Here is a 144,179-nt window from a genome sequence, read left to right as displayed (position 1 = left end):
ATACTTTGTTCTTGAAACGATACGGTTAATTTATTGCTAATTCATTCTACAAATTAATGATTCAAATATTGTTAGCAAAATTGGTAAAAATATGGGTTACTGTAATTGTAAGGTAAGATCAATTACCTATAATATATATTTATGTCATTGGGTAAGATAAACATATACTTACTATAAAAATAAAATGACGTTTAATAAACGTCAACACTTTACCAAAATAAAATAAATTTAAAACTAAATAAGATTAAATAAAATTAAATCAAGTTCAACAGAATTACGTAAAATTAAGTAATAATTAAATAAAATTAAGTAAAGGCTATACCTGTAAAACGCTAAGAAAATGCTAAGGTTGGTTCAAACACACCTTGCGGTATTGCTAAGAGAGCATAGCATGATATCTCCTTTGTTATTGGTCCAATTGGAGCGCGTGATACGTTAAATGAAAAGATAGAACATCACGAATATATGAAGATAGAAAAAACAAACCAGGCGACTACCAAAAAAGCACTACACAGTGTCATCATTATTAATGAATGTATAGTAACAATTTTGATTTATTGAGTTAAAGAATGCCTCTGGCTGAGTACAAAATAAATAACAACGAATCCTAGCATGCGACATAGCAAACAAAAGGGGAGGAAATACCGAATATATTAAGTTAGAAAAAAAAAACAAACAAGGCGTCTACCAAAAGGGTCCTACACGGTATCTTCATTATTAATGAACGTATAGGGACATACGAGATATCATAGGATACTATGAATACAAATAGATATGCTATAAGACAAATTTTGGTTTATTAACTTAAAGAAGACCTCTGGCTAAATACAAAATAAACAACTGATCGAATTCTAATATGCGACATAGCAAATGAAAGGGGAGGATAGGAGGATAGATAAAAATAGATTAACTATAAAGCAAATTTTGATTTATTGACTTAAAGAAGGCCTGAACTGATTGAGTCCTAATATGCGACATATCTAATGAATGGGGATACAACATAGGAGATATCATAGGACACTATAGATAAAAATAGATTACCTATAAAGCAAATTTTGATTTATTGACTCAAAGAAGGCCTGAACTGATCGAGCCCTAACATGCGACATATCAAATGAATAGGGCGGATATAACGAATATATTTGATAGAAAAAACAAACAACGTGACTACCAAAAGGGCACTACACAGTATCTTCATTATTAATGAATGTATAGCGACATACGAGATATCATAGGGAACTATAGATAAAAATAGATTTACTAAAAGACAAATTTTGATTTATTAACTTAAAGAAGACCTCTGGCTGTATACAAAATAAAGTACTGATCGAGTCCTAACATGCGACATATCAAATAAAAGGGGCAGATATAAAGAATATATTTAGATAGAAAAATCAAACAAGGCAACTACTAAAAGGACACTACACAGTATCTTCATTATTAATAAACGAATAGCGACATACGAGATATCATAGGGCACTATGGATAAAAATAGATTTACCATAAGACAAATTTTGATTTATTGACTTACTCAAGGTCTCAGTGTGAGTATAAAATACACAACTGATCGAATCCTAACATGCGACATAGCAAATAAAAGGAAATAACATAACAAAAATATTCAGATAGAAAAAACAAACAAAGAGACTACCAAAAGGGCACTACACATCGACCTCGTTATTAATGAATATATAGCGATATAAGACATATCACATGACACTGGATGATAATAGACATATTTGTTTTATATATAAAGCATAAGGTAAATATAAGGTAAATTTACTTTATTGGCCTGAAAAAGGCTTCTGACTGATTACTAGCCTAATACTAGCATTATGACACATCAAATCAAACGACGTGAGACATGTAGTACATATAATGTATATAGCGTGCATTCAATATATATATATATATATATATATTATATATATATATATATATATATATATATATATATATTTATGTTAATTTATATTTTATATCTGTGTTATTAATGTTGAGTGTCAATGCTTTTACAAATAATCTCAACAACTAGTAAGTTGCACTGAAGAATTGTGATATTTTATAAATATTTACATATTTTTCTTATTACAGTGTCTTGAAAAAGGAATAAAACCATTCCGAAAGCTAGACAAAAAGTCAAAAGAGGGTTTCATTAACATCCCGGCCAATTTTCTGACTGCAACCCTAATAAACTGTGTTGTTTGTATATATATATATATATATATATATATATATATATATATATATATATATATATATATATATAAATTAAGGATTACTCAGAAGATTGGTGGGTTTTTTCGGTCAAAAGGTGGAGCAAAAAGACAAAGTTGATGGCTACTTCATCTATTTATTTAAGACGTTTCGCTTTCTTCATCAGAAAGCATCATCAGTTCAGCTAAAAAGAACACTATGAAAAAACCACACAAGCATGGAAAAGTTGTTACATGTGTTACCTTAAAAAGATATGTAGCAGTCAGTGATATTAAAGTTGTAAAGACACTTAAGTAAATTGACATTATACGATTACGATGTATAAATAATAAATTGAACTAAATAAGTTAACAATTTGTTCAAACTAAGCACAGCAAAAAGAACATTTTAACATGTTTTTTTTGCCACCTAATAGATTTTTCCATAATAATATTTTTTCTATTTATAGAGTTATAATAGAGTTTTCTATTATTAATCATAAAATCATCAGTGTTTGTTTGGAAAAGGCCACAACTCCAAAAACTAAATTATTTTTTACAGTGTACCTATATCTTTTTTATGTTGGATTTGTTAATGAAACTTCGTCATGCATCACATTTTGAGACTTTACTCCGAAAAGAGAAAGATATCTTCATTAATACCAAAATGAAACGTTATTTTCGTTTCCTGTAAAATTAACATTTCTGGAGTTGTGGCCTTTTCGAAATAACCGATTCAATTTGTATTGAAATAAATTTCCTACAATAATTTGATAATAATAATCTACAACTACAGCTCACCTCTTCAAGATCTACAGGTTCAGTAAAAATTTCATTAGTATCCTTTGCATGTATGGAATCCAAAACGTTCTTTAAACTAGCTTCTAAAGGTTTGAGTTTAATTCGCATGAGTTTTTCAGACACTTTAACATATTCTAATTTTATCTTTTCTCTTTTTCTAACTAGCTCACAAAGCAATCTAGCCCTTTCGAGATCTTGTCGTAGACACTGCCAATATTTCAATTGTCTACATAACTCCAACGTATCCACATTACTTGTATTTGAATCTCGAGGTGTGCCACCTTGAGCGCTTTGCAAGCGCCTTAAAAGCGGTACACCGTTACGGAATTGTCGTTTTAACGTCCAATACGCTATTAAGCGTTGGATGAACTGAGATTTTTTGGCGATAGTTACTAACGAACCGATTTCTTGAATTCTTTCTGGTGGAATGGTTGGAATAAGAATTACTGGAGCAGAAGTTCGTTTCTTTGCGAGCATTTTACGAGCCTGAATCATCTTTTTGCGGGAGTCATCTTTCTTTGAATCACCTTAAATAAAAATAATAAAATTAAATTTATTCAAACACAAAACAATATTTTCACAATCTATAAAATTCTTAGGCCCAACGATCAGAACTGCTGGTAGTTTTGGAGATATCCGTTATATATTTATAATAAAAATGTATTTAAAACTAGATTTTATTATATAGATTTACTAGATTTATATATTCAGAGCAATATCACATTAAAAATATCAGTCATTTAATTTTACGTCTCGTTTACATAGCAATGTGTTGCACGTTTTATGTAGTATTCGATCTTACCGAATAAATACTAGTAGTACATTTTACATAGTACGTTTCACATAAGGCTTGTCCTTTCGCTCAGGTTGATAATATTTTGACAGATTCATTGTCGGAAACAAAACACAAAACTTTCTACCTCTCACTATCAATAGCGCAAATAAGCTAGCTGTTGCAGACTATCATTAAATTTCGATTAAAACTTTCCATTTGTATATACTACTATATAATACACTATAAAATTTCCAAATATACTTTTGTTTAAATTAATGTAGTTTTATTTTGGTAATAAACTGCATGTGAACATTTTTTATTTACATATTTTTCGCTATAAGCACGTATACTTTTTACAGTAATTTCTAGCCACTGCCAGTCGTTGAAATTTTAACCAACCTAGCAAAAAAAATTACTAAATTTACTAGAACCGACTAGATTTACAAAGTTTACGGTTCGAATTTGTCCATGAAAAAGTTTGCAATATTCGCACCCAGACTTCCTATTGTCATAAAATCAATATTTCGTAAAATCCGCCATTCTACTGGAAACATGTTGTCGTAAGGTAGTGACAGATAAGGCCTGTAATGTGCTCCAGGAATTTCTCCGGGAAGTAAACAGTGAAGCAATCGAAAACGGTCGGAACTAATTAATACATTATTTGTTCTTAGGGTGATATGCTCTATTCTCTCGATAAAGTGTGTAGAATCGTTATGAAGCCTGTTTCGTATTCGTTATGTATCGGGCCAGTATTTTGTAACACTTTTACAGCAGTGTTATCTCTATACAATTTTCAACTGCGGTTCATCCCATTTCTTATGCATAGGACATACTCAAAACTTAGTCTAATCTTTCAGAATTTGTTCTTTTTCGGTAAAAAATCCTTTAAAATATTTCCGGATCTTCACATTTACTTTTTACTTCCTTGTATAATGATTTGATTTTCTCTTTTTGCAACGCTTCTTATGTTTTAATTATGTTGTCGTCACAGTGCGTTTTTCTTTTAGATGTTTATCATAATTTGTTTTGTTCCAGATCTGATTTCTTCTTTTCTACAACTTAACATAATCTATTTGATATTTTTGATTTTGTTTGCTATGTTTTCATCTTGATCGTCAAATCAATATTCAACTTTTGTAAACAAAAACTTATGTTCTTATTTTATTTTTGCTTGTATTAACACACTTTTCTTCTCGTTTTTATTTACCTGCTTTTTCTTTGCATTCCATTATTTTTAGCCCATGTGTTGGACAGGCCACTAAGCAGAATATCCACACAGACTTCTCCAGTTTTTCGTAAAAGCCGAATAAAAGAAGCAGCAAACCTCTGACCTACACCTTCCGTCCCATCAACGCCAATAAAAAAAAACTTCCTAATTACCTATTTCTCTAGCCCGCGTGTTTAAAGAATCCTTCAACCGCGCTGCGAGCGAGGGTGGAGACAGTCGTGTGCGAAATATATATATATATATATATATATATATATATATATATATATATATATATATATATATATATATATATATATATATATATATATATATATACATATATATATATATATATATATATATATATATATATATATATATATATATATATATATATATATTTCGCACACGACTGTCTTCCCCCTCGCTGGGGGAATATATATATATACACTGATCAGTAGTGAAGTGAATAGTGATCAGTGTAGTAGTGTCTGGGGGCTCGGGAGACTGAGACCTCGAAAGCCCTGAAGAAGACATCAGAGAGGATGTCGAAAGCTCGGCGCAATGGAAATCAACGCGGTTCAACCCGGAAGACTGGTGAGTTTAATATTAATTTTTATAATAGTATTAATCTTAGCTATAATTTTAATATATATATATATATATATATATATATATATATATACCGGGTGGTGAGTCGTCAAACGGGTCATAGGAAACTCAATGGGAAATTCTAAATTGTTGAATTCCTGCTTCCCTAATTATTTTACATCAAAAGTCATAAGAAACTATTTGTAGAGGACTGAAATCTGTATGAAAAACAAATGTTAAAACTGTTCTACTAGCATTTAATTCGTAGAACAATTTTAACATTTGTTTTCGATACATATTTCAGTCCTCTACAAATAGTTCCCCATGACATTTGGTGTAAATCACTGGAATCAATCAAAACCAATGGAAATAAATCCACCCAAATACAATATTGATGCACTGCAAAACGATTTAACATAATTTTTATATAAGTTACGGCTTAGCCAAAAATTAACAAACCTGATCTACTCTTCAGCCCAGAATACCTACCAAGAGATAATAAATAAAGTCAATGAAGCAGCTTATGAAGCACTCGGCACGATCCAAAGGAACAAAAAGGATACTCCATTGTGGTCGACAAATGGCATCGCTAATGCAGTACACAACAAGAAACAAGCGTATCAGAAGTGGCTGCAAACCAACGACCCAGATGATAGACGAATATACGCAAGATCAAACAGAGAAGTAAAAAATCTAGTAATTAAAGCAAAAAATGTTTCCTGGGAAAGTAATCGCAAAGGGCTCAACAAATATATACGGTCAACAAGATCCTAGAAATATAAAATATCCTAGAAAATAGAAGCATTGAAAACGGTAAAAAATCTGAGACAAACAGAAAAGAAGTGAGAAGAATAGATTTAATAGAAGAAAGATCTTGAATGGAACATTACTCACAACTTATGACTGAAACAACTCACGAATACCATCACAAAAAAATATGAAGTGGAATACGATGAAATAAGAGTACAGGAAGTCGAAGATGCAATACGAAGTCTAAAAAATCGAAAAGCATGCGGATCACAAGGTATACCAAACGAATTATTAAAACTTAGCCCACAAGTATTGCGAGAATTACTGGCGTATGTCTTCACCTTATTCTATAAAGGACATGACTTACCAGCGGAGTGGACAAAAGAACATATTAACAACATCTACAAAAAAGGAGATGGAAAGAATTTTTCAAACTCCAGGGGGCTACGTGTCATAAATTCACTCTCAAGACTCTATGGAAAATTAATAAAAAATAAAATTGAAAAAGAGATAACAGATGTAGAAGAAAAAAATGGCTTTGATTCAGGAAGATCCTGCATAGACAGCATATTTTCTCTAAAGCAGGTTATTGAGAAAATATTAACCCACAACCTTTCAACTCATGTAGTCTATATAGATCTGACAAAGGCATACGATAGTGTACCACTTTCAATGCTCTTGGTAGCAGTGGAAAAACAAGGAATAAATAAAAAAATATAAAAGCAGTACAACAGCTTTACAAAAATATGACGGTAAATATTAAAATTAACTAGAAAAATTCCTATTACTAAGGGTCTAAAGCCAGGCTGCTGCATAGCTGCTACACTCTTCAAAATATATCTGAATGAGACGCTTTCAGTGTGGAGAAGAAAATGCTGCAATATGGGCATTCCAATCGAAGACTAGAGATTGTACACGATACACTTTGCTGACGACCAAGCCATTCTAGCTAAAGACGAGAGCGATATATACTACATGCTTAGAAAACTCGAGGAAACTGGAGGAAACTAGGAGGAGTACACCAAGTGGGGCCTTACAATTAATATACAAAAAACAAAACTAAAAACAAATGACATAAAGGCCTATCGTAGTGCAGAACGTGGGTCTGACCATTACATTATGTTGGTAGCTAGAGTTACTATTAACCAAAAAAAGAATACCACACAAACCGAGAACGGAAATAGAGCCGAATCCAAACCTAAAGCAATAAAATATAATATCGATAGCTAAAGAGATAAATCTACACAATTCCTCTACAATATAAGACGGGGCTGCAAAGCTAGGAACTGTAGATAACGTAGAAACGCTTTTGACTCCGTTGTGTGCTTGATGGATTGGACCTCGCTGCAGCTACGTTACGGTTATGGTAGCTTACCCCACCTGTGCAACTTATATGCACATAGACCATGTTTAGTTCTGATTCGGTTAAGTGGAGAGACAAAGAGTTGTGGCGAATAATAAATAACATGTAAACAATAAACGTTTTTTACACGTAGATCATCCTTTTTTATTGGTTCTTATCTTTTGAAATATATATTCCAATGTATTTCCTATGAACTGATTCAAAGAGTGCAATGAGTTAACAATTTTATTCCGACAAAATTGAATTACTTACCATTATCAGCAGGAGCATGTGTATCACAATAGGCGATTTTTTGTACTAAAACTGGCTGTGACTCATTTCCATCTTTAACAGTGTCCATATTCATGTACAAACCTGCTTGTTGAGCGCATGTTACATGAAAAGCAGAATAGCAGCTAGTTTTATGGCACTGAATACAAGCCCCTACACCTTTTTGCTTGCAAATGTAGCAGGACAGCTTCCATCTCGCAATAGGAATAGTTTCAATAGAATCTTAAGAAACAAAAAAAATTAATAAGGGAGACTTTTTAAAAAATTTAATTTATACCTATTGGTTCTAAAAATACCGTGTTAGCAAATCTGACTTCCGGTATCCACAAAGCACACACTACATGAGCCCAACTACCGTGATCTGTTTGTTTAAATGCCCCACCTTTATTAGGACATAGAACACAATCAACGGCCCTGCTCGGACTCTGAAGACATCTAGAAATAGAACCAAAATGTATTTGATGAAAATTTAAAAATGATGAAAGATTTTTCGTATCTCATACTTCTAATTCGACCATATTTACATTTTTATGTCTGAGTTTTTCATAGTTAAAAATTGATGTTCTACTTATTAAAGTGAGAAATAATTTAAACGATTTCACATTTAAGCAGTTCTTTACTCAAATGTATATTGTTTACGAAAACAGAATAATATGAGACTTAGTTAAGTCACTCAACTTCGTAAACATGATTTTCGCAAATTTTTATTGGAATTTTGTACTAGGCAACACTGGTTCACAATGTTAGTGGTGATTCCGGTTGTCAACTATCACTTGTAATGTAACTGTTATTTAATAATGAAGCACATGTTTAGTTTTAATTCTTACTGTAGAATAAAGCAATTAAATAATTAACTACGGACTCTTAATTACCATAACTGGGGAATTCAAAATTCTAACAGGTTAGGGGACCAGGCAAAAATAAGGCATCAAAAAGAAAAGTGTGAAATACAAAAATAAAATAGCCAATGTAATTGTGAATGTTCCACTTCAGAGTAACTATACTACTGGAAGAAAGGCAATTATCAGATGTATTGAAGAAAACAGAGCAAGACTGCAGTGAAGCAAAAGAGAAAGCAGAATAAGATTCCAAAGGTAAAAGGGTCATAATGCAATTTTAACAAACACTTGAATTTAGTATGCAAAAACTATAAAATAAATGATTAAAGTCCTGCAAAACATATTCTAAAGAATATATATATATATATATATATATATATATATATATATATATATATATATATATATATAAATTATTAACATTGAAACTAAAAAAATATGAAAAATTAGAAGATCACTTTGTGTTGTTCGATACCCTTATAAGAGATTTATTAAATGCTGGTTAAAAACTAGAAGAAGACAAAGTATGCCAAAACAAGGCAAACCAGCTAATGTTAATAAAATGAGTCATTTCAAACCAATCAGCTAACAATTTGTTATAAATGTCACAAACCAGGACATAATATATCAGAGTGTCGTTAATTCAGTCAGGGTATAGAAAGTCAAGGGAATAGAGGTCACAATCCAAGAGGCAACTTTCTAGGGCATTCAAGAAGTAAATTTATACAAAGTGATACAAATCATTCTAGTAGACAAAATCAAAGTGATAAGCACAGGAAAATCAAGCAAATGAATTAGATTTCATCGCACTAAGTGGTGTAACGGCAGCGTGTGAAATACCAACTATCAATTCTAGATTCTGGATATACGAAACATATGGTAATGGAAGAAATGATTGAATACATGGTAGATGTAAAACAAATCAACAAAGTGAACATTGGAACTACAAAGAGTGCTTAGTTATTGGAACCATATAAGGCCTTCTTCTTGTAGTGAATATCCGTTTCGGATGTTGGCGACCATCATGGCAATCTGTATTTTGCAAACTGCTGCTCTGAAAAGATTTGTGGTTGTTCTGTTGAAATCCTTCGCCTTCCTGGTCCTCGTTTCCATTAACAATGTAAATTATTAGAAAAAGGTTTTAGAGTAACATTTGTTAACGATATTAATGGTAAAAGACAAGCTGTTGTAAATAAAAATGGATCAAAATTTCAATGTGAAAAGTTAAATAATTTGTTTTGTTTACAAGTAGATTTTGTTATTAATAAATATAATTATTGTAATGAAACAAATCATATAGTTAATAAGACTATAGATGATAATTTATGCCATAAGAGATACACATAAATAGACACAGTTTAAATATATTAGGACTATCTTATAGTTCAGAAACTTTGTAGGACAGATTGTATGGGAGGTAAAAGTACTTGTAAACCATTTTATAAATGTTATAAATACACAACAAAGAATGGTCAGTTGATACACTCAGATATGGCAGGTCCAGTAACTACAGAGACATCTGAGGTTATAAATATTTTCAACTATTACTAGATGATTATTAACATTTTTTAGTAATAAGAATATTAAAAAATAAATATGAAGCTGATCAAAATGTTATCCAGGTTATTAAATTAATTCCAACTCAACACAACCCAAAAATGCAAAGAATTATAGAGTTGATAATGGTGGGGAATTAACATCTAACATATTTAGAGATTTTCGTAAAAATAAAGGTATTAAGGTGGAATATACAATGCCGCATACTCCAGAAGAAAATTTGATTTCAGAGATATACACAAAATGAGATATTCTAAATTAATCGGATTATAAATAAAAAAGTTATTGCAAAATGAACAAAAAATGCTGTTTTTAAATATTGTTAATAATTTTTTTATTATTTAATAAAATTGAGTTGATAATGGTGGGAATTTACATCTAACATATTTAGAGATTTTTGTAAAAATAAAGGTATTAAGGTGGAATATACAATGCCGTACACTCCAGAAGAAAATTTGATTTCAGAGATATACACATAATGAGATATTCTAAATTAATCGGATTATAAACAAAAAAGTTATTGCAAAATGAACAAAAAATCGCTGTTTTTAAATATTGTTAATAACTGTTTTATTATTTAATAAAATTTGTTTAAATGTACCTGAACATAAGGGTCTCATCGTGTTTGAATTTTGTGCAAAAGATGAACCAGATCGTTATATACACAAAATGATTTAATAATAAATAGCATTTTGTAAGCTTATAAACATTATAATAACTCCGTAGAATTTAGCTCAAATTAAATGACTTTTAGAAAATAAAAATACCTATGAGCTATGAACTTTAGGAGCCAAGGTAGTCCCCTTTTTTTAAACCACTGTTACGTTAATTAACAATATTAAGGGCTGATTTAACCAATCTTTTATGAGAAAAGTCAAAGTTTTTAACATAACTTTTAGCAAATAAAATTATTGAAAATTGTTTAAACATAAGTGTTATAAACAAATAGTACTTTTCGTTCCGACTAGAGTAAAAGGAGTGGGACTAGCTGAATGAAGGGACAGCCGCGCTCTTAAAAAAATCCAACACAATTTCAAGATAGAGCGCTTGGAAAAAAAAATGAAATATGAAATATCTTGGATTCTACTGGACTAAATTTTCTCTTTATTTTTTTAAAGTGTGGTACAACGTTAGAATAATAACATCTATCGTATTTTCATTGCAAAATTATCGAAAACAAAGCAGCTAATAACTACGGGATATACAAACCTTTTTTAAGTCGCTTTTTATTGTTATTTTTTTTTATTTATTTAAAATATAATTATTAAATAAACATTATTTATCAACAGTATTAAATTGTTATTTATAAATAATTTTTCCTAATACTCTTATTAAATTTGAACAAATCAGTTTTTTATTATTAAAAAATATTTTTAGAACAAAAAATCGTTTATATAATATTATATTATATTATAAGAAATTATAAGTTCTTAGTATAAATTCATAATCTTACTTGAAATAGTCCTCTTATAACAAAAGTTGGTGTTACCAAGAGAAAATAATGGTTAAATATGGTTTAAGCAATTTTTTAAACATATTTATAATGAAAATTTTTTTACCCTACAACTTTTTTCAGGTTAATTGGCTCAATAAAACAACAAAAACATGAATAAAAAATGTTGTTAGTAAATTTTCTCTTAAATGCATCGTTTTTGAGTTATAAAATCCATTTTATATGATTTCAAGTTTTTAATAACTTTATAGCAGCTCATTGTTTTTAATTGTTAATTTCGTGCAGGGCAGAGTTCCGCGACCGCTATATATACAATAACGGTGTCGAAACCACATATAAGATATTTAAGAAGTTATAATTTATCATAATATAATATTATATATATAAAATTTTTTGTTCTACAAAATTAAGGACATAAGATATCAGGAGTTTTCAAATTAAGGAGGATAGTGAATTTGAACCAAATTACTGACCAGTAGGAAGAACATCAACAATTAAGCTATTTTTATCAATAGGCAGAGAGAGGAAAATGGAAAATACAATAAAAGAAAGGAAATTGCAATATCTCGGACATGTGATGAGAGGCGAAAGAAACAACATCTTGAGACTCATAATTCAAGGAAAAGTAGAGGGTAGTTCAAGAAGCGTAGGAAGAAGACGCGTTTCCTGGTTGAAGAACCCGAGAGAATGGTTTGGTTGCAACTCAAGGCAATTGTTCAGAACAGCTGCCTCGAAGAATAGCCATGATTGTCAACCTTCGTCGCGGAGATCGCACTTAAAGAAGAAGAATACGAATAAAATGAATACATTCAATGAATTTGCTACTCAAAATAAGTTTAAAAGATCTATGTATGGTTGTTGTTTATATAATAACAAAAAGGTTTGGATATTAATATATGTAGATGTAATATATTAAAAGATTTAAAGGAAGTTAAACATTTTTTAGGTATGAAAATTACTAGGACAGGAGACTATTAAAATTAATCAAGAAAGATTTATAGAAAAACTTTTGGATCATTTTAATATGAAGGAAAGTAAATAAAAGATGACTCCAATGGAAAAGGTGTTTCAATACAATGAGGGCAGTGAAATTCTAATTAATATTCCTTATAGGCAATTAATTGGAGGACTGATATATTTATCAACAACGAGTAGGCTAGGCATTAGTTACGCAGTATCATACTTAAGCAGATTTTTAGATTGTCCCACTACAGAGATATTGAATGGTGGTAAAAGAATTTTAAGATATCTACAAGGAAGTAAGAAACTGGGATTAACTTATAAAAATACAGATTATCCAAGAATTCTCAAAGAATACTCAGATGTCAATTGGGCAATGGATAAGAAATATAGAAAAGTGTGAGTAGATATATGGTAATAACCCAATATTATGGTTTTCATAGAAGCAGAACTTTGTGGCATTATCAACAGCAGAAGCTGAGTACATTGCAGCAGCACAAACAGCTCAAAACTTAAACAATGTTAAGGGTTTATTGGGAAATTTTAATGTAACTCTCAAAAAAAAAATTTAATTGGGATAATAAAAGTACGACTTTAATGTCTACAGTAATGAAAATTCTAAAAGAGCAAAACATATAGACATAAAAAATAATTTTTTAATGTACTTAATTTTTAAGAAAAAAGTATTAATGGATTATGTATCAACTGAGCAAAATTTGGCTGAGATTTTAAGTAAATCGACGGGTACTGAGACTTTCATGAAACTTAGAAATTAAATTTATGTTATAAGAATTATTTTAATATTATTTGTTAATTATAATAGTTGCGATTTCCAGTTTGCAACATTTCAAATCGAGGAGTATTGGAATTTTGTACTTGTCAACGTTGATTGCATTAGCAGTCATTGGATTCCTCATAAGTTGACTGCTGACCATAAAAAAGCACGTATCGATTAGTACAGCGCCACACTCAAACGACTTATCGGAGGCGGCTGAAATTAGGTATAGAACATCGTGACTGATGATAAAACATTAACGGTATGAGTATTTAACACGAGCCAAAGCCAACAAAAGTAGTCGTGCTCGCAGCACATTTGAAGGTGAAAAACATCAATTTGGTGGGCAACCCGGCATACCGTCCTGACTTAGCACCGTGTGTCTTCATTGCGTTCTCAAGTACCAAAAACAAACTATGCGGTAAACGTTTTAAAATGCCAGATAAGGTTGAAGCATATAACAATCTCATTTCTGAGATACCTATTTCGGACGCATAAATGGTTCAAGATTGAAGATAATAAAGCTGATTTTTCCCAAAAATACATTTTCCTTCTATTATTTGAATAAAGCTTTTAGTGAACGCCTCATATCATTTGTCGGAATATATTCAAAAAGTATTATTAGAAAATTATAGTTAAGAGTACATTTCAAATAATGAATAGTCCACTAGGTGGGTAAACGCATAATGGCGTGCTGTTCTAGATCTCAGAATATATATATATATATATATATATATATATATATATATATATATATATATATATATATATATATATATATATAAGTTAAGAAACCAGAACTGCTAATTCAACTATAATAAAAGGACAGCGTCAGCATGCCACACCTCGGCGTCACCGAGATTATAAATTTACTTTTGAATTGTATAGCGTCACTCTTATTTTGCATTTTACTGTAGTAAGTAGTCCCGTGTAAATAAAGTTATTTTTTAAAAATATCGTTCTTGGACTTAGAAACATCATTGGCGCAGTCAGTAGGATTTTCGGGAATTACGTCGCTAACCGTTACAAAATCGAACAGTTTCGCGTAGTTTTTCGTTTTAACGATTTACCGGAAAACCGAACCTTTTGTGAAAGTGTCCAAGATCAGCTTTAGACAAGGTATCACCAAGACCTGGGGAAAGAACAAAATCGTCGAACCCTAGAGGCAGCAGATTTAAGCAGTAGTTTCAACAAGACCTGGGAGAAGAACAAAATCGTCGAATCCTATAGGCAGAAATGCTGAAAATCTACATTTTAATGTAAGTATTTCCTACTTTTTCCATTTTATTTTCCATTTTATTATTTCCATATTTGAAAATACTTATAGTCAGAGAGCTAACGAGAGTAAACAATTTTTAAAGATTTTATGATGTTATGAGATATTTTTAATAAGAGAAAGATTATTATTACTATATTATATTATAATATTTTTGAAAATATTTTATTATATTAAAGTTGAAAGTTTTATATTGAAACATATTTTATATTTTATTACAATTTGATATATTATCTGAATAAAAAGAATAAATATTTAATGACTGAAACTGATAGTAAATTAGATTTAAGTAGCCTTGTAGCAGAATTAAATTCAATTTTAGAACCAAATAGCGATAAAAATAACGAAATGGCTCAAACAAACTACCAATTGTTAAAACTTTACTTAGATTCTATCCCAGCATATGATGGTAATCCACATACCTTAACCATATTTATAGACAATTGTGAAAATTTAATAACTAATTTTGCTAGCCAAACAGACGGCACCTTAAACACATTTTTACTTCGAGCTATATTAGGTAAATTAAATGGAAGAGCTCAAATGTTAATAGGTTCTAGGACAGAATTAAATACATGGCAACTCGTAAAAGATGCCCTTAATCTTAGTTTTGGAGACCAGAGAGATCTCGATTGCCTTATCCAAGACCTAATAACGTTGAGGCCTTTCAAGAATGAAACCCCTTATAATTTTGGCATGCGATGCCAAGAAACACGTAGTTTAGTAACACAAAAATTAAATACGCTTAATATTAATGCACAAGAGAAATTAATTAGAATAAATAGTTACGATGACTTATGTTTAAAAACTTACATTAGAGGCTTACCCTTATCGTTACAAACAAATATACGATTGAGAAATCCAGACAGTTTAGAGAAAGCTATGAGCTTCGTTATCGAAGAAGAGAATTTTCTATATTCATTACAACGTGGAAATAATTTAAACTCACAAAATTCTTTTAGACCATCATCGAGACATAATCCTACGAGAAACAGTAATCTTAATCGAACTTTTATTCCTAGAAATAATTTTCAACAAAATGGCCCTAATATGAGATTTCCACCTTACCAATATCAACCCATCAGACCGCAATACCAAAATAATAATTTTTATCCCAACAATACTTTTCAACCACACCAAAATCACTTCCGAAATTTCAATAATTATAATTCTAATTTCAACCCAAGAAATTTCGACAATAATAATTCTAATTTCCGACCATGGAACTTCCATACTAATAACCCTAATTTTCAACAAAGAAATGTTAATAATAAACCCCAAAATCAAAATCAATACCAGCCAGAACCGATGGATACAAATTCACGAAATACTTCTTTAAGATCTAGACCACATTTTACCTCCACCCAATTATTTAATCAACAAATTAATAACGATCAAATACAATTCAAAAACCCCTTTGAAAATAATATTCCCACTGATTACGTACACCCAACTCAAAGTTCATTACCGCCTTACGATAACAATTATGAAACTCAATCCAGTCCTTATCGCAATCCAAATGAGACAAACGAAAGATCATATCACAATTCCACTCAAAATGTTGAAAACACAAATTTTTACATGCGCCAAGAAAATTACAATCCGACATAATATATTTAAATACAACGATAGCAGATTTACCACATATTATTATTCCTGAACTCAATGCCAGATTTTTATTAGATACAGGGTCTTCCAAAAGTTTGATATCTCCACAGTTAGCGCATAAATTTTATAAAAATTTTATTTCTTACGAAAGTTTTAATATACAAACGGCTCACGGAATTTTTATGCACAATGAAATAATTAATATTCCAGCTTTTAACATTTTTAAAGTAAGTCAATATAATAAGTTTTATGTTTTTAAATTTAGCGAAAATTTCGATGGATTAATTGGTATAGATTTATTACAAAAATTAAAAGCTTCAATTAATGTCAACGCGCGACAAATGAAAACGCCTTATGTAACGATACCCATAATTTTTGAACCCAGTAAAAAGAATATGTTATATCCCAAATCAACTTTTAATCATACAATAATTATTCCCCCTAGAACTAAGCAAATAGTCAAAATACCGGTAAAATTAAATGTAGGATTAGGTATATTAGAATATAAGAATTTCGGTAAAGGAATCGAAATGCCTAAAGCAGTAGTTAACGTAAAAAATAATTTTGCTATAACCACTATTACGAATATAAGCGAATATAAGACAACGTTAAGTATTACTGAACCTTTTGATATAGAACCATTAGATATAGTAAATATAAATTTTATAAAAAAGATGGAAACTGATGAAGAAACGTCTATTAATGATGATAACATGTTAAAGAGGAATTTAAAAAATATAAGGATAAATCATTGTAACAAAGAAGAAAGAGAATTACTAAAAAAGCTTTGTTTCCAATATAGAGACATATTTTATTGCGAAGGAATACCCTTAAGTTTTACTAATAGTATTAAACATAAAATTAAACTCACTGATAATTCTGCAATATATACAAAATCATATCGTTTCCCGGAAGTTCACCGAGAAGAAGTTAAATACCAAATAAATAAGATGTTAGCAGAAGGTATAATAGAAGACAGCAATTCCCCATTTTCGAGTCCCATTTGGGTGGTCCCGAAAAAACAAGATGCTACAGGAAAAAGAAAATGGCGTCTAGTAATAGATTATAGAAAGTTAAACGAGAGAACCGTAGATGATAAATACCCGTTACCAAACATAACAGAAATTTTAGATAAATTAGGGAAAGCAAATTACTTTTCGACACTAGATCTTGCAAGTGGCTTCCACCAAATAGAAGTAGACCCACAAGATGTTGAAAAAACAGCCTTCAGTACACCACAAGGTCACTTTCAATTTAAAAGAATGCCTTTTGGTTTGAAAAATGCACCCTCGACTTTTCAGAGAGTTATTGATAATGTTTTAAGAGGATTAACAGACGAAACATGTATAGTATATTTAGATGATATTTTAATTTATAGTACATCTTTACAAGAGCACCTTGAAAAGTTAAAAATAGTTTTTGAAAGACTCAGAAAGAGTAACTTAAAAGTACAATTAGACAAGTCAGAATTTTTACAAAAAACAGTTATGTATTTAGGACATGTAATTACCCCTCAAGGCGTTAAACCAAACCCTGACAAAATCTCCGCCATAAAAAGATTTCCCATTCCAAAAACTCCAACTGAAATAAAAAGCTTTTTAGGATTACTAGGTTACTATAGACGATTTATAAAAGATTTTGCAAAAATTACTAAACCGATGACCAAATGTTTAAAAAAAGGTTCTAAAGTAAACCACGATAAAGATTTTATTGATTGTTTTGAAACTTGTAAACAAATCTTAACAAACGACCCCATTCTACAATATCCGAATTTTTCCCAACCATTTATTTTAACGACAGATGCTAGCAATTTTGCAATTGGAGCTGTATTATCACAAGGAAATGTTCCAAATGATCGACCCATTGCATACGCCTCGAGAACTCTAAATAAATCAGAGAAAAATTATTCAACTATAGAAAAGGAGCTATTAGCAATTGTATGGGCCTGTAAACATTTTAGACCATACCTTTACGGAAGAAAATTTTATATTTACACGGATCACAAACCATTATCTTGGCTTTTCAGTCTAAAGGAGCCAAACTCAAAATTAATACGATGGCGTCTAAAACTAGAAGAATACGATTACAAAATTATGTATAAAAAAGGAAAACACAATACAAACGCAGACTGTTTATCTCGCATTACAATTAACGCATTAGAAGATGAATCAATAGTAAATAATCCTGGAGACGTAGACGAAGATATTTTAAAATATCTCCAAAATTTTGCAGAGAATCCATTAGACTCACAACCTTCAACAAGTAACAATAACGACTCAAGAAAAATTAACATTATTTCTGATGTAAGAATACCTCCAGACAAAATAGATACACCAGATGAAACCTCAGATGAATCTACACAACATTCAACCGCAAATGAAACAACGAATCAAGGAATACCCATTTTAGACGAAATAATAAATAACAAAGTTCACCAAATTTTAGTGTACCCAAACGTTTACCCAAAAACCGATATAACTCATGAAACTTATCAAAACCATAAAATAATTAAAGTCAAAATTCCTGAAACTGATAATGAAAAATATATTTTTGAATTTCTTATGGCATACACAGATCTTAACAATACATTTTATTTATATTTCAGTAAAGACAACCTGTATAATGATTTTAATAAGTATTACCTAAAACATTTTTCTGAAAATGGTCCGAAACTAATTAAATGCACTAGATTAATTAATACAGTAGCAAACGAAGAAGAACAAATCATTTTATTAAAAAATTACCACGAAGGAAAAACTAACCATAGAGGAATTAATGAAACTTTCGAAAAATTACGTCAAAATTATTATTGGAAAAATATGAAGACATCTATTACTAATTACATTAACGAATGTTCTATTTGCCAGAAAAATAAATACGGTAGACACACCCCCTATGTCCCGCTAATGCTTACAGAAACCGCCAGCAAACCTTTTCAAGTTGTTCATATAGATATTTTTACATATGACGGTAACAAATATTTGACTATGACGGACGCATTTACTAAATTTGCCCAAGCTTATTCTATTCCAGGTAAAAACGCGATTCATATTGCGAAATCCTTAATAAAATACTTCACTTCTTTCGGCATTCCCCAATTAATAATAGCAGACAAAGGTAGAGAATTTAATAACGAAGTAATAAAAGATTTATTAGCAATACACAAAATCAAAGTTCATTTTACTACTCCTGGCCACCATGAATCAAATTCAATAGCTGAACGAATACACTCTACTTTAATCGAACATTTAAGAATTCTAAAACAGACATATCCTAACGAAGATGACTTAATGGACTATGCTCTTATAGCTTACAATAATTCTATTCATAGTTCCACAAAATTTACCCCATTTGAATTGACTTTCGGACATACAGACTCTAGAAACCCCAACGAACTATTTCTTTCTCAAAATTTCTATTCCGAATATATAAATAATCATAAAGACAAATTAAAACACGTTTACCAAAAAGTACATGAAACTCTAACAGAAAATAAAACTAAAGTAATTAATAAAAGAAACGATCAAGGAGAGATAAATTCAGAATTCAAAATTGGACAAGTAGTTTATAAAGTTAATACCCAAAAACGTAACAAAAAACATCAACCATACTTAGGTCACTACAAAATAACTAAAATTCTAGACAGAAACCGAGTAGAACTTGTACGACAAAGACTTAAATATAAAAAAGACATTAACCAGACAGAAATTATACATATCAAAGAATTAAAGAAACCTCCCGTTGCAGGTTCATCCTCTGGACAACAAACGATGCAAAACGTTACGACGACGCTATATCAACTCTAACAAATAATCAAAATAATATTAAAACTATAGTTAAAAATCAAATCACCTTATTAAGATCTTCAATAAAGAATTTTGAAAATAATACCAAAATCTTAGCCCATAACCAGTTAATTTTAAGCTCACGAATAACAGAAGTTCAAAACTTAATTAAAGATATAAAGATAGAAAAAGTTGAGACATTTCATTATTTTGCACTAGAAAGACTTGTATCGCAATTTTACACTAGTTTCCAAATTATTTACGACCTATTAGAAAAAATCGAAGTTGCTATCAGCTTTTCAAAACTAAATACATTTCATAATTCAATAGCCGACCCAAATGAACTATTTCTCGAAATTTTAAACGTTAGTAAACTTCTTAAAAATAACAAACTCCCTTTTGAATTATCTTTGCAAAATATTTTGTTATTCGAAAAAATAATTAAGATAAAAAGTTATAGTAAAGCAAATAAAATAATTTTTGTACTTGAATTGCCTATTGTTGAGATCAATGACTATGATTATTATCATCTTTATTCCTTTCCGACCAGATACCAAACTCATTTTAGAACAATTATTCCAAAATCCAAGTTCCTACTTTCCAATTGATACCAATATGCACTTGCCAACGTTCAATGTCAAAAATTGGTAGAAGAATATTTATGCCACGATGTCCAGTCAATTGAAGTAACACCAACAGCCCCTTGCGAAGTTCAACTCATACAGTACTTAAAGTTTGTAAATCAATGTCAATCAGTGCCAACAGAAATTAATAATATAAAAATTCAAAAACTAGAAAACAATAAATGGATCGTAATAACGCTAAACAAAGTGATCAGTATTCAAAAATGCGATAAGAATTCGGACAATATTCCATTAAATGGTAGTTACTTAATCGAACTCAATAGTGCGTGCGAAATATATATAGACAATTACGTTTTAAAAACATTTGAACTAAAAACTCCAAATTTTGTTAAAATGGAACTGCCAAATTTAGAAGTATTACTAAAAATGCCGGTCAGTGATCTAAACTTTAAACCAATAAAAATAGACTCGATAAAATTAGATGAATTAAATAATGTGCCAAGTGCTTTAGCAGATCAAGAAAACAAAATAGACAATCTAGACACAGTTCCTGTTCATTTTCAACATGCCAGTTTTTATACCATAATTTTATATGTCTTAGCAATTATTTTCCTTGTCTACACCATTTGGCGAATATACACAGAAAGGACAAATCCAGAATCACCAAAAGAATCCACAATACGAGAAAAAAAGGTACCAGATAATTTTCCATTTCTTCGAACTATGCCACCCCATAGTTCTCATCTAGCCCCGGAGGAGTTAAGAAACCAGAACTGCTAATTCAACTATAATAAAAGGACAGCGTCAGCATGCCACACCTCGGCGTCACCGAGATTATAAATTTACTTTTGCATTGTATAGCGTCACTCTTATTTTGCATTTTACTGTAGTAAGTAGTCCCTTGTAAATAAAGTTATTTTTTAAAAATATCGTTCTTGGACTTAGAAACATCATTTATATATATATATATATATATATATATATATATATATATATATATATATATATATATATATATATATATATATATATATATATATATATATTGTAACGATGCTATGATCGTTTAACAGTTCGAACCGTGGGAGTGTCAATATTTGCGCATCCACTTCTACAACGTGAAGTCATAGTGGGATTCAGGACGGCTATTTAAGGCATGTGAATAGCGGAATTAGACAGTCTTGTAGCTAGCGCTCTAGGCTCCCTGACTCGCCGGTGTAGTGAACCAGCGAGACATTCTGGACAGAGATAGTTCCGTATTGAGGATCATACTCTGTCCCTAACCAAGCGGAACCCATCGGTATTGCGTATTGAGCATTACCGTGGATCTGCACAGAACCAACCGGGACAGAGATTTCCGTATTGAGGATCATACTCTGTCCTTAGCCAAGCGGAACCCGTCGGCATTGTGTATTGAACATTGCCGTGGGTCTGCACAGCTAAAATATTTTGTTTACGAGCATATTCGGAGCTTTCGCTGAATTGAAGCGAAAGCGAGTATATTAGTAGTACTAATTAGTTTCTTTTCTTTGATAGACGTTTGCCGGGAAATTCATTCATCGCGGGACCCAGACGGAAACGTAGAATTCATTTTATTTTTGTTTTATAAGTATACAACGTAGAATTCCTTTTTTTTAAGTTTTTATTTATTGTATATATATACTTAATAGATTTATTTTTATTTCAAACCTGTGTTTTACTGAGTCTGTCGCCCCGAAAGAGCTACCCATCACAAACTGGCGCCCGAGCAAAAATTAATAACATGCCGACAGATAAAGACACAGACTCAGTAACAGGTACGTCGTGGATAAACCGACTTTGCAAAGAGGAATTGCAGAGCGAGGCCGAAAAATACGGCTTAGATCCCAAGGGAACCGTCGACGAATTGAGAGCACGACTCAGAACCTATTTTAAAAATCGCGAGGAAGCTACAGGAACAGTCCCAAAAGAAAAAACTTCCAAGGGAACAGAATCCGACACACTGGCCCAGGAAATTTCGGGCATCCGAAGACAATTACAGGAATTAACAATAACGAAACAAATGGGGCAACCAGAATTGCTAAATCAAGTACGAAAGTGGAACACACACTTCGACAAGAAACATTCGGATGCAATAGAATTCTTAGAGAGGATAGACGAATTAAGCTTGGCCTACGAGATCGATAAACAAGATCTACTAAGAGCATTACCAGAATTATTAGGAGACCACGCCTTGTTATGGTACAGAAACAATAACAAAAATTGGAAGTCATGGACAGATTTCAGCGAAGATTTTAAAAAAGCTTTCTATCCCAGGGGATATTTGCTACAACTAGAAGAGGAAATCCGAAACAGAAAACAGAGACAGAACGAACCAGTAGATAGATATATCACGGAGATTCAAACATTAATCAGACGAGAAGGATCTTTTTCTAAAAACCAAGAACTCGAAAGGATATACAAAAATTTGTTACCAGAATATAAGCTTTATGCTCGCCGCCGGGATTTCGGAAACTTAGCCGAATTACAGGATTTAGCCCAAGAATACGAAGCTCTAGAAGACGAAAAGACCCGAGCAAATCAGATTTGCCGTGGAAACTGGAGACGCACGGAGCAAGCAGAGTACGATGCGAAAACGGCATCCTTTAGATGCAAGATGCCAGGTCACAGCCGTAAAAACTGCAAAAACTCATGGAAAAAGTTTTGTTCGCGTTGCGGCAGAGAAGGGGTTTACAGCAGCGACTGCTGTTTCAGGCGTCAGGGAAACGAATTACAGACTGGAGAAACAAGGAGTCGTCCCAGTCTGTAAAACAAGATTCGACTCCATTCGTTTTCGCCGTTACACAGCCAGCAAGCAATGACATTCGACTGTTCGCATCACTAAAAATAGGGCAAAGAACATACAGAGCGCTCATAGACACAGGAACTACTAAAAATTACGTCGGGGATAGAATAGCTCAGATATACAAGGACTCTCTAGATAGCTACAGCGGGAGAACAAGACTAGCAAATGGAGCGTCAATTGAGCTTAACCAGAAGTTGACAATTGAATGCGAGATCGATAAGTTACAAACCCGACAAACATTCATAGTAATGCCAGGGTTGACGGAAGATGCATTAATAGGAGTGGAATTCCTCAGGAACCATTCTATCGAACTTAAATTCGATAAACATACGACCAAACAATACATACAACATCAAGAAGAGACTTGTAACACTTTAAAAGACTCCACTCAAAATACGGAGTTAGAAAGGTTCCTAAGAAAAGAACTAAGGGAGTTTGAGAACATAACAGGACCCACCAACTTAATAAGACACGAAATAAAATTGAAGAAAAAGTGCGATCCAGTCAAGCAGCCTTACAGGCGGCACAATCCCGCAATGCTACAGATCATCAACCAAGAAGTGGACAAGATGTTAAAAGAAGGAACCATCGAACCCTCCACAAGTGGTTGGAGTTCACCGATTGTACTAGTTAGGAAAAAGGATAACTCGTACAGATTTTGCATTGACTTTAGAAAAGTCAACGAACTATCAGATAAGGACGCATATCCGTTACCCAGAATATCGGAAATTCTGGATAGACTTAAGGAAGCAAATTTTATATCGACCCTCGATTTGAAACAGGGATATTTTCAAATACCCCTAGAAGAAACAAGCCGCCCAGTGACAGCATTCAGCGTACCCGGAAAAGGTCATTTTCAGTTCAAAACCACCCCATTTGGACTGCATTCCGCAGGAGCCACTTTCCAACGCCTACTGGATAAGGTAATACCTCCCGACATGGAATTCGCGTTTGCCTACTTGGATGATATCGTAGTAATATCTAAAACGCTCCAAGAGCATTTAAATCACCTACATGAAGTTTTCCGAAGACTGAAAGAAGCCAGATTACAGCTGTACTTCGAGAAATGCACGTTTTGCCAGTCAGAACTCAGATACTTAGGACATGTGGTTGGAGCAGAAGGAATAAAAACTGACCCGGAGAAAACCAACGCTATAACCGGACTTACAGCACCGAGAAACGTGCGTCAACTCCGCCGGTTCCTAGGAATAACATCATGGTACCGCCGATTCATAGAGAACTATTCGACAATAGCAGGACCGCTAAACATGCTTCTGAAGAAGAAGATAAGATGGAAATGGACCGATAAGCAGGAAAACGCGTTTGAAGAGCTAAAATCAAAACTTACATCGGCCCCAGTATTAGCATGCCCCGATTTTTCGAAAACATTTTACCTGCAAACAGATGCGTCGAACTGTGGACTTGGAGTTGCACTAACACAGAAATACGACGGCCAGGATAAAGTAATTGCATATGCTAGTCGAACCCTCACACCAGCCGAGACAAAATATTCCACAACGGAAAAAGAATGTCTATCCATCGTGTATGGGATAAAGCAAATGAGGCCGTATATAGAAGGATACAATTTTAAGGTCATATCAGACCATCAGTCCCTCAAATGGCTGAAGAACCTTAAAAACCCGTCAGGTCGGTTAGCCAGGTGGAGTTTAGAACTGCAACAGTACGATTTCGAGGTAATATATAGAAAGGGAGTCCTCAACAAGGTAGCAGATGCTTTGTCACGACAACCACAAGAAAACCAGAGCGAAGAACCAGAGTCGGAATTATTAGCATCAGAACTGGAATCATGCAGTTGGTACGATAATTTATATAGGAATGTACTCCAGAACCCAGACGATTTCCCGGATTTACAAATATCAAACGGGAAATTATATAAACACGTTTGGAGCAGCCGTAATTTAGCCGACCCAGAGTTTAATAACCCATGGAAATTATGCGTACCAAGATATAAAAGGAAAGATATTTTGGAGGAAAATCATGACTCGACCACAGCAGGCCACTTAGGAATTGCAAAAACAATTTGCCGAATAGCGCAAAAGTACTATTGGCCTAAGATGTTTAAATAAATTGCAGACTACGTTAGAGCCTGTACGAAGTGCCTCCAATATAAACCGTCTCAAATGCAACCAGCCGGGAAAATGCAACCGTCCACTGTAGAAAAGCCTTGGCATACTGTCTCAGTTGATTTAATGGGACCATTCCCAAGATCTGCAAAAGGAAACATTTTCTTAATAGTCGTGCAAGACCGGTTTACCAAATGGGTCGTCGCTCAGCCAATAAGAGCAGCATCTACGAACTCAATCATCGACACTCTACGATCAAAAGTAGTCATGCAATTCGGTATCCCGAAGAAAATTGTCTCGCACAACGGCGCGCAATTTACAAGCGGAAATTTTAAGGCGTTCCTAAAGTCCTATAACATAAATCACATTCTAACACCGCCGTACTCACCTCAATGCAATCCAGTAGAACGAATGAACAAAGTACTGAAAACGATGATAGCTACTTACGTGGAGGATAACCATAAAGACTGGGACAAATTCATACCAGAATTCTGCTACGCCATAAATTCGTCAAGACACGATTCAACAGGATTTTCACCAGCGCTTCTTAATTTCGGAAGGGAATTAGACACAACAGAGGCGACAAATGGACAAGATATACAGGGGTATGCAGAAAACTTAAACAAGTTAGAAGCGTTAAGAGAACTAGCGAAAGTGCACATGGAACACGCTTTCGAGGACCAAAAGAAACATTACGATCTAAGACGAAGAGACTGGCAGCCACATCCAGGAGATCGAGTCATGAAAAAGGAACACCATCTATCATCAGCTAGTGCAGCTTTCACCAGCAAACTAGCGCCGAAGTACTCAGGACCATACATAGTAACGTCAGTAATATCACCAGTAATAGTAAAACTGAAATTGGCCGATAGTAGTAGCCGCAAGCAGATGACGGCGCATGTAAAAGATTTAAAACCGTGGGTAGGAAGATTGTAATAAAGATACCGAGAGGGATAGATGGCATCACGAGGCTGTAGACACCATCTACACAAAAAAAAAGGTATGTTACTTTTTTTTTTTTTTTTCAAAGAGAAGGGGGTGTAACGATGCTATGATCGTTTAACAGTTCGAACCGTGGGAGTGTCAATATTTGCGCATCCACTTCTACAACGTGAAGTCATAGTGGGATTCAGGACGGCTATTTAAGGCATGTGAATAGCGGAATTAGACAGTCTTGTAGCTAGCGCTCTAGGCTCCCTGACTCGCCGGTGTAGTGAACCAGCGAGACATTCTGGACAGAGATAGTTCCGTATTGAGGATCATACTCTGTCCCTAACCAAGCGGAACCCATCGGTATTGCGTATTGAGCATTACCGTGGATCTGCACAGAACCAACCGGGACAGAGATTTCCGTATTGAGGATCATACTCTGTCCTTAGCCAAGCGGAACCCGTCGGCATTGTGTATTGAACATTGCCGTGGGTCTGCACAGCTAAAATATTTTGTTTACGAGCATATTCGGAGCTTTCGCTGAATTGAAGCGAAAGCGAGTATATTAGTAGTACTAATTAGTTTCTTTTCTTTGATAGACGTTTGCCGGGAAATTCATTCATCGCGGGACCCAGACGGAAACGTAGAATTCATTTTATTTTTGTTTTATAAGTATACAACGTAGAATTCCTTTTTTTTAAGTTTTTATTTATTGTATATATATACTTAATAGATTTATTTTTATTTCAAACCTGTGTTTTACTGAGTCTGTCGCCCCGAAAGAGCTACCCATCACAATATATATATATATATATATATATATATATATATATATATATATATATATATATCTTTTATCTGCAAATCTTAATAGTTCTAAAAATTAAACAATTATACTATGAATATCGTTAAATATAAGGGTTATAAAATATTAATCATCATTTTCATCAGGGTTATCATTTTTTTTTATTAAACTCAGCCACACAAGTAAAAAAAGTTCTTAGTTTTAGACAAACTTTTCCAATAATAAAACTGGTGTAATTTATTTTTAGTCTTGGAATTAAATTATTGAAGTTAAATGATAATTGTCAATGAAAAATATATTTACCGCCGACATAACCACTGTCCTTCTGGAATATAAGGAACTCCGTAACAATCTTGATGTACTGCCAAATTACACATATCACAAAACAGAATGACATTTGTATTTTGGCATTCTCCATCCATGCAAATACAACATACTGCATCATCATCAACAACAGCACCTGAGTGACCATTAACGGAAGCCTAAAAAATATAAACTGATTAAAAATACTATTGAAAGATTAGGTTGTGGTACTTTTAAATATACCTTAATGTAAAACAGTGTTAGTAACCATACTAGTCTCCACGATTTTCGAAGTGAAAAGTGAAAAAGTCCAACCCACTAGATGGTTATAATTCTCAATATTTACAAATTAAATGTGAATTATTAATATCTAATTCCCTTTACCAACTAATGCAACAAGCTTATACAGAAAAACAATAATTTCAAGTGATTTTATATAATAAATACATCACAAAATACATAAATACACACATAAATTTGTAGCTATTCTTTTATCATCAATTTACTGATAGTTGCATGTACATAAATATATAAAATGTTTAATAATTATGATATCAGTCTCTTCCATGATATGATATAACAAATAAGAATGCTGAGAACATATGTCTTTAGTACCTTGTTGTAGGGCATGGAAGCATATACTCTCAAACAGAACAATATAAAAAGTATTGAGAAATTCGAGATGTGGTTCTATCGACGAATATTAAGAATAAGTTGGATTGACCGATTCACAAATGAAGAAGTATTACGGCGAATGGACAAGTAATACCATATAAAAGACACAATTGGAATACTTGGGCCATCTAATACGGGTATAAAAATATTCATTCCTACAAAATATAATAGAGGGAAAAATTGAAGGACGAAGGAATCCGGGCCGCAGAAGAATTTCCTGGATGAGAAATCTGCAACTACTGCGCTCCCGAATCCCGAAGTGTAACGCAGGGGAGGAAGTGCTGCCTTAAGAGTTGCCAATCAGAGTCCTACAAGCGAACGTTCAGAATAGTAAGGCAGCTGCGGCAGAACTTACTGTTGCTATTAGAATGTTCGACGTTGCTTTAATATGAGCCATAGGTTTACAAGAGCAAAATAAAAGGTCCATCGGGTAGATGGTGGAGAGCTTATATATAACCGATATGTCGAAGTTCCGAGGACCTGCATTGTTCAAACGACATATCAAAAATCTGTCGTTGATGAATATTTGTACCAGGGACTTAACGACAGTAAAAATGAAGAGCACATAGATTCTAGGAAAAATGAACTGCAATTAATCATTGGCTGTGATGCGAATCCGCTCCATCTGACCTGGGGCAGTACAAACACCAATGCAAAAGGTCAATCATTACTACAGTTTATTATGTAACATGATTCAGACATACTAAACGTAGGAAAAAAACCAACTTTCGTAACTTCAGAACTAAAGGAGGTAATTGATATAACCGTAAGAGTAAAAGTAGACCGAGATTGTTTAGACATGGTTATCCACTTATGCACATATTAATTTCGAGTTTACTGTAAAAAAATGATCCATTTTTTTTTTCATAATTCGATTATGCGTGTAAAATATTGTAAAAAAAATATTTTAAGGGGCGTACTAGGTGTATTTTTCGTGACAGGAGCGTATTAAAAAAATATAATTTTTTTTAGTATCTATTTTTAATTTAGTAAATTAAATATATTTTTTTAAGTATTTTTACGTTATAAAATTTAATAGTTATATATAATTAAAAGCAAAAACATCAGGGGCGTAGAATTATGGTAAGGGTAGAAATAAAAAAAAGTTCAAAAACATTTATTTTAAAAATTCTATCTCGTGTGCTAAATCATAAAACACGGTACAGCGCGTAGTCCTAGATTACAATTTCTGCAGTAATATCTTGTTTCCTTCCTTATTTTCTTATTATTTTCATCCCTTTTACTGCAACAAATAGCGCAGTTCCTACATAGAGCAGCTTTTTTGCGTAGGTGGTACACATTCTGGAAAATGGCGCTGTCAGTCTAAACGGTCCGGCTTGATTACTAGGTCTTCCGTTTCTTGTAGTGTGGTAGAACTATTCAATATTGTTTTCTATTACTGCCTGGCGATAGTAATATGGCTAAAAAAATTTTTTCAAATATATATTTTTCAAAATGTCCTTATTGTGCATTATCGATCGTGAGTTACATTGTAAGAGTTTTACTTGTTAGATCCATTTAAAAATTTTCTAAACTGTCTTTAAATTCTTCCAAAATTTTTTTATTTTCTGTAGGCAAAAATTTTTTACCTAGAATATTTTTAAATATTGTTAATATATTTTCACTAAGATTTTTGTTTATCTGAAAATTTTGTGTTATTTGTTTGTGATGCATTGGAATGTTCTTAGGAATTGGTAGAGGCGGGTACTCAGAGGAGCTAGGATTTGTCAAGATATTTTCATGTTCTTCCGAATATGGATAAACAGACGTATTTTGTGTAGATTCGCTCCATTTTCTTTTTGTTGTTATTGTATATCTATTACCTACATTTGATGTTTTTAGAGCTGATGTGTAGCTATTATTGTATTTTAATTTTGCTTCTTCAAATGCCATATTTTCGTTTACCATAAGATATTTAAAACAAAATATACAGGTAGGGTCTGTTAAGTCGCATGCTTCAGATTCATGTTCTTGTCTACATTTTCCGCATCTTTTTTTTCCTCTACATTGTGTCGTAAGATGACCATATCTTATACAGTTGAGGCACTGTATTACTGTAGGTATATAAGGTTCTACCTGGTATATCATTCTCTCAATGGAAACTTGTGTTGGTATCACTTGTCCTCTGAAAAACACCACTATAGTACCCGTCTCTATCAACTCGTCGTTCGATTTTCTTTTCATTCTTTTTACACTTAATACCTTAAAATTACCGTATCTACAAACAATAATGTCTTTTAATTCGTTTTCTGAAATACCTTTATCGACTCCTTTAATTACACCACTTTTTTGAACTAAAAAGTTTGGAATGTATGTCATAATTTTTGTCTAATAGGTTTTTACTTTCTATTAAGATATTTGCACTTTTATAGGAGTTACATTCAATTCTAACTTTATTTCTACCAATGACGCTAATATTAACTATATTATCTTTTATTGTAGGTTCTGCATTTAGTATTAACTGCTTAAATATAAACTGCTTAAGTATAAACGTGCTGTTGCAATTTTGTGTAACTTACCAATATTTCCATCTTTATTTTGTAAATAAACATAATATGGCCCCTGATCTCCTTGTGTATATTTCTTTTTCTTATGTATAATTAACGACTGATTTACATTAGTACTATTAGTATCGCTTATCTGAAAAGCTGGAAAAAAGTTGTTTGGTTGTGGTTTTAATACCTGTGAAGCCATTAACCTTTGACTTGTATTTTCACTTAGCTGTGTTTTTTCCTTCATTATTCAAATCCATAGTATTAAAAATATTAATGTTCTTTCCTCGATCGGGTGGATGGCCTTTACCAATTGTATTGATTTCCATTGTAAAATTTTAATACTTTAAACACACTGACACCGATCTCACACTGAGAACGATCAATCCGCTTCTAATGCTAATTTGACAAATATATACTTTATCCAAACCAAGTTTTTCAAAGATAATAATTTTAATCTTCGATAATTACCAGAGGAAATTGATTACAACACAGTATCTACTAAAAATCCGCCAAAATTCAAGATTTTTCAGAAGAGATTTAAAAAATTACAATAACGTTTCACGTCCTGGGTGGGTTTAGGGATGTAAAGAGTGATTAGTACAAATTCCAAACTGCTTTGTTTAAGTTCCAGATTTTATTTTGGATTATGTGATAAAACCTACTTTTAGATTACGTGATAGTAAATATATCAAGAAAGAACCAAAATTGAAATGTACAAGATGATGTGTCCTTATCAATAAAATATACCCTCATAGTGCCCAAAATATAGTTTAGAAAGACTAATTCATAAATTTCTGACTTAAAAACACTTTTCACTGACAATATTTAAAAATAAGAGTGAACATGTTTCAAAAATTTTTAGGAGACTAGTAAACTATTTTATCAGATACATTAATTGTTATTGTAGCTTGTAATTATTATAAATTATAATTTATATACCTACTAAATACATTTATTTACTTCAATAGTTGTAAAAGGATTTTACAACTAATGAAATTTATCAGTTTCCGTTAAGTCCAGGAGCCATTTTCTCTCCTGATGCCAACCATTATGTAGCTTCGCCGTTTTTTAAATTTTTTTTTAAATCTTAAACTGTTTGTCCCTGTGTCGTGTAGTTTAATGTACCATTTTTGTTTATGACATTATCAACAGATTGTTGGATAGACCAAAATTTACGAAATGCCCCTGAAGATGCTCTAGGAAGCCAAAGTACTTGGGTAAGATTGAGGTAATTAATAAACTGTGCTCAATATCTGCCGGTCATTTGATTAAAATTTAACTAATGAAATATTTTTACCTGAAAGTAAGACTCCTTTTCTAATCTATCCATCAGCAATTCTAAGGAATCAATAGAGACTGGAGCGAGTCCTTGTGATTCTCTTCTTTCATTCATAATATGCAGCCAAGCTGTATCTTCTTCGTCTACATCATATTCCACCTAAAATAAAGTATTTCTTTTCCATTAGTAAGATATTTAATCCATTAGTGACAATATTTTTTCTGTATTGATTATATTGAAACTAAATCATTTTAATTTGTAAATTAAAGGTAAAGTATTATTTTAATTTTAATGTAACCAAAAGTACAAAAAAAAGTGGGCGGTACTATAGACTAGCATGGAGCTTCATACTATGTTACCTCCTAACATATTAACACGGCATACGTTGTTTACTCATGACAAACCTGTCAAATTCAGACCAAATGTTAATAATAAAATATGAATAAATATCATTTGATAGATTGACAAGATAATTGATAAATTAATCGATACATTTGTCCTCCCTGTATTCCTATAGTACCGATCGGGGAATGGACCTCGCGAATTAAAATTTGATGATAATTTACACTTATGAGTTAAAGTTCATTTAAGTCTATTCCAGGCTATCGAAGGAGATATAGTTGACGTTAATTTAATTATTATTAATTATCTCGTAATAGGTCATTATTTGTTTAATTCGCCACATTGGGCCTCTCTAGCCGGATTTGAACTCATTTATTAAAAAATATTTATTATATTTAAATTTGAATGGTTGGTTTCGTAGTCGTATTTTTATTGTTTTGGAGATTCATAAAGACCGGGTTAATTGATTTGCATCTCTTATCGAAAACTATTAAATTCGAGGCTTGAGGTTAACAATCAGACCATTCCAATAATTTATGGGCATTTGAAGTGGAGATTTATGGGAGTTTTGAGGTGGAGATTTATGGGAGTTTTTTATGGGAGCTTTGAAGTAGAGATTGTCGTAATTTTAATAAAGTATCAAATATCAACCTGTTGATAGATATATTCATCTATCCGATCTTTATTTAAAATTAAAGTAGAAGAATTAGATTCAATTCGTGAAGAATTCTTAAAACATCACACAAATATTATTGGTAATATTCTTTCTGTACCAGACGCGGATACGAGAACTAAAGAAAATGTTCGGGAATTATTTTTGGAACAATTTTATAAAATAAAACTGTTTAGTGCGGAATTATTTGAGTCGCAATCTGAAACTCCAGAACCGTTTAGATCAGTAGTAGTTCAACAATCTAACATTCGCTTGCCTAAAATACAGCTGCCTAAATTTAAGGGTAACTTTAAGGAGTTTAGTTCATTTTTAGACATATAATTCGGTTGTACATAATAATTCAGCCCTGGTAGACGTAGAGAAGAACTATTTGAAATGGAGTTTAGAGGGGACTCCACTCAGTTTGATTCTTAATTTGTCAATAACTAGCGATAATTATCAAATTGCTTATGATCTAATTGTTAAACGTTGCGCAAATGTTCGTCGTTTCGATACGATCATGGGCGTACAGAAAATCTCGGTAGTTAATTCGAAAAATCTGGCTAAATTAGTAGACACCTTTTTAGAAATTTTAGCTGCATTGAAAACATTAGGTCTTCCGACAGAACACTGGGACCATATTATGTTTAATTTACTTTTGTCGAAACTAGATGTGGATTCAGTAAAGTTATTAGTGTTAGAAAACAAATCGAATAAAATTCCGTCATTTTAAAAATTGGTTTTACTGGAGTTTACTGAAACTTAGTAAATTGCATACGATAATTTAAATAGTAGTTTAAGTGAATCTAAGAAATCAATCATCGCAGTTCCCAACTTGTACGGAGCCAAAGTGTAATTCTAAATATTCTAATGATTCAAGGCATATTTGTAGCTCATTCTTTGTTGCAAATTCGTCGTCAGTATGCTATGCCTTATGCGTTTTCAAAAAAAATCTGCAGGTGAGAGATACCAATTTTGTAAAGAATCTGGTACGTGTTTTAGTCCGACTATTTACTGGTCGGCCCTAAGCTATAATATAGTCTCGCTTTTGTTGAATTTTAGACTTAATCGTTTTGCGCTGTGTGCGAACATTCGTCAGACGTATCGTTATATTTTAGTCACTTCTGAGCATACGGATTATCAGCGTGTACCTATTATGGAGATTTTGTAGCCTTGAGGAAATTCAGGAATATCATGTGTTAACTGTTACTTTTGGAATAGTATCCTCGCCGTATCTTGCTTTGAGAATTTTCCAAAAATTAGTATTAGACGAAGGCCCTCGTTTTCCTAAAGCCGTCTCACTTGTTCGTCAGGCTTCGTACATTGATGGTTTTGTTGCGACTTTCGACGAAGTACAAACTTTAGTTGAAGAACTAGTCGCTTTGTTAAAGTTAGGGTGCTTTGAATTACGGAAATGGTGTTCAAATTGTTGTCGCAATTTCCTGAATCTCATATTAATCCTAACTCCATTAATTTTGATCCCGAATCAAATGGTCCTTCATTAAAAATCCTTGGTTTAAAGTGGATTGCACAGTCCGATGTCTTTCAATTTTCAGTCAACTTGCAAGACGTCCCTTGTATTATTTGGCAAATATAGGAAAAGGTTTCAGAATCTTAACGGTCGCGCAGAGATCAGAGAGAGCGCGCATTCGGAGAGTAAAAGAGGGAAGACGTAAACGCTCGGTTTGGAGATAAGGTATAGTCTTCCTCAAAAATTATTTTATTTTAATTTACTATAACATCTCGAGTCGGTAATGGGTTTTTAAATGCACTAAATACACTATAAATAACACACTTATAAATAAGTAAACAATAATAATGAAATAAAACTATAAATGAAGTAAATGATTTTATTGCAAAATAAAAACAAGTAAACATAAAAGAAGGTAATTATAACTAATAAATTTTAATAAATAATGTGAAAATATGACTACTCCTATTATTGTTTTAATGATAGATTTCAGTGACAGAAGTGACTTCCACTCGAACATCGACAAGAAGCAGACCATCCAGAGAGACTTGAAAATGGCAAGTGAGATCTTGCCGAAACGTCGTCAAAATGGTTTTTATCAAAACCAACAACATTTAACGCGGAGTCAAACCCGGAATACCATTGATATAATATATATATATATATATATATATATATATATATATATATATATATATATATATATATAAACAGTATAGAGCCTTAGGAATGGACAGAAAAGACAATTTTAAAATTTCGTGAAGATAGAGCAATAAGAAATAATAATTAAGAAGAGTAAAATGTTTACAGAGGCTCAACTCCTGAAAAATCACTATCAGACTCAGAATTATCATCACTGAAATCACTACTACTGTCTTCGTCAAGATTAATCATTATTTCATCAAAAACTAAATCTAAAACAGGTTCTTTTTCCCTAAAAAATTGTTCGAAACTTTTAGCGTGTTCACACCGTTTTTTCCACTCTTCATTTGAAAATGTTTGAAAAAATTCATCGCAAAAACGATCCACAGAACTAAATTTAAAGTCAACGTTTTTATCGGCCACGTATTTCTTAAGAGCTGCCCATACTAATTCTATGGGGTTGAGTGGGAGCCTTGATACTGGCTCCCTATATTCGAGAGTTGGAAATCTTTTGATTCCAAGCCTTACTTCAAAGGACTTGTGAATGGATGTATCTCCATAGGTTTGGTTCTTCAGTGACCGTTGAAGGATAAGGATTGTTAATTTGAGCAAATATAGCTCCAGAGAAATAAAATCACCTTTAGTTTATCGACTTGTAATTAACTATTTTTAGAGTAAACAGGTTCAAAACGACCGTAGCTGACAATACAATATCAAATGATTCTTTCTTTATCACACGTAAAAAAAACCGTATTTATAAGAAAAAATGCCCGATTTCGGCGTAGAGAAATATTTTATATATGAATTGAGAGTGTTGCCTCAAGGGCGTGTGAGTGAGAACTAACTAAAATAATACTTGGTGCGTAAAAGCATAGAATAATCGAACACACACATGTGTTCGGTTGTTCTCTGGTAGAAGTGTAGATTATCCCTCTTGTATTTAGGTGTGAAAACTATTTAAGAGGCTGTGGTGGTGCCAACAAGTCGGCTGTGACTATTTTACTTATTCTACACTAAGAAAAGTGTAAAGAACTATATTTTTAATTTATATTTTAAAATGATATGTTCATTTCTGGAACAGGGGTTGAGATCTGAATGATACGGAGGCAGCCGTAATACCGAATGACCACTATTACCCAGTATTCTGTCAATTTCATACACCTTAAATCTGGGTTTATGGATTTGTACAATGCTGTAAAGATCTACTTTTAACATATCTTCTGAAAAAGGCAGATTGCGTTGTCTTAGCCACTCTTTCATTACATTTTTCGTTGAACTCATATTAGGACACTTTTCAACTTGCACGTTGTGATAAGAAGCATTGTCAACAACCAGTACACTACGTGGAGGAAGATTGGGAATAAGCATTTCCTGAAGCCATTCTTTATAATTTTCATAATTCATTTCACTGTGGTAGTCACCTGTTTTTGTGTTTGATTTAAATTTCAAATAAGCATTTTTCACAAAACCGTTTTCACCACCTGCATGCACTATTATCAGTCTCTGACCTTTTGAAATCGGAGCACGTAATCCCTCATTAGAATTGTCGCTCCAACTTTTCGAGGGAGTATGGGAAGAATGAATGTAGGTTTCGTCCATGTATATGATAGGACGCTTCTCTTCTCGGTATTTTTTAATATCTCGAAGAAAGTTACGTCTCAACTGTTGGATTTCCGGTTTTTCCATTAAAAGTTTTTTATTAGTTTTTGTTTTTCTCGAACGAAACCCTATATCCCTCATTGCTTTTCTGAATGATTCACGCGAACCATTGTAGTTGTACTCAGTGGCAAATTTTCTATGTACTAGTCGTAAAGTTGGAACTTGTTTTTCGGTAGTACAAAAATTAATAATAAATCGACGCAGCACCCCTTTGTCGCACTCATCCAACTTAGATTTTAAAGCCGACTTATTTCTTTTTTTATTTGGCGTACTAAATGTTGATGCAGTACCATCTTCGATGCACTTCATTTCCTTCGAAATGGCTTGTATGGCGGATAAACTTACACCTGTTGCTCTTACAACACGTTTTTGCACTTGTTTTAAGTCTATTAGAGGTACGTTGTCCCTTGCTTCTTGTTGCATAAAATGCATAACATTTGCTATAATTTCTCGGCTTTGACCGGACAAAACTTTTCGATTTAATTTTGATTTAAATTCCATTTTACGTCACTGGGAATCACTGTTCTTTAAGAAAACTCTGCCGCAGACTGTACCGACGGAACTTTACACGTTGAATTGTTGACGTCGACTGGTATATTTCCGATAAATTTAGTGCGCATCAGGTGGGCGTGGCGATTGTAAGATTTTCAAACTTCTTCCTATGTTTGACAAATCCGTTCGCGTCATAAAAAACTGGTACAACTCTTATAACCAAAAATCGTGTTTTTTAAGTTGTGTACGTTGATCCTGTCACATGTGTCATTATAATTTCTAGGGCACCGTTGCCAGTTCAACGAAAATATTATATGAAACCAGCTAAAAGCAGGGCTGTGACAGTTTTGAGTATACTAAAAACTAAAACATTATCGAGCATTCTCGATTAGTCAGTCACATTAATTTTGTTTAAATATGCATCCTAAAGAATTCTCATAATAATTTTGTAATCTTTCATCATCTCAATTTGAGTACCCATACATTGATTTTTGTTTTATTATAATTTATGAAAATATTTCAATTCAGAAATAATGATAGATAATCAATCTAGACATAACTTTAAATTATTATAATAAAACATTACAGTCAGATATTGGATTGTAACGGTCACGTTTTGAAAAGCGTTTTTTCGCCCCTGTATTTTATAGTTTATAATACATAGGATAAAGTATAATGTTAGTTTTTCACATTTATTGTTCTTGTAATAAATAATAAATAAATCTTGCTACTTTGCCTGTTACTAAACTTATTGACAAAAAATACAGTTACAGTAGATGCATTCAAATGTTCCCTGTGCCAATAGCCTAGGTTTAAAGATCCTTCAAACATTTTGGATATTAACTGAAACCTATCTGGTTATTAAATTTATTAGATACCGTTTTTTGTTGTTAATGATATAAATAATACCTATCTAAAAACTTTATACATTTTTGAACGTTATTTTTTTTATTTAGATTAATTGCAATTCCGTTATCTGTGATGGCAACAACGAATTGATTCACGAACCATTGTGTCCAGTCTGAATACAGGTTTACATTGGGAAAAAAAGTGTACCAGTTTTATATGACGGAAAGTGTACAAAAAGATCGTTTTTGTCCGAATTAGCTCGAATTTATGATCCTTGTGGTTACTACACACCTATTCCCTTTTTCATTAAACATTTAAATGGGATGATCGCCCTCCATCGGAAATAATTTGTGTATGGGAGCAATATAAGATCGAATTATCTCTTATTTCACAGTTCACTATTTCATAGTTCACTATTTTCAAAATTCCTCTTTTTTTTTAATATTTCCTCATGTCCCATCTTAGAGCTTCATGGATTTGTCGATGCTAGTAAAAGTGAAAGCTTTGTGTCGTTTATATTTGTAGTACTGATACTTGTAACCTTTTTTTTGTCTTTATAGAGGGGGGGGGGTCTGGAATTTTCAAAAGACATCTCAGTCCAGGACGCCGCCTGACTGACCTTAGTGCAGGATTCTTCGTACTCCCGGCGATAGTTCCCGAGATACTTTAAAATGCTCTCTCGTCGCCGAGTCTACACCGAACGCCTACCTGCTAAACCAGACCCTCTTCTACCTGTCTCGTTCCAGGTAGCGGGTAGAAGACCCTCATTGCTCCTAGTATGGACATTTCCTCCTTCCCCACTCATTTTAACTCATACAGTCTGACCCACTTTTCTAGCTTCAACTTCCAGCATCTTTCACTCTTGCCTTTGCCGTTGGTCCAGCTGCTATTCTTCCTATTCCTTTTTCTTGATCACTGCACGGATATAGCTGTGTATGTTCACCCAATCTCTTATGTTCGGGATCAGCATTTTCGTCCACTGTGCCACATCCTCCATGTTGTTCCATTCTTCTTGCCATCTTTCAATTGACCTTTCCCTTTCCTGTCTTCTCTTGGCCACAGTAAGGTTTGGGCCTCTTCTTTCATAGAAGAAGAACTCAGAGATGAATTACTGGAAAAACATTAAGAGACAGAATACAAAATAGCCAAATAACAAACCACTGAAGAGCTGAGCGGCGAGACACAATTTGGTTTCAAGAAGGGACTCGGGACGCGCGAAGCATCATTCTGTTTGAATACCCTGGTACAAAACTGTATGGACCAACGAAAAGATATAGTCATCACATTCCTCGACTACGAAAAAGCTTTTGACACCGTAAAACACGATGAAATAATAAAAATGCTACACAATGCTGATATTGATGAGAAAGATGTAAGAGTTATCCAGAATCTCTATTGGAATCAAAAGGCACGTGTCAGGCTGAACAAATCAACAAACACAGAGGAATTCGAAATTTTACGAGGGGTGCGACAGGGGTGTATTTTGTCTCCTATGCTGTTCAACCTCTATGTGGAGAATGTTTTTGCAGAGGCACTTGAAGGCACTGATTGTGGTATAAAGGTCAACGGGTACCCGATAAATAACATTCGTTGCGCTGACGACACCGCAATAATCACAGATAACGAACATGATATGCAGTTGATACTAAATAAAATAAACACCACAGGAAAAACATATGGCCTGAAGATAAATGCTGGAAAAACAAAATGCATGACAATAAGAAAGGGCGCATTTTTTAGAGTACAACTGCACGTAGATAATGCTCCAATCGAGCAAGTGAAAACATTCAAATACTTGGGAATGATGGTGAATGACCAATGGGATCCTCAACAAGAAATAAAATGCCGTACCGAACAAGCAAGACAAGCTTTTCTTAAATTTAAACCGCTACTTTGTTGAATGGATTTTATCAGCACAAAGATATACATAAATTTACCTGGGAACAACCAAAGAAAAAGATAAAATCTATAATCGACTATCTCATCCAACCAGAAAACAAAAGGCTCCAAACAAATGACGTAAGGGTGTATCGTGGTGCTGAATGCGGATCTGACCACTATATGGTGGTCGCAAAAATAACCATACACTACAGGAAAGTAAACAAGAACAAAATTGAACAGGAGAAGGTAGCAGCTTCCACAAAGATAAGATATAATATTGATAGCCTCAAACAAGAATCAGTACAATTCCTCTACAAACTTAGACTAGCCTCAAAACTAACTCACTTAACTCGAAGAGAAACAGCCGAAAAAGAATATCAAGATATAAAAAATTGCATTCATCAGGCGGCCAAAGAGGCATTGGGGTACGAAGAAGCTGACAAAAGAAAAAATCCTGAGTGGTGGAACGAAGAAGTAGGAAAATTAATTAAAGACAAAAAAAAAGCTTATCAAACATGGCTATCCACGAAAGACTCAGAAGACCGCAGAATTTACAGCAGACTCAACAGGGAAGCAAAGAAGGAAGTCACTAAAAGAAAAAACGAAATGTGGGAAGAGAAATACGAAGAGATGGACCGATGCTTAGGAGGAACCAAAGTGACACAAGCTTGGAAATTCATAAAAAGTATTAGAAAAGAAAGAAAAGATGAGGGAAATATAAACCTGATTCAAAATAAAAAGTGGGAAAAATATTACGAAACGCTATTAACAGAAAGTAGGCACGAATTTATGGAAAGACCTGACCATATCTCAATGACAGAAAACTCAGAGGTGCATAAGATAAACAAAGAAGAACTGAAAAAAGAATTGAAACAAATGAAAAATGGAAAAGCACCCGGGCCTGGAGACATTCCCATCGAGTTGGTGAAACATGGACCGGATGCTCTTTTGGAAAGCATAGTGAATATTTTTAATAAATGCTTAATTGAAGGCCAAACGATTCCAGACGATTGGAATTTGGCCCACATTAGCCCCATTTATAAAAAGGGAGACAGAAAAGAATGCGGAAATTATAGAGGCATTAGCGTAACTAGCTCGCTGGGAAGGTTATATGGTCGTATATTGAAAAGAAGAATAGAAGAGGAGTATAAAGAAATTGAAGAAGAAAGCGGCTTCAGAGCAGGAAGATCGTGCGTGGACAACACATTTACCCTTCAACAAGTAATTGAAAAACGAACAGCTCGAAACCTCCCTACGCATCTGGTATTTATAGATCTGGAGAAGGCTTATGATACAGTTCCTTTAAAACTCTTATTTAGTGTCTTGACGAAAACGGACCTTAGTAAAACATATCTAAAAGCAATACTGAACATCTATAAATGTCCTCAAAGCACTGTAAAAACAGGAAATACTTTCTCAAGGGTATTTACAGTAACGAAAGGCTTGAGACAAGGATGTTGTCTTTCCCCCACCCTATTCAAAATATATATCCAAGAAGCACTGCACCAGTGGAGACAAAAATGTGCGGGAATGGGGTTGAAGCTTAACAACCATTATCTGACAACGCTGTTCTTTGCAGATGATCAAGTACTAATTGCAAGCTGTGAAGAAGATGCAGATTATATGCTTAGAAAGCTCAAAGATGAATACGAAAAATGGGGGATGAGTATGAATATGTCTAAAACAGAATATATGCGAATAGGCAATGAAGACGAAGACCCGGATTTGGAAATTAGACAAATGAAAAGGTGCTACGAATACAAATATTTGGGAAGTATTATCTGCAGTAAAGGAACAACGGAACGAGATATAGACTATAGAGTGCAACAAGGCAGGAAGAGTGTTCAAATTCTGAATTCGATACTTTGGTCCAACAAAGCTACTATGAGAACTAAAATGACTATCTACAAAGTAATTGTAGAGCCCATTCTTACATATGGAGCAGAATGTTGGCAAATGACAGTAAAAGGAAAGAAAAAAGTTGACACGGTTGAAATGGACTACCTAAGAAGAGCTTGCCGTATATCAAGAGTAGAACGTATACCTAATTCTGAAATTAGAAGAAAAACAGATAGAGTACATACAACTTCTGAAAGAATAGAAACTAGACAGTTAATATGGTATGGACACGTACAGAGGATGGACGACAACAGATGGCCAAAAAGAGCTATGGAATACAATCCAAGTAATAGAAGGAAACGAGGAAGACCAGCCAAGTCTTGGATACAAGGTGTTATGGAAACCATGAGAGATAGAGCCATTGATGAAGACACCTGGAGAGATAGAAAAAGATGGCGATCGAAATGCGGGAAGCGGCAGAAACTGTAGGATCCCCGCTTATATATATATACTTTGTAACCGCAATCTTTCCTTCAATCTCCTTTACAGAATGGTTAAGTGCTATGTATGGTCCATATTGTTATACGGCATGGAGACATGGACGTTGAAAATATCTTCCATTAACAAGTTGGAAGCCTTCGAAATGTGGACCTTGCGAAGAATGTTCCGCATACCATGGACAGATAGGGTGAGAAACGAGGAAGTCCTAAGAAGAGCAAATACTGAGAGAGAATTGCTCAGCTTGATCAAGGCACGAAAGATTGGATACCTGGGCCACATCCTGAGAGGGGAAAAATACGCAATCCCTCAACTAATTATCCAAGGAAAGATTGAGGGCAAGAGAGGAGTAGGTCGCAAACAAATGTCGTGGCTGCGAAATATAAAGAACTGGACAGGCGTAACTAACACTGGCGAACTTTTGCATGCCGCAAAAGACAGACGTCTGACCTTAAGATAATTCGCCAACGCACTATAGGTGCACGGCACCATAAGAAGAAGAACAAACCACTGACATGGTGCATGAATACAAAAACATTTGAAACAATTTTCTGTTTCAAGGATATCCACTGACTATTTGTCCATATCTCAAAAAATATCTTTAACTTTGTCTTACAAAACTGACGAAAGGGTTCAAAAACAATAAATAACAAGTCTTGGAAAAAATCGCTGTAAGAGCTACAGGGAATAATTTCACCTATGGGGAAAATGTTCAGGGCTCTGTGCAGGTCAACACTTAGATTTGTCATTCAAAGGCATATTCTACAACTCTTTGGCTGTGAATAATGCATTGCATCCTTTAAAAAAACTCCATAGATTGGAAGAAAAAATTAAACATTTGAATGAGGTAAATTCCTGAAAGAAAAATGAAGGTTCTAAAAAACTGGAGATAGAATCCCTTTGTGAATTAGAATCACATTATGAAAAATCAACTTCAATTCAACACATTCGTCCCAACCTCTACAACAAAAGAGAATTGATGATCAATCCTATATCACACCATCTGTAGCAGTATTGGCCTTAGTGAGAGCACCATTATAAAAGTACATATTAAGAGTTGGTAACAAGTATAAAGATAAGGGAAGATAATTAAAGATTAATACAATACCTTTAGCTTAGTAAAAGAATGCTAATAAGTCTAAACATAAACTCACAGGAAAAATAAAAATGATTTTTGATAAAATTCAGAATTCAACAGGAATAATTAAAAAAAAAACATGCATTACTTATTTTCTTAAATTAATTTTGAAGTTATATTAACTATTGTCGCTGCAGCATACATTCCTCCAGGCTCTCCCCTTGAGGTGAATGTCAACCATTGCCCTTTTATGGATATTATCGGAAACTCAAAATTAAATTTGCATTTTTTGTTTATTCACTTTAACCTTCTCTTGGCTACATGGAACTATTCACTGAGGATGGCCTTTCAAGTCCAGGATGGCCACTTATAGTCAGAGAAATCCAGTTAAAATTGTATATGAATCTGTCTCATACCTTTATTTTATACATGCTATCATTGTGGAATAAAATTCAAAATTCAGAATCAAAACTAAAAAGTTGGAATATCTAGGACATGTAATGAGAAATCAAGAATGTTATGGCCTTCTCCAGCTGATTCTCCAAGGGAAGGTAAATGGTAAGAGAGGACCGGGAAGAAGACGCATTTCCTGGCTTCAAAATTTGCGAAAGTGGTATAACACGACTACCACTGAACTGTTCCTTGCTGCAATAAACAAAGTAAAGATAGCCGTGATGATCGCCAACATCCGGAACGGATAGGCACTTTAAGAAGAATCATTGTGTCATGACACAAAATTGTGATATCTTATATAATTATATCTTTAAAGTAATATTTTATATATATTCTATTTTTTTTTCCTATAGTTTTAAACCTCTTTCTTTAAGTGCTTGTCTCCACCTTTCCAAACTGTCAAGAAATGTTACCTGATCCCAGTTATCTGATGCACACTACTACTGACTCCATTCTTATCGAATTCTCATTGCAGAACATTTTGAGGAATTTGTTTCATATACTTTCTGAAGATCAATAAATATCATGAGTATTGGTTTCTTTATTCTTATAAACAGGTTCTAAAACTGTTTTCTTGTGGCATGTCTAAGTTAAACATTATGTTTGTAAATTATAATTGATTGTAATGAAAATTACATTTTAAATGGTTTTGACATTTCAATTTCCACTCCAGAAATCGTTTTCAAAAAAATTAAGCCAAAATATTTAACCAAGATTATCATAGGTTTTTTAAAAACTATTAATTATTGTTAACCACATATAAACATTAACCCCATACAAACATAATATTATATTTTTATATCCTGTATTTTCATCTTGTGATTTTTATAGTGCTTTGTTTTTTTGGACAGATATTAATTACTTAGTTCCATTTCAACAATTAAACAAACCTGTTAGCCAACTTCTTATCTCCCATAACACTATCCACATTTCACCATGGCATGGATACCATTGGGCCCAACTGATTTACATTACTTTATTTAGTGAAGTGATTGAGACTTGTTGCTGATATTGTCATCTTTAGTTTAACTAATTTTCTATCAAATTAATTTGATTTACTGTTGAAGTATTTTTACATTCTATTTGTGAACTAGTATTTATTATTTTCATCTTGGATACATTCAATCTCATAAAAATCTTTTGTTTTTTTTAACTTTGCAGTTTTGAAGGTCTTTCCTATTTTCTTGCCACTCTTTATAGCATTTCCACTTCTTTATTTTTTACACTGTTAGTTGTACTTCTTTAAAGACATGTATTCTAATTATTTTAGTACTCCTGTTTACAGGATCTGAAACCCACGGGGCCTAGTATTGAGATCTGTTGTTGGTTTATCTTCAAGAAGTAATTTTTTCATGTGAATTGTGATCTACTGATTTTTTACCTGTGAACCAGCACTTTAAATAAAAGTTTAAAGGAGAAAAATAAATTCCACTGAGATGATTGAATGGAGGAGATATAAACATACTATATGTTTATATTCTAGAACATTGGGGATTTACAATAATCAACCAAAATATTCAATAAGTCACAATTGAACATGTGATAAACATGTTTTGTTTGTGACATTCAAATTAAGATAGTGTTTTGAAATAATAATAAATTTTCAACTGACTATAGTGACCTAATATATTAATAATTTGTTATTAAGCATTAGCAGTGAGTAGTTTGTTTTAATTTTGAAACATTTGGTTTACAAAAACCTACCTCTCCATCTAACTCTTCAGTACTTTTCTCAATAAACCTAATATATCCAATAGGTCTGGGTGGAGCATCACAGATATTATAATCTTCAAGCTCCTTAAATAATGCTTCTGGTAATTGAATTCTTGGTTCTTCAATATTAACTTCATTGACCAGTGTTTCATCTTCTAAAAAGTCTTCCTTGGACATCACCTCCAATTCATCATTTATGTTCCATCTGCAAGCTACTCCATTTACCTCAAACTGTACCATTTTCTGTGCTTCTTCAAAAGTTAGTGGTTCTGGAGCAGTCTGTGGAGTTTGTGTAATCTTCGATTTTGACTTTTGTCTGTTACCTACAATATAAAAAGACATTCGACTTAACTATGAGAATATATACCTATAAATTCTTAGATTTATGACTAGGTGTAAACAAATTATGTTCTTACCTACTTTGATTAGTTATTACTATACTATACTAGTACTTTTTGTTTAACTAATAATTACCTTTTTTATGTTTGGGAGTTCCTTGTATCGGAATTATAGAACTGGGGTTATCGTGATCGAAGCTTTTTAAATGATATGATAAACCACAAACAGATTTGTAAGTTCTGCCGCACTTATCAATTGGACAGGTATAAGGGGGGCCATGATCGCTTCTGACCTTCTTGCAATGCTCTAAAATATCAAAATCTATACCCATTTTAAAAATTAATTAGTTTCTTAAAAAATCTTTAATAATCACATTGTTGTTTTGGAATTATAGTTCTAAAATCTGACACTCTTTTATTGTTATAATAGTATGCGTCTATACTATTTGATAAAGGGTTTAAATCTTGTCTAAAGTTTTTCGATTTCCCTTGTCTAAGATTTAAATCAAAACTCAAAACCAGGTCTAAATTGTTACCAGAGAATCAGAGATGCCAGCGATATGTTATGTGTTATGTACAAAGACCATTTTATGTACAATGATATCTCTGATTGTTACCATTGTTACTGAAATGTCGATTGTCTAATGTCAACGTCGATGTCCCATGTCGCGATGTCGCAGACAGAGTGCATAATATTCAGAAGATGTCGCCACCACCGATAAATCAATGACGTATATTAAATATTGAGATGAATATCTGAAATATAAAGTATAAATAAATATATAAAGTTAAATTTATTATATATATTATTTATTATAATTTTTGTGTATTTAGATCAGTATTCGTCGGGAATAGCATTAATAAAAATATTATGAAAAGAAAATTAAAAAGTATTCTGAATATTGTTGTTGTTTGTTTGTGTTTATATGACTGCGGACACTAAATACATTCGCCAATCTTATCCTAAATCTATTACTATAATAGTAATTATATATAGTATTGATCTCTAATACAGTATTTTTCATATAAAAATGCGTGCACGTCATTCAAGATTTACGTCAGAACCCCACAGCGTTCACAAATACAATTTATTAATATATATATATATATATATATATATATATATATATATATATATATATATATATATATATATATATATATATATATATATATATATATATATATGTATATATATTATCATGGTACAATGAATACACATGTGTATTCATTGTACCATGATATATTATAATATTATGATCAGATTGTGCAAGAAATCAAAACATAAAAAAAATTCTTACTCTAAAAAAAGCGGCAACACTTTATACACTTTTGCCACAAGCTGAACTGTCAATAAACTTTGAAGTATTCCTATATCAGTTGCGTACAATTGTCTCATCTATTATTATTTATATAATATAATAATTAATATAAATTATTATTTTGTGGAATATTAGACTTAAAGACTTATTTTATAAAATTTATATTATTAATAATAACAAATGTTTTTGGTTATTTAATCAATATAATTCTAAAATTCTCAATATAATGATGATTACATTTTTCTGATTATTATACCATGTTGACGCCTATGAAAGATCGAGCAGTTCCGTATGGGTTTCGTATTATTAGCTGTGTTAGGAAAATTTTAACTTTAAGGTTGACGTTCTGGAAATTTTAAATATAATTGACGTCACTTTATATAAATTGTGAAGTGCACGCATTTTTATATGAAAAATGCTATAATATATAGTTTTTTTTGATAATTTGTTTCTAGTTTTTTTTTCTATTAAGTGCTTTTTAGTTATTTATATATATATATATATATATATATATATATATATATATATATATATATATATATATATATATATATATATATATATATATATATATATATATATATATTTGTTCACAAAAGTCCACAGTAAAGTAGCTATTGAATTAAGTAGATAGCTACAAAAGAGTTTACTGTGGAAATTTGAGGACCCCATCACATATTTTATATATAATAATAATAGTCTCCCGTTTTATACCGCTGTCGCGGCTTTGGGAGTATAGCAGGGTAGTCTGCTATATCTAGGGCCTACGGTATACAAGGAAGGTAACATGGCCAGTGCTACGCTTCAATCGTCTATTATTACCCCTGGTTTTACCCAAGGTACTCATTTTTATTCAGGCTGAGTCGACCTGGGGCCTATAGACATTTTTAAAATGTCTAGATGTTCTTGCCGGCGGTGGGATTCGAACCCCGGACCACCGGCTTGCGAGTCAAGCATCCTACCGCTTGCGCTACGCAGGCCCTTTATTATATATATAAATATATATATATATATATATATATATATATATATATATATATATATATATATATATATATATATATATATATATATATGTATATATATATATATATATATATATATATATATATATATATATATATATATATATATATATATATAAATAACTAAAAAGCACTTAATAGAAAAAAAAACTAGAAACAAATTATCAAAAAAAACTATATATTATAGCATTTTTCATATAAAAATGCGTGCACTTCACAATTTATATAAAGTGACGTCAATTATATTTAAAATTTCCAGAACGTCAACGTTAAAGTTAAAATTTTCCTAACACAGCTAATAATACGAAACCCATACGGAACTGCTCGATCTTTCATAGGCGTCAACATGGTATAACAATCAGAAAAATGTAATCATCATTATATTGAGAATTTTAGAATTATATTGATTAAATAACCAAAAACATTTGTTATTATTAATAATATAAATTTTATAAAATAAGTCTTTAAGTCTAATATTCCACAAAATAATAATTTATATTAATTATTATATTATATAAATAATAATAGATGAGACAATTGTACGCAACTGATATAGGAATACTTCAAAGTTTATTGACAGTTCAGCTTGTGGCAAAAGTGTATAAAGTGTTGCCGCTTTTTTTTAGAGTAAGAATTTTTTTTATGTTTTGATTTCTTGCACAATCTGATCATAATATTATAATATATCATGGTACAATGAATACACATGTGTATTCATTGTACCATGATAATATATATACAGTATACTCCCTCTATAACGAACACGGTTATTACGAGGTTTCGCTTATAACGAGATACATTAGATGTCCCGTGAAATTTCTATTGAACTATAACCGTCTATAGCGAGGCAAATTTGGTTATAACGAGAGAAAATAAGATCCAAAAACGTGTTTTTTACGTGTTTGGTCTGGTCGTGGCTATAAATAAATACCTACCTTTTCAAACAGCCCCTCAATAAACTTAACTGCAGCCCGCAATAAACTTCTTTACAATGAATAAATACAACTGTTTCACATGTTTAGAAAATATATGATAGAATGATACTGGACCATTTAAAGCAGTTAAAAATTACAGAGTTCTTAAAATTGCAGAAGCAATAGTTTATTATGTTATCCTTGAAAATACGCTTTATACATTATGTAGTTGGAAAAAAATATAAGTACAGATTTTTTGTTTTAACGTATATCATTGATAATAAAAGTAAACAACTCTTTTATGTTTTAATATATTTCATTGACAATAAAAGTAAATAACTTTTTTTCAAATATATATATATATATATATATATATATATATATATATATATATATATATATATATATATATATATATATATATATATATATATTAATAAATTGTATTTGTGAACGCTGTGGGGTTCTGACGTAAATCTTGAATGACGTGCACGCATTTTTATATGAAAAATACTGTATTAGAGATCAATACTATATATAATTATAGTAGAAACGATATGAATTGGGAAAGAACAATTTTTGGGGTCCGGTCAGTAATTCTACGGCGAACATAGAAATAAAGATAAATCTTTGTAATTCTGTAATTATTGATTACTCCTGGTATTAGTCCACATGGATATTGGCGTGGCTTATTACTTTTTAACGTATCTTATTGGGTAATACTGAAATGTAATTGGTCAAATTTTTCGGAAGTGCATACACTGAAACCAAATCTGGCTTTGCCGTTATCTGGCAAAAACTGCTTCTCATGTTTCAAAGGCGGCAAGCATATAATAAACACAATAACAGTGTCGTCGTGATAAACTTAAAATTATTTTATTTTTATAATAAAATTAATAAGCACATTACATTTCATTTGCATTATGTATGTATATACGTTTAATCATCAATTTTAAATTTCAATAAAAGTTAAGGAATTTTTCGGGTCCAGTCCCGAATAATTCAGAAATATAAACATTCACGTTCACGTATATTTTTAATATTTTTGTGCAAAACAGTAGTGTTGTGTTTTAGTTAAGTTTGAGTTAAGACAGTAGAAATAAGTTGTAAATACATTACAAGTTTAATAATTAGTTGTATAGGAATGCTCGGTCATAATATTCACCCTTAATCTACTTTTTTTTAACAATTAAAAGTAAAAATATTTCTTTTAGATCCAACACCAATAAATTGGGAATTTGTAAATAAGGACTTACATATTCAAGCGCAAAGGATTATTCTAAATATATATTCCTGTTTAAGAGGCGAAAATAGTACACTTTCGGAAAATAATATTGTGTCAAGGATATGTGAACTTACCAAACTTGCGCGTACGACAGTTTTACGTGTTATTGCAGCTGGGGATGTAAGTGGTCATTCTGTTAAACGTCAAAGAGTTGGACAAAACCTTAAAAAGATTGATAAGGCCACTAAAGACGTTATTTGTCGCTATGTCTACGAATTTTATCAGGACAACAAAGTTCTAACGTTGGAAATGCTTCAGGACAAGTTGAAAATATATCCCGATTATGCATATAAATCCCTTGATACATTGAGGCATGTTTTAATAGAATGCGGATTTAGTTTTAAAAAATTAGACAAGAGAATGGTAATTATGGAATCTACAAGGATTGTGATACAGAGGCAACATTATTTACGTAAAATAAAGGAATATCGAGATGACAATAGAGACATTGTGTATCTTGATGAAACGTGGTTTGACACCCATGATGTAGTTCAATATGGCAGGATGGATGATAGCAAAAAGTGCTGCTTGAGTACTCCTTGTTCGAGAGGAAAAAGAATTATAATTCTACATGCTGGAACTAAGAGCGGGTTTGTACCTAATGTCTTGTTATTATCGGCCAAAAACATTAAACAGTCATCAGCTGATTATCATGAGGATATGACGGCTAAACTTTTCGAAAAATGGGCAACGGAACAGCTTTTACCGAATGTTAAAACAAATTTCGTGATAGTAATGGACAATGCGTCATACTATTCTAGACTCTACACCAAAATTCCAAATACTAGCTCCAAGAAGGGAGATATCATAGAATTTATAGAGAACAAAGGCATGGCAACACCTAGTAAATGCACCAAAAAGGAATTGTTGCAATTAATTAAGCAACACAATTTTCAAAAAGAATATGTAATAGATAAACTCTTTGAACGCCACGGGCACACGGTTTTACGGCTCCCTCCATATCATTGTGTTTTCAACCCAATTGAAATGAAATGGGCCGATGTAAAAAAGGAATTGCGGAAAATGAATCAATCTCCCCAATTAAGTGACGTTGTTTTTCCAAAATATAAGAACAGTCATCGAAGAACTTAACAAAACTGACATTTGGAAAAATTGTGTAGCTCATGTTCAAGTAAAAGAAAAAGAATATCCTACTTTATCACCAATTGAACCAGTAGTTATAAACACAAACGACGACTCAATTTCTGGCCACACGGATAGTGATAGTGTTTAATTGTGTGAATATTTCCACAAAGACTTCCACAACTTGTCAAAAATATGTTCTGTGTACCGTAGTAAACGTGATCTCTCCATTAATCTATAACCTAAGAGACAATTCGACTGGAAGACGAATTGGCCGATTTCAAGTATCTTTCAAAAATAAGCTCTTTAAACCGATGAAACTTACAGATCATATTCATGATTATGTTTTACCAAAAAAAGGGATCAACTTTGTTTTGAGCGTAACTTGCTTACATTTGATGCTAGAAACTTTTTTAAAAATCAAAAATAAAGATTCCTTTAAACAATTAAAAAAAAAAGTAAAAAAACATTTTTTTGATTATTTCACGTTGAATTATTCGATATGGAATTTTGCGAATAGGTCAGAATCTATTTTTCATTAGCTATAACTCTGCTTCTGCTGGGTATACAGACTTCATACATATACCATTGTTTTCACTTTTTTATAAACTGTATTCTTGCTAACAACATTTTTTCTATGAAATACTTACCTTTTGGGTTATTTGCGAGAAACCGTCCAAAAACGTGGTGTTTTTGTTGAAAAATGAATATATTCACTCGCAAATAACTCGAAAAGTATTGATTAAGTAAAAACCTCTATAGAACAAAAATACACATCGGCACAATATCACTTTTTTCTTTGACACGTTAGCTATATGTGTATGCCAAATTTCATGTCAATCCCAGTGGTTCTTTAAAATTTAGAGGTTTTTACAATATTTTACCGTTAGTGAATGGACTATGTGTATTAACTTTTAATCATCTTTGGTGTTAAGTTCATAAAGAAATGTGAATAATCAACAATATTATTACTGTTTAACAAAATATTAGACCTTAATTTAAAAATAAAAGTTTATTTAATTTCTATTGCGCCGCCTATGTTTTACAGAAGGCGCCGACACTTGAGTGTCGAATTTCGTTTTTATACTTGTCCAACTGACATCGTAAGTACTTTACTATTATAGTAATAGATTTAGGATAAGATTGGCGAATGTATTTAGTGTCCGCAGTCATATAAACACAAACAAACAACAACAATATTCAGAATACTTTTTAATTTTCTTTTCATAATATTTTTATTAATGCTATTCCCGACGAATACTGATCTAAATACACAAAAATTATAATAAATAATATATATAATAAATTTAACTTTATATATTTATTTATACTTTATATTTCAGATATTCATCTCAATATTTAATATACGTCATTGATTTATCGGTGGTGGCGACATCTTCTGAATATTATGCACTCTGTCTGCGACATCGCGACATGGGACATCGACGTTGACATTAGACAATCGACATTTCAGTAACAATGGTAACAATCAGAGATATCTATACATAACACACGATACACAGACTAAACGGTATGCCGATTGTCGTCGCTAAATTTGGTTCGGCCGCGCACCTACGTCACGCGGGAACCTAAAATTTATTTGCTCCATTTGCTCCTTATTTGTTTGGAGTTTCGATACATTAAATTCGTACTTGGTGGCGTTGAAAGTGATTAAATTGAGGTTTTAAAATATTAAGCTGTAAACGATTAAAGTAATTCTGGATTATTTTAGTTACAAATTGTTGTTTATTGTTGTTATATTGATTAATAAATTTAAACAGTTTCTTTTTATAATATTCAGAATTTTATATTTTTTTGAGTACAAAACATATGAACAAAGATTCCAATATTTAAAAATTTTCATAGGAAGTGTAATTATTTTACGAATATCCAAATTTCTTGTTTATGTTGTTTTATCAATGTTATAAAAAAACAAATCGATAAATATTTGGTATATTAAAATTGTTTTATGTTTTTCATTGGGACAGTTAAGCCCATGGAATTTATTTGATAAGTAGTCCGATAGCTCTGTGTTTACTTGGAGAGATTATGCTAATTTTGTTTGTATTTCTTGTATTATTGGTAAATTATTCGATTAAAAAAAAGGTATGTATTTTTTACGTATATTGTAATAATTGTATGAAACATTTAGATATATATTATTCAGACAAATAATACGTACAAACGGTTAAATTCACAAATTCAGACACTGCTTTAGTAATTACAAACCCCAAGTCGATGTTAATTTATTGGTACAGGGAGTAGTAATATAATATTCTAACATATTTTTTTTATTACAGATGCCGAGACACTGCAGTGTACCAAATTGCAAATCAAATTATGCAACTACTTTAAAGTATGAAAAGGCCCAAAGTACATTCTCTTTTCCCAAAAACGATCACCTTCGTACTCAGTGGGTTAGATCTATTAACCGTGAAGATTTCACAGTAACTTCTAGTTCGGTAGTATGTAAAAAACATTTTGATGCAACGGATATTATTGAAAGTGAGTCATTCATTGATAAAAATGGTACGGTTCTTCAACGAAATTTGGTTTTTCCCAAGTTGAAAAAAACCAACCGTCATATTTATCTAACCCAAAACCACCAACAAGAAAAAATCCTGAACTAGACGAGCAGAAATAAGTCTCCGGGAAGAAAATAATATAAAAGAACTCGAAAACAAAGACCTTATCGTGGATTTCAAGAAATTTTTACAAAGTGTTAGTGAGAGGGTTGAGTTAAAAAACTGGCAAATAAAAGTTGTAGAAGAAAGGATTTGTTTTTATTTATTAAATATTGACAATCAGTGCAGTGATGAGTGTATAAAAGTTATTTCAAACATTAACATTACGAAGGAATTACTTGTATCTGTTTATGTGAAGGACATAAACAGATGTTTGTGGAACAGCTGTTAGAGAACTATATTTTAAAATTTCTGTGATTTTCTCCAATACTTTGTTAAATAACTTCACAAAAAACAAGAATAATGAAATTATGACAAAGAAACTAACTAAAAGTTTATCTAAAAAGCGCAAGCTTTCAACTTTAAAAAAATAAATACCTGGAATTTAAATAACATTTTTTTAAGCCACTCTTAATAAATATAATATTCGCTCAAGGGATACTAGAATTCAATAAACTGCAAGTTGTTTACAAAAATATTAAACGATTATTTTCTTTTTTTTTAACATAAATTATGTAAATAATGTAAGCTGAATGCACTTGTATTACTTTTAAATTCTATTAATATTACACCTCAGTATTCAATGTTTTGCAGTTTTAATAGATGTGATATATATGTACCTTATCAGACTATTTTGTACGATTTTTTTACTTAATTCTAACTTTATAGCGAATATTATGATGTTCCTCTTTTATTTATTATTTTGTTGGGCTCTTTACAGTCGGACTACTTCTAACAGCTGATGCGGCGTTGTCATTTTTATTTCACGGCTTGTAAGCTTTAGGTGGCTGTGCAATAAGCGACCAAGAACATGAAAAAATTATCCGAAATATAGAAGAAAGGATATCAGACTCCGATTTCGACTATGAGATTACCGACGAATCAGATAGCGAAGAGCAAGATGTTTTTGAGGAAAATGTTTCGGAAACTGAGGACAATTTAGAAGTCAACAGTGACGAGGAATCAGATGCAGAACCTACCGAAGTGGACGATAATATTAGTGAGGTTAGTGGTCCAACATATACATCCAAATCTGGAATGCAGTGGAATAGCCTACCTTTCGTGAGATCCAAGAGGCAACAAAAAAATATTATAAATGTACATCCAGGCTTAACAAACTATAGTAAAAATTCCAACACGTTTTTAGACTATTTCAATTTATTTTTGACCGAAGAGATGAAGAATGTCATATGCCTTCATACTAATGAAGAAGCTGTTAGGCGTTATCAAGAGTGGAACGAAAAACATCCGAATAACAAAAAAGAGTGGACGGTACTTACCAACAATGAACTGGATAGCTTTTTAGGAGCACTTATCAAAGCTGGTGCTTTAAGGTGTGGGAAAGAATCGACACGAGAGATATGGTCTACAGACACCTCAATACGCCGGTCATTTTTTACAGCCGCATTCGCTAGGAACCGATTTGAAGAATTATCGAGTTTCTTGAGGTTTGATGACAAAGTGACCAGGGTGGAGCGGAAGGAACAGGATAAGTTAGCGGCGATACGAGTAATTTGGGACATGTTCGTCTCTAACTGTGACAAAGCCTTTGAACCATACGAACATATAACCGTTGACGAACAGTTAGTGAGTTTTAGAGGAAAGTGTCCTTTTAGACAATATATAAAATCAAAACCTTGCCGCTATGGGATAAAAATTTGGGCTGCCGCGGATGTTAAAACATCTTATTTATCAAAACTTCAGGTGTACCTTGGAAAACTACCAGGTGGTAGAATAGAGAAAAATCAGGGATTTCGTGTTGTGAAAGATCTGGTGGAACCATATCATGGCAGTTGGAGAGGAATTACAACTGACAACTTTTTTACCAGTGTTCCTCTTGCTCAATATCTTTTATCTAAAAACCTTACTTTACTTGGGACCGTCCGCAAAAATAAACCTGATACACCACCACAACTAAGTTTGACAAAAAGACCTGCGGAGTCGTCAATATTTGCTTTTACTAAAGAATTAGCTATGGTTTCGTACATACCTAAAATACACAGGATGGTACATCTTCTTTCAAGTCAACACGATAGTGATATAATTTGTCAAGACTCTCAAAACAAACCCTTGATGATTTTAGACTATAATAATACCAAGGGTGGTGTTGATAATGCCGACAAACTGATTAGGGAATATTCCTGTAAAAGAAGAACTGCTCGTTGGCCATTCAGGCTCTTTATGAATATTATAGACATATGTGCACTAAATGCCTATATTTTATACATTGAAAAAAATCCTGATTGGAAGAAAAATAATTTTTCACGAAGACGTATTTTCCTGTTACAATTAGGGGCTGAGCTTGCTCGAAACAACATGGAAAAAAGAGCGAAATATATAAAACATAAAGCCTATGTAAAATCTGCTCTAAAAGATTGTGGCATACCAATGGTAAACCCAACTACCGAAGTTGCAACTCAATCCGTCCATTCAGCTAAGAAACGTGCTCGTTGTTACCAGTGTCCGCGAAACTGTGACAGAAAAGTGAATACCGTTTGCTCTTTTTGCAAAAAATTTATATGCCAGGTGCACAGAAAAGAAGAAAAAACTATTGTATGTAAAAATTGCAACTAAAAGTTATATGCTTATATTATTATTTAATTTTAATTTTGTTCGAATTGAAAATAATTTGTTTCTAGAAAAGCCGTTAATTTTGTATGAAAAATAAATAAAAATTATTCAAATATGCTTAAAATTATTTTTAACCGTGTTTTCCTTTTAGTCAGTGCTAAATGACGTTACTAAATTGAAAATTTTAGTGGGGTCCCTAGGAGACCCCACATGGGCATTTATGGTTATTTTCATATCACGGGCATTTAAGGGTTAAAAATGTTTATATATTGTTAAAAACAAAAATCATGTATGTTACAATTAATTACAAAAATGACACAACACTAGCAAAATAAAAAATATATTACAACCTGGCTCAAATGTTTTGAAATCCCTTTTAGAGAATATAAAGAAGTGTTATCACTGCAAATGTTATGTTATAAAATATTAAATAAAAATGTTTATCCTCAGTTTATTTTATAATTATATGAGATATAATAAATATATATATATATATATATATATATATATATATATATATATATATATATATATATATATATATATATATATATGTGGCTAAACACCCCTTTAGGGGTTACGCCGCTTACGCTCTCTAGATCTATGTTTTTGAGGTAGATCAGTCCTCATGTTCCTTATTTAATTTTCTCAGTTATTTTTCTCCATTGTGTCCTATCTCTGGTTTTTCCTTTCCACTGTCGTATGCCCGCCTTGTTGAGATCATTTACAACTTCTTGTAACCATGTAGATCTTGGTCTTCCACGTCTTCTTTTGCCAGCTGGTGTCCATTCCAATATTGAGAATATCGTCGTAGTTGATCCTGATCTCCATACGTGTCCTAGCCATTTTGCTCTTTGTTGTTTTATTTTACACACTATATCTTCCTTAATTTCTTCCAGTAGCTCAAGGTTCGTTCTTTGTCTAAATTCATTTTCATTTATTTTTATTGGTCCCAGTATTGCTCTTAGTATTTTTCTTTCTTGTATTCTAAGGTTTTCCTCTTGTTTTTTTGTCATGCTGAGGGTTTCGGCTGCATACATCATCGTCGGTCGAATTATTGTTTTGTATACCTTCATTTTCGATTTCTTACTCAATAGTTTATTTTTTAGTAATTTCTTATTTGCATGGAAGGTCTTATTTGCTGTAATAATCCTTTCTTTGATTTCTGTTTCTCTTTCTCCATTGTTTGTTATTAATATTCCCAAGTACTTAAATTTTTCGACTTCTTCAAAAATGTATTCGCCTAGTCTAACCTTTTTGTTTTCGAAGTTTTTATCAAATCTCATTATTTTTGTTTTTTCTTGGTTTATTTTTAATCCCATTACTTTTCCTTCTGTTACCATTTCATTTAACATTTTTTCCATTGTTTTTCTATTTTTTGTTATTAGCACAATATCGTCAGCGTATGCTATTATTTGTCCTTCTCTAGTTCTAAGGGTACCTTTGTTTATTTTCCTGACGATGTATTCCAGGGCAAGATTAAACAGGGTTGCTGATAACGAATCTCCTTGTCTAACCCCTTTATTTATGACAAATTCTTCTGTGTCTCCTACTTGAGTTTTTATACTCACTACAGTTCTACTCATTGTCATTTTTATTAATCGTCTTAATTTGTTTTGTATTCCCATTTCTTTCAGAGCTACCATTAATTTTGATCTTTTTATTGTATCAAATGCTTGCTGAAAATCTATAAAAAGCAGTTCAATTTCTATTTTATATCCATGAGCTTTTTCCATAATTTGTTTAACTGTATGTATGGCATCTGTTGTAGACTTTCCCTTAATAAATCCGCATTGATAGTGTCCTATGATATTCGTCATAGCGTTGGTCAGTCTTCGATGTATTAAGGTCGACATAATTTTATATGCTGTGTTTAATAGCGTCAGTCCTCTGTAGTTATTACACATTTGTTGGTCTCCTTTTTTATGAATCGTGATAATTTGTCCTTTGTTCCATTCTTCCGGCATTTTTTCTTCGTCCCATATGTCTTTTATTAAATTGTACAGTTTTTCTTTTAATTCTTCACCACCATATTTTATAAGTTCCATATTGATCCCGTCTGATCCTGAAGATTTACCATTACGGCTGCTATTTATAATTTCCTCAACTTCCTCTTTTGTTGGTCTTTCTAGCTGGTTTCCTAACATCATTGTCTCTTCTTCTACGTTTTCAATATATATATATATATATATATATATATATATATATATATATATATATAAACTTTGTGTTATAAAATTGTTAAATAAAATGTTTAAAAACATAAAACCTGTATGTTACGATTAATTGCAAAAAGTTAAAAACAAACAAATTTAAAATATATTACAAATTAGTTGAAAATTTGTTAAAACCCTTGGAAAATTAAAACATACAAGTAAAGAATACAATTTCAAAAACTAAAACAAACCTAAAATATACTACAAAGTAAACCTACAAATACACCTAAAATATACTACTACAAAGAACAAGGTTTGTGGCACAGGCATTACAACTTTGGGTTGTATAGAACCTTTGTGGAACCTGACATAAAATTAATTAAGGTAGCATACCTTACATGGATAGAGCATTTCATCAGGCAAGAGGTATGTGCAACAGTCGGAAAGGTTTTTAACAGAAGAGGGCTGATGGGACAATAAACCAGAAGAAGACCCAAGACTTAGGTATCAAGACAATTTAGAGGATGATTTAAAATCTATTGGAGTTAGAATCTAGAGAAGAGTTGGTAGACACAGGGGTGAATGGAGGATTGTCCCAAAGAATTATTTGCACATGCACAGGGTTTTACATTACAGCCCTGTTAAAGCTGGAAACATATATTCTTGTGATGCATTGATGTTGACTAATAATAATGGTAAAACAAACTAAAATATATTACAAAATGGTTCAAATGTGCTCATAACCGTTAGAGAATATGAAGAAGTATTATTGCTGCAAACTTCGTGTTGTAAAATAAAAACAAATTGTTAAATAAAAGTGTTTATAATTAGTATATTTCTTAATGATATGTAGGTATTTATGTTACAATTAGTTACAAAATCAAAAAGAATAACACAAAGATCAAGACAAAACAAAAAATCTGAAACATATTACAAAGCGGCTAAAACATTGTTATAAAAGTTATAAAATTGTTAAATAAAAATGTTTATATTCAGTTTATTCCATAATTGAGATATAATTTTATAAAGGATATGTTTATAGAATATTAAATAAAACTATTGCCTTTTTAATTTTCACAGGTTGATTTCCTTTTCCTTCTGAAAAATATACACCATAATAAACATAATACATCAATCATTAATCTTTACCTTTAAAATTAAATGTATTTATAATCTGGGGCTCCCCAAGATGAATCTTTGAAATGAGTTGCAAAATCTTCCACTCATTGAACACCTAAAAATTTAGCATTTATTATTAAATTTGATAGTAACAGAAATTAATTTTCTTACCTACATGTCTTCATTGTTCTGCTGTTTTTTTAGGGCCACCATCTACTGTATTTACCATGATAGCAAATTCCTCTCACAATTGGGCTACTTTCTTAGCCTTCCTTGACTATTTTGCCAGTAAGCACTATTTATTTTTATAAAGTCTAACATCACTTCCAATTGTTTCCTGGTTGTCTTCTTTTTAATTGAAGCCATTAGTTTATTTTATTATAATTATAAACAAATAGTAAATTGTTTCCACAAATTACATACAATAACATAACCTAACTAAGAGCAAAAACGGACGTAATTTTAGGCAGCTTAAAAATTACATTTACATATAGATAAATTACATATCAAGATAGGCAACCCGTTATACGTAGTTCTTATATCATACCGATTTGGAAATTTTTAAATAAATGTGTTAAAATCGGAGTTTACACCATGTAATTATTTCACATAAATGATACATCATAGCCCTCACTGTTGTCTATACTGTGGTAATATCCTGTAAACTCCAACCATTCGCTTAGCTCGGACAAATTTTGACAGATTCATTGTCGGAAACCTACAACACAACAATTCCTACTTCTCAGTATTAATAGCTCAAGTATCCTGCTATTACAGACTTCTTTCTTTAAAAAAAGAAGAATTATTCTAAATAGTCGAAGTGTATACTAAACCCATCAAATTTTGGGTAGTATATATTTAAAAAATATATATGTAGTTGTTATAATTTAACATAACTATTTATTATATGGTGCAGATAAATAAATATTGATTGTCGGTAATTCGCAAAGTTCTATTTTATTTACTATTTAGTTTGTTTACTATTAATATTGGCTATGAGTACGGGTGCTTGGTTGTATAGTAATTTCCAGACACTTTTAGTCTGTCAAAAAGTAACTAACTTCGCAAAAAATAATTACTAAATTCACTAGACAGTTCGGACTGGGATTAGCGAACCGAGTTTAGTACTGTTTAAATGGGTTTATTAGAATCATATTGTGCCATTCATCTACAATTAAAATGTAAGTATATAATTATATTAAAAAAGTGAATTTTAGTCCAGTGTTGTTGATAATTTTGGGATCTTTCTTTGGTTCTTTCTATAAAGGTTTATAACCTTACTTTATGTTTTATTATAGAACTTTAAAACATACATTTTATAATTGAGTTAAATATGGTTAAGTTTAAAAATTGAGTTATATTATAAAACTGTTGATTTTGATATACAATAATAATATAATAATAATCAAATTATTTTATTATTATAAGAGTTTTTATATAAATGCATTTTTGACATACAACCTTTTGCACCAAGATAGACAGGTTATTATTTTGACATTCGACTAATTGCAATTGTTTAATATTTTTTAGAGATTATAATAATCAAAGTGATTGGAAGTCGTGGGCGGTTGTTAGTGGCTTTGGGCATAGCAAACACCAAAATAAAAACTTCTTCGTGGGAGACTGATGTTAAAGCTGGTAGGTAAGGATTAGGTTTTTATCCTCATGAATCGTTTTTATAATGATGTTGTCATTTTGCACCAAAATGTTATTGTCAATAATTTTAGGTATATAAATAGTTTTTGTTATTTTCGAATTTTTATTTTTTAGGCTCTGGAACAACTTATGCAAAACCATTAGAAATTTTGGAGTCTGCTGTAGTTATAATTGACGCTACTGCTGAGTCTCCCCAATCTGTAGTAGCTCTGGAGAAATCAATGACGTCTTATCGCTATCCGTGAAAACAGAGAGTGCAGCGCCAGATTTACTAGAGAACTTCTTAGATGAGTTTCAAAACATCATTGCTTCAGAAGTAAAATCTAATGCTACTGTTGAGTCTGAAACAACCTTCAGTTCTGCAGATACCAATGATGTTTTAATGTTGCCACCTGAAAGTGAGGTTGTAACATCAAATCTATTTGAGGATCTATTAGATGGGTTTGAAAAAAACATTGTATCAGAAATATATACAACTAATAATAAAAAACATGAAATTATAGGTGGTACTGGAAAGTTGGCTCAAGAACTTAGAGACTCCAAACATTCGCTGTCTTGTAAAGATTCTGACTCTGGCTCTCTTTACCAATACGAAAGATCTGCATCAAGTTCCTCAGATGAGTCAGAGTCCAAAGCCATCGAGGTCAACCAAACTACTGAAATTCTGGTTGGCGAACAAACTGGAATTAAAAGAAAAAGAAAAGGCCAAAGAAATGAAGAACAGTGGAAGAGGTAAAAAATGCCAAGCTGCGGTTATTAGGTAAAGCCTATGTCAACTTCGAAAAAAATCCTAACACAGGAAAATAAGAACAAAAGTTTAATAAAGATCATAAGACTTTAGGTCCACGGTGTCCTGACCATTCTGTTAAGTGTGAAAAGGGGGCCCTAGACAGTCATTTAAATGCCACGAAATCAGTGATGACCAACGAGACTTATTGTTTAGGACATTTTGGGCCAAACGTAGCTGGAAATCCAAACAAACTTATGTTGTAGAAAACGCTTTACCACAAAAACCTAAATATTCAAAGGCAGATTTAACTATAGATTCCCGAAAAAAAAAAAAATACCATTTTTCTTTTACAGTAGATTCTGTAAAAAAACAAGTTTGCAAACAAATGTTTCTAAATACATTGAGTATTGGAGAAAAACAATTAAGATCATGGACATTAAAGAAGAATCCAGCAGTATCAGAAACTATTGAGGTCAGTTCATCGGCTGAATCAAATAACCAAATGTTCTGCGTTTCAAAAGATATAGAGGCCTGGCTGAACTCGCTGCCTAAAATTGAATCCCACTATTGTCGCTCATCTACAAGTAAACTGTATCTAGAGCCAGTTTGGTACAGTGTTAGAGAAATGCACAGGGTGTACCACGTTGAAAACAAAAAAACAGTATCATGGCATACCTTCCAAAAGATCTTCAAGAAAATGAATTTATCTATTTACGCGCCGATAAAAGATCAGTGTACTTTGTACAAAAACGGAACACTAGATGAAGAATGTTTTGGCATCCGCCAATTATTACAAAACTAAGTTGAAAGTTCATTATCAAGTATATCATAATCAAACTACAAGGAATGTAACTTGTTTTGTGTGGCATGAGGTGGAAGGAGAACTAGAGAGTGATGTTTTTGCCACTATTGCAACTAATTTTATAGTAAATGAAATTGGTATTCAGAGCTCAATAAAGAAAATTATTATTTGGAGTGATGGGTGTGCATACCAGAACAGAAATGCAAAGCTGTCAAATGCATTACTCGATATTAGTATAAAATACAATATTATCATAGAACAAAAATATTTAGAAGTTGGTCATACCCACATGGAGGTAGACTCTGCCCATTCGGCAATTGAAACGAAACTCAGAAATCGAGACAGGTTTTCGTCCCTGCTGACTACATAAGCATTATTAAAAGTGCACGAATCAACAATCCTTATGAAATACACTATCTAAATCATGTCGATTTCTTGCAATATGATACATCTACCTACAGTAGTATTCGACCAGGATCGAAAAAAAAGGAGATCCATGTGTCAATGACGTGGTCTGTTATCAATACACACCAGCAGGGATAATTAATTATAAACTTTCAATGAATAATAATTGGACTGAGCTTCCACAACGGGCAAAAAAGAAGTTAGACACTGAAAACGCTCAAAATTGTACAGAGGCCCTTGTCCTATTGAAAAATCGAAGTATGAACACCTTCAAGAATTAAAACAGTTAATTCCTCAGGACTACCGCGACTTTTACACCAACCTTCCACACAAATAAAAAATTACTTAATAGAGTTTTAGCATATCGTCAAACTTGTTAAAACGAAACTTCTGTCACGAAGAAAATTTATCGGTTTCATAAAACGACACTAAAGCAGTTTTTACTTTTTAGTGTGTGAATCTTCATTAAATAAGTGTTCTGACCTTTGTCTCTAATAAAAAACGCAGTGACAAATTTCTTATTTAAGTAAATGATATTCAGTAAATTAAAACTTGTACAAATATTTTTTACTCTTTTTTACTTTATTTTGGTTACATAAAAACAGAATTTTAAGAAAATTTTTGTCGTTTTCCTTCCGTCAAAGTTTTTGTCAAGACTTTATTTATATCAAACATAATACTTTATTTTTAAATACAATATTATTAATTCACCGAATTATTTTATCATGCCTTAGGCTTATGATTTTTTTTGTCTTGTGGCAGATTGACAGTTAACCTCCAGCCACACATGGGTTGACTGTGCTACCGAAGTGAGGGAACGTCGACGGAGAAAAGAAGTGGAGATCAGAGCAGCTGATGGCTGACAGAACATGATCACACGACGAGGTGACAACGAAAAGAACTCTTACAGTTTTCTTATTTGTTTTTAGTACGTAGTTTATTATTAATAAATCAATAAAACAATTTAAAGTGTGCCCAGACTACCTTGCTTCCCGCAAACAGGCCACATCGGTGACCCCGAGAAAAAAAACTGTAAGTACAACGTTTTATACACAACTATGACAAACACCGACCAAACAATGCCAAACAATATGAATGTTACACCGTGCGAAGGCAATGATCACTCATTAATTGCACGGGTAGGCATCAAAGCGCCAGAGTTTTGGCGCACTGAACCAGAAATATGGTTTCTTCGGCTGGAAGCGCAGTTTCGACAAGCCAAAATTACAATTGACAACTGTAAATTCGACCATACTGTTGCTAGTTTAAACATTGAAGTACTATAGAAGTAGCAGACATAGTAAAGAATCCCACTGCTGGCAATGCCTATATACAACTAAAAGCTCGACTTCTCGACAGGTATGGCACTAGCTCAGATAAAAAGATCCACAAGTTGATGGAACTCACTCTGGGTGACCTAAAACCCACTCAACTACTCCATCGAATGCAAGCTTTGGCCATGGATAGCATTAGTACTTAAGTTCTCAAAAATTTTTGGTTGGACCGCCTACCACTTTCAGTTCGAAGCGTTATATCTAGTCTTGATGGAGACCTAGAAGAACTTGCTAAGAAAGGCGATACGTACCTCCGGTGTTTCAGTTTTTCATTCCTGGTTGTTACCGAAAGCCCTGACTTAGACAAAACAGTGGCTGCATTGAGTGACCAAGTGAATGCTTTATCCACCAGATTAACTGTAGCTGAAGAAGGGCAACAGATTCAAATGGTCAAGAGTACCAAGTCATTATCTGAACAGTATTACTACCATCGAACATTTGGTGCACAAAAAAAGAAATGTAGACCACACTGCAAGTTTACAAAAAAAGATCAAAGGGCGCAGTAATGGCGACAACCGCAGCCCCTCACATACCACGCCGCCTCTTCATTACCGATAGTGCTCTCCAACTTCAGTTTCTTATTGATACAGGGGCAGACCTAAGTGTGTTTCCACGTAAAACCTGCACTGTGACTCAGCCCAGCACTGTATGCCTGTATTCTGCCAGCGGATCGTGCATCCAAACATATGGTCAGAAACAGCTCACACTAAACCTTGGTCTAGGCCAACCTGTAACATGGACATTTGTAGTCGCAGATGTCACCACACCCATACTGGGAGCCGATTTTCTGACGTACCATGGGATTAGTGTAGACATGAGAAACAAACGACTAGTAAGTCCAAGTATGTCAAGCAGTATTACTTGTGTGTCTTGTCTTGGTAGGGTGCCAGAAGTAGGCTTATCCACTGCCCATCTTTATGATCGTCCAACTGTTGCTATACCAGAGGATACTGAAAGAGTCCAGCACTATATTGAGACTCGAGGTACACCAGTTCTCTCTAAACCACGAAGACTTCCACCAGACCGTCTTCAAGCTGCACGAGCAGAATTAAACGAGCTGATGCAGGCAGACATTATCCGACCATCAAAGTCATCTTGGGCCAGTCCGCTTCACTTAATTCAGAAGCCCAATGGACGATGGCGTACCTGTGGAGATTTCCGCCGTTTAAATGCCATGACGAAACCAGATCACTACCCTATACCGCACATCCAGGATTTTGCTAACCAGCTACATGGTAAAAAAATTTTCTCTTGTATCGACTTGGTACGTGCTTTTTACCAAATTCCAGTCCACCCGAAGGATATCCAAAAGACGGCTGTAATAACTCCCTTTGGCTGTACGAGTTCCTCCGAATGCCGTTCGGTTTGCGAAATGCTGCCCAGACGTTCCAGAGAAAGATCGCTTACCTTTTTCGAGAATGCTCATATGTGTATGTATACATTGACGATATTTTGGTTGACTCGGAGACAGACTGAGCATGAGCAACACCTGGCATCACTACTTCGGATTCTGGAAGCAAATGGACTCCAAATCAACAAGGATAAATCAAAATTCCGTAAACGTGAAGTAAACTTCCTGGGTGCCACGGTATCCCCAACTGGCGTTCGTCCATTGCCGGCTAAAGTTAGCGCGATTCGCAAGTTTCCACAACCTACGACCTAACGACAGCCACGACGATTTATGGGTATGCTCAATTTCTACAGACGTTGGTTACGTAATGCTGTCAATAAGCTAATGCCACTAACGGAGTTATTGTCTCAGCAAAAGAAAAAGCAGCAAGAACTAACATTAACACCAGCAGTCGCAGCAGCTTTCACCAAAGTAAAAGAACTCTTAGCCGCGACGACTGAATTGGTCTTTCCAGTACCAAATGCCCAATTGAACATGTCAGTTGATGCCTCAGATGCTGTAATCGGCGGTGTTTTGCAACAGCTTATAGGTGAACACCTACAGCCCATCGCTTTCTTCTCTCGAAAGCTTTCTAGGACGGAGCGAAACTACAGCACTTATGACCGAGAGTTGCTTGCCATATTCAGTGGCATTCATCACTTCCGCCATTTTCTTGAGGGCATGCCGTTTACCATTTATACTGATCACAAGCCTTTAACGTTTGCCTTCCAACAGCGACATGAGCGGCAGTCTCCACGACAGATACGTCAACTAGAATTTATTGGCAAATTCTCGACCGATATTCGACATATACAGGACGCAACTAATATCGTTGCCGATTGTCTCTCACAACCTGAAGTAGACGCTATCACAACACCCATTACCATTGACTATGACCGGCTATCCGAAGCTCAGACTACAGATGAGGGTCTTCAACAAACCCTGAACGATCCTGCCAGTTCCTTACAACTTTTACGCATAGTTCTACCAGATAGCCAGCGACCTATTTATTGTTCAGTCCAAGATAGTCGTATACGAGTTTATGTGCCAGCTGTGTTCCAAAGAGATGTTTTCCTGAAGTTCCATACGCAGTCCCATCCAGGGCATGCTGCTACATTACGAATGATTGCTGAATGTTTTGTGTGGCATAACATGAATCGCCAAGACAAGCAGTGGTCACGAGAGTGCATCCAATGTCAACGTGCCAAAATTGGACATCACACTGTTACACCTGTGACACCTCTAGGAATGCCAGACGATGGATTCGCACACATACATATCGACATCGTGGGCCCACTTCCAGCAAATCAGAACTTTCGATACCTGCTCACAATCATCGACCGTTTCACAAGATGGCCAGAGACCATACCTATCTCGGAGATTACAACCGAAGTTATCGCGCAGAAGCTCCTTGAGGGATGGATATCCCGGTTTGGCGTGCCAGCAACCTTAACAACGGACCGAGGTAGGCAATTTGAGAGCCAGTTGTTTCGCCAGCTCAATGGATTCCATTAAGGAATTGCCAGAACCAACGGACAAACATCAAGTGAGAAGTTTTCTTGGACTATGTATTTACTACGGGATGTTTATTAAGAAGTTTGCAGATATCGCTAAGCCATTAACTCGGCTTACAGAGGAAGCAAGAGATTACCGCTGGGATACAGACTGCCAAAATGCCTTTGAGACCTTAAAAAAACATTTAATCACAGCACCAATTTTAGAATATCCACTGCCAGAAGGAGAGTTCATCTTAGATACAGATGCAAGTAATGTGGGAATTGGAGGAGTGCTATCTCAGATTCAAGGAGGACAGGAACGAGTCCTTGGATATTTTAGTAAAGTTCTCTCAAAACCTGAGCGGAATTATTGCGTCACGAGAAGAGAACTTCTAGCAGTAGTGAAATCAGTAGAGCACTTTTATCAATACCTCTACGGAAGGAAGTTTTTAATCCGAACCGACCATGCTGCCCTTAAATGGTTGATGCAGTTTAAGGATCCAGAGGGTCAGATAGCCAGATGGATCGAACGACTCCAAGAATACGATTTCAAGATTGAGCACCGGGCCGGAGTTAGCCACAGAAACGCTCATTCTCTTTCCAGAAGGCCATGCCCAGCAGAGTGTTCCCTACTGCAACAAAACGGAATCCAAGGAAGCAGCAGTGCTAAGAACATCAATGGTCAACGACGACTTGACGCCTACTAAGATAAGGGAAGAACAAGAGAGAGATCCAGTTGTACAGAAAATTCGAGAATGGAAAGAGAAAAACCGTCGACCACCTTGGCAAGAAATATCAAACCTATGCTCAGTAGTTAAGACGTATTGGGCCCAGTGGGACTCATTTATCATGGAGGATAGCTTGCTCAAACGAGTCCTGGAAAATGATGACGGTTCAGAGAAGAGAAGACAATATTTTTTATTCGAGATTTCACTCCCTCATCGTAAGTATTCTCACGTGAATGGAAATGGACTGAAAACTAGTTTTCTTCCTTTTTTGTACCATTTTCAGTTCGCCTTGCTGGGTCTATTCGCGGATGTCATAAATTTTGCGAACACTCACATCGCATATTTTCGAAACTTTTTCCACAATAGCTGTCACCATTTTTTAAGTTCAGATGATAGTTCAATACATTTAATACCACACGTTTTACTTACACACTAAGAGTCTTACCCTATTTGAAATTCACGACAGATGCTGGTAACGGCTTCATGATGTAGGTACTTCCATCAGCTTGCGAAAATGAAATAGAACTGAGCTTTCGTAGTTTTTGCCAACAAGTTTTTGCTCTAATGGCCAGTACCCAAATCGACAAAGAGACATGTTTGCTTTGTGTGGACAATGGGGATTACAAATTATTCCTCTTAATGACTTTTTAATGATCTTTATTTTCCAAAGAGTGTGTTTACAATGGAAGCCATTGAAAATTGATAAATATAGATAAGCTATCGACAATGATTTTTTGATATATTTCACTTTTTATAGTATTTTCCTTCTGCACTGCATTCTAACTGTGGCTTCTACTACAGGAGTCGGCTGGAGTGGTTATTGTTATAATTTCTCGTAGTTTTTTTTTTCAACGGAGGTACCAAGCTGTTTGTTTTTTTTTTATTTTTTTAGTATTTAAAAATGGAAACTATTACAACTTCTGTTGAAAACAACAAAGCTCGCAAACGAATTCAAAATCCGTCCATATGGCGATCAAATGTGCGGAAAAAATAAGTACGTTCCTTAAATTTTAGTTGTAGTCTTTACTCGAAAGATTAGGTTTAAGAGCAGATCCGGATTCAGCTTTTATTCATATATTTTTTTTGATTTATTTTATTATTAAAACTATTTTACATGTTATGAAAAACTAATAAAGAACTAATGATTTTTTCAAGCTATTGTTAATTTTATAAGGTCAGTATTTCAAATATTTTTAAAAAAATGTTATCTTTTCAGGTACTCTTCATCACAGTTACCGCAATTCCCTACTTGCGGTCACAAAACGAAGGCCTATCAATATTCTTCTCTAACAATGAGAGATATCAAGTGTTTTTATGATGCGTTTTATGCAGCTAAGGACAAAATTAGACAAGATTCCTTTATTCTAAAATTTTGTACAGGTTAACTACCTAAACGTCGTCGTCCAAAAAACTCTATACATAACGTAAAAACAACGTCTGTGAAATGCTTTGTAAGGAATAGTGCAAGAAGCAAAATATTCCAGTGTGCCAAAAAACCTTTTTAAACATACTAAATATTACGAACCGTCGCCTCACACACATTTTGATATCATTTGTAAAAACAGGAGAAGCATCTATGGAAAAAAAGAGGAAGTGACAGAAAAACTGCAAATTTTAAAGGAAAACAAAAATCAGTTCAAAAATTTATGAATACTTTTAAAAGTATTGAATCGGCTCCTCCACACGTACGCGCTATCTTTCTTCCGATTTATCAATATAAAAGATGTTCCAAATGTATATTAATCAGTGCTCTCCAGAGGAGAAAGTAAAACCATTATACTTTAGAATGATCTATAACCTTAGCTTTACTACTCCCCTTACGGATGTGTGTTCCCTATACATTAAGTTTGCAGGAAAAAATAAAAGATATATAGATGAAGACGAGAAGACAAAATTTATTGTTGAAAGAAAAATTCATAAGCTAAGGGATAATGCATTTTTGAGTTGCTTAAGGAGTCACGAGATGATTTGATAACACTATCTTTCGATTGTCAAAAAAAACTTCCCAAGCTCCTCGACTAAAATGCCTACTACTCTAGGCAACTGTATTTGTAGAATTTTACCATATTCCAGGGAACCTCTCAATCAAAGCTTACTCAAAAAAGTGTATTTTCGTATTATTGGACAGAGGACGAATTTGGAAAAGGAACCAACGAAATTTCTTCCTCCGTTTTTGACAGGCTGAACAAAATTGATTTTCACTCTTAAATAACCATCATTAGGCTAATGGCAGATGACTGTACTGGTCAAAATAAGAACACTACGCTAATTGGAATGTATTGCAAATGGCTTTCATCAAGAGCAATAAACCATGCACATCGAGGTAATTTTTCCGGTGGTAGGCCATTCTTTCTTGCAAGCTGATAGGGTCTTTGATAATATTGAGAAAGATATTAAAAAACACTTAGAGCAAAATTGAAAAGTGTTTAATAGAAAAGAAATAATCTCAAGTGCTTTTAGATCCACTGGCATTTTTCTTTTAAAAATACAAAGCACTTTTTCCTATCAAAATGCAAAACTGGAAATATTACCATTCGGGAAAAATTAATTACAGAAATGATTTGCAAACATTTGTATGACATATATGCGATTGATTCCGTTATTATAGAAAGTTGTCTGCAAAAAGTAAATTCACTTAAGCTTAAAGATGTTGATAAACTTCTCACTAAGCACTTTGGAAATACTTGGAGAACCATGAAAGAACTAAAGTTTTTTGAAGATATTATCTTCAATAATAATCAAGTACAGCAGCTAGCAGTTCAGGAAGGAAGTGCTGACACAGTTTCACATACTGAAGAAATAATAGAGCAAGCAACTTGTGAGTTTTTTGAAAATACTTCTTTCTATTTTAGTATAATGTATAATATTTTGTTTCTTAAATTACATAATTTTGAAAACAAAATGGTGGTTTTTTTATGAGCTATCATAAATAAAATTATCTGTAAAACTCTCCAAGGTAACATAAAAACCTTTTATTATTTTCTTGCCGAATTCTAGTATCAAATCCGGCAATATACACCTTTTACTATCAAAACCGGCATTCTCCATTATTTTTTTTTTCAATTAAAAAAAATGTTAATAATTTAGGTAAAGTTTCTTCAGTATTTGCCATTGTCTTATAAATTAAACTATATTTGTTTCGATATCACCTTAAAAAAGGGTGATATCGAATTTTTTCTTGATTTAAATGATATTTTTATGAAAATGTGATTTTTATTCAAGTCAAAATAATGGAGATTGTCGACTTTGTTACTAGGACCCTCATATGAGATTTAAAATATGCAGGTATCGCTGACAATGAAGAAGTAGATATGGCAGCCAAAAGTGCTTGTGACACTCGAATAGAAGCAACGATTGAAAGTAATAATGATTTCTTGTCACTAATAAAGAAACATGCCAGGAATAAATGGAAAACTTTATATAAAACTATTACTAATGCTCGTAACAGTCACTATTATTCAATTCATCCAACTCTGCCCAATAGCATTCCTCATCCTCACCTAACATTTTCTCCTTCCAAATCATATGCTTCTACTATTATTAGAATTACAATTCATAATGGTTGCTTTCCAGCATATCTATTTATAATATGAGTATTGTAAAGCCCCTTTTGTGAGTATAGCAACACTTCAGTGGAAGACTTAAATCACATTTTTCGAATGTACCAAACACATGGGATCACCCAAAAAGTTTTTATCCAAATTGTACAAACTACACATTGCGGGTCCAGTTAATATATCATGTTTAATTACCACATTCAACAAATCAGTGTATGATCTCTTAATTGATTTTCTCAGAAAAACAAAAATAAATATTTAGTATAAATAGCTTAAAAATTTTTTAAGGTAGTCACTAAAATACAATTTATACGCCAAAGTACATACCTACTATTTAAAAATACACACAACGCAAAAGTCTAGGGATATTTTTATAAATAGACGTATTTTGTTTATCTCTAATCAATTTAAAAAAAGTAATACAAAATTTGTAGTTTAAATTGTTGTTTAATATGTCAAAAACCACAAATTGCAAAAAAAAACAAAAAATTGGTGCAAAAAAAATATATTGCAAATCACCCATGTTTCACATACCACCCAGGTATATTACAATACATTTAATTTTAACCTTTAACTACCTGCGCTCCAAAATCTCACGCAGCTACCCGCGCGGTGTATTCTATACACCATATTTATTAATATCAGATTCAATACATACGAATTATTTATATTAATGTATAGGGATAAAAAACATGATTCCTTAATTTTTATGCATTTTTAATGATATAAATAAAAAATACTTTTTTTTAAAGACAAAATCTTAACAAAGAAATAACTCAAGAAAACAAGTAAATTCTTAAAATGAAAACTTCACATGTGTCACTGTTAGTTTGTATTATTCACTGCTTGCTTCTCCATTTTTGCAACAATCGCATGTAACAACTGTTATCATATGTTGTTTGCAAACTGACTTATTGCAACTTCCGCAGATAATTGTTGTGACTCGATTGTTTTTCCTACCGCAAATGAAACACCGCGCTCTGATCTTTGCAGGTGGTTCCTCATTGACCTCTGTTGGTTTTTTATATTTCGCCAGAAAACCTTTTATATCACTTGGCAGTGATTGAATACTGGCGCGTTCAGAGAGGTATAGCTTCATCAAACCTAAGGAAAGCACTTTCAAAAATTCCCGTCTATGCTTATAAGCTGCATTGACATGAGTTGCATTATAGAGAAGTTGTCCATTGATTCCCGCGATGTTTATGAGTTGGAAAAATATAGACAATGGCCATCGTCTTGTTCTTCTTGATACTGAGTATGTGCTACACATTTTATCAACAGTATCAACTCTACCTTTGGTTGCGTTATATTGTAAGATGATTTCAGGTTTACTCGACACTGGATCTATATATCCATCCTCGTGCATCGTTGAGATCAATAGAACCGCTCTATTTGTTTTCGGTACATGGGAAATCAATGTTACATTTTTTTGGAATCCAAATAACGAAGATTTAACAGGTCTATTTTTATGAGGTAAAAACTTTTGCGGTATTTCCCGTTTATTTTTTTTCATGGTCCCAATCATGGTAATTTTCCCTTCCAATAATTCCTTCGCTAGCGGATAACTTGAATACGAGTTATCACATGTCAAGTTCCGATTAGTACCTTTTACTTCGTTCAACAAACGGTGCACAATTGCACTAGGTGTATTTGGCATGCTGTAGAGGCCTTCGGGCTGCTTACCACAATAAACTTCAAAGTTTGACACATAAAATGTTTTTGCATCACACAATATAAAAAGTTTCAGTCCATACTTCGCGGGTTTGTTGGGAAGATATTGAAGAAAACTACAACGCCCTCGGAAAGGTATCAACATTTCATCAATTGTTAAAAATTCACCCAGAGTGTAATTGTCTTTGCAATTCGTTACGAATGTATCTATGACCCATCTTATTGCAGCTAACTTATCTACCCCTTTTTCTTTCATTTCTGGTACTTTTATCATCGAATCGAATCACTGCGAGTAAAAATAAGAACCTGTTTTTGCTTATACATGCCCGAAAAATTTCAGAGCCGGTGCCATCTGTTGTCCAGAGTTCCAAAAAGTGGGTATGATTTTGCTTCTTGTATCCAGATAACAAAAGCAAACCTATAAATGCCTGCATTTTTACTTTTGTTACGTCTTTTGCATCACGTTCTCTCATAAACTGTGGTTTAACATTCGTAATGTGTCGATTCGTGCATTTAGTAATGTACTCTATCATTTCATCTGTGAATATTCTCATAAAAGCATCTACTTCGTTTTGAATATCCCTTGCTTTTTGTTTCACGCCAGGAAAGATTTTTACAAGATTTTTAGCGCTGACTTTACTAAATTTGCTCTTGAGTGGATTTTTATTCCATCTAGTCAGTTTATCTTTGGCAATTAAGTAACTGCTAGATTCAACATGTTCTAAATCGTCATGGGAGTCGTTACTTTCGATTTCTGATTCTGAGTCATGTTCAGTCTCCTCTACGTACTCTTCAGAAGAAGTATCAGCATCGTCGTTTGGTAATTCTTCTTCCGTATCGGAATTGCAAATAACTTGAGCCAGCTCCTCTAATTCCATCTGTGTTAATTTGTTGGGGTTTCTGATTTTTACTTTGTCCCTAAAAATAAAATATAAATATAATAAAAATAAATAAAATAATGAAAATGTCCAAAAAACAAAAAAAAAAAACACCAATTTACTGAACAAATAATTATACTTACATTGCTACCCGCGCGGTGTATTTTATTCACCAAACTGTATTGCACGAAGAAAGTGATAAATAAATCATCAAACTCTACAGCTATCGACGTGCAACTGCGAGTGCACGTAAAAAACACATCATTTGGATTTTATCGTTGTTTTAGTAGAAATGGTGTATTTTATACACCACCGCGGGTAGTTAAAGGTTAAGTCAGTAATATTTCATTAATAAGATCTGTGAATGAACATAGTTCGAAGCCAAAAGCCATCTTTTTTAATATAAAATTGTTTATTTAATTTAATATTTAATGGTCTTAATGTTTCACCTAAATAAAAGTGTTCGCATTCACAAGATATTTTATAAATACAATTCTTTGTTCTAGGCTTTATTTTAGATAAAATAGATTTCAATGTGTTTGTTGTTTTTAATGTTGAAATGTCGAATTTATTTCCTACCCTTTTTTATTTTCTACCCAAGTTCTCAAGCATGTATTTTGAATGTAGTGAAGTTTTTTAATGAAGTTCTGTTTTTCAGGATAACTCCGTTAGATAGTTGAAAAATCTTTCAGCAAAAAAATGAATGGTTGTCCTTTATTATTAATAAACATTTTATTACTCATGATAGATGAATTAACATGAAAAACACATAGATCCAGTTTAGGATGCGATTATAGGTTTAACTAATATGTTAATATTTAAACTTAAAGTCTTAAATACTATTGGTTAACTGTATTTAATCAATTTTATTATTCGCTATTATACTTATAATTAGTTTTATTTGAAAAACAAATACAAAATAATTCAATTCAACTTAATGCATAATAGTTTATTGATAAATAATTCATCTACAGCTATAAAATATATTACCATTATTAACATTCATATATGTTTGTTTCCGGTCAAAATTTTGCATTTATATTTATTTGAATTTATTAACTATAGAATAATATATAATATACTAAACTATAAAAATAAAGAGATGGTAGTATCCAACGATATGTTGATAGACTGTTGGATATTGGCAACATCCAAATTTAGATACCTATCTTGTTAATGATTATCCCTTTGCTTAAAAGTTTTTTGTTTCAATCCTTTCTTCCGATCTGCAACAAAAATATGAGTAATTAAAGAAAATTTAAATAAACTATCTTTTAGAAATTGGACGAATAGAATAAACTTATTCTCTAAACAATAGAGAATAAAATATTCTATCTTCTCTCTTTCTTGATTGCCTTAATGATCTATCAACTCAACTCCTAAATATTTGTACGATTCTGCTTTTTCTATATCCTTTCCATTTATTTTTATTTGCATTCTTTGTTCCTATCTACCATTACCTTAGTGCTATTTTTGTTCACTGTCATTCAAGTTACCGTTGAAAAGCAGGTTCAAAGTAAAGCAAAATGTTGAGGTTATCGCTACTATCGATTATTAGCAGGTCAACAAACATACATTTACGAATATCAACTTTTATTAACGTTAAGGTACCCTACATAGAGTTGTTTCACTACATAGGCTATTGATTATGTACTTAAGAAAGGAATTACAACATTAAAGGGTTTTATTGTTTCATATGGCCAATGGACCCTCAAATATGAAAAAACCGTAGAGTGCTACCATTTAAGGGGGTGCGTTTTTGAGAAAGGGGTGAATTGGTCTCTATGCACTAGAGTGCATTTGTGTAAATTCTATGGAATTTTCGTAGATATAAATCTACAGAAAACTTGTTTCAAATTAAATTTCCTATCAAAATGTCACCTTTTAAAGTTAAAAATAATTTTTTTTACAAAAATATATTCAAATAACGAAGCAAAAAAAACAAGAACACACGCGATTTTTCTTTGTTCCCCCATAACTTATTTTCACACGAATATCGATATAGGCACATTGTTTTACAGAAAAAAACCTTTATCCTTTTTCTTCAAAATGACTTTAGTAGAAGTCCTTAGAATTCACGATTTTTCAAAATTCGCCACTCACCATTTTTGGTCCATTTTTTCTATTTGTATCGCAAATATTGTTCTATAACTCTTTTCTGTGCAATTTTAGGTATACACAATGGTACAAAATAATTACCTTTATAATGGTTTACTGTAGAAGACTCTAGAACTAATTTTAAGCAAGATACGGTTCTTCAAAGTTTTCTACTTTTAACGATTTCTGCTATTTCCGACAAAATTGCGTACGAAAGCTGTACTCTTCATTTTTAAAACTGATACGAATTGATACAAATTTTATTTAAAAAATTAATTTCGCACGCGGAACACATGTAAAATCGACGGTCGCTTCAAACGTTGTTTCTGAGAGAACGGTTTATTCTACAAAAAAAGTGCTAATACAAATTTTTGTTCAAAGTTATCTCAGCTACATTTCTTGTTTGCAACATTTTTTTCTAGGGCGTAAAGACTCTTGGTAAATCGATGTTTTCCGTTCCCCCCCATGAGGGACGGTTTTAGGGTGAAGCCCCGAGGTAGGAGTTGCAAACTGTTTTGGAGTTTCAAAACTGACATTCTCAGCAAAATTCAGCTTGTTCGTATGATTTTGAGAGGTTCAGTGGCATCTTCATCTCTGACTACTGCGACAGCAGTATTATTTCCTTGTACATTTAGGTATATAGAAATCGTTGCAGGTATTACAGTTTGACGAACCATATCTTGGTTACCGTTAGTCCTAGAATATTTTACAAAAGACTATTTTAAAGTTCAGAAAATAAGCTTTCTTTTTTATTTTGTAATGCATATACCTAAATGTACAATAAAAAAGTTATATGGAGAAATTTAAAAAATAGCCGTAAAACTTAGCGAAAATCGTTAAAAGAAGAAAACTTTAAAGAACAGTTCTACTAGTAGAACCTTCAACTATAGAGCATTTTAAATTTAACGTGTTTTTCTTTCGAAAAATGGTGAGTGGCGAACCTTAAAAAATAGTATCTGAGTCATTTTGAATAGAAAGGATAAAAGTTTTTTTTCTGTACGGCAATGCATATAACTATGCCATCGTGGTAAAAAGTTATGGGGCAAAATAGAAAAATCGCGCGTGTTTCTTTTCTCGATGGTCACTTCAAGCGTTGTTTCTAAGAGAACGGTTCGTTCTACACAAAAAGCCATAACGAACATTTTTGTTTAAAATTATTTCAGCTACATTTTTTATTTCAAACATTTTTTTCCGCGACGTACAGATTCTTGGTAAATCGATTTTTTGTGTTTTTACCCACCTACGAGGGGAGCCTTAGGGGGAAGGCCAGGGGTAAAAGTGGTAACTTTTTTGCATCTTTTTTGGGATCCCAAAATTAATATTCTCGGCAAAATTCAGCTTGTTCGTATGATTTTTAGTGATTGAGTGGCATTTTCGTCTCTGATGACGTCGTTTTTAGCACTATTTTTTGAATATAATGCTACCAACTATCAAGTTCGGAATTTCCTATGGGAAAACTATATATATATATATATATATATATATATATATATATATATGTATATATATATATGTATATATATATAAATATATATATAAATATATACATATATACATATACCTATATATATATATATATATATATATATATATATATATATACCTATATATGTATATATATATATATATATATATATATATATATATATATATATATATATATATATATATATATATATATATATATACAGGGATGAGTGCCTTAAGAACCGGCAAAATAACGCAAAAGATAGAAAATATAATACGTTCTGAAATAAAAAGAGATGCAAGTAGTAGAGGTGAGAAATTATCGATATAAACCTATAATTTACTTTACATTACATTAGATCTATCGAAAGTTTCCCACCTTTAGACATTAGCTTATGAGCTGGTTGACTTCAGTCATAGTAATACGTATCACGTAATGTGAGTAAAAACAGTTTAAGTATGAGTATGTTTTTATCCAAAATTAAAGTATTGATCAATAATAAACTGTGATTTGAGACGTCGCATACACTCTTCTCAATACAGAATTATCATAGCTTGTTATTCTGTATTCGTCAACACAGAATTAATTATCAAATTACTACTAATTAAACTGTTTACTTAAGCTTTGCTTTATTGCCTTCAGTCAGTTTTTACTTTATGCGAAATTTAAAAAATGTTAATGTTCGACGTCATACTTGTAATATTATGACTGAAGTCAACTAGCTCATAAGCTAACGTCTAAAGGTGGGAAACTATCGATAGTCCTAATGTAATGTAATGTAAATTAGAGGTTTCTATCGATAATTTCCCTCTACCTCTACTACTTTCATCTCTTTTTATTTCACAACGTATTATGTTTTCTATCTTTTGCGTTATTTTGTCGGTTCTTAATGCACTCATCACTGTATATATATATATATATATATATATATATATATATATATATATATATACATATATATATATATATACATATATATATATCTTAAGTGAATTTTAAGAGGTTGTGAGTATTTTTACGAATTACATCCCCTAATCGTAGACAAAATTCCAATTCGTATCCTTATTCGTAGTTTATCATAATATTGGACATCTTACCTTCTAGTAATTCGTTATTGATATCCGCGAATGGTGTGTCTTGTGATTTTTTATCAGGTGGAGAAATTGTTGCCTCTATTGGTTTATCTTCACCTTCATGATACGGTTCATCTTCATCATCATCTCCTTCGTTATCATCATCGCTGTCATCTTCGACGTCTTCTTCACCACCTTCCTCAGTGCCGCCTGGTTTACTTGTACCTTAAAATCGTTACTCTTCAGTGTCTTTGATAAAGAAAATAAGATTTGAGATTTAGGTCCAAATTTGGTAAATCATATTTAATATTTTATTGTCATTATTATTTTATTGCAAAAGGTCATTAAAATACTCAAGCAGTTCTAGAACTGTTTTCTTGTGGATTCGCTCAAATTTCATAAGAATCGCTTTAAGAAGACACCTCAATAACAAAAATGCAATGTATACCAGAATCTTAAATAAATATGTGTTTTACCTGCTGCGCTTGTACCAGGATTCAAAGGACCATATTTAGCACACTGTATATAACATCCCAATGGAGTAAATTCCCTAAAGTTGGAACTATTTATATACTTAAGAGTGCCCAATTTTATATGCTTATAAAAAATACGTCGTTGTCTTTTTGTTAGCCTTATTTTTACGGATTTTTTACGCTCTAAAACAGAATTGTTTTATATTACATTATTTTATATTATAATTATATATATATATATATATATATATATATATATATATATATATATATATATATATATATATATATAACCAAAAAGATGATAATGGGCACAATGCTGGGAGATACCCTTTTATCATTGAGAAAGCAAAATAAAACTCGGGTGCTTCGTTACATGTGCCTTTTAATTAATAGTCTAAGCTTTCGTCAATGATTATTGACATCATCAGAGTAAACTACAAACAAACAAAGGGAACAAATATTGAACAGGTGGAAACTAAGTATAAAAATAATAAAACACTTATCCAAATTATAGGAAAAAAACTCAGTGACTTGCGTGGAAAACAAAGAAAGTGTTATCTGTGTATATACTTAACATATTGTTGTGAATTTATTAAAAGGTTCAATATTTATAACACTTACGGATTTAATTTATTTCTTTATTTATATTAACTTATCTGACAATAATTTATTATATCCGTACGTAACAAATTCGCGAGCGCGGGTCTTGAGAATTAACTGGCCCTCCATATAAAAATGTTGTATTTATATACGAAATCCTGATATACTAGAACAGCATCGAAAGATCGCATTGTCTTGCATCGAAAAATCGAGAAGCATCTAGTTGGAGAATTCACCATAATTTGAATCTAGAACCTCCGGCGAAATTTCTACAACAAAACAGAATATTAGTCATCATATATTTTACAGTTATTTTTAGGCCAGGATTTTTATCGTAACATTGCCCCCCTCTTAAAAGATGGTTCCTCCTGGAACCTTGTCGGGACTGGAACCGGAACTGTATGCTGGTATCGGCAACTGGACCCTCTTTTACAACTTCCAGTTGTATAAAAATGACAAGGGACGGTTTTCTCTCCGCACCAGTAACTATGCGGATTGCAACAGACTAACACCTGGACTTCGGTGTCTTTGAAGATCTCCTCCACCATATTTCGGATAACCCTCCAATCTAATTGGCGGCACTCCAACTTTGGCATGGCTAACTTTTGCACGTCGGACTCTAGTACGTGCTCTCTCAATTGAAGTAAGGCTTCCCATACATCTCGGTAGGTAGGTTGGTCACGGGCAGTGTCCTTTGTTACCAGGTAGAAAAGGTAACGTGATGCATCTTGGAGTTTCAAGGTTTTACCGGGAGCTGGCACCTGGCATTGAAGTTCTGCAACTCGACCAAACTTCCTTCGAAAGACGGATGCCAACCCTGGTGCGTCTTTGATACTGGCCGGGATGGTGAGGGCCAGCGAGTAGTCATCGGGGAGCGCTAGTAGATCTTGCTTTTCTTCAGTGGTAACACCATGTCTCGCTTTACCGGTACCTCCATAGGCACCCATGAATTCCTCAAACGTGAGGTCAGACACATCGTGGACTTGGTTTACTTCCACTTCTTCATCTACGTCGTGGTCACCTTCGAAAGACGCCAGCCGGTTATGGTGTACTATCATCGGCTTTCCCTTCGGAATCTTGCTTATTCGGTAGATGACATCGTTGATCTTCTCCATAATGAGGTATGGACCTTCCCAAAACTGCTGCAATTTGGGAGAACAACCTTTTCGCTTCTTGGGATTATACAGCCATACTTTGTCGTTCTTCTTAAAGCAACCCTTTTCGGCTTGTGTATCGTACCGTTTCTTCATTCGGTCGCTAGCGATCTGAAGGTGGGAACGGACCAACTCATGTACATCGTCCATTCTTCTTCGTAATTCGATCACATAATCTTCACCTGCTACATCTTCTCCAGGTCGACACCCAAACTCTAGATCACAAGGTAGTCGCATTTCGCGTCCGAATAGGACTTTCGCTGGTGTCTGGCCTGTTGATTCGTTAACAGCAGATCTGTAGGCCATTGTGAAGAACGGAAGGTATTGGTCCCAGTCTCGCTGATGATCGGACACCATCTTTGTCAAATATTTGCCAACTCTCCTATTCATCCGTTCTACCATACCATCAGATTGCGGATGATATGCTGTAGTTCTTGTTTTCTTCATGCCTAGTCTATCACATATTCCTTGGAATAGATCGCTTTCGAAGTTCCTGCCTTGGTCACTATGGATCTCCAAAGGCACTCCAAATCGGCTGATATATTCTTGGATCAACTTATCTGCAACGGTGGCGGCCTTCTGGTCTGGAAGTGCGTAAATCTCGACCCACTTAGTGAAGTAATCCATTACTACCAGCATGTACTTGCCTCCATTTTCACTTTCTGGAAATGGCCCAGCGATGTCCAAAGCTATTCTTTCAAACGGGCTTCCAACATTATATTGTCTCATAGGAGCTCTCCTTTTTCGGTAAGGCCCGTTACTCGTGGCACAAATAGTACATTTCTTACACCAGTCTTTTACATCGTCGGAACTGTTCATCCAATAAAACCGTTCCCGAATTCGCTGAAGGGTTTACCTTACACCAAAATGCCCTCCCGATGGACTGTCGTGTAACTGACGAAGTACTTCGGCTATTCTGCTCTTTGGGATCACCAACTGTCTTCTCTTCTCTGAACCGTCATCATTTTCCAGGACTCGTTTAAGCAAGCCATCTTCGATGATAAATGAGTCCCACTGGGCCCAATACGTCTTAACTACTGAGCATAGGTTTGATATTTCCTGCCAAGGTGGTCGACGGTTTTCCTCTTTCCATTTTCGGATTTTCTGTATAACTGGATCTCTCTCTTGTTCTTCCCTGATCTTAGTAGGCGTCCAGTCGTCGTTGACAATCGTCGTTCTTAGCACTGCTGCTTCCTTGGATTCCGTTTTGTTGCAGTGGGAACACTCTGCTGAGCATGGCCTTCTGGAAAGAGAATCAGCGTTTCTGTGGCTAACTCCGGCCCGGTGCTCAATCTTAAAATCGTATTCTTGGAGTCGTTCGATCCACCTGGCTATCTGACCCTCTGGATTCTTAAACTGCATCAACCACTTAAGGGCGGCATGGTCGGTTCGGATTAGAAACTTTCTTCCATAGAGGTATTGATAGAAGTGCTCTACTGATTTCACTACTGCCAGAAGTTCTCTTCTCGTGACGCAATAATTCCGCTCAGGTTTTGAAAGAACTTTACTAAAATATCCGAGGACTCGTTCCTGTCCTCCTTGAATCTGAGACAGCACTCCTCCAATTCCCACATTACTTGCATCTGTATCTAAGATGAACTCTCCTTCTGGCAGTGGATACCCTAAAATTGGTGCTGTTATTAAATGCTTTTTCAAGGTCTCAAAGGCATTTTGGCAGTCTGTATCCCAGCGGTAATCTCTTGCTTCCTCCGTAAGTCGCGTTAATGGCTTAGCGATATCTGCAAACTTCTTAATAAACCTCCGGTAGTAAGTACATAGTCCAAGAAAACTTCTCACTTGATGTTTGTCAGTTGGTTTTGGCCATTCCTTAATGGAATCGATTTTTCCCTTATCCACGGCCACTCCTTCTTTACTGACTATATGACCCAGATAATTGACTTTACCTTGAAATAGCTGGCACTTCTTGGGGTTTAACATCAATTGGGCAGCTTTAAGTCGATTAAAAACGTTTTCTAAATTCTTCAGATGTTCTTCGAATGTCTCCCCCAAGACGATTATGTCATCCAAATAAACCAGGCATGTTTTCCAAGATAACCCTCTCAACACATTTTCCATAAGCCTCTCAAATGTCGCAGGAGCATTACAGAGTCCAAATGGCATAACGTTGAATTGCCACAATCCAGATCCTGTGGTGAAGGCTGTCTTTTCTTTATCTACTGGGTCCATTTCTACCTGCCAGTATCCAGACTTCAAATCCAAAGTAGAAAACAATTTACTTCCAGCCAATGTGTCCAATGTGTCATCGATCCGAGGCAGAGGATAACTATCTTTCTTGGTAACGTTGTTCAGCAAACGGTAATCCACACAGAACCTCGTCGTTCCGTCTTTCTTCTTAACCAGGACCACCGGAGAGACCCATGGGCTCGTAGAAGGTTCTATCACCCCGTCTTTCTTCATTTCCTGAACAATCGTTTCAGCTTCCTCTCTCTTCGCCTGTGGTAATCGTCGAGCTGTTTGACGAATTGGCTTAGCATTACCAGTATCAATTTTATGCTTAACAACGGTAGTTCTTCCCGTCTTTCCTCCTTTCGGTACGAAAATATCACGATACTGCCGAAGAAATTCCCTTAATTTCCTTTTCTCCATCTGATTTAGAGACTGTCCTGCAACTGCAACCATTTGGTCGAATTTGTCGTTGGAATTATCAGATGTTGTCGCCTGACGGATTATGGATGTCACAGGTACACAAGTTCCTACCTTTGTCTCTTTCTTGATGGTCACTGGGTAGTCGTTGACATTGATAAGTCTCACAGGAATTTCTTTGGCCGAAGTCACCAATTCCTTTCCAATTATGATTCCACGGCCAACCTCATCGTCGTGGTTCCAAGGCTCCATCATAACAGGTGTCCCTTCGTCTACAATTCCCTGTAGTCGCGCTACTATGATCGTTTCGCTTCTCGCAGGCACGACTGTATCTTCTGTAATGGCTGCTTGCACAGTGTTGTCATTATGTGGATGGAGAAATACCTCTTCGTTGCCAACTTTGATTACCTTATTCTTAAAATCCAATTGGAATCCATGCATATTCATTACGTCCATTCCTAATATAACATCCTCTTCGATGTCAGCAACTATAACAGTATGGACGAACTTTTCTGCTCCAATTCCCAATTGTACCTGGATTTCTCCATGAATGTTAGCATTTTCACCTGTAGCGGTCCGAAGTCGCAACCTCGTTGGTAACAGTTTCTTTCGGCTGTTTATAACTGTCGGGCGTATAATGGTTCTGGTCGCTCCGGTATCCACCAACAACGTATGCTTTTTACCATTTATGTCTCCATCTACATATACACTATCTTCACGACATTTCAAAGAAGCTATTAGTATGAGAGGGTCTTTGGAAAAGTTCTGGGTCGAAGCTGCCCCCCTAAGGCTGACCCGTTCTAGTTTTCCTGATGGTGAGTTTCTTGATTTGCGTCGTACCTAGGGTGCTTACAGGAGCTTCGCACGTGTCCTATTTCGCCACAATTCCAGCATCTGATGGTCTTCGTTTTCTTATATGTCATGCTTTTCATCATATTAACGAGCTGGTCAAGTTTATCTTCATCTCCTTCCTCTTTTACAGTCCTAACTTTACTGTACCCACCAGAGGCCTGCGTAGCTGACTCGTATTCGAGGGCGGCGGATAAGACATCAACCAGCGTCTTGTGACGAGCTAATCGTAGTGTTCTCTGCATTTCATGATCACGAAGACCATCAATAAACGTTTGAACGGCCAATTTTTCCATCATGTCTTCGGGAGCTGTTGGATAAGCATATCGTACTAATCTGGCAATATCTACCTCATATTCTTGAAGAGCCTCATCTTTCTTCTGTCTACGATTTTTAAGCTGCGACTGATATACATGCTCCAAATGTTCGTGGCCATATCGCATATTTAACCTCTTCTTCAGTTGTTCGAAATCATCGGTCTCCTCTACTGCTATGGTCTGAAGCACATCTAAGGCATCTCCTCAAAGAGCGATAGTCAGGTTTACCGCCTTTTCTTTTTCAGACCATCCATTTGCTCTTGCGGCTGATTCGAACTGTTTCATGTAGTTGTTCCATGATGATTTTCCGTCGAAAGTTGGGACTTTAACATGAATAGAACCTCCACTTCCTTCAAATTTCGGCCGTGTCTCCAACTTACATTTCGTCTCGTCTTCTTTTATCTCCACTGTAATTGGATTGTTTCCTCTCTCTGCTGTCCCGGTTTCCTCCATCTTCTTTTCCATCTCTTTCCATATCTTTTCTTCGAAGGAAAACATATCGGCAGCAACTTGGTTTTTTAACGAAGATATTCTATCGTCCAGGGCAGACATCTCAGAAGTGACTTTAGAGATTTCCGAAGAGATGTTAGCAGAGACTTTGCTTTCCAGAGAAGAAATCTCGTTAGAAACTTTGCTTTCTAAAGAAGCGATGTCGCCGGATACTTTGTTCTCCAATGATGCGATGTCGCCGGAAACTTTGGCTACATCAGAAGAAACTTTCGAAATATCGTCAGAAACTTTGTTCTCCAATTTCGAAATCGACGAGATGACAGCATCATGTTTGTCTTCAAATATATAAGTCTCTGGATCTAGTCCTTCTTCTAGCAAAGCGTTCTTTAGTCGTTGGACTAACTCAGCCTTTTTTCCGGTGGAAGATAATTCTCTGTCTTCAAGATGTCTTCTTAAATTAGTCACTGTCAGCTCATAAATCGTAGCCATTTTCACAATTTATTTTATATTCACTTGTATTATTATTATAAGTCTAATTTATGTTCGATCCCACTTCTGACACCATTTGTTGTGAATTTATTAAAAGGTTCAATATTTATAACACTTACGGATTTAATTTATTTCTTTATTTATATTAACTTATCTGACAATAATTTATTATATCCGTACGTAACAAATTCGCGAGCGCGGGTCTTGAGAATTAACTGGCCCTCCATATAAAAATGTTGTATTTATATACGAAATCCTGATATACTAGAACAGCATCGAAAGATCGCATTGTCTTGCATCGAAAAATCGAGAAGCATCTAGTTGGAGAATTCACCATAATTTGAATCTAGAACCTCCGGCGAAATTTCTACAACAAAACAGAATATTAGTCATCATATATTTTACAGTTATTTTTAGGCCAGGATTTTTATCGTAACAATATTTTTAGATACATGATGAGAAGTATCCATAGTTTACAATGTTTTTTTTTTGAAAACTTATATATATATATATATATATATATATATATATATATATATATATATATATATATATATATATATCCCTTAACATTATACAACTACAGACATTCCATTATTACCACGTAACAACAGAGCCCCGGTATTTTTTACCGGTCATTATAAAATGCAGTCAAATATAAAGTTAATAAAAGAAATGCGTTATGTATTTTTCTGTAGCATCTATATATGGGAGAACTGGTAAAATGAGTAATTTTAATAATAAAATACAAGATTTTTAAAGAATAATCTATTAAACGATAATTTTTGGTCTATTGAACATTTTTGATCTATTGAAATAAACAGTCATAAATGCTATGAACAAAAATTTAGATTTTTTTAAAACAAATAAATCTAATATAGAGCCATAAAAGAAAAATAAAAATAGCATTTACGAAAATCTATACATCCATGAGAAAAAATCTGGACGAGGTAAAATTGTCAAAAAAAAATTAAGTGGTACATTCCTTGCAAACTCTTTCAAATGCTTTCAATGCACTGCAAACATATCGCAGTCTTACACATTATGCAAATATGAGTGGTTTTATTTCTTCAGTAATTCAGTATCATGGTCTGTTGGTAAATACTCTGCATCTTGAGTCCACATCACTTGCGTCAAAATCAGTTTCCTCATTCCATTTTTTTGCAAAATTTCCTTTTTTCACCAAATTTTCAAAACATTTTTATCACCAAATTTAACACTCTTTGAAGGTCCAGGATGACTTCCTTCATTGAAATGACCAGGTCATTTCTTTACTCTTTTTCTATAAACACAAAAAATATTATAAACAGTTTACATTTTACGCATATAAGACTATTTAAAAATACTTACTTAAAAACAGACCTCCAGGAAATTTTACCGGTTAAGATTTTTGATGTGCGCTACGAAAGAAAATATTCACAATACACGCCAACCGCTTTGATTAGCACTCTGCTCTGCACTGTTATAAAAACTGCCCGAAAGGTACTGAGACGCAGAGACGCATGAACACACACACACACGCAGTGATCAACCCTGCCCCTAGGAACATGTGTATACCAATCTAAGAATGGGATCCACATGTCCGAAGATCAAACCGGTCACACTTCGCTAGTCGAAGTGGTACCTATCTGACCCCCAGGTTTTTCCTCCACCCCTCCTCATCGTGTGACTTACGTGAGGAGGCTTATGATCTGAGTGAATGAAAGTTACTTAAGGTGTCCCGGGTAATGGAACACCCTCTGTTCTTAATGACTGTGGTTATGCCACCTAACTGTAGGGGTAGCCACATCTAGGCTTTTCTCCCTAGAGACGCATGAATTTGTAAGTGGTGCGGTTATAAACGAAATCCGCGTTTTGGGACCGCCCACCGATAAGAAATACCGGATCTATGTAGTGAAGGGATATACATATATAAACCGTGACAATTTTGCTGTTTAATCCTATATATCCGCTTTTATTGACCGTTTTATTGTTGATGGAGAAAGTTCATAACATTTTATGATCTATGATTCAACCAGTGCGGGACTGTTTCGTGGTCCTCTGTGGTTCAAGCGTATAACGAGAAGTCGAAAAACTCGGGTTCTTTTGAAAAAATATTCCCATGAGATATTTTTGCATAATCACTTTCGTGAGGCACCCCAGAATAATGTTCAAGAAGTCAACCACGCGAAAAGTAGTCCTAATTTATGAACAATTTTTTTTAAACAAATTGTAAAAATCAACTTTTTCTGCTCGATCAATTTGCTTATACTTTTCGGATCGTTCTGATCAAAAAAAGTTCCTGCTATTTTTTTGTTGCAAGTTGATCGTTTTTGGGTTGTAAACCACTTAAAACTGAAAAATAAAAACGAAAAATTACGATTTTCAGAGCTCAAAAACACGATTAAAAAATAATTATGTGTATCATTACAATCATGTATAATTACCGCGTTATGATACACAATAAAGTTTCCTAAAAGACTGTCACCTTTACTAGCTAGTGTAACTATATTAAGATGTTGTTAATGTATCCTAACTTGTATATAACCAGATTGTATATGTATGAAAACATACACATATTGTAATAAACTTGTACCAGTGTCAATGGCCCATAGTTGCCGAGACACTTTAATTTAAAATAAAAAAAAAGAAGCACTCGCATATATACTGCGCGGCTAAGTTAGGGATATTGTTAATATAATGGTAACTACATTTTGCATCAATTATTTGTAAGTAAACAATTAAAAATTAACAATTAGTTAGTTGTTAAAAGTTAGAGTTAAAAAAAACATAAAAATTTGAGACCCTATAAAGAGAATCAGACAAAAAAACATTTACAAAAGTATTGATAAAATACCTTTACAGCCATTTGAAAATGACCTTTGATCCATTCAAAAAAAAATAAAAGAGTACTTCTGTTACAATGATTCATAACCCTTAAAACACTTCAGTGATTACTGCACATTTTAAAGTTAAGAAAATTTCAGCTCTTGCAATTTGTTGTAAATTTATGTAGCAGAATTATCAGGTTTGTTTGTTTGATATGACTGCAACCTATGCAAATCCTTCAAATAGGGAATAACTGGGTGAACTTTATTTCAGGACTGGTTCTGGACCAAAGTGGTAATCTATGGAATTGGTGGACACCATAACAAGTAAACAGTATGGACACTGTTGTAAAAACAACATTTTATATTAATTTCAGTTTATTTTTCGTTCTTACAAATATTAAATTGCATCTTATGCGACAGGCTGTACTTTTTGCCTTTAGGGTATTTGTGTTATAAATTTCTTAGAAGGGCCTCCTTGGGTAAAACTGACGCCGATCGGTAGACAAGATAAGGTTTAGTTCAAGCCAAAAATAATCGCAGATGTGATTAGTGTCTCAAGTTAACAGCCGAAGGTATCGGCTGTGTGCTGGTACTCGGTACGCTATAATCTCTTACTCTCAAAAGTGCAGTGAAATGTGCATTAGGTTTCGCTATGTTCGCGCGCCCTAAAACGCCGGTAGAATAATGAACAATGTAACCCCTGAACCTGAACCCCTTGCTAATAATACAGCAGCAGCCACTTCATCCACTTCTCAGCCGATTAAATCAAATAATATAATAAATTATGATCCTTTATCCGATACCACTTCAACGTTAGTTAATAAAGAGCTGGTACAAACAAGTTCTGCTGGGACTAGAAATACTACCAGTGCGGCAGAAGATGAACAACGTTCACGAAGTACCTTAACCAATGCAAAAAAGCACAAACGTGATGAAACATCGCGGCACATTCAGACTGCCATATATTCCCTGAAAGAAACAAAAAGTTCTGCGGAAAATAAACATGAGGACGAATTTCATTTTTTTGCAAACAATGCAGCCAGCCAATTACGCCAACTAGCCCTGGTAAGAGCCTTACGATGCCAGTCAAAAATCATTCAACTGCTGACAGAGGAACGAATTGCAACGTTGCAGGACAGCAGTCCAGTTAATTTCCAACCATTTTCTCCGTAAAGTGTGAATTCTTCTGTTTCTGGAGACATTTTATTTAGCAACACGCCACAGTCGTCAGCTATCAACACAATTATTGACGAGTATAGTGAAATTGACCCTCAGGAAAGCGACGCGAGCGTCTTAGTTAATGCCCCTAGGAGCATTAGCGGTTTATAAGTACATTATGTTATATTACTTGTATTGTTATTATTAAGTTAGTATTACTTCGTAAACTGCCTTCAACACATCCGGCAAGAATTTTGAAATGGTACTCTTTGGTACCCTATACATGTGCTCTAAGCTGCTAAAAGAGTCCCCGGTCGCTAAAAACCTTAATGTGATTTGGAGTTTTCCCTAGCTGGTAGGGCAGGTTTCATTATAGTATCCTGATTTGTTATATTGGGTCCAACAGCATTTAATAATTCTTGGAACTGAGCTGGGGTAAGCCTCAGATGATTTTTAAATATATCTGGGTCTTCTAGCTTTACTTATTCCAAAAATGTTGTCGAGGCACCCAGTACATTTCGCCGATTGACCCACTTACGCACCCATACTCTTCGTTTTCGCCATTTTCTTGAATTTTCTTGCAGTTCTAACTCCGCAATTAACATTTCAGCAACTACCGATACACACTTTCTCACAATTTCCGCCATCTTTACTGGCTTAGCAAACTCGACTACGGAAGTATCGTGTAAATAGAACAGACGTGCGAGCGCACTCGGATCGAGTTTGCTCGGCCGAACCAACTAGCACCGTGTCAACCAGGCTTTACGTCTAAAGGTGGGAAACAATAAATGAAATGAAATCGTAGGCTTCCACGGCCAGAGTCAGAATTATAGTTTATTCGTCTTCCGGGTTTGGACCGTGTCATTTGTGAGTGACCCAAAAGTGAGATGAACCCACTTTTGGGTCACTCACAAATGACACGGTCCAAACCCGGAAGACGAATAAACTATAATAAATGAAATGTAAATTTATAGGTTCTATCGCTAAATTTTCCATCTCCACTAGTTTCATTTCTATTTATCTCACAACTTAATATGTTTTACATATTTTGCGTTATTTTGCCGCTTATTAGCGCGCTCATTACTGTTATGTATTTTGAAAAATGTTAGTGATTGATTTAGAAATTATATTAGAAATTTTGAATTGTTTTTAAAAATTACTGAAATAATTTTTGTGCCTATTCTAAAATATAGGTATAATAAGAAAGCAATACAAGTGTAAAAACTAACATAATATGGGATATTCTCTACTATTACAAAATTAAACAAATATAAATTAAAACGAGGCATTTATTTCGCTAGAAATCTAAATGAAATACATTTGACAAAATCAAATCTACTAATTTTATTTTGCTTTAATTCCGCTATTTCGTGATCAACAAATTTTTGACGCTCTAGAAGTACTTTTCGGTACACTTTTTTTGGTTTCACAGAACTTCGTTTTTTTATATAAGTATCAATTTGAATATCTTTTAAAACTTCTAAAAATTGAAATATATTAGGGTGCGGATTGTAAAATAACGAATTAAATTTAGAATGAAAACTTTCACAGACATTGGTTGTACGCTCAAGTGATGAACTGTTTTCCGCCCACATCTCAGGAGGGAAGTCTGCCTCTTCAGAAATATAGTTGTCCACCAAGTAGTCAGCAAACTGTTGTACGGCTTGGTGTTGGTAGTATTTCACTAAAGTCTAAAGCTAAACACTCACCTACTTCTAATGGATCTAGGAAAGGTATACCAAACATATATCTAAGGTATTGTCCGACTTCATTGTCGTTTGAATACTCAGTAGCCAGACCAACTTTTTGAATTTTTCTCCACCATGATTGTCCGAGATGAAACCTACATCCTTTTATTTTCGCAGATGGAAAGACTTCACTTACAGCTGTATGGATCGCTTTTTCGAAATCGGCATACACAACCCTGGGACTAAAATTTAAGTTTAATTTTTGACACTCCGTCTTTAGACAATTTAAGGCAGTCAGATATGAGTTTGTTAAATACATAAGAAAAAGCAACCAATTTTTTTATCGGATCATTTTTCAATAAAAATTGTTCTTTTAGTGCCTGTTTGTTTAATTTCGCTGTGTATCAACTTCAATGGTTTTTCGCTTCCGCTTAACACTATTACCTACTTAATTTTTGCCGGTTTAACACTGTTTTTGAAAAACTTTCATGAGTATGGTTATGACTACATTCAACTACACTGTTACAAATATTTAAAGTTTTAATAAATGCTTTGCAATTTCTTTCTACACACTGCCAACGTTTGATATTATTAGCAAACATTTTATGGAAGTTATACTTGTAATTGTCAATAACTAACATTAACTTGCCCTTTTCACTTAACATTTCACTTATTACTTCAGATTTCTCCATCATGAACTAGGTATAACGACATTCAAACTGGAACTAAAGTAATAATGTTAAGATGTTGGGAAAAACCCAATAAAATATTAAACAAGGGAATATGAGCTCTAACATCATAATACGTTATTGATATTATCGTTATAATTTTAATATTTTTTTAAGTAAGAAGTAGTGTTATATAGTAGCATTGTTTAAAAAAGATTCATTTTTTTTAAACAATGATGGTAGTGTTGTATGTTGATGCATGCCAAACTTAGCGTATACAGAGAAATTGTAGAACCAATTACCACATATGGTGCGGAATGTTGGACGATGACAAATAATGAACAAGATAAAGTAGACGTTGTGGAAATGGATTATCTTAGAAGGTCATGTCGAGTATCGAGAATGGAAAGAATCAGGAATGAGGAAATACGAAACCGTACAGGAATTAGAGATACCCTTTCAGATAGAATACAAAGAAGGCAATTACAATGGTATGGTCACGTGATGAGAATGGAGGAGGAGCGGTGGCCATAGAAAGCCTTAATGTATGTTCCGCCAGAAGAAAAAGGGGAAGACCACCAAATTCCTGGAGAAGAGAAATTACAAAAACAATGCAATCTAGAGGCTTAGAAGAGGGAGATTGGAGAGATAGGAAAAGATGGAGGCTGAAATGCGGGAAGCGGCAATCGCTGTAGGACCCCCGTTATATGATGGATGATGATGGTAGTATTGTATTAATAGGTAAATACAAAGTTTGAGAAGACATTATTCAAATATTTTTTCTAAGAATAGGTCGGAGCGAATTTACCTATGCCCCTTTTCTATGGGGTATTAAAATCTGACCGCGGGAGCGAACTAGTATACACCCGAGCTATTTTAACCTTTCACCATCTCTCTACCCGTTACGCAAAACTCACTTTTTAGAGGCATATGTTAATGCAAACAAATAATTGGATATTTATTCTATTGGAAGAGACAATAAAGAGTTTTTCTTCGAAGATTTTGTAAGACACACATCTTTAAGTGTTTCTTTTTCGAATATTTGTAAGACGCAGATTAAAACCTTATACACGGTGGAAAAAATTGCTACAGCATTATGTAAAAAATATGAGAACATGATTAACTTGAAATTTTTAAATTTTAGAAACTGGATTAGAAAAACATATGTACACTACTATGTATACAACTCGATAACATTAAACATGAATGAGTTAATCTATAAAATTCATGTCATTAGAATATATTCCTTCCATAAAGATTACGTATATATGAATAATGTTTAAAGTTTCTCGTCAAATAAAAAACTGTAAAATCAAAAGGTGTTTATAATGTTATGAAGCAACTTACCTTGGTTCCTATTTCTTCCCCACGAATCTGATAAACGTTTTCCAAAATATTGATTCAGTCCATTGATTGCCTGAGGTATTAAGCCACCTGGCTATATAAAATAACTAGTTATTATTATGACTAAATATATTTGTTTATGTTTTACATGAAAATTAAGGACTAATATAAACTACGAAAAGATTATGCTACTACCTAGAAATATAATTATTAATTCCCATCTCTCTGTCATCTTCCATCACTACATCTCTCCATTTCGTTCTTGGTCTTATTTATTAATTAATATTCTTAACGTATTTATTACCTTGCATTCTTTCTAGATGTCCAAGCCATTCTAGTTTACGTTGTTTTACTACTTTTGTTATTAGAGGGTTGGCATATAATTGGTACACTTCTACATTAGTTTGTCTTCTCTATTCTCCCTCTACTACTTGTCCAGCAAATGGTTTTGTTCATTATAGTCCATGTCTCAGCAGCGTCTAGCATTATGGGTCTAATTATAGTTTTGTACTCTTATTTTTGTATTACGAGATATATATCTTTGTCCTTAATCATTTTGTTTATGGCCCCAGCACATTTGTTGCTGGGGTTGATGATGAGTCAGTCTCAGGTTGATTCCAGTTACTTACTTACATGTCTGGCCAATAAGGGTACCTAAGTATATATTCATCCACCTTCTCGAATTCTACAACTGAACCATCCTTCGCCTCTAATATAAAGGAGCTCCTGGTGTTTATTCCTTTTTGCTCGAGATCTCCATGTACTTGGATTTATTAATAATAACTTTCTGTCCCATTTTAGAGCTTTCCCAAAGCAGTTTTTTTGCTATACTTACTAGTTCTTTTCTATTTTTTGCAATGAGAACTACATCATCAGCATATGCTAAGCATTGGTACTCGTTGTAGAAAAAAATTATCGGACCTATTTATTCCAGTAATCCTTAAATTTTTTTTCTTTAACTATGTAGACAGCAGCAATGTAGACAACGGGTCTCCTTGGCGAACACCTTTTTCACTTCGAATTCTTCTGAGACTGTACCGTTGTATTTCACCGCACAAATGGTTTTTCTAATTATCATTTTTACCAATCCTAATATTTTTTTTGGTTCTTGGTATTATTTTAGCGTTTCCAATGACTTTTTTCTGTCTGGTATATCATAGGCGGCCTTGTAATCAATGAAAAGTACTTGTGCTATTGATCAGGATTTATTTTAACATAAAAATTTGATCGCTTGTTGATCTTCCCTTGCAAAATCCTCTCTGGGATTCTTCCAGATTTTTATCCACATAATTTTCTAGTCGTTTTTTGATTAGTATTGCGAGCAATTTGTATTATTACCTCTAACAAGGATATCCGTCCATAGTTTGAGCATTCAGTTCTATCTCTCTTTTATGTATAGGCATTCTAATGGACTTTTTCCAGTAGTGGGGCATTTATTCGGCATCCCACACTTCTACTATTAACACAAGAAGTTGGTTTTGTAAAGCCTCTCCTCCATATTTTAAGTTATCTGCGACAATATCGCTCTCCCCGAGTCTTTTTTGATTTTTCATATTTTTATTATTTCTTAAATTTTTCTCTTATGGGATTTAATATTTCTTCTTCTACTATTTGGGGTTTAGGAACATTATAATTTTCTTAATGAGTCAATCCGCCATTTAACAACTATTCGAAATATTCTTATATATATATATATATATATATATATATATATATATACATATATATATATATATATATATATATATACATATATATATATATATATATATATATATATATATATATATATATATATATATATATATATATATATATATATATATATATATATATATATATATAACTGCAGTAACTGTCTAATGTCAAATGACCGCAGCGAGAGACTACAGATTTGGCCCTGATAATAAAATTTAAGCAGTAACATGTAAGGATAACAACACATATTTGGCCTTAATAATGAGATCTTAACAGCAACATGTAAGGATAACAACGTTGTAAATGTATTATCAAATCATGAGAAGATCGAATCACTATGTTACGTGAATAGATAAAGTAGCACAGAAAAGAAATATGTCCTCTTACCCCAGCCTAAACTTTTGACAGAATACAATAAAGGGATGGGAGGTATGGACAAATTAGATTGGAACGTTCAAAAGTATAGGATTAAAATAAGAGAAAAAAAGTGGTACTTCCCGTTTTTTACTAGTGGTATAGATGTTGCACTAACAAATGCGCATGTGCTTTACAACATATGTCACGAAATGCAATTGTCACTTGTATACAGAAGAAAAGTAGCAACATCTTAGCTGTCTAGTTACTCGGAATCTTCCGATCCTAAAATGCAAGACGTCCATCATTTTCTAAGCCATAGATATCACGTCTATTCTGTGACAAATAGACATGTTTTAATGCCATTTACTCTCTATACACACACACACACATACACACACACACACAAACACAGACACACACACGCACGCTCACACACACACACACACACACACACACACACACACACACACACATATTCGATAACCGGACATCATATTGAAAGAAAAAATGAAGGGAAGCAAAGAACATGTGCAATTTGTAAAAGAATGCAAAAAGTGCAATGTTGGTCTTCATATTAAATGTTTTGTGCAATAATGTTTTGTGTAAAACTTACTGAGGTCGCTGGCTAATTGATTAAAATAATAACAAAAAAATGCTTTCTTTGATTGTGAATAAATTGGCAATTAATTTAAAAATCACAAAAATATCTGGCGTAACTCATTGATGTTATAAGTACAAAAAAAACACTTACCATGTGAATATGGTATATTAATTGTAGCAAGGATAGTAGAAGAGTAGCATTTACGTGTCGCGACGCAAGGGACGTATACGTCCTGGTCAAACTGGAGATGTTTACATCATGATGTCTCGTTTTGATCTGTCTTTGTTAGCAAGGATAAAAAGCCGTACGTAAAAACCTAAGGGCTGGCCACAGCAAGCAAACCGTCATAAATCAGAGTTTTAAAACGAGCGCCCAGCCTTGATACCAAATTGCGTATAAAATTCCGTAGAAATTTGATATTCTAACAACTTCGTGAATTTCTTTGAACTTAAAAACAGATTACTATGTGTTCGCCAGTTTGACAATGAAAGTTTATTGAATAGCAGAAAATAATATACTGTAATCCTTTAGAGTAAATAAGTAATTAGAATATATAATTAAGAATATAATTATATATTATTTAAGTAAGATCATATTATAATACAGTAATAAAAATATTAAATGTAAAATATGTAAATAAATACTAAATACTTTCCCAAACATTCTCCACCTCCAACATGAATGTTTTTAAGAACAGCTGAAAGTATAAGTGTAAAAAATTGAAATGAAAAGACCGATATACTAATAAAGAATAAAATATGGGTTGACAAAGAAGCCGCGGGTATATTTTGACCACAGGACATTGTTGGATGAAATCTGAAACTTTGTTTAAATTAACAACGCGTACAATATGCTTAGTTAAAAGAAATAGCGTCGAATCAGTAGAATTTTTCGACCTACTCAACTAGGTAGACTGTGTCAAACAGAATACGGTTGGCCTCTTTTCCTATAAGAATTCAGTGGGGTGCGAAAAACAAGAAGAAGAACTTACTTACTTACTTAGTCCTAAGCCTTTCTACCGTTAGGTGTAAGGCTGGTGGGGTTAAGATTTGCACTGTTGTCTCCATGCTATCCGGTCTTGTGTTAGATTTCGTGCACTTTCCCATGTCAATCCTTTCTTCTCAACTTCTTTTCTGATTTCGTCTACCCACCTAACTCTTGGTCTTCCTCGTTTGTTTTTCCCTTGCATTCTCGTTTCAAACACTCGTTTTGTTAATCTTTCATTCGACATTCTACACACGTGTCCGAACCATCTTAGTTGCCCCTCTACTATTTTTTCGTTTATTGGTTCTAGTTTTAGGTTTTGTCTGATTGTTTCGTTTCGTATTTTGTCTGTCCTCTTTCTGTTTGCTATTTTCCTCAGGAACCTCATTTCCATAGCATTGACTCGAGATTTTTGTCTCCCAGTCAATGTCCATGACTCGCTATTATACATGATTGTAGGTCTAACTACTGATTTAACGACTGCCGTTTTTACCTTCTCCGGTATTTCTTTTTTTCCCAAAAATGTTGTTTTCATAGTGTTAAATAAGCTTCCTGTTCGTCCCATTCTCTCATTTATTTCCATGTCTTGTTTACCGTTTGATTCAATTATTGCTCCTAGGTATTTAAAATGTTCCACTTGTTCTAGTTGTTTTCCGTTTAATTGTATTGCGTGTGTCTTTCTCTTATTTGAAATTATCATTGTTTTTGTTTTCTCTGTATTTATTTTCATATTTATGTTTGACAGTTCTTCTTCTAGGATTTCAAGGTTGTTCTGAAGGTCTTCTCTGTTTGCTGCTATCAAAACCATATCGTCTGCGAATAGAAGCTCTGATAGTTGAGTCTGTTTCATTTGCCAGTATCCTAATATTAGTTTTCTCATTCTTCTCTTGGCTTTCTTTATTGCTGTATCCAGTACCACTGAGAACAGCAGTGGGCTCAACACGCATCCCTGTTTGAGGCCTTGACTTGTAGTAAATTCTTCGGATTCCTCGTTGTTGGTTCTCACCGTATTTGTATTATTATTGTACATATCCTTTATTACATCAATTGTTATCCTGTCAACTCCTCTTTCCTTTAATGTCCTCCATACGTCCTTTCGTTGTATTCTGTCAAACGCCTTTTCCAGATCAATAAAGCATATATGTATTTCTCTATTTTTATTGATTACTTTCTCACTTATTTGTCTTATTGTGAATATGTGGTCTTGCGTGCTTCTGTCCTTCCTGAATCCACATTGTGTATCTTCCATAGTTGGTTCTATTTGGGTTTTTATTCTTGTTTCTATTATTCTTGCGAATACCATCCCAGGAATACTTGATATAGTAATACCTCGGTAATTATTACAGTTTCTCTTGTCGCCCTTTTTGTGTATTGGTAGTATAATGTCTTTCTTCCAGTCCTGTGGTATTTCTGCTCTTTTTATGATATCATTCATTAGTTCTTTCATGCTGTCCACTCCCTCTATTCCCATGAATTTTATCATTTCCGGGGTGATATCATCCTTGCCTGGTGCTTTGCCTAATTTAACTCTTTCAATTGCCTTTTCTAGTTCCTCTGTTGTTATGGGTTCTACTTTTTGTTCTTCATTAATTTCTTGTATCTCCACTATGTTGTCTACGTCTGTATGAGTTAGCTCTTTGAAATGTTCTCTCCATCTTTCCATTATTTGGTTTTCTTCTGTTATTACCTTTCCATTCTTGTCTTTTATATTCGGCATCATGTGTTCTTTCTTTTGTCTGAGCTGTTTTAATGCGCCATAGAAGAGTTTTTGGTTTTCTCTATAATTATTTGTCATTTTTAGTCCAAACTTTTCCCATGACCTTTCTTTTTCTGCTTTTACAGCTATTTTAACCTCTTTTCTTTTTTCTTTATATGCCTCATAATCTTCAGGGCGCTTTGTACTTAGATATCTCTTCCATTTTTCTTTTTTGTTCTTTACTTTCCTTCGTATTTCGTCCGTCCACCATTCAGTTCTCCTCATGCTATTATTTGCTATTTTTGTCTTCCCGCAAGTTTCCTCAGCAGCTATGATTAAGCTGGTCTTGAGATTTTCCCACTTTTCCTCTATACTAGCAGTTTTTGCCCTACCTTTCAAAATATTGTCTAATTTTTCTTGGAATATCTGCTTATATCTTTCTTCTTTTAATTTGTAGCTTTTTACTTTTTCATTTACTACCTTTCTCCTCTTTTCTTCATTTTCTTTTGCTGTTCTCATTCTCATTATTACTAGATGATGATCACTGCCAATCTCTGAGCCTCTTTTGACTTTCGTGTCTTGTACTCTTTTCCATTTGTTGCTACTTACCAAAAAGTAATCTATGATTGATTTTTCATTTCTACTTTCTTGTACTCTCGTGTATTTGTGTACTTTTTTATGTTTAAATTTTGTATTTGTTATAACAAGTTTATTCTCCATACATATTTCTATTATTCTTTCGCCATTTTTGTTTAGTATTTCTTCTCCTTCTTTTCCCATACATTCCTCAATTCCGTTGTTATTATTTCCGACTCTACCGTTTAGATCTCCCATTACAATTATATTTTCTTCCCCATTGTCAATTTGCATTTGGAGCTCCTCGAAAAATTTATCCTTCTCTTCCTTTTTTGCATCTTCATTTACTCCGTAGGCTGTTATTATTGTCCATATTTCCTCGTCTATCAGTTTCATTTTCAGCGATAATATTCTCTGGTTAACATATGTTTCTTCTATAACGTATTGTAGACTATTCGGTGCAATTATTATCCCTACGCCTTCTTTTGCTCTCTCCTTTGCATCAGCTCCTACCCAAAATAACCAATATCCTTTGTGTATCCTCTTAAAACCTCTTCCTTTCATTTTCGTTTCCGTTATTCCTAATATTTCTATTTTTTGTCTGATCATTTCTTCTACAAGTTCTACCTCTTTTCCATTGATGCTTCTTACGTTCCATGTTCCCATTTTTATCTCTCCTTTTTTCTGCGGTATATCTTTCATCTTCTTTCTATTCTCATCCTTGTTTACCTTTGCATCGTGCTTTTTTCTATCGTTATTCCTATTCGTCGCCCTGGTCGTCATTGTCAGATCCTTTCCGTTGCTTTGGTCGTTATCAATGTTCCTCGTGTGGGTGTAGTTTTCTAGTTTTTTGGATGTTTTTCAAGTTCCTTTTTTATTTTGTTCCATCTCCATTCTTCTTGGTTTACTAACACCTTGTTGTAACCAATTTTGACGTCTTTGCCTTTCTCTTTTTCGTTTTTTGCAAAATTTCTTAGGTGTTTCTGCTTTTCTTTCTCTTCTCTGGTCAAGTCATCATTGATGAATACTTTCTCTCCTACGACGTTTTTTAGTTTATATTTTTTTGCCATAATCTCGTGTTTTTCCTCTTCATTTCTTAGTTTTATTACGCATGTATTCTCGCCTATTTTTTTTACTGTTGTAGGTGTAATATCAATTTGAAGATGTTTATTAAAAAGTCCGTTTATTCTTTCTTTTAGGCTGCTTGGTTCATTTGTATCCATTTTTAGACCATTTATTACAATGTTGTTTTTTCTTCTATTTTTTTCGATTATTTCGACTGCTTTTTTCATTTCTTGTAACTCTCTCCTTATTTCTGAATTCTCTTTTCTTATATCCTGATTTTCTTTTTTTAATTGTTCGTTTTCTACTGTCAGTTTTAGTAGAGCTTCGTTTGTTTTGTTTTGTTGGTCTTTAATTTCTCTTATTTCAGTTTTTATTTCTTTCTGTTCTTGCTTCATATCTTTTTGAGTTGTGTTCATTTCTTTCATCATTATTAATAACTGGTCTAATTTCTCAGATTCAGTTGTTTGGCGTTTTGTAGGAGTTCTTGGTGTTTTTTTGCTGTTTACAAAAAAATCTATATTTTCTCCTTTTCTTTTTCTTCCTTCATCTGTAGAGTATTCGTCGCTGTCCATTCTTACAATATTTTCTTTGGCCTTTTCTTGTTATTTCACTGTTTATCTCCTTCCCTGTCCTACACCGCGAAAAGAGTCGTCGACCAGTCAACCCGTCGAATCTCCGACCCTTATCGGTGTTTATATGTGGGTCACTTCTACCGAGTTACTTTTCGTTGTAAGTCCCGTTTTCCGAGTTTTCTTACAGCCGAAAATTAAAACGATATTTATTCACCAACGCCACTTTGCCGTCGATTTTAGTGTGTGGACATCTTTGTTATAGCGAACCGTAATTACTGTTTGGCACAAAAAGTTACAATATAAAAAGTTAATATGTTACTTTAACTTTAAACAATAATTTAAGAATTTTAAACTTTTCTCTTAATTTAAATTATTTTCCCTATTATCCCTATTATTTAAATTTAAATTAATTGTTATTATAAATATTTACCTTAGGTTTGTTGTCTTAACTATTTTTTATACTCCACAAGAAGAAGAACAGCGTTGAAATCTCGGCGTGACGTCGTATTTCAGAAGAAAGTCGACGACAGCCGGGGAGTAATGATATTTCGACGAGCTCCACGGTAGGAAAATGCCCATTTGTTGAAAATTGTAACAAATGTGCCGGTGATAAAACACGACTAGCACAATCAGAGGGGTTTTGATTAAAAGGCATATATTGCCGAGTAGAGCGTGGTATAAGTTTTTGCATGTGTTTAATACAATTGGCAATTTATGGGTAGAAAAATTAGCTCGAATGAGCGCAATCGCCGAATTACTCCAAACATGAAGATCGGACGAAAAACTCTTTGACAGAAGTGACTGCATCAACCAGCAATACGGCTATCAAGAGCTTTAATCTTGTCGAATTAAAGCGACCATGAAAATTGGACGAGATTATATGACAAAAGTAAGTAGATCAGTCAGTAGTATGGACGCCACGAGCTCCGATCTTGCGCTGGATGGTCTTGTGTAGAGATAATACATACAAGTAGAGTTGTCTGTTGTATCTGTTTGGATGTTTCATCCTCCCAAGATACATTGAAGTACCACAAAAGTTGTAGAAGACGTTTGGCTAGCAAAAAGACACGGAAAAATAAAACTAAGAGGATACAAAAATAATATGAGTAATTTCTGAACGAATAGTCCACTTTGTTTGTCAAAGGGACGAGAAGAATAAGAAAAAACGACATTTTAGGCCTAGCACCGTAACAATGGAAGATTCCTCTTTTTCAAACGAAAAACATATCAAAATATCTGAGCCAAAGCCTTAAAATAAACAAAGATGGTTGTTGATGCATTTGCCTAGCAAAAAACCATCGAGCCTTAAAAGTTGAGTGGGTGCTCATTGCAGAGAGGGAGTAGATAAAATAGAATCACTTCCTAACAAACCGTTGTCAGGACCTTTCCTAACAAAATGTCGCGTTAAAGCTTGTGAGGTAGTAGGAAAGCGTGATTTTGACGAATTGGCTTACTCTTGTAAAGTTTTTTAAGCGAAATGAGACGAAGAAAAGTGCTGTAAATAACGGTACGTAGTAAAAATTCTTGGAGAGGTTTGGAAAAATCCGATCTCCAGAGAACCCCTTTATAGTTGCAAAATTCCTGATTTTGTTGCAACAACAAAAATATCGAAAATTAAATAAAAAACTTCTTCTCTTCTTCTTCTTCGCGCGACTAGGATTACTATTGTTTGTCTGCATCTTATTCTGTTTCAGTCGTTGTTGACTGTACATTATCTTTCCACCTTTTTGGCGGCCTTCCAACGGGTCTTCTGCTATACGGCTTGTTGTTTTTACAGATGTTCGCTAATCTATCTAGTCCCATTCGGTTTACATGTTCGTTCCAGTTTTTTTTTCTTGTTTTTATCCACCTGTTAATATTTTGAATTTTGCATTGTTCGAGTATACTTCTGTTGGTTTGTCTGTCTCTTAATGATATGCCCGCTATTGATCTTAATACTTTCATTTCGATATTGTTGATTTGTTGTTTTGTCTTTATTGTATAGGTCCTTGTCTCCGCTGCATGGGTTAGGATTGGTCTTACTATTGTCTTGTATACTTTCATTTTGCTTTCCGTGGTCAGATATTTGTTCTCCATATGGTTTCTCGGAGGCAACCACTTACTCTTGCCGCTTTTGATGGTTGTCTTGGGGTCTCTGTTCTTATATCCCTGTCACTACTGATCTCTACTCCTAGGTAATTAAATTTCATTACTTGTTTTACAATTTTGCCATCCATTTCTAATTTGCATCTACGCGGCTCTTATTAAGTTTGTTTGCTGTGATATTGAAGGTGTGGAGCTGCCTTTGTAGGTTATCTTGGTCACCTTTTTCTGGGATCCATAGAGGTCGTATTCCATATCTTTGGTAAATTCCTCCCAGTGTTCTTTTTTGATGTTATCTATTTCTTAGTTTACTCTATTCCTGATTCTCACGTAGTCTTCTCGTGCCTCCGGTGTCTTCACTCCTTTGTATGTTAGGAAAGCTTGTTTCTTTTCATTTGCTAGTGCTTTTACCCTTTCGTCGTACTATGGTGTTTTGTATTCCCGTTTATTTCTGTTAACTTTTCTTTTACCTAAAGCTTTTTCCGCTGCTTTTAGGATACATTTTTTAATAATTTTCCAAGTTTCTTCCATATTCTTTTAAGTCTCTAGGTTATAGCTGTTTAGCTTTTCTGTTAGTCTATTTCTATACAAGTTTTGTGTCCCTTCTTCTTCTAAGCTTTCTATGTTTAACTTTTCTTCTATTTTTGTATTTCGCTTGCCTTGTGTGGTGATTGCTATATTTATTTTTCCTAGTACCAGGCCATGGTCGGATCCTACATTGGCGGAAGATAGAGTGCGCACATCTATTATATTCTTGGGGTGTATTTGTCTGTTTGTTATAATGTTTGTCAATCATAGAGTTACGTCCTCTTGTATTTGACCAGGTGATCTTATGTTGTATTGGGTGGTCAAAGTATGTGTTGTTAATTCGGAGGTTATTCATTAAACAAAGTTCTAGAAGTCTTTCTCTATTGTCGTTGAGCGTTTCTTCGTTAAATCTTTGTGTAAGGTATGTTGCCTACACTGGCGTTTAGGTCGCCGAGAATTATTGTTTTACTACCGGCTATTGTGGTGTCCAGTAGATCTTGGAGCTGTCCATAAAAATCATTTTTGTCTTCCTTGTTTTTGCTGTTATCCGGTGCATATACGGGGATAATATTAAGTATCGTCTGGTGATGTTTAAGGCAAACCAGCATCATCTTTTCGCTGATGTATCTTATTTCTTGAATATTGTTACTACGAGTATATTTATTGTGCATTAAGAGGCCTACTACTGCCTGAGCTCGTTTGCTTTCATCTACTCCGCTGTAGAGGAATATAAATTTGTTTCTATTGGCACTTCCTTTCCCTTTCTTTTTTGTTTCGTTCAGGGCACATATATCACTTTTATGGAGCTCCAATTCCTGCACAACTTCCTGTTCCCGTTTGTTCCACGATGCGATGTTCCAAGTGCCAATTCGTAGATTATTTGGTTTCTTTGTCCTTTTTCTTGTGTGGTTCGTCATCTGTGTATCCGTACAATTCCGAGGCTTCTGTTCGGTTCTCTGAGCATTGATTTTTTTGACAGTAAGTAGGCTGCTGACCTTGCTCACCAACCCCCTTTTCGGAGGATAATTTATCCCTTCCTCGTCAGCCCTGACCCTGCCTTCCATTGGGTGGTTACTCAATCTCCAGCAAGGTTGCTCAGGTTTTCCAGGGTTCACCCGTGCAGCCCAAGCCGCACTTCGTGGAGGTGAGGATAGGGATTTAGTAGGAGAGGCTAGAGAATGCTAACTGGAAACAGCATCTTATATTGCGCTTCACTACCCCTTTGAACTCCAAACAAATAAAAAACGAGATGCCCTTTTAGAACTAGTATAAAAAGGGTCGATTGGCGACACACCTCGAACGTCATATAGATTGGCGTCGAAGCTAGTACAAATTTTGGAGACAAGAAACGAAATAAAAATTTGAAAACTGCGTGAAAGTAGTTTCGATTTAATTTGAGTCCCTTACCATTTCCTAACACGTGTTTCTGGGTCTACCCGTCATCAGAGAGAGTTTGTAAGAAGACTCAAACTAAACCAAAACGCACCGACTACTCTGGCAATTATAGGAAAAATAATTACCAGAGTATGCTACTAGAGACCTCTAGTGAGGAAAGATGAAGTTAAATGTGTCGATGGTAATTAAAGTAAACTGTATACCCAAGCTTAATCAAGCCATTCAAAGCGATGTTGCGGTAATTTATATGGGTAAATTGTTGATGCATAGTGGAATATTAATATTCCCAGCATCGCTCTGAAAGGCTTGATTCAGCTTGGGTATACAGTTTACTTTAATTGCAATCGACACATTTAATAAGAAAGAGTTGATTTAAAATCGGATTCAGGAACCGGTATAATATGTTGGGAAGAAATAAAATCCTCCATGAATTTAACACATGACTCTTTGAGATTAGAGATCTTCCTGAAGCGATTTTCTAGCATAAAAAACGAAGATATGCATAAGAATAACGAATAAGTATCGAAAAGAAAAGAGAGAAAAAAAAAATAAATAAAGAGGATTGGGTTGCAGAAACGGTGAAATATCAAAAAATCTGCCTGTTGACTTTCGGAAAATTAATAACTTTACAAGCTTGGTCGTGGTGGGACAAAACTAAGAGGCTTAGATATTATGTTAAAAATTACCAACTTAGAAATATCCTTCACGAGCTTTGTCGTGGCGGACAAAACTAACAGGTGCCTGATGTTTTTGATTTCCCAAAACTTTTGTAGAAAAGATCTGTTTGTATTCATAGGAGTAACGAAAGATGTTAAATAAAATTTGGAATGAGTCGTAGAGACTTGCCATAATTGAAAATGGTTTCTAAGGCCACAGGGTGATTTGGTTCATCAGAAATTTTACCAGAATTTAAACAAAGTAGAACCATTTCAACACCTATAAGCATGTCTATAGGAACTGGTTGCTAAACTGTGTGATATGATCATGAATATGAGTGAGATCGCTTACACTAATTGCGTTTAACGAGAAAATTGGACCTTCACGTTCAATCGGTTTAATAAGATAGAAAGTAGTATCCTGACTTGTACCTGTCGACATTCTGTTTGAAATTTCAACACGGATTGATAGCTTATTACGAGAAAGCCCTAAATGCCGAGCAGAACTGTCTGAATTAAAATTAGCTATGAAGCCTGTATCCAGCAGGATACGAATTCTATGAAAGTTGCCAAAAACATATTTGATATGTATTAACCATGAAAGAAATAGACAAGAACATTAAACGTTGTTGTGTAGCAAAATTAGAAACATTGGTGGTTGTCTAAAGGAGCAAGATTAATTTGACGGTTGGTTAACAAATGAAGAAAAATGTGATGCCGTGTTTTGCGAACCCTACATTTGCGCGAAAAAAATTTGTGTTGTGTTTAACCAACGAGAAAGTTCTTGAGGCAATTTAGTCATAAAAAATACGGACATTTAAATAAAGGGTGAAGACCAGAACACAAGACACATTTAACACCTTGAGTAGTTACCTTCGGGTGCTTTGCGACATTGATGAAACTAGATGTAATGGATATTTTACTGAAATATTGAAATGATAAGGAGATGATCAAGAGCGAGTAGCAGAAGTCAATGAATTAAATTCAGAACGAAGTTGGGAAATGTATGAGAATCTCGATAAATGGTTTCGATTTTTATCTGCCCTGGCTACGAATAATAATTAAAGAGTATGGTTTTGTTATTTGAATGATTTTCTTGGCCTCCTTTAATCTAGAGAATGCCGTGTGTTGCGAATAGTTGGCTTTGTTTATTTTGCTGTATATTGTAAGGTAACAATAACTAAAAACAAAGGAAAAAGAAGACAATCCAAACAGAAATTAACACAAAGAAATTATCTAGATTTAAATAAGCTAATGCGATATTTGGTTTTAAACAAAATCAATTGCAAATAAATAAAAATATCGATAACGAAGGTAAGTAGCTAAATAAACAAAAGGAATGTGCTTAAATTGACATGCAACAGGTACAGAATGGATTGGAAAGTATGATAAAAGTTGAATTCACAAAATATAAATAATTCACAAAAATCAGATAACACAAAAATGTAACACAATATTAATAAAGGTGATATATTTTATGTACAATCAATATCAATTAAAATATGTAATATAAAAATAAATTTAAAAATTCTTATGCAAATATGACCAAATGTAATTTAAGTTAAAATAATGCAAAAAATATATTGTTGAAGGACCTTTTTTCAAATATTAAATTAAAATAGAACAAAACAATTTATTAAATGAAACAAAATAAAACTAAATGAACTAAAATTAAGTTATAATTATTTATTGCTATCCGGTCGAAGTAGCCAAATGTTTTGTGTAGAACTTACTGAGGTCACTGGTTAAATGATTAGAATAATAACAAAAAATGCCATATTTTGATTGTGAATAAATTAGCAATTAATTATAAAATCACGAAAATATCTGGCGTAACTCATTGATTTTATCTGTACAAAGAAAAATACTTACCGTTTGAATATTGTATATTAATTTTTGCAATAATAGTAGAAGAGTAGCATCTACGCGTCGCGACTAAAGGGACGTATACGTCTGGTCAAACTGGAGATGTTTATATCACGATGTCTCGTTTCGATCTGTCTTTGTTAGAATTTGTAAGGATAAAAATCCGTACCTTAAAATTCTAAGAGGTGGCCACAGGAAGCGAACCCTCATAAGTCAGAGTTTTAAAACTGTCGCTCAGCCTTGATACCAAATTGCGTATAAACTTCGCAGAAATTTGAAATTCTAACAAGGATATTTCTTTGAACTTAAATACAGATTACCATGTGTTAGCCAGTTTGATAATGAGAGTGTAATGAATAGCAGAAAATTATATACCTTAGTCTTTTAGAGTAAATAAGTAATTAGAATATATAATTAAATAAGATCATATTATAATACAGTAATAACAATATTAAATGAAAAAAATATAAATAAATACCAAATACTTTTCCAAACAAATGGTATAACACGTAAATTGTATGTACCATAATCCCCAAATGGGGAAACTAAACAGAAACATAAAAAACATTGTGTTTTTCTTTAAAATCTGTGTGAATCCTATTTATGTAAGTAATCTGCACATTTTAAAACATAAATCACATATAAAAAAATAAAAAAATTTAACACTTAATGGGTGTAAATATTCGTTCAATGTCATCACCAGTTGAAGAAATTAAATAACACAATATGAGGATGCGAGCAAGTAAATTCAACAAAACCGCCATAATATCACTTGTTGATATGATATACCTACTACATGTTTTCGATCTAAACGCTGCCAACTAATAAGTTTCTAATTTCTTCTTCTAATAAAAATTTTATTTTTTTTACTTTTAGTTTTTGTATCAAACAATGATGAATAAACAATACGGTTGAAATTTTTGAATGCCGTGTCGCATACTTCCTCTTCCAATTTAAAAATTAAAAGGTTGCATCCAGGTCCAAACGAAAATCGTACATGACAGGATTTAATCTCAAAATCTTAAATTGAGACCTTCTGTAAATTTCTTTTAAATATACGCTTTCAAATATACGTATTCAATTATAATATGGAATGAGATAAATTCAAAATAACGATTTTTTTTCATTTACCGCTCCGTACTACGTACAGATCATCGCAAAAAATAATTTAACAATAATATTTAATAGTAACAAAAAACTATGGGTTGTAATTTTCTACTAATACTACTCTAATTACTACTGCTTACCTTATGTGGAGTACTCGGAGATGTTAATGGATTTGCAGAGAAAGTCTGCAGTGGACAAACAAGCTGACAGTGTTCAGGTAAACACCTTTTATCGGCTTTTAGCTTATATTTTTTTTCTGAAATATGTTTATCTTTTCTATATATTGTTTCATGTCGTTGTAGATTACCTTTGGTATGAAACTCTTCTGAAATTAAGTAAAGTGTTAACTCGATTAACAACACGTTTTTAAATGATATTATTTTATAATAATCCCTTGGTCCATAAATAAATGTCCAATGTCTTTAAAATTATTTTAAACAAATTATAAACAGTAGTTTAAACCATGAGTCAATAAGAAGTCAAGTACTATTCCCAAAGAATAATAAAGATTATTGCGAGTAATAGGTATACTTTCTCTTCTATGGCGCTACAGCCCAAGTCGGACCGCCTCCCCAGCATTCGCCTCCAAGCATCTCTTGTCTTAGCTGCTCTCCTCCAGTTATTCACCCTTAATATCTCTTTAGCATCGGTTCTTACTTTGTCTATTTACCTCTTCCTTGGTCTTCCTACTGGTCTACGTCCTGTAGCAAATTTGAGATGGGATGAGCGCCAATTGTAACAAGTCTGTGTAGGGACCAATGTAACAAATATTTAAAGCAACAATTAGAATGAATTAAAGTAAAGAAGGAAAAATATGGAACAAAGAAAAAGGTAATGGCTAGCAATAGAATTGAACAATAGAATGAGACTTTTTTTCGTTTTTTATGAGAGGGCTGGTCAAAATGTTGTTAGATATACCTATAACTTGAGACCAGAAGTTATGCTCGGTTATGCAGAATTCCTCCAGGGTGACCACAATGATATCTGAGACCGCACGCAGGAATTGTTCGGACACTATCGCCGTCAATGCCAGAGACCTACCTTCTGAAAAACACCCTCCTCAACGGTGAAATATTGGTCGGACCGCCCGGATTGGGACGCAACGTCGGCACGGATTCATCCCATTTCTCATTCACGCACAATTGTCACGTATTCTCGCACTTTTTCACCACGACCGAATCCTTCTTTCCCCCTGTTCCTCCCTGGTATGGGTCGATAATTGTCTTTCCCCTTTGGGAGTAGCACGAGCCTCGAGATCTTCCAATTTGACGGAAATCGCTGAGTTTCAAGCAGTGCATTCATGTGTTCCAAAATCCAGGTTGGATCCAAACTACCAATGCGTTTTACCGTTTCTGGTGGTATGAGTGTCCTATGTCAATGGCATTGAACTGGTTTATTACGATTTTGTATCACTGACCCCAAATCTCCTCATCCAACTTGTCACATAGTTCTCTCCAGAGCCTCTTCTTCTCTGCTCGAATCTTCCTGCTCAGTTTCTTCTTTCACGCATTGTATACTATATCCATTCTGCTAGCTTTGGTTACTTCTCGTCTACCACTTGCCCTCGTATATTTTCTGACGGCAATTCATTCCTTCCTCTTATTGGCGATATCTTCGCACCACCAATGAGGCACTTTTTTTCATCTACCCTGTTCATGTAATTTCCCATAGTTTTTCTTATCATTGATTCCAGTTCTTCTACCGATGGCGGTTGTCATCTTGTCCTCTCTACCATCCATCTAAAGTACTAATCAAACACTAGCCAGTCTGTTCTATCTCCACCTCTGCTTCCTGTTTAGTTTTCTGGTGACTCCGCGTTGGTAGTTCCTACTCTGACCATCGAAAAGCCAATGTAGAGGTGCCCTGTAGCAATGTCATCCGGCAGCAAGACCCAGTCTCTAATTTTTCTCACCGCATTATGTGAGGCACAGGTGACATGGATATATGAACGTGAATTTTCCCTCACGAACGTTGGTTCCCGACCATTATTTAAGACAACTAGGTCCAGAGTTCCTATCCTTTTCATAAGCATTTATTCACGAGCGTGTATTATCGGAGAACCCCACTCCGCCGCTTTGGTATTGAAGTCCTCCAGCACTACACACTCTCTTCTCAATAATCTTACCACATTCATAATCTCATCCGGTCTACTTTCATAATTCTCCGCTGTACAATTCGGTGAAATGTAGCAGCATACCACATTTACTTCCTCCACAATTATCGTCACGAATCCCTCATGCGTCTCATATACCCTCAGTCTTCTATTAAGTATCCGCATTACTACAACGCCCGACGTAACTACGAATTATTCCCTACTACTCACTAACGTGGGGTTTGGCTCCGCCGCTATCAGGGTGTCAATTCCTTTTTCGGTTGCGGAGACCACAGCGAGTTCGTGAGCTAGCCTAGCCGTCCCCATATTTATTTGCAGCACTCTTAATAAACGTTCTCTTTCACGCTTATTCACCATTTTGTCGCTCAGTGAGTAACCTCCTACCCTTCTTATATCTCCACCCCTCGCTATTCTGATAATTTCCCTGAATTTGGGACACCAAGTGGACGTAGATACATGACCTTCTTCGTCAGAATTGAAGCACTTTACAGTGCTACTTTGACACTGGGATTGCGTATGGCCCTCCATCCCGCACTTCCAGCAACCCCCTTTTGCTTCACCCTCGCAGTCTCTTGCTATGTGGCCATGTACATGGCATCTATAACATCGTGTCAACTTCACTATTTCCTTCACCGTAACGTGTACCATCCCGATCTTTTCTCTTTCCGCCACTAGAAGTCTTCTGGCTATGTCCTCATCCACCTACATATAACAAATTCTATTTTTTCCACTATTTGTACTTATTTTTCCAATTATTTTACATGCTTTCTCACTACCTGATGACTACCAATACTTTATATTCTCTGGCTACTATTTGCCATTCTTTACACCTTTCTGCTACCGATATGTCCATTGTCCTCATGCAATTTCTTTATGATCCTTCCTGCCAATGTATGTGTCACTAAATAAAGTCCCTTTTCGTCTATTCTCTTAAAAAAATATGTCATTTCCTATCTTCGCTCTATCTAATCGTCTCTAATTGTTTGCTTGAAATACATTGTTCATAATACTATTAAACAATTCTGCGAAACACTCTCTTAAAACTAGCCATAATTATTTTTACAAAATTTGTCATATACAGGGCGTTAAAAATTTATATGCTTGTGGTTGAGAAACATGAAATTTTTTATTTTAATTTAAATTTTACATAAATAGAAATATAACAATATATATATATATATATATATATATATATATATATATATATATATATAAATATGTTGGAAATATCGGGTATGTGGTCTATATTAAATAAAAATCTTTGTTTTTTCTAAAGCTCAATATTTCGCCATTTATTTAATACCTTCATCGGGAGTAACTGTAAAAACCAAACATTTCAAAACACTGACGTACACTTAGATTTACAATACTTATTTTGTTTAATATATTGCAATATATGTTCATCGGGAGTAACTGTAAAAAACAAACATTTCAAAACACTGACGTACACTTAGATTTACAATACTTATTTTGTTTAATATATTGCAATATATGTTGCTTAATTGCCCCATGTCTGTTTTATAATTTAAAGTTTGTTTGTTTTTGTTAATGTGGTATATCTCCAAAAATAACCTACTTTTGTAATTTTTCGTCTGTGCCAAAATACGAGCATTGTTGTAGTCTAACAGATGACCGGTGTTTTTGTAGTGCTCGACAACTGCACAAGAATTTTTTCCTAAGCGGCAATCATTTTTATGCTATGTGATACGTTGTTTAAGCCACTGCGATGTATGGCCAATGTAGCTTTTTTCACATCCTAGACACGGTATTTCATATACCACATTACTCCTATATAAGGTTGGTACTGGGTCTTTAATTTTACAAAAAGAGTTGTTTGCTATTTATGGTATTATATTTAGCTATATTAATATTGGAAACATCTTTAAATATGAATACGACAGACTGAGTTAGACCGGTAATAAAGGGGAGTTTTTTGTATTTGATTGACTCATTGTTAGAGTCAAGGACAGGACCATCATACAAATTACTGCTGTAAATGAGTTTTTTTAAAATATGTTTAGGATAGTCGTTGTTTCGAAAAATTTTGTATAATATGTCCAGATTTTTTTGTAACAAATTATCATCAACAATGGACATTACCCTGTTTTCATACCAAATACTGTATTATATTTTTGACAAGTGGTGTGGTTTGAAAAGTAATTCATATACCTGCCCGATGCTGTTGGCTTTTGGTACCAATCCAATGTCAGAATATTGTCATTTGTTCTTATTACCTTTGTGTCTAAAAATGGTAGGTATACTAAGATCTGTCTCGGTTTCAATTGTGAACTGAAGATGTTCATTAAATGAATTAAAAATGTTTAATGTGGTATTGATGTGATAAGATGGAAATGCACATATGATGTCATCGACATATTTATATATAAATGTTAATTCGAAAGGTAATTGTGTGATCACATTGTCTAAGAGATGATCAGTTACAATAGTAGCAAGGATGGGACTAATCGGGGAACCCATAGGTGTTCCAAAAATTTGGGAGTAAAATTTTTCATTGAAACTGAAATAAGTGTTATTAAAAATGAACCTGAGAATTAGTAAAAAATTACCTTTAGATAATGTCGTGTAGTCTTTTATAAGGTTCCAATTTGATTCTATAATGTCCGTGACCATATTTAATGGAATGTTTGTAAATAAAGAAACCACATCCAAAGAAATCAAAACATAATCTTTTGGTAACCGCATTCCCCTAACAGCATTGACAAAGGTAAATGTGTCCTTAGAATTATAATTATTGCGATATAATCACGTTAAATATTTTATGATGGGTTTTTATCAAGATATCAGCCAAATATATGGAACAAACATTACAACTTTAATGAAACAATGGGCGAAGTTAAACATAAGGATAGCAAAATTGAATAACAGGAGAATTTTTTTATTACGTTGTAGAACATCTAATGTTACACCTGAGCACGTTCGTAACAGTGTTTTTAATCTACGAAGCTTATTATACGCAGGTAATGACAATTTTTTAAATAATAAAGTAGATAAATTCATTAATGAGATCCATAAGAAAACATTGAATTTAGAAATAAAAATAACTTGTATTAATGTTTCAACTGCGAAAAGTGATATTAATAAAATTAAGTGTGAGTTACAACAATTTGTTCCTAACAACATATTAACTGAATATGAACAAAGGTTAAAGAATAGTTTTTCCAATGTTTTCAACCAAGTCAAGCTTACTAACATAAAAAAGTTTGAACATCTAACTAATAACTTATTTTCTAACCACTTATTTTTAAACAATGACAAATGGTTTAAAAACTTGTCGAGCGTTGACTTTCCAAAAGAAGTGTCTGATTTTCTTTCTCTTGGTCCGAAATTTAGTGTTGAGTGTACACCCCCAGATTTTAAGTTAGATATTTTTTTAGCAGATGTAGAAAATATCATCGATGAGGTGACAGTTGAATCCAAGGATCTACTTAGGGCACAAGTAACAAATGTAGTAACTAATTATCTACACAATTCAACATCTAAACCCAACACAACATTAAACAAAACGTTTAAATACGTTCAAAAATATTTGAAGTTACATTCAGACATATATATTTTACAATCTGACAAAGGTGGATTTACGGTAGCTATGAACAAACAGGATTATATCGACAAAACATTAACGTTGTTAAACGACAGATCGACATATATTCGTTTGGACAAAGACCCTACTACAGTGATACAGAAAAAATATAATGACATAATAAAAACATTAAAAAACCAACATCAACTTACTGAACAAGTTGCAAAAAAGTTAACAATCTATGACTCATGTTCTCCTAAACTTTATTGTTTGCCTAAAATCCATAAATTGGACGTTCCTCTCAAGCCTATTGTAAGTTCTTTGAAGTTCACTACGTACAACATTTCTAAATTTCTTGCTGATATATTAAATGCTGCCTTTGAATATCGCAATAATTATTACTTTTGTCAATGCTGTTAGGGGAATGCGGTTACCAAAAGATTATGTTTTGATTTCTTTGGATGTGGTTTCTTTATTTACAAACATTCCATTAAAAATGGTCACGGACATTATAGAATCAAATTGGAACCTTATAAAAGACTACACGACATTATCTAAAGGTAATTTTTTACTAATTCTCAGGTTCATTTTCAATAACACTTATTTCAGTTTCAATGAAAAATTTTACACCCAAATTTTTGGAACACCTATGGGTTCCCCGATTAGTCCCATCCTTGCTACTATTGTAACTGATCATCTCTTAGACAATGTGATCACACAATTACCTTTCGAATTACCATTTATATATAAATATGTCGATGACATCATATGTGCAGTTCCATCTTATCACATCAATACCACATTAAACATTTTTAATTCATTTAATGAACATCTTCAGTTCACAATTGAAACCGAGACAGATCTTAGTATACCATTTTTAGACACAAAGGTAATAAGAACAAATGACAATATTCTGACATTGGATTGGTACCAAAAGCCAAGAGCATCGTTCAGGTATATGAATTACTTTTCAAACCACACCACTCGTCAAAAATATAATACAGTATTGGGTATAAAAAACAGGGTAATGTCCATTGTTGATGATAATTTGTTACAAAAAAATCTGGACATATTATACAAAAATTTTCGAAACAACAGCTATCCTAAACATATTTTAAAAAAACTCATTTACAGCAGTAATTTCTATGATTGTCCTGTCCTTGACTTTAACAATGAGTCAATCAAATACAAAAAACTCCCCTTTATTAACGGTCTAACTCAGTCTGTCGTATCCATATTTAAAGATGTTTCCAATATTAATATAGCTAAATACAATACCATAAATAGTAAACAACTTTTTTCTAAAATTAAAGACCCAGTACCAACATTATAATAGGAGTAATGTGGTATATGAAATACCGTGTCTAGGATGTAAAAAAAGGCCACATTGGCCATACATTGCAGTGGCTTAAGCAACGTATCACACAGCATAAAAGTGATTGCCGCTTATGAAAAAATTCTTGTGCAGTTGTCGAGCACTACAAAAACACCGGTCATCTGTTAGACTACAACAATGCTCGTATTTTGGCACAGACGGAAAATTACAAAAGTAGGTTATTTTTGGAGATGTACCACATTAACAAAAACAAACAAACTTTAAATTATAAAACAGACATGGGGCAATTAAGCAACATATATTGCAATATATTAAACAAAATTTAAAACTACACTCACCTTAATGATTAATCATACTAACTAGCCTTAATGATTAATTAAAGAAATACTATTCCTCTAATGTTTTCTTACATTGTTATTTTTTGCATTTTGAAATCATTTTTACTTGTTCCATCTTATTTATTGTTAACGAACGTGCTCAAAGATATTTTAAATTTTAACATGCATTTTATTAAATGTACAGTTACATCAGCAATAATTATTTTAATATTCAATTTTACTTATGTGTATAATCTTTCAATTTCTGTAAGTATTGTAAATCTAAGTGTACGTCAGTGTTTTGAAATGTTTGTTTTTTACAGTTACTCCCGATGAAGCTATTAAATAAATTACGAAATATTGAGCTTTAGAAAAAACGAAGATTTTTATTTAATATAGACCACATACCCGATATTTCCAACATATTTATAAATTGTTTTTTGGTCGAAATAATCACGTTAAATATATATATATATATATATATATATATATATATATATATATATATATATATATATATATATATATATATATATATATATATATGTATATATATATAGGGTGAGTCCTAACTATTGGGACATAGACTAAGGACAGGTTATTTGGACCAAAATATGGCTATTGGGCCAAATATGCCTTAATAAAATGTTGCTGAGAAAAAAGATACAGGGTGTTAAAGTTAATCTTTGTTTTTCGTTTTTTGCTAATAGTTTCCCTGTATATTTATAAATTGCTATCAAAATTGGCACAAAGGCATAATCTTCACAAGAAATAGTATTTTATTTACAATTCCACTATCAAATACCAAACTAATAAACAAAGTTGCAACTAACGTAAGGTTTCCGTTTTGACGATAAATCAAAACTAAACACACTTTAACTTAAAAGAACTCACAAAAACTCAAACTAAATGTTCTACATGGTCTCCTCCGATTTCTATGCCTTTTCTAAAAAATATTATTCTGTCCCCTTATAAGATAAGCTGCATTTTGAATGTATCTCCAAAGTTCGTCTCGTGTATTAATTTTATTGGCATAAACTAAGACATATGAAAGGGGACATATGAAGACGGGGACTTCATATGTCCCCAAAAATAAAAATCTAGCGGGTTGAACTCAGGATTTCTTGGTGGCCATTGAAAATCACTGCCTCTGACAATCCATCGTTGAGGAAATACGTCATTAAGATGATTTCTAACAGCTAATGAAAAATAAGGTGGCGCTCCATCCTGCATAAACCACATTTTTCTTCTTACATCCAGTGACTGATCATCTAAAATATCACTAAGAGTATTTTCCAAAAATAATAGATAAGAATCTCCATTTAAATTCTGAGGAAGAACATAAGGCCCTAGTAGTTGGTCGTCTATAGTGCCACACCAAATATTCAATTTAAACTCATGCTGAAAATGTCTAGCTTTAATAGCATGCGGGATTTCTTCTTCCCAATAATGACTATTTCGCCAATTAAAAACCCCTCGTCTGGTAAAAGTTGCTTCGTCGGTGAACATAATATTCTTAATAAAGTGTCTGTCATTGCGATGTTTATTCAGAATACGTTGGCAAAACTGTAACCGTCGTGGAAGATCTGTTGGAAGTAAATTTTGAACAGGAGTGAAGTGATAAAAATGGAGGTTCTCTTTTTTTTTAAATTCTAACAATAGACGACTGACTTACTCCTATTTCTGCTGATAGATGTCGTGAACTTATTTCAGGATTTTCATCTACTCGAATCAAAAGTTCATCTTCTTAATTAGGTGTGATTTGTTTCGGTCGATCACCCCGATTTTTAGTGTGAAATGACCCAGTTTCACCTAAACTACGATATAATCTTGCAAAAGTTTTGTGATTTGGTTGCCTTCTGTTTGCGTATAAAATTCCATACCTTCTGGCTGCCGAGCGACCGCAAAAATTTTCTTGTGCGTATACGCAAATCATATCTCGCATTTCTTCATTAGTAAAATGATTGTGACGAGGCATTTCAATCAAAAAAAGTAATGATTACTTTTAAAAAATGCAACATTACACTATACTGTCACATCAAAAATAATTTACTCTGAACAAATGACATTTACCAACAACAATTATCTGACAGTCCAAAGTATACTTTTCATAAATGAAATAATATTTGAAATCCATTTTTAAGACTCTAAGTAGTTTGACTGCGTTTTTATCGAAAACGGTTGAAATTATCATGTTTAAACAAAAGTACCAATTTTACGTAAAAATGATGTTTACGTCATATTTTCTAATAAAAATTACTAAAAAGTTTAATCAGAAAAAGTTTACTCAATTTGATCATTAGGAATGATCCACGTGGCGCCCTCTATGACAAAACGTAAATAAAATACTATTTCTTGTCTAAGATTATGCCATTGTGCCAATTTTGATAGCAATTTATAAATATACAGGGAAACTATTAGCAAAAAACGAAAAACAAAGATTAACTTTAACACCCTGTATCTTTTTTCTCAGCAACATTTTATTAAGGCATATTTGGATATGTCTAACAAAATATATGTATTAACAAAAATGTCATGTATTTAGATATGTTAAAAAAATTTAAATTTTTACTCTTATAGTTGTAAGTATTAAAATATTCACTTTGTTTACATATTATAATTAATTATTCTAATAAATTTACAGTTTTCTCCTGAAGAAGTCACAAAATCGTGACGAAATATTGAGATACAACAAATAGAGTTTTATTTCCTACAGACCGATTGCTGATACTATAAATCAATATTTAAAACAGTACGGTCGAAAATAATTTGAAATATATATATACATATATATATATATATATATATATATATATATATATATATATATATATATGTATATATATACACATATATATATAAGGATATATATATATATATATATATATATATATATATATATATATATATATATATATATATATAATCATACATAATGACGGTATTAGATTCTTGTTTCGATACAGGGCAGCGGCAAGCCGCTTATACGGTTTTCGACCTCTTTAGGTCTCCTCAGAGCGGTGTAGCCACTGCTCTGAATCGAAACAAAATCTATCCTGTCGTAGACCAATAGTTATCAAAATAGCTATTTACGGACGTAACTACGCCATCTAATAACAAAAAGAGAAATCATACGATTTTTACCTGGCGAAACCGAATTCAAATTTTTACCACTGTGCCTTCTAAAACTTGCAAAGTAAATAGCTTGATAACTCGGCAAGGGAATCTAAAAATTGCATTCCAAATGGCGTTCATCATGGTCAAAATTCGTAGTGAATTCATATAGGTACTCCAAACGGAGTAAAGAAATAAAACATAATGACTCCGTTTGGAGTACCAGAACCTGAATTCACTACGAATTTTGACCATGATGAACGGCAGGTGGAATGGAAATAAAACAAATTCAGCAGTGACTTTTGAAAAATACATTTGAACTTTTAAAAAGTATTGTTCGTCGGGAATATCAGCGTAGTTCGGTAGTGATCTTTGTAAGAACATTTACAAAAGTACGTGTGTGCCTGACCAAAGATGCTGCTAGTAGAACTTTCAGTAAAACAGTTGCGTGTCCGCAGCGGGTCCAAGAAGATCCTCCAAGAACGACTGAAGACTGTCCAGTTTCGATCAGCAGAAAAAGCAGTTTTAACGAAAATAACTGATGATAAATTTGAGAATGTCTCTCAAATGATTGAAGAAACTTCTAAAAAAATGATGATAAATTCGAGAACGTTTCCAAAAAATTTAATGAAACGTCTCAAATTATTAAAGTGGCAGCTAGACAAAATGACGAGAAATTTGAAAATGTGTCTAGAAGATTCGACGAAAATTCTCAAATAATTAAAGAAGTATGTATTCAGAATAATGAAAAATTTGAAGAAGTTTCTAAAACATTCGATAAAGTAGAAGAGAAGATCAAACAGTTAGAGAGCATGATAACCAATACAAAAGTGCTACCACCAGTTAATACAGTAGCCTTAGATCCGGTAGTGAAAGAAGAATCACCTAGAGACGAAACGACACATCATATGAGATTCAAATTGCCACCATTTGATGGAAAGTCTTCTTGGTCCATATACCTTAGACAATTTGAAGCTATTGCGATAGCCAATCATTCTACAGAACAAGAAAAGGCTGTTTCCTTGACTGCTGCTTTACGAGGTGATGCTGCGGATATCCTAAGATCGATTCCTAAGGGTCAAGAAAAGTGTTACCAGACCTTGTTCACTCAACTAGATAAACGTTACGGAGATGCCCATCTACAACAAGTCTACAAAGTACAAATAAGAAGTAGAATTCAACGAGCAAGTGAGAGTTTGCAAGAATTTGAAGCAGATGTTGCTCGTATAGCGCTGTTGGCTTATCCAGAGGCACCAGACAACATATTGGAAGAAATTGCTGTAGATACCTTCGTCAATGGGTTGAGAGACAGTGAACTACAGAAAAGTTTACGACTAGCAAGACCGAAAGTTTTAGATGAAGCGCTCGCCATTGCCTTGGAGCACGAAACAGCTAGTCAAGCTTCACGGAGCTATCGAGTACAAACCTATGAAAAGAGCAACGAACGAAACGATAAACGTCTGGAGGAAATTGTACGGAAAGTAGTTAGTAACATGGTGCCCAGATGTTGGAATGGTAACGACGTAGGTTACATTCGTCGTAACTTGCAAGAAAATAATACAACAGTTAGAAAGCTAGAACAGATTGAACACTGGGCTGGAAAAAGTCATTCAAATGCAGAGACTCGGTCAAGACGGCGATGCAGAGCAAATTGTAATCACTGTCTTAGATTAGAAGAACGACTTTGCCCCATGAGACGAACCACCGTCTTTAATGATCAATGGCAGCCTCAACAGCTATAAGACGCTCAAGCATATGATCCATGTATAAAAAGAGTATTGGATTGGATGCGTCGAAGTGAAAGACCATCTTGGCAAGACATTAGTGCATGTAGTCCCGAAGTCAAGTGTTACTGGAGTCAATGGAATTGCTTAGTGCTAAAAGATATTCCTCGGTATAGAACCTTTGAGAACGATGACGGTACAGAATCTAAGCTTCAGTTGATTGTACCTAAAAGTAAAGTGTCAGAAGTATTGCGTCAGTTACATGACGGTGCATCAGGTGGACACTTTGGTATTACGAAGACTCTGCAAAAGGTTCGAGAACGGTTCTATTGGGTGAACTGTATAGATGATGTAAGAAGATGGTGCCGGAAATGTGAACTGTGTGCAGCCAGTAATGGTCCAGTTGGTAAAAAGAGGGCACCCATAAAACAGTACAACGTTGGTAAACTTTCTTTCTTTCCTTCCTTTCTATGGAAAGAGTAGCAATCGACATTGCAGGTCCACTTCCAGAGACAAATGATGGAAATAAATATATCCTGGTAGCCATGGATTATTTTACGAAATGGACTGAGGCCGCCTTTGCGATACCAAATCAAGAAGCTGCTACCGTTGCAGAGGTACTTTTTAAAGAATTCTTTAGTTGATTTGGTGTTCCCTTGGAGATCCACTCTGACCAAGGCTAAAACTTCGAGTCAACCCTTTTGCAAAACGTTTGTAAATTGATTGGTGTCAATAAGACCAGAGCGACACTCTTGCATCCTCAATCAGATGGAATGGTCGAGAGAATGAACCGAACGATGGGTAAACACCTGTCCAAAGTTGTATCAGAACATCAAAGATATTGGGACCAGCACATTCATTTATTCCTAATGGCCTACCACTCGGCCGTGAATGAAACTACAGGCCAGACTCCACCTGCCTGATGTTAGGTCGTAAAGTTCGTTTGCCCTGCGACCTAGAGTTTGGCTGCAGACCTTCAGAAGAACATGTTGCAAGCGAAGATTATGTCGACCGCCTGAAGTTAAGAATGAACAACATTCCAGTTAGCCAGAGACAGAATGAAAGATCAATATGTTTCTCGATGCAAGAATGAAAGCTATGAAGAAGGTGATCTTGTTTGGCTTTATAATCCACAACGTTGTCGTGGCTTGTCTCCTAAACTGCAAAGACAATGGGAGGGTCCGTATGAAATTAAAAAGAGAATAAATGACGTACTATACAGAATTAAGAAGTTACCGAAAGGTAAACCAAAAGTATTTCACATAAATCGTCTTGCACCTTATGATTGCTCAAATAAAACAGAAGAAGCCCGAACCCTTCAACATAAGATCAAAGATGACCGGCGACCAAGCATTAATGAATTTATGTCAAATTACGCAGAGAAAAAGAGTATTAGATTCGGGCGTGACCATAGCAGTTCAGCAGGATCTTTTTAGTATTCTCATCTGTATCTCATCTGTATTTTATAAGAAGTTCGGTCGTTTGGATGAGTTAAAAAATCAGCAGCCTAAAGTTGGAAAAGTACTGAGATTAGAAGATGGTCCTCGATCTTTGCTGTATATGGTGACCAGGAAGTCGTATACAAACAGGGCAACCTACGAGGATATAATATGGCGTGTTCTAATTTGAAGAAAATCGTTTGCAATTACGACATCAAGAATTTGGCATTACCCAAGATAGGCCATGCACTAGATAATCTGGATTGGAAGATTGTCAGAAGCATGCTTGAAGTGATCTTCCGAGAAACCGGCGTAAGAATTACTGTGTGTTGCATTAATCCGAAGAGATCGTGTCCTTCAAAGACAGTAGACTGTTATTTCTTTCTGAGGGGATCATGCAGAGCTGGAGAGTCCTGTAGATTCCGCCATCCTGGGCCTACATATAGAGTTGCTGATCGGGACGCTCAGATCTAAGAGGGGAGCAGTGTTACGAACATGCATTCGACTCGGTGTAACAGTTGCATCTCGAAAACGACTAGAACTTTCCGGCGATGTCTCGAGCGCGAGAGAGAGATCAACCCGTCAAATAGGCGAATTAGAGGTGGGCTACTCCCGAATGTTCTAGTACATAGTGACTTTCATATATAAGCGTACTTTCTAGTAGTAGGTTGGAGTGGATAAGAGATAATTGTGCTGTAAACTTATAAATAAATATATTTATATAAATTCGAACCGCTCGTTTTATTTAAAAACGCTACAATATATAATATATATATATATAAATATATAATATATATAATATATATATATATGTATATATATAATATATATATATATATATATATATATATATATATAATATATATATATATATATATATATATATATGTATATATATAATATATATATATATATATATATATATATATATATATATATAAGAAATACTGGATATTATTGACTGTCGATATAAACAAATAACACAGTTTATTAGGGCTGCAGTCAGTAGGTTTGGCCGGGATGTTATAGAAACACTCTTTTGACTTTTGGTCGAGCTCTCGGAATTCTTTTATTCCTTCTTTAAGACACTGTAATTAGAAGAAAGTGTAAATATTTACAACATATCTCAAATTGTCATTACAACTTACTAGTCGTTGAGATTATTTTTCTAAAGCTACGACACTCAACATTAAAAACACACATATAAAGTATAACATTTAAAATAATGGACAATATACATTTTAAAATTTAGTTGGAAAGTTAAAATTTTGTTAGTGACATCTTTTCATGATGTGTTTTGACTGATCCATAGAGAACAGAAAAAAAAAACAAAAATAGTGTGATTAAAAAGTAATTAGGAGTTCCTGCTATTATATTAATGGAAGTAGTATCTTTAACCTGTCTTGATAGTATGCAACATGATTTGTATGCTGGTGTATTATGTTTTTGGGACCACTGAACAATGTTTCCCTTAATCGTTAATGAAGAGCTGTCAATGTTGAGTAAGTGGGATCATGATTGGGAATTTTTCAGGGTATCTACATACGTTGTACTGCTCGAACGTTACACCTCATTTCGTCATAAACTAAAGCATTCCTCTTTAGTAAAAACCATTTTTGTTTAATTGAAATTATTATATTTAAATGCCACAAAGTAAAAAACTAAAAGATAAACTTCATGACCTGACCACAATTTGACAATGTAAAACAACGAAAGTTAAACTTCTGTTGATAGGTCACGGCCAACTAGTGCAAAAAATATTAATTTAACTTTCATGACTAAAAAACGAAAAATTTTCAAATCAATTGATGTAGAAAACCATGCATCCTATCGACATCCGAGAGTAAGAGTACATTTTAGTACTAGAATAACTCAAAATTTAATACCTATTCTAGTAACACGAATGCTTAAAAAATAAAGACAAAAAAGTTATGACTAAAAATAACCGTTGACCTACCCAAAACGGACGCCTATGAATAAAATCAATTAAATAAATTAAATATATAGCGATATTCCTTTTTTGGTTTTCTGTTTTGCGACACATGCCATTACATTTTACTTTTATTATTCACTCGCATTATCCTTTTTTATTTGTTTTAAACGTTTCAACGTTTGGCATTTCTTTCTCCAGGTAGCTGTAGCTTTCTCCGTGATCATTGTCAGTTGTTGCCCTGGAAATCATCAGGGTCTTCTAACTTTAACGCCACAAATTGGTCGCATTGCTCCTGTAATGATCCTTTCCCAAGTTAACGTGCTCCTTTTCTATTTGTTTTAAACGTTTCAACGTTTGGCATTCCTTTCCCCAGGTAGCTGTAGCTTCCTCCGTGGTCATTGTTAGTTGTTACCATGGAAATCATCAGGGTCTTCTAACTCTAACGCCACAAATTGGTCGCATTGCTCCCGTAGTGATCCTTTCCCAAGTTAACATGCTCCTTTTCTAACTTGGCTGCACCGTACTGAAGACGACCAATAGTCGGAAATACGTATATACGGTTGCCTTCCATCGATATACCTTTTTTGGTTTTCCGTTTTGCGAGACATGCCATTACATTTTACTTTTATATCTATATATATATTTAAAAAGTTATACATGTACTACTAATGACCTGAAGCGTATTAACAAGACGATATGGACAGATGGAAAGAGCTGAGAGAGACCTATGTCCAGCAGTGGATGCGTACAAATTGATGATGATGAATGTTAGTGAATACGTTTTAATTTCTACCGAAATTTTTATACCTATCGTGTAAATTTTAAAATGTAAGAATTTAATTTTTCTGCAACTTACCTTTACTAAAAACAGTATATGAAATACAGCTCAACACTATAAATAATATTATCAATAACGGTATTTTACCCATTTTGGCTTACCCTACCTACTTGGTATAGTATACCAATTAAAAATGATAAGTAAAAAACACGAAATATTTCTGCATATACTTTTAGTATATTTGAATACTTTGCATAACTCTATAAAATGTAGAATTTGTTCTAGAATTTTAACTTGACATATTTATTATCATTTCTTTTGAAAAAGTACGTCAATGAAACAGTTGCAAATACCGAGCCATCGAGAAAAATAGTAATGAATGTATATTGGGGATTTTATACTTATTTAAACAACCCAAGTTGGTAATTTTGTAATTTCTTTCAGTTTAGCGGACAAGAGGTCAAGAGGGCAAGTCACAAGAGGATAACAGGCATAAAGCGCTAAACGCTAGCCTGATTTTGAATCGGCCAGGAAACCGTGCTGGAGTTCTATTACCCAGAACTCCCAAATGAAGAGCATTTGGTTGATAGTTGTGTCCCTATCGCGTATCAGAGTGCTATAGGGGGAAAAGGGATAGTCTGGAGCATTGGAGCGCGGTGGAGTGATTTCTGTTTACAATCGAATTAATACACCTAACTCCAATGAATTACACCAGAACGTAATTCCAAGGGGCGAACAAGTCTGACAGGCTGGGTTCAATCAATTAAATTGCTGGCTTGATTTTGTAATTTCACAAAATATAAACACCACTGTATGCCATTCTTATTATTGTACCGTTTTTAAATAAAACGAGCGGTTCGAATTTATATAAATATATTTATTTATAAGTTTACAGTTCGGTAATATCTTATCAACTAAACTTAACTCATAGAAGGTCTGCTTATATATAAAGGTATTAAGTACTAGAATTTTCTGGAGTAGCCCACCTCTAATCCTTCACGTTAAAAGCGCATCGAGAATGCCAACGTCGAACATTCCAGTCTAAGAACTGTGATACGTAACCGCATCGGAGATGGGCTATTTCGTTACACTACTTCCCTCTAGATCTGAACGTCCCGATCAGCAACTTTACATGAAGACCCAGTATGGCGGAATCTACAGGACTCTCCAGCTCTGCATGAACCTTTCAGAAAGAAATAACAGTCTACTGTCTTTGAAGAACACGATCTCTTCGGATTAATGCAACACACAGTAAGTCGTACTCCGGTTTCTCGGAAGATCACTTCAAGCATGCTTCTGACAATCTTCCAATCTAGATTTTCTAGGGCATTTTCTTCAAATTGGTTAGAGCACGAAATATATCCTCGTAGGTTGCCCTGTCTGTATACGACTTCCTTGTCACCATATACAGCAAAGATCGAGGACCATCTTCTAATCTTAATACTCTTCCAACTTTAGGCTGCTGTTTTTTTTAACTCGTCCAAATGACCGAACTTCTTATAAAATACGGATGAGATTCCTTTAGTCGTCTCAAGATCTTGGGCAATACAGTGACCGAGAGAGACCTACAGACGAATGTTGAGGATTCCATGGGTACAAAGAGTTACTAATGTTGAGGTACTTCGTCGCATGTGTAAACAAAAAGAATTATTAAGAATAATCAAAGAGAGGAAAATGCAATACTTGGGTCATGTGCTGAGAGGCGAAAGATATGAATTACTTCAAGTTATACTGGAAGGAAAAGTACAGGGCAAAAGATCAGTAGGAAGACGCCAGAACTCGTGGCTGAAAGACCTGAGGAGATGGTTCGACCGCTCATCCGCAGAGATCTTTCGCGCAGCAGTTTCCAAAACTACAATTGCCATTTGGATCGCCAACCTTCGAAAGGAGACGGCGCAATGAGAAGAAGAAGAGAGACGTTATGCGAAACACTAAATCCTGCTGAACTTCTGTGCTCACGCCGAATCTAGCACTATTTCTCTCTGCGTAATTTGACATAAATTCATTAAAGCTTGGTCGCCGGTTATCTTTGATCTCATATTGAAGGGTTCGGGCTTCTTCTGTTATATCATAAGGTGCAAGACGATTTATGTGACTACGTCATTTATTCTCTTTTTAATTTCATACAGACCCTCCCATTGTCTTTGCAGTTTAGGAGACAAGCCATGACGACGTTGTGGATTATAACGCCAAACAAGATCACCTACTTTATTCTTGCGTCGAGAATCATATTGATCCTTCATTCTGTGGCTAACTGGATAACTGGATGTGTTTTCGGGCAAGTTCATGAAAGTTCATTCTTAACTTCAGGCGGTCGACATAATCTTCGCTTGCAACATGTTCTTCTGAAGGTCTGCAGCCAAACTCTAGGTCGCAGGGCAAACGAATTTCACGACCTAACATCAGGCAGGTTGGAGTCTGCCTGTAGTTTCATTCACGGCCGAGCGGTAGGCCATTAGGAATAAATGAATGTGCTGGTCCCAATCTCTTTGATGTTCTGATACCACTTTGGACAGGTGCTTACCCATCGTTCGGTTTATCCTTTTGACCATTCCATCTGATTGAGGATGCAGGGGTGTCGTTCTGGTCTTATTGACACCAATCAATTTACAAACGTTTTGGAAAAGGGTTGTCTCGAAGTTTCGCCCTTGGTCGGAGTGGATCTCCAAGGGAACACCAAATCGGCTAAAGAATTCTTAAACAAGTACCTCTGCTAGCAGCTTCTTGATTTGGTATCGCATACGCCTTAGTCCATTTCGTAAAATAATCCATGACCACCAGGATATATTTATTTCCATCATTCGTCTCTGGAAGTGAACCTGCAATGCCGATTGCTACTCTTTCCATAGGACTACCAACGTTGTACTGTTTCATGGGTGCCCTCTTTTTACCAACTTGACCATTACTGGTTGCACACAGTTCACATTTCCGGCACCATCTTCTTACATCATCTTTACAGTTCACCCAATAGAACCGTTCTCGAACCTTTTGCAGAGTCTTCGTAATACCAAAATGTCCACCTGATGCACCGTCATGCAACTGACGCAATACTTCTGACACTGATCCATGTATAAAAACGGGGCACGTTTGCTCACGGGGCAAAGTCGTTCTTCTAATTTAAGACAGTGATTACAATTTGTACTGCACGGTCGTCTCGAAAGGGAATCAGCATTTAAGTGAACTCTTCCAGCCCTGTGTTCGATCTCGTAATCATATTCTTGTAATCGTTCTAACCATCTTGCCATCTGACCCTCTGGATTACGGAATTGTAGAAGCCATTTTAGAGCGCCGTGATCCGTACGAAGAAGAAACTTTCTGCCATACAAGTATTTATGGAAATGCTTGCAAGCCTTTACTACGCCTAGCAATTCTCTCCTGGTAACGCAATAGTTTCTTTCTGGTTTCGACCAGACTTTGCTAAAGTAAGCGATAACTTTCTCCTGCCCATCTTGAATTTGGGAGAGAACAGCTCCGTTGCTTGCATCGGTGTCCAACACAAATTTTCCTTCCTGTCTAGGGTAGCTTAAAATCGGTGCACTTATCAGAGCCATTTGTAAGTGTTCGAAAGCTCTTTGACACTCTTCACTCCATGTATATTCTTTGCCTTCTTCTGTCAACTTTGTTAATGGCTTGAAGATGTTGACAAATCCTTTGACAAAACGTCGGTAATATGTACATAGGCCAAGAAAACTTCTAATTTCGTGTTTATCTCTTGGTACTGGCAATTGTTGCAAGTTTTTCAGGATCAGCTGTTACACCATTACTTGCTACAATATGTCCCAAGTACTTCACTTCTCGTCGAAACATGTGACATTTCTTCCGACTTAACTTCAAATTCGCTGCCCGCAATCGTTGAAAGACTTCTGTCAGATTATTGGCATGTTCATCGAAGGATCTTCCAACTACAATTACATCATCCAAATAAACCAGGCATGTTTTCCATGTTAGACCTCCCAAAACTGCTTCCATTAGTCTTTCAAATGTGGCCGGGGCATTACATAAACCAAAGAAAGCCCTGATCCTATTGAAAATGCGGTTTTTTACGATCAGCTGGCTCCATGTCTACTTGCCAATATCCACTTTTCAGATCAAGTTTGGAGAACCAACGAGAACCAGACAGTGTATCCAAAGTATAGTCTATTCTGGGCAAAGGATAACTATCTTTTTTAGTTACCGCATTGAGTTGTCGGTAGTCAATACAAAAACGCGTTGAACCATCTTTCTTCTTTACTAGCACTACTGGTGATGTCCATGGACTGTTTGATGGTTCAATTACCCCTTGTTTGTTCATATCTTTGATGATGTCTTCGGCTTCATCTCTTTTCGCAAATTGAAGTCGTCTAGGTTGTTGTCTGATTGGCTAAGCGTCTCCGGTATTAATTTTATGCTTTACTATGCTTGTTTTGTCATTATCCTTCTTATCAATGGCAAAAACATCTTGAAATTCTATCAGCATAGACTTCACTTTTTTAGTTCGTTCATCATCAAGATCTTGACACGTTTTAATCACGGTCTCAACAAGCTCCTTTGGAATTTTAGATTTCGATAGTTTCTCATTAGTATTCAAAGAACAAATCGAAGCCACGGGAACACACTGTCCGATCAAAGTTCTTTTACTTAACTTAATAGCAGTTCCCTTTAAATTCATAACTCTTACAGGAACGACATCTCGTATTCTCACCAAAGCCTTTCCCGTTAGGAACTCGGCATTGTTTACATCTTCGACCATCCTTAAACTTTCCTCTCGGCAGTAACCATCAGGTCTGGTCATCAAAATTTTCTCACTATTACCGGGTGTTACGTCACAAGTAGCTATTAAGCTGATAACATCTTCTTTGTCTTCATGAAACGGCAACTCTTCACCATTGATCTCGGGAACTCCATTTTTAATATTCAATACAGCCCCAACTTTCCTAAGTAAATCCATCGCCAATATGAACTCGTCGGAGATCTCTGCAATTAATACTGTATGTTTCACTGTGGTCTGGCCAATGAATACTGACAAATTAGCCTCGCCATATGTATTAATTATCTCACCAGTTGCTGTTCTAAGCTTTACTGTTGCAGGCGATAATTTAAGATGCCCTCGTACTACTTCTGGACGTGCAATAGTTCTTGTTGCACCTGTATCTACCAAAAACGATCTACATTTATGATTGATACGACCCTCGATGTACAAGCTATGAATTCCACCGAAGGGCGTAATGTTCACAGTTACTATGAGGGCTGTGTTGTTTCTCGAGGTCGGCAGTTGCCTCTTGGTGTCGACCCGTTCTAGTGTTCTGACTGTTCTAGTTTTCCGACGTATCATTTTTTTTGTAATTACGGCGAATGTGATCTACGTCACCACAATTCCAACATCTGGGCTCGCGTCTCTTCGGCATCGTGTTACGAACTACTTTTCGTACCATTTCTTCGATACGTTCATCGTTTGGTTCGTCGCCTTCTTCAATGGTTCTTACTCGATGGCTCCTTGAAGTTTGACTAGCTGTTTCATGTTCCAAGGTAATAGCGAGCGCTTCATCTAGAACTTTCGGTCTTGCTAGTCGTAAAGCTTTCTGTAGTTCACTGTCTCTCAACCCATTGATGAAGGCATCTACAGCAATTTCTTCTAATATGTTGTTTGGTGCCTCTGGATAAGCCAACAGCGCTATACGAGCAACATCTGCTTCAAATTCTTGCAAACTTTCACTTGCTCGTTGAATTCTACTTCTTATTTGTACTTTGTAGACTTGTTGTAGATGGGCATCTCCGTAACGTTTATCTAGTCGAGTGAACAAGGTCTGGTAACACTTTTCTTGACCCTTAGGAATCGATCTTAGGATATCCGCAGCATCACCTCGTAAAGCAGCAGTCAAGGAAACAGCCTTTTCTTGTTCTGTCCAATGATTGGCTGTAGCAATAGCTTCAAATTGTCTAAGGTATATGGACCAAGAGGACTTTCCATCTAATGGTGGCAATTTGAATCTCATATGATGTATCGTTTCGTCTCTAGGTGATTCTTCTTTCACTACCGGATCTAAGGCTACTGTATTAACTGGTGGTAGCACTTTTGTATTGGTTATCATGCTCTCTAACTGTTTGATCTTCTCTTCTACTTTATCGAATGTTTTAGAAACTTCTTCAAATTTCTCATTGTTCTTTCTAGAAGTTTCTTCCATCATTTGAGAAACATTTTCAAATTTCTCGTCGAATCTTCTAGAAACATTTTTGAGTTTCTCGTCGTTGTGTCTACCTACTTTTTTAATAATTTGAGACGTTTCATCCATTCTTTTGGAAACGTTCTCGAATTTATCATCATTTTTTCTAGAAGTTTCTTCAATCCTTTGCGAGACGTTTTTAAATTTATTATCATTTTTTCTAGAAGTTTCTTCAATCATTTGAGACGTTTCATCAAATCTTTTGGAAACATTCTCGAATTTTCCATCAATAATTTTAGTTAAAACGGTTTCTTCTGCTGATTGAAACTGGAATCTCTCTGGGTCTTCTCCATTCTTGCTAAGAACAGTCTTCGGTCGTTCTTGGACCCGCTGCAGTCTTCATCGCGTTCTTCTAGTTGCTCACGCAACTGTTTTACTGAAAGTTGTACTAGCAGCATCTTTGGTCAGGCACACACGTACTTTTTTAAATGTTCTTTCGTACAAAGATCACTACCGAACTACGCGGATGTTCCCGACGAACAATACTTTTCAAAAGTTTAAAAGTCTTTTCCAAAAGTCACTGCTGACTTTATTTTTTAAATAAATCAATTATCCTCACACCGGACACCAACTTTACAGTTTTTAAATAAAACGAGCGGTTCGAATTTATATGAATATATTTATTTATAAGTTTAGAGTTAGGTAATATCTTATAAACTAAACTTAACTCATAGAAGGTCTGCTTATATATAAAGTTATTATGAAGTAGAATTTTCTGGAGTAGTCCACCTCTAATCCTTCACGTTAAAAGCGCATCGAGAATGCCAACGTCGAACATTCCAGTCTAAGAACGTAAGAACTGTGACACGTAACCGCATCGGAGATGGGCTATTTCGTTACATTATTATCGTTGTCATTATAAATGCAATAAAAAGGTTCGCACTGTTAAAAACTTTAAGAGAATTTCAAAAATTTTAAATAAGTTAGTTTATGTATAATGTTATTCGATGTAAAAGTGGATAAAATCCCAAGCTACTTCATTTTTATTGCATATAAGAATGTTCAATACGTTTGGCGGTTCGATATGATAGGGCATCGCTACTAGCCTAAATTTTTGTTATGTTCTGTCAATTCATTATTTGTATACAAGTCATTAGGTATCGACGTGTCACAGTACTTTTTTACAATGGAAAAATAAAGAATAATGCAGTGATAGAATTTTTATTTTTGAAAGGTTTAAAAGCAAAGGGAAATTTATGAACAAATCCTGAACAAAGATGGGTTGCTGAATCTGAAAGTGGTTGTACAAGCTATGACTATGAAGATAATTCACGTCAAGGACGTCAAAAAAAAACAGAAATCGTAGAAAAAATACAGGATATCGTATTAGAAAATCGTCGAGTGAGTGAAAGAGATATAGTAGAACTAATCTCTTTGGACAGTATAAGCAATGTTTTGACTGAAGTATTGGGTTTCAGAAAGCTGTGTCAAAATGGGTGCCGTATTCGCTAAGAATAGAACAAAAACACACTCGAATGAGACTTTGTAAGCAACATTTAGAGAGTTTTTGAAAGGATGAAGTGGAGTTTGTACGTCGATTCATCACTATGGATGAGACGGGTGTACTACGCTTGGGTATAATCCTAAATCAAAACAAAAGGCTTAAGAGTGGTGTGAACCTGGTTCTTTGGTTCCGAAAAGAGTTTGTGTCCAGAAATCGGGCAATAAGGTGTTGCAGCATCAGTTTTTGGGATGCTAAGGAATTTTGTTTGTAGATTTTTTTCAACTGGTAAACCAATAAATTCTGAATATTATTGTAATATTTTAGACCAGTTGAAGATAGAAATTCATAAAAAAAAGACCCGATTTGCAGAAGAAAAAATTCTTTTTCATCGGGAAAATGCAGCGTGTTATATGAACATTTTGACAATGGCTATAAATTAAAGTTCGAACTGTTGAAGCATTCCTTGTATTCACCAGATTTAGCTCGTAGCGACTTTCATTTGTTTCAATAACTAAAAAATGTATGTGTGGAAAACGTTTTTCATCAAATGCTGAGATTATAACAGATGTAGAAGCGTATTTTGAAGCCCTTCCAGATTTTAAATTCAGGAATGGAATTCATAAATTGGAATCTCATTGGAACAAGTGTATCGATGTTCAAACTATTCTTAATAATAAAATTTAAACCATAAAATTGTGTTTTTCTTATCGAACCGCAAAACTAATTGAACATCATATTCTATTCCTAGGAAATCTCTTGTTAACCCTTAACTGGTCCGGCGTCGTCTGACAGACGATTCCGTATTTTTATTTATATTTTGTTGGAAATTGGCATCGTCCACAGGCAAGTCTTTCTATCTAATCCTTAAACTATTGGAGCTTGACAAGTGGGTGTATTTGCGACAAGTTTCTCGAAGTTCCTAAAAAGTTATCGCAAAAATTGGGTCGAGAGTAGTTCCTCAGACGACGCCGGACTGTTGGTGTGACTTTTTTGTGTGTCGTGCATTTTTAGAAATTATGACAGGGCCATCAAAACGAGTGCGTTTCGGCGATGACGATTATGAGAAAACTCTTTTAAATTGGTACAATGAGGAATGTGATAGTGACAGTGATGTAGACGATATTTTGGAAGACCATAACATTGAATCTGAACACGATACATGTTCGGAATTTTCTGATTCTGACGAGCCTGCAGATTGAGATGAACTAGCAGTAAGTGATAGTGACAAAACCAATGTTTATGGTAAAAATCGACATAGGTGGTGTACGTCAGAAGTTATCTCCTCATCTAGAACAAGTAAACACAACATTGTCATAAAAGTGCCAATTCTAAAAACAAAGGCAAAAATGCTCGGCGAGGCTGCGATACCCTTGTTTGTTTGGAATATGTTGTTTAGTGATAACATTCTACAACATATTGAGCAGAATACAAACACAAAATTACGATCAATGCGTGAGAAATATTCTGCTAGTTATATCCATCATCTTGGAGAAATGGATGTTATGGAGTTAGGAGCATTTTTGGGACTCCTTGCCTACATGCCTAACAAACTGGCTAAATACAGACTAAAAATACATTGTCTTACGGATGCACGTAATGTTTATTTGTATAATGCTTATATCTACAGCGAAAAAGACTCAGATGGATTTGATATCAGTGACGACTACAAAAAATTCCTTAAGCCTACACAAGCTGCGTTGCGCTTAGCTGAACCGCTCTTTGGTAGCAACCGAAATAACACAGCTTATAATTGGTACTCTTCTATTCAATTAGTGGATATTTTACGAACGAAAAACTTGACTTATGTGGGGATACTTAAAAAAACTAAGGCTGAAACAGACCTGAAGAGTCAACAATTTATGGATTTAGGGAAAAATGTACCTTCATTTCTCATGTAGGAAAAGTAGGAAAGGCTACAGTACTTATATCTTCAATGCATAGAAAACGTTATAGTGATCTCTCTACTAAAAAACTAGAAATTATTTCTTATTATAATGAGAATAAGGGAGGTGTAGATTCCCTAGATGAGAAATGCTCCAAAAGCAACTCAAGCCGTCGAACCCGAAGATGGCCCTTAAGAATTTTTTTCCGCATACTGGACATTTCTATAGCAAATTCATATATTCTACATCAGTGTTACAAAAACAATCCACTAATAAAAGAAAAAAGTGTTTTTGCTTTGGAGTTAAGTATGCAGTTAGTGCAAGATCACATAAAAAGACGAATGACAAAGACGAACATTCCACGTCAATTAGGTCTTACAAATAGCCAGATACTTGGAGTTCAAGAAGAAGAAGAAGACAATTAGACGGATGTTCTTATTTTAGAAAAACGCAAGATTTGCAGTTTGTGTCCGAGTAGAAATCACAGGATGACAAAATACTTGTGCTTGCGTTGCAAAAAGCCTGTTTGTTTGATATGTACAAAACCACTATGTAAAAATTGAATATAAAATTGGTAAAGTTTGACTGATGCTGGAAACAAACATTTTTGATTGATTTTTATTTTACCTAATTTTTTGGTTAGTGTGCAGTTTGAACATTTATCCTAGGAATACATTTTTTTTCATAGTGTTTTTTATATATATTTTTTAATTACTTTACAAAACTATGTACTTTTTCACAAATATTTGTATGAATGTCAGTTTTATTTTAATATTTTTTTCTTAACCCAAATAATGCCCAAATCTAATACATTCACTTTTATATAAATATATCAGAGTATGTTTGTAGTATTTTTTCTTAATAAAAAAATTATTTTTGAGTATTGTTTTGCTTTCTTCAACAACCCGACATCCAAAAGTTGACCTTGAAAACTTAATTTAACTTCACGACTAACCTAATAACTTTCCTGTAAAAGAATTAGGAGTAAACTTTATAGATTTAAATTTTAAACTTAACTGTCTTTTCTATAATTATTTTAATTTTAAGCTACACCCATGGTTCATAGAAATAAGAAACTGGTGCAACATACCTGATATCAATACAATAAAAAGAAGAGCAGAAGAAGGATACTTGCGCATCATCGATCCAGCATGAACGCCTACATGCTGCATTGTGTACGGTACCAGAAGCAGAAGAAGATATTCGTATAATTTAAAATTTGTACTGGAAAATATAAAAATTGGAAAGTCATACCAACGGAAGTAACTATACAACGATGAATTAGGCAATTACATTTTATCGCGTTCAATATTGTTCAATTTATACCTACTCAGATAAAGATAAACTGAAAAGTACTTAATGTAGATTAATTAGATAAGGGGATTGTTAAGACTCCGTCCTAACTATATTTATTTATTTTTTTATTTTAAAACGTGGGTAGGCCGCAGAACTGCGAACCCGACGCTGGATTCTTCGCGGCAGTTAAGGGCGCCACCAAGACGAGGAAGATGACTGCTAAAAAATCGACACATGTAAGAGGGGTCAGGTGGTAATGTAAAAAGAGACTTCCACACATAAGGACAATACAATTTTATTCTAATACACTCAAACATTTTAATGTTAGTTATATTTGTGTAATCTATTTTAATTCATAAAAAATTGAATAAACACGAAAAAAAATAATATGTGTTTAAAAATCCATTGGGAAACAATCCCAAACATTTGGTAGCAGAGCGTGGTTTGATTGGTTATTATTAATTGGAAGAAAAAGCCGGCATCACGAGGTAACAGTTAAATTGTATGCATACATGAGCAAATACATCGCAAAAATCGTAAGTACCTCAATTTTAAAGTAATTACATACATTTCCTTTCCTAACTTTCTGTGTTTTTGCTGTGTTGAAATTATTATGAACGCAATTACGAGAAGTATGATTATTTAACAATATTATTAGGGCATTTTTAAACAAACAATAGCTATTTCACGTCAGTTTCGTTATTTAAAAGTAAAATAGTCATTTTAAGATTTTAATACGATCATTTTACCAAATAATATAGACGCTTCTATATTCTTTGATTTTACTGTGTCTAATTAATATCAAAATATTATTAAAACAGCTATTCATAGGTTTTTTGAGGTAAAAACATACAGGGGTAAGAAAATATATTGACATTTCAGGTTTTAACAGGAATACATAAACATTTGATTTATTAATATTACATTCTAAGTTTGTTTATACATTTTAACGATGTCGGTACATGAGATAGATGGGGGAGATAGGGAACAATTGCGAAATGAATTAAATAGATTGCAGAAAAAAAGGGCCACGGTTAAAGGTCAATTATCTAGGTTTGAAACATTTACAAATAAGTACATTAAAGAACAGGGTGCGCAATTACCGGACAGGTTAGATAAGTGTCGGGAATTGTGGAGGGAATTTAATGACATTCAAAGCGAAATAGAAATAATTTTAGATGACTCTGAGAACGCTGAAAATGAACGTTCAGATTTCGAGGAAAAATATTTCAGGTTAATAGCATGGGCGGAGGTTAAATTACGAGAATTAAATATTAGTGGAAATGTCTCAACTGGTGAGACGTCGCAAAATATAACTTTTCCTCAATCTCCGCGCATAGATAGAAACGTCAAATTGCCTACGATAGATATTCCTAGTTATCAGGGGTCTTATACAGGGTGGCTCGAGTTTCACAATACATTCAATGTTTTGATACATAATAACGAAAACTTAACAAATGTTCAGCGTTTCCATTATTTAAAGAATTCATTAAAAGGCGAAGCCGCAGGTGTTATACGTTCACTGGAAGTTTCAGACAGAAACTACGAGGAAGCATGGAGCCTATTAAAATCTCGGTATGAAAACAAAAAGTTGATTGCAATGAGTCATATCGATTCACTGTATAATTTTCCAAATTTAGGTAAAGAAGATGGAGTTCAATTAAGGAACTTTTTGGATACGATAAGGAAGAATCTTCGAGCATTGATATCATTGGAGGAAGATGTTGAAAAATGGGATATTCTGCTGATATATATTTTGGAGCAAAAGCTGGACCCAATTACAAGGAAAGAATGGCATAAGGAAGGATTACATGACAAATTCTCCACAATGGTGGATTTTCAAGGTTTTTTGGAAAGAAAATGTCAAATGCTGGAGGTGATGGAGGCAAGCAAACAGGGTTTTAAAGGTACAGATCACAGGGTAAAGGTAGGCAATAGTAGATCATTTGTAGCCGTGGAGGATAAATGTCAATTTTGCGAAGGAAGACACAAGGCATATACTTGTAGAAAATTTATCAATTTGCAATTAGGCGCAAAACGGGAAGAAGTCAAAAGAACAAAATCATGTTGGAATTGTTTACAGCTAGGACACGGGGTTCCAGACTGTAAATTAGGAGGTTGCAAATCTTGTGGGAGGAAACATCATTCTCTCCTCCATGATTCAACTTTTCGCACAAATTCAAGGACACCAGCTACAGGAAACTACACGAGGGCACAAGCTCAACCGCCAAGAGTTGAGAATCATTTAGAATCAAGAGCAAATAACAGGAACTGCTCTCATCATATACAAGATGGTTCAAGGGCACAATTAGACCATCACTTAACTGACACTAATGCTTCAAATCAATCGCGTTATCAAGGGTATGCAACGCATTCATCATCAAATAATAATTTTAGGAGGGAAATAAATCAAGGTAACACAACTCAAGAAGAGCAAGGAAATATTGGGGCATTTCCATCCGTTAGTCTAGGGGAAAATGAAAATCAGGGTTATTTGGTTAATGATAATCATCTCTTTATGGGCAACAATTTAAGACAAAATTCGGAAACAGTTATTTTGCTTTCCACAGCGATTGTTTATATCACCGGTAAAGATGGGCTTAAACATGAAGGAAGGGTACTTTTAGATTCAGGATCACAATCCAATTTTATGTCACGGGAGTTCTTTGAGAAACTAGGGTTAACACCAAAACATATGGATATTTCGGTTAAGGGTATAGGTCAGAGTTCTACTAAAATCACACATGCAGTAGATGCTATGGTCAATTCAAGGGTTAATAATTATTCATTCAAGGCTTCATTTTTGGTAATAAATGACATTGTTAGCAATCTCCCAGCAATTGATATCAATTTAAAATCAATTCAAATTCCGGAAAGAATAACTCTTGCAGACGAACATTTTGGTATATCTACCAGGGTAGACATGATCTTAGGTTCATCGGTCTTTTGGCAACTTTTATGCGTGGGACAAGTGCGTATAGAAAATACTAACTTGACGGTTCAAAAAACGAAATTTGGATGGGTGGTAGCGGGAGCTATAACTTCCCAGCAAAACATGTCATATTTTTCAAAAATCGAAGCACATACTTGCAACTTTTCTGTCAACAGTTCCATACATAAACAAATAGAAAAATTCTGGTTGTTGGAGGAACTCAGTGAGGAACACAAATCAACCAAAGAGGAACAAGAATGCGAAAGGATCTTCAAGGAAACAACAGTAAAAAATGAAGAAGGACGTTTTAGAGTAAACTTGTTGCTACGTGACAACATAAATCAGTTAGGAAACTCGTCATTTTTGGCAGAAAAACGATTCAAACAGCTCGAAAGAAGGTTAGAAAAGGATGAAGAATTACGAGAGTCGTATCATGCATTTATTCGAGAATATATAGATTTGGGGCATATGTCAAAATTAACTTCAGAAGAAACACCTTCCATGCAGAGAGGGAATAGTTACTACTTACCACATCACGGAGTATTCAAACAAAATTCTATTACCACAAAATTAAGGGTAGTTTTCGATGGTTCAGCGTCTACAGATACTGGTATTTCATTGAACGACACATTAATGGTAGGACCTAAACTACAAGACAATTTGTTTGATATTCTTCTAAGGTTTCGAAGGCATTCTGTCGTAATGGGTGCAGATATTGCCAAGATGTATAGGCAAGTGCAAGTGAAACAAGAACATAGAAATCTACAAAGGATTTTATGGCGATTTAATAGGGAGGAACCAATTCAGACATACGTTCTGAATACGGTCACATACGGAACAGCTTGCGCATCATTTCTATCAATTAGATGTCTTCATCAAACAGCTCTTGACAATTTGGACATCTATCCAGAAGCAAGCAAAACAATATTAAAAGATTTTTATGTCGATGATTTATTGACAGGTGGTGATACAATTGAAAACGTTCGAAATTTAAAGACTAAAATTACAGATATCCTCAAGGGGGGCGGATTCTCATTGAGAAAATGGGTATCGAATCAAAAGGAAATTTTAAACGACGAGAGGGATTCAAGTGTAGATATTGAACACTATTTTTCGGATAAGGACGTCACAAACACATTAGGAGTTTTATGGAACTCAAACGAGGATACCTTACGGTATAGCATCAATATTGATAAATCTCAAACAAGAGTAACGAAAAGGATTATTTTGTCAACAATTGCGCGTATTTTTGATCCAATGGGATTGCTTGGGCCAGTTGTTATTCGAGCAAAGTTAATCATGCAACAGCTTTGGAAATTAAATCTGACATGGGACGAGTCGGTTCCGTTAGATATACAAACAATTTGGGTACGTTTCAGGAGTCAAATAGATGAGCTTAGAAAAATCAGTATTAGTCGTCAAGCAATTTGTACAAACAACGTCGGAATAGAGCTTCATTGTTTTACAGATGCCTCCGAAGTGGCTTATGGGGCTGTTTTATTCATAAAATCAACAGATACAAATGGAAATAATTACGTAAATCTGCTTTGCGCAAAGAGCAAGGTAGCTCCACTAAAAGTGGTGTCTTTACCTAGATTAGAATTGTGTGGATGCTTACTGGGTGCAAGGTTGGTCAAACAAGTTCAAGCAGCCATGGGAATGTCAATAAATAAGGTTCAATTTTTCTGTGATTCGACTATTTCATTATCTTGGATACGTGGGGAGCCCAGTCAGTGGCAAACATTCGTTTCACATAGAGTGGCTGAGATTCAAGAATTATCTTCAGTGACATCATGGAGGCACATTTCTTCTAAGGACAATCCAGCTGACGTAATATCCCGGGGAATTGATCCAGATCAATTATTGAAATGTAAATTATGGTGGGAAGGGCCTGAGTGGCTTAAGCTCGAATCGAATCTATGGCCAGAAGCAGTAGTCAATAATATTCAAGAAATACCCGAAAGGAAGCAGAAATCCGTATTATCATGTACTTCAACGGTTTCTGTGATAATGATTAATAAATTTTCTAACTTTACTAGGATTCAAAGGGTTTGGGCTTATTGTCTTAGATTCATTAACAACTGTCAGTCTTCAAATACAAAATTAAGTGGGACATTGCAAGCAGATGAAATTCATAAGGCAACAATACATTTAATTAAATTTGTTCAAGCAGAAGCATTTAAGACTGAATTAAAAACGTTGAAATCATTAGTAATTGTTAAGGGAAATAGTAAATTAATTTCATTAAGGCCGTTTATTGATGAACAGGGATTAATTAGACTAGGTGGTCGCCTGGAAAGGGCGAATATTTCATATGAACAAAGGCATCCGATAATTTTACCCAATAATAATCATTTAACTGACCTAATTGTTCGGGGAGAACACTTAAAAAATATGCATGCAGGTCCTCAATTATTGTTAGGAATAATAAGATTAAAATATTGGCCAATTCAAGGTTTTCGTACAGTGTCGAAGGTTACAAGAAGATGTATAACTTGTTTCAAGGTAAAGCCGGTGACACAAAACCCTATAATGGGAAATTTACCAGTGGAACGCATAACACCTTCTAAACCCTTTACCAATACTGGGGTAGACTATTGTGGGCCATTTGATATCAAGGTTAGTAGACTTAGGGGAGAATCATTTGTAAAGGCTTACATATGTATATTTGTTTGCTTATCGGTTAAGGCCGTTCATTTAGAGTTAGCTTTCGATTTAACTACGGAAGCATTCATTAATTGTTTTAAAAGGTTTATAGCGCGAAGGGGTTTGTGTCAGAATATTTTCTCAGATAATGGGACCAATTTTGTTGGGGCAAGGAATCATTTTAATGATCTTCATTCATTTCTTACAAATCCGGGGAATCAGACGAAATTTACAGAGTTTTTCTCAAATTTTAATATAATTTGGTCATTTAACCCTCCACGGTCCCCACACTTTGGTGGAATTTGGGAGGCAGGGGTTCGAAGTGTTAAATTTCATTTACGTAGAGTAATGGGAAATGAACGGTTGGGTTATGATGAGTTTAACACAGTGATAACACAGATCGAATCTTGCCTCAATTCTCGTCCTCTCACACCTCTAACCGAAAATCCTGAGGACCTGGAGGTACTTACGCCTGGACATTTTCTAATTGGTTGCTCATTAAAATGTTTACCTCAAGAAGACTTACGACAGCACAACCCATGTAGAATTTCCAGATTTCATCATGTTACTCAAATCATTCAGCACTTCTGGGATAAGTGGTCTAAAGAGTATCTCAGTCATCTTCAGACACGAAGTAAGTGGCGTACCTCAAGCAGCAGACAATTGCAAATCGGCGATATGGTCATTATCAAGGACGATGATCTTCCACCTCTCAAGTGGCAGATGGGTCGTGTGATTGATGTTCATCCGGGTAGAGACAATGTAGTTAGAGTGGCGACAGTGCGTACAAGTAATGGACAATTTAAACGCGGTGTCAACAAACTTTGTGTTTTACCCATTGACGTAAAGTAACCTCATTTTCTATTTCTTTTATGAACTGAACTTTCATTATTTTGTTTCATGTGCGTTAAAATGGGTTGAAAGGTGGGCCTTCCAACAGGGGGCGGTATGTTAAGACTCCGTCCTAACTATATTTATTTATTTTTTTATTTTAAAACGTGGGTAGGCCGCAGAACTGCGAACCCGACGCTGGATTCTTCGCGGCAGTTAAGGGCGCCACCAAGACGAGGAAGATGACTGCTAAAAAATCGACACATGTAAGAGGGGTCAGGTGGTAGTGTAAAAAGAGACTTCCACACATAAGGACAATACAATTTTATTCTAATACACTCAAACATTTTAATGTTAGTTATATTTGTGTAATCTATTTTAATTCATAAAAAATTGAATAAACACGAAAAAAAATAATATGTGTTTAAAAATCCATTGGGAAACATTCCCAAACAGGGATGATACCTACAGTAATTCTATTAAACAGCTTAAAGGGTCTCCAAATCCTGCTAAATAGTATCCACTAAATGACAGGAAATAAGCTAAAACCAAATTTTTAGTCTTCTGCCCTAATTAACATTCAAATGCGCAACTCGTATTAACTCATTATGTACCATATTCCCATTTGGGTATCTGGCGCGTGTGCCCTTACAGAATTGCCATCTTTATTCTAATTCATACGATGAGTATCAAACTAATTAAAACGACATTCATTTGTTTAGTTTTAATAGTTGTAATTATTTCTTTTGCATATCAGTGACACACACATACGGTGATTATATTGTACAGAATCAGCAAAATCTATATGCTTTAATAAACACAATTTTGAAGTGTGTTCTTTTGTACTTAAATTTGAAATTGGTGCTTAGGAGAGTTTTATTGGATGAAAGTAGTTATATACAGTATGCGCTAAACAGTATCGAAAGTGAAATTGTATTTATTTACGCCATTGAGACGCAGAAGCATCATATCGATTTTGCAGATTATTTAACATGTTTATAAAAAGTGGTTGCTGCAGTTGAAATCAGGTTATTATTTTTTAACGTAGTTTTTCAATATTTGCTAGCGGAACTTCTGACTTATATACTGATTCGTTCAGCAGGTACCAAATGTATGCAATAGGTGTTGTTAGATCAGGTGAGTGAGCTGAGTACTCTTAAGTCTGTGCCACCAGAAATTATTTTGTTTTCAAAATGTTCGTGAAGTAAGGCTAGGGAGCGTATAGCTGTATGGCTCATTGCGCCACCCTGTTGAAACCATTGCCTGTGCATCTGCAGATTGAGTGCGCGGCAAAAATTTCGAAAATCTACAAAAGATGTAATAT

General features: G+C 33.9%; 4 protein-coding genes and 3 long non-coding RNA genes across 10 annotated transcripts in view; 3 read left to right on the top strand and 4 right to left on the bottom strand.

Annotated features, from left to right (window-relative positions):
- The window catches only part of Br140 (bromodomain-containing protein 140), a 76,373-nt gene extending 29,651 nt beyond the window's left edge, over window positions 1–46,722 (bottom strand). For both annotated transcript variants that reach the window (XM_072523149.1, XM_072523150.1), the window contains exons 1-7: window positions 46,231–46,722; window positions 45,748–46,079; window positions 32,206–32,346; window positions 27,739–27,917; window positions 8,233–8,390; window positions 7,938–8,177; window positions 2,997–3,523 (exon numbers count right to left, since the gene is read on the bottom strand). In XM_072523149.1, coding sequence (XP_072379250.1) covers window positions 2,997–3,523; window positions 7,938–8,177; window positions 8,233–8,390; window positions 27,739–27,917; window positions 32,206–32,346; window positions 45,748–46,079; window positions 46,231–46,426 — 1,773 coding nt within the window. In that variant the 5' untranslated portion in view covers window positions 46,427–46,722. The remainder of the gene's footprint in view (window positions 1–2,996; window positions 3,524–7,937; window positions 8,178–8,232; window positions 8,391–27,738; window positions 27,918–32,205; window positions 32,347–45,747; window positions 46,080–46,230) is intronic.
- Window positions 46,723–50,889: 4,167 nt separating this feature from the next.
- LOC140433745 (uncharacterized) lies at window positions 50,890–51,732 on the top strand. Its single transcript, XM_072521722.1, has one exon. The coding sequence runs from the start codon at window positions 50,890–50,892 to the stop codon at window positions 51,730–51,732; it is 843 nt and encodes a 280-aa protein (XP_072377823.1).
- Window positions 51,733–59,320: 7,588 nt separating this feature from the next.
- Window positions 59,321–60,862, bottom strand: LOC140433363 (uncharacterized). The gene is made up of 3 exons (XR_011949935.1): window positions 60,425–60,862; window positions 60,284–60,368; window positions 59,321–60,232 (listed from the first exon to the last, which is right to left on the bottom strand). It is a non-coding gene; the product is annotated as an uncharacterized lncRNA (long non-coding RNA).
- Window positions 60,863–60,944: 82 nt separating this feature from the next.
- LOC140434700 (uncharacterized) lies at window positions 60,945–64,896 on the top strand. The gene is made up of 3 exons (XR_011950074.1): window positions 60,945–61,434; window positions 61,784–61,891; window positions 62,024–64,896. It is a non-coding gene; the product is annotated as an uncharacterized lncRNA (long non-coding RNA).
- Window positions 64,897–74,751: 9,855 nt separating this feature from the next.
- Window positions 74,752–75,116, bottom strand: LOC140433362 (uncharacterized). Its single transcript, XR_011949934.1, has 2 exons — window positions 75,044–75,116; window positions 74,752–74,940 (listed from the first exon to the last, which is right to left on the bottom strand). It is a non-coding gene; the product is annotated as an uncharacterized lncRNA (long non-coding RNA).
- A 717-nt stretch (window positions 75,117–75,833) lies between these two features.
- On the bottom strand, window positions 75,834–136,428 carry LOC140433361 (uncharacterized). Of its 3 annotated transcripts, none has more exons than XM_072521383.1 (6): window positions 136,241–136,428; window positions 109,469–109,653; window positions 94,149–94,239; window positions 80,015–80,194; window positions 79,563–79,763; window positions 75,834–76,126 (listed from the first exon to the last, which is right to left on the bottom strand). In XM_072521383.1, the coding sequence occupies exons 1-6, from the start codon at window positions 136,320–136,322 to the stop codon at window positions 76,074–76,076; spliced, it is 792 nt and encodes a 263-aa protein (XP_072377484.1). In that variant the 5' UTR covers window positions 136,323–136,428; the 3' UTR covers window positions 75,834–76,073. The 3 variants fall into 3 exon arrangements, with proteins under 3 accessions (XP_072377484.1, XP_072377485.1, XP_072377486.1); XM_072521384.1 differs by lacking the exon at window positions 136,241–136,428 and adding an exon at window positions 125,702–125,816; XM_072521385.1 differs by lacking the exon at window positions 136,241–136,428 and adding an exon at window positions 125,702–125,807 and having other exon boundaries at window positions 109,469–109,650.
- Window positions 136,429–137,398: 970 nt separating this feature from the next.
- LOC140433744 (uncharacterized) lies at window positions 137,399–142,876 on the top strand. Its single transcript, XM_072521721.1, has one exon. The coding sequence runs from the start codon at window positions 137,399–137,401 to the stop codon at window positions 142,874–142,876; it is 5,478 nt and encodes a 1,825-aa protein (XP_072377822.1).
- Window positions 142,877–144,179: the final 1,303 nt, after the last annotated feature.

Source organism: Diabrotica undecimpunctata, chromosome 2 (genome assembly GCF_040954645.1).
Source record: "Diabrotica undecimpunctata isolate CICGRU chromosome 2, icDiaUnde3, whole genome shotgun sequence".
Classification (NCBI taxonomy): domain Eukaryota; kingdom Metazoa; phylum Arthropoda; class Insecta; order Coleoptera; family Chrysomelidae; genus Diabrotica; species Diabrotica undecimpunctata.
Note: the sequence above shows the minus strand (reverse complement) of the source record. Positions and strands in the feature narration are given on the sequence as shown.

Coding starts and splice junctions, on each gene's coding strand:
- LOC140433361 (XM_072521383.1), bottom strand. CDS start 136,322: ATGCAGCATGTAGGCGTTCATGCTGGATCGATGATGCGCAAGTATCCT. Junction 94,240..109,468: donor CTCCGAGTACTCCACATAAG/GTAAGCAGTAGT, acceptor TATTTTATATAG/CCAGGTGGCTTAATACCTCA. Junction 80,195..94,148: donor GGGAAGAAATAGGAACCAAG/GTAAGTTGCTTC, acceptor ATTCTGTTTTAG/AGCGTAAAAAATCCGTAAAA.
- LOC140433744 (XM_072521721.1), top strand. CDS start 137,399: ATGTCGGTACATGAGATAGATGGGGGAGATAGGGAACAATTGCGAAAT.
- LOC140433745 (XM_072521722.1), top strand. CDS start 50,890: ATGCTTCAGGACAAGTTGAAAATATATCCCGATTATGCATATAAATCC.